Source organism: Pristis pectinata, chromosome 13 (assembly GCF_009764475.1).
Source record: "Pristis pectinata isolate sPriPec2 chromosome 13, sPriPec2.1.pri, whole genome shotgun sequence".
NCBI lineage: Eukaryota > Metazoa > Chordata > Chondrichthyes > Rhinopristiformes > Pristidae > Pristis > Pristis pectinata.
In genome coordinates this window covers 29,068,062-29,212,240 of record NC_067417.1, presented here as the reverse complement: position 1 = coordinate 29,212,240, position 144,179 = coordinate 29,068,062, and the positions used below count along the sequence as shown (strand labels likewise).

Below are 144,179 nucleotides of genomic sequence, written 5' to 3'. Positions count from 1 at the left end.
ACACATTTTAAAGCCAACATTGCATAAATACAGATTGATCCAAATAGCAGTCTTTAACATTTGAGTAACAATTGTGTTGCACTTTAAAACTTTCTAAATTGGATTTAAACTGTTTTAAAATCCATCAAAAATAATAGCATTAATGGTTTAATGAGATCTGTATAACAAATTTATCTGTGAAATACTTAATTCGTATACTTAATTCATAGTTCTAATATGATTCCAGGAATCTCAGCAATTTCCTAGTTTAACCTGGACTCACCTCAAATCATTCTTACAATTTCAAGTCAGTACTGGGGTCCAGTCCTGTTAGAATATCTGAATTTATTTGTTTACACGATAAAGATAGTGCAGGCAAGGACAGCATTTATTATCCGTCCTTAATAGTCCATTGAACTGAGGGCAGTTAAGAATCAGCCACATGAGTAGGTCTGGGATCACATGCAGGTCAGTCCAAGTACGAATATGTTATTTCCTTTCCCAAAGAAGATTAGTGCAGTGGATGGGATGACGATCTAATAGTTTCATGTTCACTTAGATCACAGCTTACTTACAAAATAAACAGTTAGCAACTATAAACCAAGTTCCCAGTTTGTGATCCTTGGTATTATACCCCTATACATGAGCCAAATTCCTTTCAGTTTTGCATTCTTTTGTATTTATTTATTGTCATAAACTAAATGACTTCTCCCAACACTCAAATTATATTCAGATATCTGAAAAGAATATCCAACTACTGCATCACTTGCAAGATTAAATATTTTTATAGTTGTTTGAGAAGAGAATGTTGTAGAAAACAATATATTTGAAAACATATAACATTCTCCCTATTGGATAAACAGCTCTACAAGTGGTTAGAACAGATTCTAATTTAGCAAGGGTTTATGCCATTACCAGTTAGGACTTCACAATGCAACATTATCATTTGGTTAATGATTATATTCATTTCACTTACCAAGTGGAAATCATTTCACACTAGAATGATTTCATAAGGAATGAAAACAAGTCACAAATATGTGTGCTGTGTAAGCTTGGTTTGTACCTCTGGGGAAAGGGAATTTTGCATTAAAATTGCAGGCCTCAATATGGGGGCCTAATTCTTGAAAACAGATTAACAATGTCTCCTCCAGCAATTTATACTGTTGCTGGAGCCGCTATAAATTTGTGGCCCTGGCCAACAAAGAACCAGTGTTTGCATTCACTTCACGTGGCTTGGCTCCTCTTACATTTGCTGTACATTTTTAAAAAAGGCTTCTAATGGAACATTTTGCATTGCAGGGAGATGTATATTAGACAAACCTATGAGGGGAGCAAGAAAGTAAATCCGTACTAATTTTTTTGGGGAAAAATAAACTTTTTTAAAGCCATATGCAAAGTGTTGCAATTCTGTTAATAATTCTAACTGCTTGTTTTTGTTACAAAAAATATTAATGCATGTTTCTGTGAGGTTGTGGAAATTTTGCCAACAATAGGCAAAGTAACTGATAGGAATTTTCTGCCTGGAAAATTAAATATTTAGCTGCTTTGATCTTGCTTTTTTTTGAACAAGCCACAAAACTACTAACCCCTGCTAATTGCTTGTAATTAAGTGAGCTCCCTATAAGCTTTTTAAAAGTATCAGTTCATTGAAGCTTTGCAGTCTATTAAAGCAAGATAATTATTGCCAGTAAATCAAACTTCACAGTTTGCAATAAGTAAGAGTTTGTCTTCATTTCTGAAGTTTTGTTTAATTGCCAGTTATTTCCTCTATGGGTTTGATGTTTAGCCCCTGCTCTCATTTCCCCCTCTGAGCTATACTTGGCCACCTCAACAGAACCACCACTTCCTTGGTGCCAACTTCATTTGTGGTGCCCAAAGGGGCTGTGCAGGCAGTGGTGTGGCCTGCCTGCCTACCTACTAAACACTTTGGAGCTCTTCCCAGAATTATCCTAGCCACCACAGAATGGCCTATAACTAGTGTTCTTAAAAGGCCAGCAATCTCTGGACTTGTGTCCCTCAGATAAGATCTTCATTTTAAAGTCACGTGTGCTAATCCAACATCATTTTAATTATGTACCCATTTTTACCTTTGGGATTTTTTAGGCATCAGTTGTAGTGCATTTCAACTCCTTATCTGTTTTTAACTTCTTGATGTGTTAAGGCATGCAGCAATTTAACTTCTTTGTATACTGATTGTTGCTACCCTGTGTTCAACATTACTAAATCTAATTCTCAGACAGGTTTGCATTGTTCTCTGCAGGTTTAAGCTTGCAGCCTGCAAGGCACTTCACATTGAAGCTGGAACACTGGGCTGAGTTTGTAAAAAATCTTTTAAAAAAAAAGAAACATTAATTTACTAAAGGGCAGGAATCGCATCAGATTTCCCATATTTTCTCTATCACTGAATTAATCATTGACAAATGCATTGTTACCTTGTGGAAGGATGGGTTGTGTTGGATGCTCTCAGTAATAGTCAGTAACCTGAAACATTTTAGTATGGCATTGAAACTAATTGTTCTCCCTTGGTTAATAACCTACATATTGCTATTAAAAATTATAAATATCAGTTGCATAGAAGCATATTAAAATCTGGAGTAATGTCATTAAGGGAAAAATAGATATTTGAAGAAGTAATAATGTGGTTTTCTAGGTAATTGAGTAGATTTGATTAATTTCCAGATTATTAAAATTAGCAAAGATGTTAGTCCTAACTGCATTATAATGCTTATGTATGAGCGACCAGCTCCTGATGCAAAAATAGTACAACATTATAAAATAACTTTTTGTGGTCTTTCAAAGTAACACACTAGTGATACCAAAACTGGAAATGATTAAAAGCGGGAGTATTTCACAGCTGGAATAAATTGAAATAATGACATGTAAATTTCTCTTGCTCTTGATTTAGAAAGTCTTAAATGAGTGGTAATGTATAATCAAGATTAGGAGTAGGTTTTTATGTTCTTGTGTTATGGATCTGCTCTCTTCATGCAATCCAAACCAATGGAGGCGCTGCCTTTGCAGAACCAGATTCCCTTATCTTCACTGGCATATGAAACAAGCTGAAAGGTATATTTGCTGCAAGGAATCCTCTTAGATTTCTAGAGAACCATTTTTGCTTGGAAAGGAACATCAGAAGAAATATAATGATGTATTTATTCTTTCAAACCTCTCAAATACAATGTACATTTTATGGCTCTGTTTGTATTGGTATAGTCAGCAGTCTATGATTTATGGTAAGAATTCCACAAAGACAGTTCAATTATTTTTGATGGTACTGATTGCTGAACAAACATGTTTCTGATAAAATTACCTGCTCTCTTTGAATAGAAATCCTTCACTGCAAAATCTGGATCAGCAGTGCTCATTGTTTGGCTCTGATGGGTGTGTTTTGGATGGAAAATGGCATATATGCTGTATGCTCACATTTGTGGGGTGATATGCATCCGATGCTATATTGGTGAAGCTAATCACACATGCACACTGGAATTTCAATGGAAGTACACAGATCAGACAGATCTTGAAGTAAATCAGTCAGCCAGCTCTCCAGCTAATGCCCACCCAGCCCCAAAGGGCTTGTACACCACAGTAGACTAGTTGGTTAATTGCTGAATGATTTCCTCAAGTTGTAACCATGATTTTATAGATGTCTGGTTTCTAGAGTTATTTCATGTTGCAAAAATACTGGGATGACAGGTGCTGAAGGACTTCAAATCATCCACAGAAACCAGTTGCTTCCAATAGGCTCCCTCTTTGCACCACAGCTTGACTGGGTGAATAATTAAACATATGCAGTGTAGGATGTAGTATTAAAAGAGAGGGTGTGTGTGGGAAGGGGAATAAGGTCTCTTGTATTATCCTGTGATGTCAGAGTGCAAGGGACAATGTGTAAGACAAGGATATCTTAACTGAAATCTGCAACCTTAGCAGAGAAATGATTGGACCGTCAGTGACAGTCAAAGTGATGGCCATGATATTTTATGGCCCAGAACTGACCACTCCATGCTAGTGACAATGTTTGGACTTGCCTCAATGTCCTGGTGGGAATCAGGTTCCCAGTGCCTTGCTGGTGGACCCAGAGTCCAATGTGGTAAAGTGAACAGCACCGACTCCCATTCCCAGGTTGGGATGTTGAGCAGAAGGCTGTACTAGGAGAAATGCTGGTGGGAATGGTGTGAGCCAGATGCAAGTGGTCGATAAGCTCAGGGCAATGAAAGATTCGCTCCTTTGTGGCAGGCTACTTCCAGGGTCGAGCTGGAGATATTTTCAATGTCTCGGTTTTCTGTCCACTGTTGGACATGGGAAGCCACGGTGCTCTCTGATTAGAAAAGTGACTACTTCTCTATCTCCTGCAGAGACGTGCCACACAGCTTTGCTCAGATTGTAGGTCTGCATGAAGACTGTTTGTGGGAACCGCATGTCAACTCTTCTTACATTGGGATTGATGGGGATCCTGTTCCCCGAACATTCAGGCTTGTAGTCATGATTCTTTTCAGCTAGCATGTATGAGCACATAATAAATTGTCACGTGCTTCCCCTACCCGTGGACAAACAGAACAGACTATTGGTGTATTGAAACAATGCATCTGCTGCCTGGACCACCTCAATGATCCCATGCACAATCCAACAGAAGGCTGATCTGCAAGCTTCCAATGTCAGCACAGCTCTTGGTACCAGCTGCAATGACCTAGATACTCTGTGTCAGTCTTCCTATCTTCCCTTTCCTTAGATACTGACCACCAAAATTCAAAAATAAAAGCTGGCACAAAAGGAACACTCCAGATCTGATTCTTCGCCCGTCCTAGTGGTCCCGGGCAGTGCTATCCCAGTGACTAGGGATGGACAATGGAAGCCTGATGGTGTTTAGCAGAGGAGGTGGCAGATGCACTTGAGTAGCTTGCAGCCCTAGACCTAGCTCTGAGCTGAACCATCCGTGTGTGAGTGGCATTGGTCGGGATGGCTAACTAATAGACTACAGTGGAGAGTTGTGAGAAGGGCTGGGCTGCTGCTGGTGGACATGGTTTTCACTTTGATAATACAACTTGGATGATAGTGAAGATGGTTCAGTAGAGACCCTCTGTTTCCTTCCTTCAGGCAGTAGTATAGTGTCTTTGCTCAGTCTACTTTCCCCTTAAATGTGAAACTGTTCTGCATACCGGAGCTTAACTTAATCAACATTGGGGGGAAAATGCTAAAAATTATGACTAGCCATGGTTGAAGTGGCAACACATCATTTTGGTGACATTGTAGATTTTGTCAACATAATAAGATGTAAATCTATAGAACCCTGTAACCCTCTCTGCTCACCCACCCCGATAAAAGACATCAAAAATTTCTACATTGCTTTTTAGAGCTCTCCAGGTTTCACTGAATTTCTATCAGGTTTTGAGATTTTACATTGGGTCAACTCTCCTGTCAGGGTTGGCACAGACCTGCCATGGATAAGCCCATAATTGGGTGACTGTGAAGTAGAGGCTATAGTGTAGCCTTCCACTCAGTTGACTGTTAGCTGTGGAATATCTACACTGTCCTGTTGGTTTTGTCACAGAGTTAAACAGGGCAGTGTGGACCTCGCAGAGATCTCTGTTATCAGGCTGGGAAATCCACCCATTGAATGGATGCCAGGTTATCCTGATGCAAGTACAGTGGCCGACTGTAGACTCGTCAACAGAGAAAGGTAAATAAACCCTTGTAAGTTAGTTTCAAAGTGAAGTTTTATGTTTTTACTCAACAGTTATTAACAATTTAATTTTTAAAAAATTAACAGCACTTGAGTGGTTATAAATGTTCATTCACAAATATTCATATTAAAGGACGGCTTTGATAACTGGTGAGCTTTTAGATGGGACTGTACTGACTATCAGAGTTGTTCTGCCAATGCAGCCAGCCACTTGCCTTGGCAGAGTCCCTGTGCTGCTCTGAGCTTAAGGAAGAACTGACTGCCAGCCTCCCACCAGAGGGCAGCACCTGAGACCACATGGGAAGAAACTGCATTTTCTGTTATGCAGATAACTGATGATCTCAGGGCAGTGGAAGATCTGGGTCAATGTATCTTTGCTGTGTGCAGACCTTTGAAAAATAGCAGATAATGCAGGGCAATGGGAGCAAAAACAGATTCTGGATATCTGAAATTATATACAAAAACAATCGGAAACACTCAGCAGGTCGGGCAGTGCCTGTGGAGAAAGAAACAGTTAAAGACCCAGAGTCTGGAGTATGGGACCCACTACTTGCACATTATTGTGCACTAACTTCATGCAATGTGAAACACGTGGGTGTGCTGGAACAAGCCCCACTCAATAAATTCTGAAAGACTTTCACTGACAGCAGAGCCATGTCCCAACATTGCTGTCTATCAAAGGTGTCAAATTTTTCAGTGCTTCTCTATATCCCACCCGTTCAGAAACATTTGAAAACTAGTACTGAATTAACTAAATTTAAAAAAAACTTCCAAAATTTAAAAAAAAACATTTTATTAAAGCAAACACGCTTTTTAAAAAAAAATATCCGGCTCACTTTTGCACTATTCTCCCTAAGAGTGGTAAAACCTACATTGAGATGATTCAGCAATGTTATAACAGTAACTACAGTTCAAAAGTCTTTCATCGCTGTAAGAGCCTCGGGATGGCCCGAGGCCAATGAAGGAACTATGCAAGTGTAAGTCATAATTTTATTTTACTAATGCGTTCCTGTTTCCTCGTAAAATCCTGCCTAACTTTTCTCAGTATTAATTCACTGGAACTGGAATATTTCTTTTGATTGATGTCCATAACTGAACTGAAATTACACATCATGTCCAACAGTATTCAATCTTAAATGTTCAGCCTTAAAGAAGGAATTGCAAGAGAGAGAGGCCTTGTAAGGGGGAGACAGAAAAGGAGCATTAATGTATCTACCATGCCTTGATGTTGGGTCCTTTTGTCTTTGACATACAAAGTAATATCTTTGATTATTTTTTAACAAGAGTATATCAAATTTATTATGAAATCTAAACCCATCCCCCTCCCAGTAAAGATGATTGCAAGCTACAATGATTACTAATTTGTAATATGCTGAGGAAACTAGTCAAGAGCCACTTAAGTAGATTACTATTGCCCAGCACCCTAGTAATGAGTTATTGTTGATGTTTGGAAAAACTAGAACATTTTTTATGGTTTCTTATTAACACACTTTCTTCGATCTCTATAGTACCTCAATGCATCATTGTGTGGCTTTGTAACCCAATCTAATAGTCAAGGTTGAAGTGAGATCATGAGCACTAATGCATTATTGGTATTGGTTTATTATTGTCACTTGTACCGAGGTATAGTGAAAAACTTGTCTTGCATACCGATTGTACAGATCAATTCATTACACAGTGCAGATACACTGAGTTAGTACAGTGTGCATTGAGGTAGTACAGGTTTAAAAAAAACAATAGAGTACAGAGTAAAGTGTCACAGCCACAGAGAAGTGCATTGCAGGTAGACAATAAAGTGCAAGGTCACATCAAGGTAGATTGTGAGGTCAAGAGTCCATCTCAAGGGAACCATTCAATAGTCTTATCACAGTGGGATAGAAGCTATCCTTGAGCCTGGTGGTATGTGCCCTCAGGCTACAGAACAACCACTTCCTAACATAATACAATGCAACTTTCCAATTAATGAGTTGAACTTTCCAGTTATATTGGTAAATCACATAAAGGTTACAGTGTGCAAGGAGAGATCAGAGATGGAAATTCTTTGGATATTAGGGGAATAAAGGGGTACGGGGTTAATACTGGAAAATGGTGATGAGGTTAAACAAAAAAAGCAATGATCTTACTGAATGGAAGGTCAGGCATGGGGAATCGAATGGCCTAATGCCACTACTATTTCTTACGCAGGCAACCCCTGCGTTACGGTTGTTCAGGTAATGGAAATTTGCCCTTTTTTCCACAAATCATTATCAAAAAATCTGATATACGAAATAAAAATTCACACTCATGGAACTTATGTCAATTTTTATTTTGTTTTCAGCTCACATTTCTTGATATATGCGCAGATGATGTGGCTTCGTTTTTGCAGAAAATAGATGGTTTTCTGGGAACACAACCCCCTGTCGCCTGTACTCTTGGTTGTCATAGGAGGCCATTTATAAGCAGAAGTAATTCAACCAGTCCCACTCTCTCAACCTCTTTCCGTAACACTGCAATTGTGTTTCCCCACTTAAGGACTTATCCAGTTCTCTCTTAGAATTGAATCCATAACTTTCCTTGGTCATGAATTACAGACCCTAACCATTTTTCCTGTTGATAATAAAAAAAATCTTGTCATTTTTGCTTCCTCAGCCAATCACCTTCCAGTGACGGGTACAGTCTCTCTATCTACTCCGTCTAGATCCTGCATGATTTTAAATGACTCTGTCAGCTTCACCCTTTGCCTCCTCCATTCCAAGAAGAAAAACCCAGTCCATCCATATAATTGATGTCCCTCATGCCTGGAATCACTCTGGTAAATCTCTTCTGTGTGTGCTCTGAACCTTTCATATCTTTGCCAAAGTGCGAAGCCTTAAGTTGAATGCTTTACCCTGTTGCGGCTGAACCAATATCTTATGAAGGTTCACCATGACTTCTTTCATATTACACTCTATGACACTATTTATAAAGCCAAGGATTCCACCTGCTTTTTTAACAACTTTCTCATTCTGTCCTGCCACTCTCAACAACTTGTGTAGATGTATCCCCAGTCACTCTGTTCCTGTACCTCTTTTATAATTGTGTCCTCCAATTGTTCTTCCCACTGAAATGTAACACTTTGTATTTTTCTGTTAAGTTTTACCTGCCACATGTCCATCCATTTCCTGTCTCTTCATATTATATTGAAGTTTATTACCAACTTCTTCACCATGCTTCCAAGGTTTGTGTCATCTGCAATTTGGGAATAGTCCTGTAACTCAAGTCTGAATCGTTAAAAATATATATTAATCTAAGTAGTGATTTTAATACTGATCTCTGGGGCAAACTGCCCCACACTCCCTTCCAGTCCAAAACACTGTCCTTCACTGTGACTCTCTCTATCCATGCTGTTTCTCTCTTTTTATTCTATAGGTCTGAATCTTGCTAATGCACCTATTATGTGTTTGTTTATCAAATTGGATAAACCAAGTAATCTATGCACATGTGAAGAATACAAATGGCATTAAGATTTATTTGGGGACCTCCCAGTGTGGGCGAAGCTGAATTGGTGGGCTCCATGGTTGGGAAGGGAAGTAAGGTGTGCCAAAACGTGAGTTTTATTCTTTATTTAATTAACATTTTTAACATGTCACAATTATTGAGATCTTGCTGCTGGTTCTTATGACAGGTCTGTAAACAACTGCTTACAAGTTAATTAAAAATGAATTTGCTTTAACAAATCTTTGCTGGATTTTCCTAATCAATCCACACCTGCTCAAGTGACTGCTAATTTTGTACCTGATTACCGTTTCTGTAAGTTTCTCTTTCACCAAGGTTAAACGATGTGGGATTGCAGTCATTGGGTATATCCAGCACCATCTTTGTGTAACAAAGGTGTAACGCTGGCAGCGTTTCAGTGCTCTGACACTGTCCCAACATGTAGATTACAGCCAATATTGCTGGCTGCATTGGTGGTGGGGGTCTGATCAGAAACGAGGATTGGCACCAAAGGTAGGATTAGCAATCAAGATTGGGGCAATAGGCATATGTTGGTTGGTATTGGAGAAATGGGACATGAAAGCACAGGCAACCAGTTATTTCTGGGGAATCAGGGCACTTGGAATCGCTGGGAGGGAGGGAGATTGGAGGAGATGGGCAATTGGGACCTGAGCTGATTGGGAGGAAAGGGCCTGGGTCCAAAGGTTCGGGAATCAAAGTTTGGAGCAATCAAAAGGGCTTAAATCGAGTTGGGTGACAGACAGAAGACCTGGGCTGATCAGTGGGATGGGGGAAGCATTGCCCATTAGGGGGAGTTGACTTCCTGGGATCCTCATCCAGTGCTATGCAATAAAAATTAGGCTTTCCCTAGACTGATAATGATGTTCACTCTTTGGAGTAATACTGACCATTTCCCTGGCAATTGCACAGGGAATGATGTCACTTGATGCATGTCTGATGCTGAGATTGTTTCAGATGCGCAAAAGCCAGGAATTATCCAGCTGAATTTCCAGAGAGGTGTGAAATGACCAGGAAATGGTCATTAACATTTCATCAAAAAATGCATTTTCAAATCAGGTGGTGCTGAAATAAAGAGAACTGCATTAGTGAATTTTTAGTCCTAGATGTTTTGTAATTGCAGGAGTGTCTACAGTTTCAAACAGCTTGGAATGAATTTGACTTTTTCAATTTCAGACCAGCAGGTGGTGCATTTTGTAATAGTAAATGCCTGGCACTGGTGAAAAGGAAGAATGAATATATTGTCCGTTTAAAGAAAAGTATAAAGGAACAGTCAGTTTAACAGCTTTTAAATATATGGCATATTGGCTTTGAATATTTTATTCCAGATAAGTTGGTAAAATATCATGGAATTTTTAGTTGAGTTTACTTTCTCAATTGCATTAATTGAACTCTGTTCCAGTTTCAAGAATTGCTGTGGCTGGACTAAATATAATCATCGTGGAGTATTAAAATGGATTTAAATGCAACTATTTATAATATTGTTCCACATTAGGCTACAAGGAAATAGCAATTTTTGGGAGTAGTCTTATTAGGAGCAGATTTAGGAATATTTGCAATGGTCACTGTTGCTATGAATTACTTTTACGAACTAGGTATTTTAGCATTTAATTTTTAGCAACAGAAGCTGAAAATGAGTGGAACTTTGGCACTGATGTGGCAATATCTTCAAGATTATCCCTTTGGCCATTTCACATGCAAGAGGAAATGCTGCACTCATGTTTTTAGGAAGTTAATCACTTGATGGTATTTGTGCTTGAATGTAGTTTTACAGGGGCTATAATGCCCTAAGTCATGAGAGTATATTAGAAAATGATAGAAGATTGATTTTGCTTTGACAATCCTTTAAAATCTGCCCATCTTAGCTCTTTAACACTGGAACAATCTGGTGAGTAATTGATTATCTCAAAGTCATTGAAGTCTCTTCTGTACCGTGACGAAATGAAGTTCAAGTATTTCTCTAGCAGTGAATGACATCTTCAATATGCTGTAGAACAATCTTCATGACCAATTTCATGTTCTCAGTAAAGCGCTGCATAGATCAGTAATGCCACCTGGCTCTGAGTACAGCAGTCAGCTACATCATCAGAAAAACATTGCAAAGTTACTTATCACTTGATGGCTTGTCTTCATTGTGATTTAAGACAGCAATGTTGCTCAGATCAAATGCTGGACATGTGCCAGATTGCTTTAACTGACACTGTAGTTGTGATGTACTGTATTTAAGGTCAAGCTTTAAGGACATATTCCATTCCATCTATTTTAAGAAGCTGTATTGGAAAATAAAGCAAAAGGCCAATTGTGACGTACTGCCTTGGAGTAAGACACAAAGACACCAGCATGTAAAAATATAAAGTCACTGAAAGATCATTTATAAATAAGTTGCATTAACATATATGAACCTAAGCAAAAGCCCTGGTGTTTCTTTAGAAGATATCAGTTCACACTGAAGGGGTTGCTGATATAATGGAACAAGATGACAGGCAGATTAGTGATGAATATAAATTGCTGGCACTGTGTGTTTGCATGATATAATGGGAATATTGTTTATATAATACATTTTTTACAATCCAGAGCCTGAAACAGATATTTTTTAAGGCTAGTGTTTATGAAATATGCACTAATGTCTTTATGATAAACCTTTTGGAATTTATGGGCTGGTTTTGAGATATTGAGCCTCAACTGCTGAAATGCATATCAGGACACGTACAAGTTATTGGAGGCAAATGAACTGAATGTTCAGAGGTGAACACAACTGGCAGCTGATACACTCTCATTCATTCAGTATTGGTGACCAAAAGTGAATTGCTCCTCCTCTTTGTTCCAGAGCAAATATCTTGGAAATGGTAGCTTTAGGTACACAAGCCAGTGAAAATGTTCATGGGTCCAGTGTTTTAAAATCTATTTTTTAAAGTTAAATTGCAAATGAATTTATGAAAAACTCGCAAAGCACCATGGGATATTGCATATTATGCATAAGCTAATTATTACAGAACACAGCAAAAAAATATATTGGCTTGGATTTTGTTGCCCAGGATTCCCTCCCGCAGTTGCTGCCTTTGGTTAGTCCTGCCCAAACATACTTGGTCCAGATGTGGAGGGCATTGCTTGTTGGTCTGAAGTGTCCTGGAATCCAGTGGGGTTGCCTAAGCAGCAGTTGGACCTTTTACAATGCAGTGAAAAGCTTTGATAGCCAGTCCATTTCTTAGCTTTCCTAACCGTCAAAGTTGTTAGTTTTTTAAAAATGTCTCTTTAGAAGGCTTTTCCTTGAAGAGCATTAATATTCTCAGATTTCTTTGTATTGGCCCTGATCCTGGCGAGTCCTGTGCATACCACCATGCTGCTGATGCATTGATTGTGGGTGGAAAGCAGACCTTGAAGGTGAGTCAATTGCCCTGGAATACCCCATCTTGGTCTTCTCCAACAGCCATGGCATTTATATGGCTGGTTCGATTCCAATCAGGGCTGATGCCAAAATCTTTGGGTGGGGGTGGGGGGGGGGTGGTGGTTGGTGTGAATTTGGCAATAGTTAAGCTACTGAATGCTGTGCTCAAGGTGTTTATGCTCACTCTTGCTGCAGATTGTCATTGCAGATGTTAATTAACATAGTCTAAACCTGGATATAGTCCAAGTCTGGCCACACATGGTTAAGGAATGCCTCCTTTCCTCAGGATCTATGAATGGGGCAATCATAAACAGTAAAATATCAGACATCATAAAAAGGTCATTGTTGAAGTAGCTGAACATAGATGGACTAAGCAGCTCCCAAGAGAAACTCCTAGGATGAGACGATTGCCCTCCTATGACCATAGCCGTAGTCCTATCTGCCAGCTAGAGATCTTTCCTCCTGATTTCTGTTGACTTCAGTTTTATGCTGGCTCTTTGGCACTTTAACAAGCTCCATTACGTTTTCTCAGTAAACTCTTGAAAGCCTGTATGATATATTTCTCCAAAGAGTCCTTGAAGGGTTATTGGGCCACTCATTATCTTATACAAAGAGATCATTATCTGTTAGTAATGGTTGCTGACAAATTTAAAGATGGGTAACAACTACTTGCCTTGAGAAGGCCACATGTAATGGTGTTTATTTGGCTAGTCCTATTCAGCTGGGGGTGATGCCAACATCTTTGGGGTATTAGGCAATTGTTTAAGTGCACATAAGGATTCACTATGGGCTTTTGGATTCATAAATTTGTCATTATTGCTCTTACTTCATGCTGGTAAAGTGGGTGCAATGATAGGGAATGTTCCCCTGCTTTCCCCTTCAATTTTCACACCTCTTTGGCACAGTGGACTCTGGCCATTAAGTGCTGTGTAAGTTACTCATTTGTTTTCGAGTCATTCAGCTGAACGACCTATTCCTGTATTGTGGATTTTGTGCAACTCTATATGATTTACAATTTACTAAAAGATATAATTAAACTTGTTTCAAGTTCCAGCTGAAGAAATTATTTATGTCTGAAGATGTGATATTAAATTCTGATTTTCTACCACATCACAGAACCTATCCTGGGGTTCTTCCAGTGTGCCCCCTCTTGATATTCAACAGCATGCTCTTGAGTTTAATTACTTTCCTGTAGCTATAATTATCTATGTAGATGGAAGTCTGGAAGGCCTCAGATGGTATCCTTCTGGCTATTGTTTTCAAACTTATTTCTCCTGTCAAAGGTCCACCTGCTTCATTTCTCCCTGAGTAATGTACAACATTAATAGACTGCACAATGTCCCTCATGTCATCATCCCTGTACTTAGATTTGGGTGGATGACCCTGGCATATTTATCATTAATACACTAATTGGATGCTTGTCCAATTATAATAGAAGCATAATGTCAGTAAACAGTCCACCCAAATGTGCTCAGGAATTTTCTGTTCACAAAAACGGGACAAATTCAATCCAGCTAATTACTTCTCTATCACCAGCAAAGTGATGGAAGCTGTCAGTGATGGAAGCTGTCAGTGACAGAGCTATCAAGTGACATTTACTTACCAATAACCTGTACGTGGATGCCGATTTTGAATTTCACTTCAGTCATTGCACTCCACACTTCATTCAGGGAGAGAAATCGTCAGTGCAAAGTCTAGTCCAGTGGTTGCTGCCCCTTTATTTTCCAGCCAGGCCACTGCACTGATGCTGGTGATTTGTAAAAAAAAATATGAAAATAGGAGCTAAACATCTGTCTCCCATATGTTTTTCTGACATAGAGAATAGGCAGTCAGAAATTCACTACTTGGTCTTCAGAACTGAATTTTTGCAGTAATCATTATTGGGAACTCAGATCTTGTGCTGATCAGCTGGCAGAAGTATTTGCGGACATATTCAACCTCTTCCTGCTTCAATCTCAGGTTCCCTCCTGTTTTAAGAAGACCACTATCATCCCGGTACCAAAGAAAAGCAAGGTAACATGCCTCAATGACTATCGACCAGTGGCTCTGACATCCACCATCATGAAGTGCTTTGAGAGGTTGGTCATGGCACGCATCAGCTCCAGCCTACCAGACAACCTGGACCCATTGCAATTCGCCTATCGCTGAAACAGGTCTACAGCGGATGCCATCTCCCTGGCCCTTTACTCAGCTCTGGGGCATCTGGACAGTAAGGACACTTACATTAGACTATTGTTTATTGACTACAGCTCTGCCTTCAATACAATAATACCAAGCAAGCTTGTCACCGAACTCCGAGACCTAGGACTCAACACCTCCCTCCGTAAGTGGATCCTTGACTTTCTAACAAACAGACCGCAATCAGTGAGGATAGGCAGCAATTACTCTGGCACAATTATTCTCAACACTGGTGCACCTCAAGGCTGCATCCTCAGCCCTCTACTCTACTCCCTATACACTCATGACTGTGTGGCCAGATTCTGCTCTAATTCCATCTACAAGTTTGCAGATGATACTACTGTTGTAGGCCGTATCTCAAACAGTGATGAATTGGAGTACAGGAAGGAGATAGAGCTTGGTGGAATGGTGTCATGACAACAACCTTTCCCTCAATGTCAACAAAACTAAAGAGCTGCTCATTGACTTCAGGAAAGGGGGAGGTGTACATACACCTGTCTACATCAATGGTGCTGAGGTCGAGAGGGTTGACAGCTTCAAGTTCCATGCAGTGAACATCACCAATGACCTGTCCTGGACAAACCACGTGGATGCCATGGCCAAGAAAGCTCACCAGCACCTCTACTTCCTCAGGAGGCTAAAGAAATTTGGTTTGTCCCCTTTGACTCACCAACTTTTACCGATGCACCACAGAAAGCATCCTATCAGGATGTATCACGGCTTGGTATGGCAACTGCTCTGCCCAAGAACGCAAGAAACTGCAGAGAGTTGTGGACACAGCCCAGCGCATTATGGACACCAGTCTCCCCTCTCTTTACCTCTCGTTGTCTTGGTGAAGCAGCCAGCATGATCAAAGACCCCTCCCACCCGGGACATTCTCTCTTCTCTACTCTTCCATCGGGTAGAAGATACAGGAGCTTGAGGGCACGTACCGCCAGACTTAAGGACAGCTTCTACCCCACAGTGATTAGACTATTGAACAGTTCCCCTATACAATGAGATGGACTATGACCTATGACCTCACAATCTACTTTGTTGTTACCTTGCACCTTATTGCACTGCACTTTCTCTATAGCTGTGACACGTTACTCTGTACTGTTATTGTTGTTTTTACCTGTACTACATCAATGCACTCTGTACTAACTTGATGTAACTGCACTGTGTAATGAATTGACCTGTAAGATTGGTTTGTAAGACAAGTTTTTACAATAATATACCAATACCAACTCTTCTGAAGTATATGAACATACCTATTTTACACTGTATTTTGTCTCTGTTGGATTCTGAATCCTAGAAATGTGTTTTTAATTTTCTTTTACCACTACCATTGGAGAAAGTTCACCATCAATTGGAAAAACCTCCACTGAGCACTCCCCCTGGGAATTTTTTGTCACCTTTGTCACGTTAGAAGAGGAAATTGACTGTAATGAGCAGATAAAAGTCTATCTGCACTTGAACATGCTGCACAGACTAATGGTAACTCAGTTTCTCCTGAGCTACTTTGCCACATTGTTTGCCATCTACACACATCAATGCCAGGAATGGTGAGAAGGCTGACCTGGAGATTTACTACCTCACATTCATTTGACAGGGTCAGGTGATGCACTGATATCTCATTACCACTGGATTGGGTTTCCTCTCCATTTTGATTTACTTGGCTCATCTGTCCTAAACCTTTAAGTCTATCAAATAGTTGAAATTAATTTTGTAATTTCATAAAAGTAAAATTATTGTTTGAAATCTTGTACCATCAACTCCTGCTCTATTTCTATCCAGTGCCCTGGTAGCAGGCATTTCATGCCCCAGTGAAAATCTGGCTAGTAAGGGAACATCTAAATTCTGCAGTGTTAGTATCGGAGCTGGTGGCTAGGAGAAAACTGTTTAACATCTTTCCCCACTGACCATTCTTTACATATGACATGTGACAGTGAATGTTGGGAGTCTGTTATATTTGTGCACTGTGGGAGCCATGGATTAAGTGCACTTCACAATCTCCCTGAACGTTTTTTTTTGTGGAAGATCAATGTTAACTCTCTTCAAATCCTCAACGTAACTAGAGGTGGGAAATAAATGTTGACTTAACAATGTTGCCCCCATCCCAAGATCAGAACTTTTTATTTATATTAAAAAGAAGCCCACTTCCAAATGCACTTACAATAGAAAATTGAAAGTAGACAGCCAAATGTTTTTGCCAGCTTTGTGACAACAGGAGGGCAGAGAAGCCTCATCCTAAAAGCCCAAAGGAGGGAAATGTCAGATCTCATGGTTCCAGGCTAATGTTTTTCTAATGGACGAAATATTTGGAACCTATAATAAAATAAATATTATAGTGAAAATTAGATCACATTTTGTGAAATATGGTGTGTACATTATGTTGTCAGACATTTCCATGTCTGTAAACTGGTTATATTCTTTCAGCTACATGATGCCTTCTCCTATATCAGTGGGAATCTATTTTTGCTTAATTTCCCCCAGTATTTATGTGTTGCATGGGTAATTGGTTAACACATTCTGGTCCCATTTTTCAGGTGAGCAATCTTGTACAGTCAGTGTAGTTGGGTTTAGTTAATGAAGTGGAGCAAAAATACATCAGAAACATATTAAAATCAAACAGTAATAGCTCATTGACTGGTGTTGGGAATTAGTAGAATGTCAGAATTCATAAACTTTGTCCATGTGTACTGTTTAAAATTTTCAAAGGAGAATTTTCCTGATGAAAATTCATTGACCTGTTTCTTTCTACACGAATGTATCCTGACCACTGAGTATTTACTGCATGTTCAGTTTCTATTGGTAGATATTATTTCCTTTGATTTTTGCCAGGCTGAATTTTTAAAGCCATTTATTTATTTTTGTACATTTTAACATCTTGTTAAATATGTATTTGAAATGAGGTTTACTGAGTTAAATTGATTATACATAGATGACTGATGAATAATATCTACACAATTCATAGTGTTATACCGCATGGAAAAACAGGCCCTTCAGCCCAACTGGTCCATGCTGACCAAGATGCCCCATCCAAGCTAGTCCCATTTGGCCCATAACCTTCTAAACCTTTTCAATCCATGTACCTGTCCAACTGTCTTTTAAAAGGTGTTATTGTCTCTGTCTCAACCACTTCCTCTGGCAGCTCATTCCACATATGTACCACCCTTTGTGTAAAAAAAAAAGTTGTCCCTCAAGTTCCTATTAAATCTTTCCTCTAATTCTTGTTCAGGTTGAAATTCTCCCATACCTGCTTTTGGAGCAGCTACACGGAATAGCAAGTGTGTACTGACTTGGACTGGCAGATTAGTTTGTTATAGGCAGTGATCTGCTAGTTATGTGCGTGTTTAAACTAGTCAATGCACAAACAATTTCAGTATTAGCTTCCCATTGAGATGCCCCGATTGCAATGATTTTGTTGACAAATTGGTTGTGCTATATTTAAAAAGGTGTTAGATTACACAGAGCTCTGGATTATATTTACACTAGCCTTGAAATGTGCTCTGCTAGCAATGCAGTTTATTAATATTTGCTTGCTCACTGTTTAATGACCTTCTATTCCTTGGAGGACACTGAAATTGTGACATTAATTGAGGAGGAGGGGAGGATGTGGGAAAGTCAAAAGTAGCTAAAGGGATCAGGTTGAGGATATTATTCTCTTCCTTTCCCTGCCTGGCAGGCTGGGGGTTGGGGGAACCACCGGCTGTAGGGGGCTGGTGGCGGTGACGGGGAGGGACCACTGGCTGTAGGACACTTAGGACAATTGACGTGCCCCACAACACGATGAAATGTCTTCACTGTGAAAACAAGACTTTGTCTCTGCAAGATTTAGATGAATGCTGTCCCAGAAGGATGCATCTACCATAGGCAGATTGGTGACAACGAGGTCAAGTAGGTTTATCCTTCATGTTGGTACATTCACCACCTGCTGTAGATCCAATCTGGCTGTCGTTCTTAGGATTTGGTCAGCCATGATGGCACCAAGCCAGTCCTCCCGAAGGACACTGAGATCCTCCACCCTGAATATCCTCTTTGCCTTTACTATTTGTGGTGCTTCTTCCAAGTGCTATTCAACTGAGGGAGGACAGGAGGTGGTAACTGCGAGGAGGTTTCCTTGCCCATCTTTCACTTAATGCCATAACACTCTTTGTATATCATGGATTTCCAGAGCTACTTTGTCCCAACTGTGTCACTCCTTCTGGTGAATCTTTCCTTAAGTATGACAGGATTTACCTAGGAATTGTGATGGAGTTGCTTGCCATGTTGTCTGTAAGATGTAATTCTGTGAATACAAATGCGTATTTAGTCTGTTCAATGTCATCTGGGTGTTCTTGTACACAAGGCACTGAAAGCTAATGTGCAGGTGCAGTAGATTGTTTTGAATGTAAATGGTATGCTGGATAGGAGTACAAGAGTAAAGATGCCTTACTACAATTATATAGGGCGTTGGTAAGACCATACCTAGAGTATTATGTACAATTTTGGTCACCTTACCTAAAAAGGATACACTTTCCATGGAGAGAATGCAGTAAAAATTACCTAACTGGTTTCTGAGATGGCAGGTCTGTTACATGAGGAGAGATTGAGTAGGCCAGGCCTCTGTTCTGTAGAATTTGGAAGAATAAAGGTGATGTCATTCAAACATATAAAATTTTTAGAAGGCTCAACAGAGTACATACAGGGAGGAGGTCTCCTCTGACTGAGGAGTCTAGAACTAAGGGTCACCATCTCAAAATAAGGGATGGCTCCAGGAGTGAAAAGAGGAGCAGTTCAGAAACTGAGAGTAGTGAATCTTTGGAATTCTCCACCTCAAGGGCTGTGGAGGCTCAGTCATTGATTGCAAATAAAACAGATGTGTTTCTGGATATTGGGGTAAATCAAGAGATACGGGGACAGGCCAGTAAATGCCAAGATTTTGTTGAAAGGCAGAGCAGGTGTGAGGGGCCAAATGGCCTATTCTTGCTCCCAGGTCAATGTTGGGTGGTCAGTTTATCGGCATTAATGTAACAGTTATGGTCCATCTGAGGCCACTTCAGAGTCTTTGGTTCAGATCTGGAGTCAGACATAGGTCAGACTGGGTAGGGATGGCAGATTTCTTTCCCTGAAGGCTATTAGTGAACGATATGGGTTCTTAATGACATCACATGATCATTATCATTTCATTTACTAAGATTTTTTTAAATTCCAGGTTATTAACTGAATTCAGCAATTGTGCATGCTTCTTTAACCATTAAGCATTAAACTACTTTGGCTGAATTTCCTATGGTATCAGGTTGAAGTGTTTCTCCAAGCTCTGCATTATGTCTTCTATAATATCAGCAGTAGTTTGTGGTGCCAGTAAACTTACTAATGTTTAACATCTTTCCAACTCTACTGTCAGTAAATGTCACATTTCTCACCTCCAATATTCTATTCCTCTGTTTTATGTCCTCTCCTGGGATCTGGATGATGTTGTTCATCCACCGAAATAATTCCACATGTTCTATATACAGGGCAAATGGCAGAGTTCTCGTGTACACCTTGAACTCCTCGTTGTATCTGACTTAACTGCTCATGTAACTGCCTGCTAACATTGTTGCTCCACTTAGAGAACCCTGTTGTCTATTTTCCCCAAAACAGAGCACTGTCCTACTCCACAAGCACCAACATACCAATTCAATGTGAACACGGTTTCTGTGGATTTTTTTATTGTGTTGCTGAAAGCAAGCAATCAGAATGAGGTGGAGTTGTAAGCTGAGCATCTTTTATCGAAGGTGGTAATTCTCAACCAAGTATCAGTGCAGAATACAATGATGTATCACAGTCATTCCGTGTGATACAAACCTATTCTACACACAACTATATGTAGACCACAAGTGTTGCAGAGAAACTGAGGGGGGCAAAAAAAAAGGTCAAAAATTAAAGTTACCTTCATGAAAATATAAATTTCATGGGCTGGCATCATTAACATGTATAGGTGTCAGGATGAATGTGCTGATTTTTTTTTGATTCAGCTCACTGGGTCTGGGACAAGCCAACATTAGGCAACCTGAACTGGGTAAAAGTTCAGGCTTGGCAATGTGGTAGTGCCCCACATTATTCCTCTGGAGACCAGCTGAGTCCTCCTCCTTGTCTCCACAAAATCAGTTTTACTGTTTCAAGTGAAGTTGAGTTTATTGTCATGTGCACAAGTATGGTGGGTACAGGCACAATGAAAAAGTTGCTTGCAGCAGCATTACAGACTCAGGTACAGACAACACACAGAATATAATAATACATAAAATTATACCATACAGTGAAACAAAAGACTATGCAAAAGCAAGACCTTAGTGCAAAAAGTCCCTGACACAATTGAAGACAATTTAGCTTTAACCATTTAACTTTTTGTGGCTTTTCTGTAGCTTTGCCAGATTTTATGAAGCAATGTGTCCATCCATTGAGAAGTTAAATGGTATCAGGTTCCCAGGCATGTCACAGGATCCCAGTTTGCATTGATCAATGAGGCCCTGGTCTGATTGGAAAAGTGGCAAAGGCTTCAAAACTGGAAGATTGGGGGAGGGATCTATAAGAAATGAAATAAGCCTAAGTGGAAATTGAACAGGACAGGAGAGCTTAGCACTGACTAAACTAAGGAAGGGCATAGATAGCCAGAGAACAAATTAAGTTATAGAACAGGAATGTTAAAAATGATTGAAAATCATTTGAGGGGAGGTGCTATTAATAAACATTTACATTTTCTGACAATTGTACATTGGGAGGAAGCAGTTTTTTTTTCTCCCGAGATTATTGACACCTGGCTAATAATGTTCTGTACCCAGAGCAGGGAGTTGAGCATTGCAGAACACAATGTGTTCAGAAAAGATGGAGTGAAAAAGAAATGGAATGACAGCACTTAGTGATCTGTGATAATATAATATCTGCAGATAAAGATAACCCAGTCATCACTGTCAGAAATAGAATCCATGTCGATGAACATAAGAGATAATAAAGGAGGATGGGTGGTGGGGGGGGGGGAGGTGGAAGAAGAAATGTAGAAACATATTTAGAATATGAGCAAAAGTCATAGAATAAATTCAGAGGATTTCAACTTCCCCAAATTAATTGGCCAGGAAAGTTGGGTGAATAAGGTAAGAACCTCGCAAGGGAAGACTCGCCCTTAATCCGGTCTTTGTGGTGGGGGAAATACCCAAAAGAAAACAAAGGCCATTATTACTTAAGATTATAATTGAGAATGAAATAAGGATGACAAAGCACAGGACAATAACATAAAGTAAACTTGATTTTTATTGGCTGAGAATAGACCTTCAGAAAATGAAATGTAGAATTATTTAAGGCCAAGTTAGATGAGCACCCAAAGGAAACAGAAGGGTTAGGTTGAGGGAGTTAGATAGGGAACAGTAGGAGGAGTATTAACACTGATATGGTTTGCAGATTTAAAGTTTCTGCATCTTCTCCTTTCCCACTGGATGCAGAGAATTAAAGTAGCCTTTGATGAGTTGTTGATGTAACAAGTTGAAACAAAATAATTCATTTACATTATAAACGATTAATTTTTTTTACCGAACTGTTGGTATCATCTGGATAATGTGAGCAGTGCTTTCCTGCATAATTCTGTGTGAGTGTAAAAGCATCCACTTTATACAGGGACAACAGGTTAATCTGAAACTGGGAGAGAACTCGCTTTGTAGAACTGGCCTTCTCTGTGTCTTTGCTTCCAGAGCCGCCAGCTTGATGAATCAGGGAAAATCTCCAGTAAATTTGTTCTTTAGTTTCTAGCTTTAGATTTTTATTTTGAAAATTTAGTTCTGTAAGGTAATCTGGAGACTAGACTGCAAGAACACTGATGAATTAAACTCTTCTTCATTTTCTTTGGCAATTCTTTGATGCCAAAGAGGACATACTTCCACTGTAGTTCTGAGCATTGGGAGGTGCTAGTGTATGAATCCTTTTGATGTGTGGTGGCTGTCACACACCTGCTACCACATGGACTTGACAGAGCAAATGAGGTCCAAGAGGATCGGAGAAAACGCACTTCTGCACAGACTTGCTGTACACTCACACAACCTCTCACTCACACAAGATTGTGCCCATATCCTTTTACTACCTTCCTAAGACAGGAAAGTACAGAGAGGTGGATTTAGTGAACAAGATCTGCCACAACAATGTTATGATTGTTAGTCCCTTTACTAACAAGCTGGGAAGACGTCAGTAAGTCTCTGACTTGGCTATTATTTATCAAATAGCAATTCTTAGCAAGGCCCTCCTCAATAGTATTGTGCAATCATAATATGATCAGAAAGAGAGAATCCTTTAAATGTCATATGTAAAGACCATAAATTAACCCCAGCCAATTATTTGTGCTTGTGCTTTTTGATGGCAAAGGGAAGCTAGATCAATCTTGCAGGAAGGAAATATCAGAGCTGTAGATATGAGTTGACGCACTTAAGCCTATCGATATTAAAGCGAAATTTTTGAAATGCCAAAAGAAGTGACTGATAAGATGAAATACTTGGCACATTACATTACCGCCCATCAAGTAAACATCCATCATGTGCTCACAGGGATAGACTTTATTGTAGCTTGCTACTTGTTCCACAGAGACTTATGAAGACAAAAGGAATAATGGAAATGCTGTATAAAGACTCACATTTGTACAGATCTGTTCGTCTCAGTACTGGAGGATTTAACGTCTCTGACTATATAAAGAGATTTGCGGTAAGGTTATCAATGTTTACACTTACTAAAAAATAAAAATAACAAGCCTGTTAAAGATGATTTGGTATCTCAAGATATATGAAAATAATTTACAAGTATTGATTAACACAATCACAAACTGAGTTAATCATTTATTGCTTTATTTGAATGATAAGAATCCCTGATTCTTAATGTGAGCGGCTGACTGCAGTATTATGCTACAGTTCCATTGTTCATAAAATTATGTCACTATTTTGACTTCAGTAGGAATGGGTTCAGTCAATTAAACCTGGACTAAAGCCCAGTAAATTACAAATTCACTTGGGAAGGCATGATTTGTGTTTAACCAGAGCCACTATTAAATGGGTCCTGAGGTGGTTTTTACGGGAACTCAGCACTGACTTTAAACATTAAAATTAGTACCCTCCATCTGAACAAGGACCAGCTTACTAAATTTGTGCATGAAAACATCTGATTCTCTGGATTTTAATCTCAAACAGGAGCTTATTGCTTTAGTAGGCCAGATGTATGCTGAAGAAACACACTTTAAATTAATACAGATCTCTGTTAGTCTGTTTACTTGATAACCTTATTGGAGAGTCTTTTGGTCATTTTCTTTGGAATATCTGGCACTCCCACAGCTCTGCATGAGAGTAATTACTCTCACTGCCCTTATAAATACCTTTATGCTCAAAGATGTGTTGGAAGTCCGAGCTAAAATGGTAGCAATCTGAGGTTCTGTAAAAGCTATTAGAGCTGCCATCAGATGCTTCATCATTATGAGTCCCAAATTAAAGTTAAACAATCACTCTGTTAACTACCATGCACAAAGCCCCCGTGCAAGTTGGCATTGACAAAAAGGGATTCGATCTTACTTGGTACATTGCTGAAACATCCATCATCTTTCAGGTAAATTCTTCTTCACTCTCCTCTGCTGCTGTTGTCCTCAGACCCCTTATTGCTTTCTCATTTGACTCCACCATCCGATTTTATTTTTGTTCCCCACCACTCCCCCGCCAGCATTCCATCACCCCCCGGCTAACTCTGACCTCCTACCAATGCTGATTGTCTCTCTGACCAACTGTGACACCCCACTCTGACTGCCTCCCCAACTGATCCCAAATCTTTCCAATCCCCTTGTCTAATCCATTCCCCAATTGTATTCCTAACTGATTCCAACTCCCACTTTCGAATCTCCTCCCTGACTCCGGACTGGTCCTCACCCTGACCCCAGCCTGATTCTCTCACCATCAACACAAGCCCCCAGTCTGATCCTTTGGGCTACATACTGCTGAAGGTGGCAATAAGCTGCTGAGTATATTTAAAAAAAAACATCCATGGAACTAAAAGTATGAATGTTCTGCAAGTTAAAATGAAGATAAAAACATAAATGTCTAGAACCATTGGAAAGATTAAATAAAAATAAAAATTTGTATGAATTCCTCCACATAAACATTTATTTTCTGTTATTAATAATTTTCCCTGGTGAATTTCTGTTTCTCTATTTATTATTAAATGCCATTAAATTAATCAATGCAACCTTATTAACCTATATTTATGCCCTCCCTCCAATGATAGTGCCACAATACCTCTGACTCACCTATCACACCCCAAACAGTACTACAGAGAAACTTCTATTGGGTGAATTTCCTTGAATGTTCTCCAGCTTTATTGCTATAACTTTGGTGGAAACCGCATTTATGTATCTGTGTATTTTTTTCAAAAGTAAAAGTAATACATTGGGGAAATCCAAAAAAATTCTCGGTTCTAGCCAATTCTCAAATCGCATTTCATTCTCTCAAAAAGGATGATATAGAAATCATTTCAAAATACATGACAAATAAATGGGAGTGAATTCTCATTGTGCGGTTCCCTCCTGCCCTCCAGTTCCCCTTCACCTCTTCCTTTACCATCTGCAGAATCATAGGAAATTGACTACTTAGTTGTTAAAAATATTGCAACATACTTCAGATCTACAACCCTGTTATTATGATCCTTGGTTATGCCATTCACATTTTGAACTTCTGCCATTTTAAATTGCCAAGTTAAAATTTTCAATTTAGTGTCGTTGTGCCAACTGTTATAATGTAATCTTTGCTCTGGCTGATTATTGCCTCTGTGGTAACAACTTTTGGTCACTGTCCCACATCCATGAACTTTTTTTTATATAGAAAAAACTGATTTTCATCAGGTGACCATGGGCAATGTTACAGGCAGGTTCCCTTCAATATAAATGAGGGGGAAAAAACAATGGATGCACAGTTACTGTAAGTCTTGGTTATGTTAAAATACTCCTGTCTCTGAGTGAGGCTGTGCATGCAAATCACATTCCAACAACACAAAAACTTCCACAGATATTGCATTCGTACCGTAGCATTTAAGGAGCATCGCAATGTTGGATGTACTAATTTGCAGCTGATATGCTAAAATAAGGGCTTGTCTGCCCATTCAAGTGGATGTGGAAATTCCCATGGCATTATTTTAAAGTTGGGAATTGCTCCTGTTATCCCAGCTAAAAATGACCCTCAGCTGCCAATGCCAAAAGCAGATTAACTAGTCATTCGTATAATTTTTAATGACATCTGGCTATGCGCAAATTGGCCACTGCATTTGCCCTTGCACAACAATGACTACACTTCAAAATTGGTGCTAATTTGTTGATGCAGGCATTAACTTATTATCTCTAATTACCTCAGGCAGGTAATGCAGCACAATTGCCTGAATGATGCAAGGTAAATTTACAACTGGTAGCCAAAATGATGCTAAAGCTTTGGATGGATCAGTAGATTTCTGGCAAAACCAAGCTTTAACATTCTTTTCATCCCACAGCATTAATCAACTAACAATCAGGTGGAGCAAAACTTGTGGCTCAGAACAACAGAGAAAAAAAAAGTTTTAATTAATAAAAATCTAGCTGAACTCTGCATTTTTAGAAAAGAAATCTTTAAAATGAAGCTCAGCAAGTTACAATGGAATAGAGTATGATAGTTCAGAAGAGGCAGAGAACTGCATGAAATCCCATAGGGAATGTAGGGCATGCCCTAGAAACGGTACCACTTGAAATATATGCATAATGGGGGCCTCCTACTGTCAATGTGTCATTCTGAAACCTGTAGTGTGGCGGTGATGAAAACTTACTGCAGAATAAAATGCCTTTCTTAAGATGAGAAAGGAAGGAAAAGAGTTTTATGACATAGCTCACCTTGACACAATTCAGGCTGACAGCAAACACCAGTCTGTTACTGGTAATGTGAATACGATTGCAACTTGTGTGGGTCACAGGTTGTAATTTTCCAAAACAAATGTTGACATTATAAAAATGAATGTGGCAGAAAAATTCTGCTACATGCTTCTGTTATTTAAATGTTATAGATGCCACTATGGTTCCAAGATTGCATAAGCACATTTGTTATGCTGGTTGCATTGGACGCCATATTAGGAAGGGTGATGCGCTTGCCAGTGAGAAGTATGCAGAGTAGGTAGGTTGTGACATTACTCAGTGTCGAGCGCTGATCTAACATTGCTGTCAAATAGGACATCAATAATACATCTCATGGCATGTGTTCAATTCGCACAGAGGATCAAGCATATAGCAGCAGGAGCACCCATCCACAATTTAACCTGTTTAAAGCGATCATCAGTTACTTGCAGATTGCTGGTTGATTTACAGTTATGATTGGATTAAGGTGCCATTTGCTGTTTGCAGATCTCACATTGGTTGGGGAAAGGGGGTGATCTTTGATAGGATTGAACTATAGGCCCCCAAATAGCCAGCAAGAATTAGAGGAGCAAATGTGTAGAAAAATCACAGATAGCTGTAGGAATAACAGGGTTGTAATAGTAGTGTTGACTGGGACAGGCGTAGTACTAAGGGATTAGATGAGACAGAATTTGTAAAGTGTGTCCAGGAAAGTTTTCTCAATCAAAATGTAGATGGCCCTACCAGAGAGAAATGAGGTAGGGCAAGTGGCTGAGGTGCCACTGGGGGAGCACTTAGGACACGGTGACCATAATTCTATGAGTTTTTAAATAGTTATGGAAAAAGACAGGACTGGTCCACAAGTTAAAGTCCTAAATTGGAGCAAGGCTAATTTTGCTAATATGGCATAGACAGGAATTTGCAAAGGTTGATTGGGAGAGGCTGTTAGCAGGTAAAGGAACGTCTAGCAAGTGGAAGGCTTTTAAAAGTGAGATGGGGAGAGTTCAGTGCCAGCATGTTCCTGTTAGAGTTAAGGGCAAGACTGGATTAAGGAACCCTAGCTGATGAGGGATATTGAAGCTCTGGTCAGGAAAAAGAAGGAGGCATACGTCAGTTACAGGTAGCTGGGATCAAACAAATCTCTTGAGGAGGATAAGGGATGTAGGAGTACACTTAAGTAGGGATTCAGGCAAAAAGGGGACATGAGACAACCTTGGCAAATAAGGTAAAGGAGAATCCTAACAGATTCTAGAAGTATATTAAGAGCCAAAGAGTGACTAGTGAGAGAATAGGTCCCCTTGAGGATCAGTGTGGTTGTTTATGTGTGGAGCCACAGAAGATGGGTGCAGTCTTAAATCAATACTTCTCATCTGTATTTACCCTGGAGAAGATCATGGAAGCTAGGGAATTCAGGGAAGAGAACAGTGTAGTCCTGAAACATTTTGATGTTACAAAAGAGGAAGTGTTGGGGGCCTTGAGGGGAATAAATGTGAATAAGACCCTGGGACCTGACCTGGGACATTGTGGGAAGCAAGACAAAGCATTGCTGGAGCCCTGGCAGAGATTGCTGTATCTTCCTTAGCCACGAGCGGGGTACCAGAAGACTGGAGGGTGGCTAATATACCTTTATTTAAGTAGTGCTGCAAGGACAAACCAGGAAACTACAGGCCAGTGAGCCCAGCATCAGTGGTGGGAAAGTTACTTGTGGGGGTGGGGAATGAATTCTGAGAGATAGGATCTATCTGCATTTGGAAAGGCAAGGATTGATTTTGGATAGTCTGCATGGCTTTGTGCATTGGGAAATTGTGACGCACGAATTTGGTTATATTTTTTGAAGAGCTGAACAAGAGGATTGATGAGGGCAGGGCAGCAGACATTGTCTACGTGTACTTTAGCAAGGCTTTTGACAAGGTCCTGTATGGTGGACTGGTCTGGAAGGCAAGATCACTTGGGATTCAGGGTGAACTAGCCAATTGGATACAAAATTGGTTTGGTGGAAGGAGTCAGATGGTGCTAGTGGAGGGTTGTTTCTCAGCCTGGACGCCTGTCACTGGTGGTGTGCCATAGGGATTGGTGCAGGGTCCCCTGTTATTTGTCATGTATATTAAAGAGAATGTGGGTGGCATGATTAGAAAGTTTGCGCATAACACCAAAATTGTTGGTGTGGTGAACTGAGAAGAATGTTGTCTAAGGTTACAAAAGGACCTAGATCAACTGGTAAAGAATGGCAGATGGAATTTAGAGAAACGTAAAGTGATACATTTTGGGAAGTTAAACCAGGGCAGAACATATACAATGAATGGCAGGGCCCTGGGGAGGTGGGGGGGATGTTGAACAGAGAGACCTCAGGATACAAATCACAGTTCCTTGAAAATGGCGACACAGGCGGACAAGGTGGTGAAGAAGGCGTTTGGCATGCTTGTCTTCATCAGACGGAGCACTGGGTACAAGAGTTGTAGCTGTTCAAGGACATTGGTGAGACCGCACCTGGACTACTGTGTGCACTTCTGGTCATTGTATTATAGGAAGGATGTGATTAAGTTACACAGGCATGTTGCTGGGACTGGAGAGCTTGAGTTATAAGGAAAGGCTGGGAATGTTTTCCCTGGAGGCTGAGGGGTGACCTTACAGGGTTTTACAAAATCATGAGGGGCATAGAAAAGTTGAAAACTAGGAAAAGGAAGTCCTTTTCCTAGGGTACAGAGTCCAAAACTCTGTACCCTAGGGCATAAGCTTAAAGTGAGAGAGGATAGATTTAAAGGGGTCCTGAGGAGCAGGTTTTTCACACAAGAGGATGGTGTATATATGGAATGAGCTGCCAGAGGAAGTGGAGAGGCAGGTACAATTGTGTTTAAAAGACACTTAGACAGGTTCATGGATGGGGGAGGTTTAGATGGATATGGGCCAAATGCAGACAAATGGGGCTAGCTCAAGGAGGCACCTTGGTTGATATGAATGAGTTGGGCCAAAGGACTTAGAATCATAGAGTTTCTATGCTGTGTAACTCCATGACTCTGATTCCAAGTCCAGTGTGGCAGGTCTGTCATCATCAAGCAACAAGGTCTTATTATCAATAAAATCTTGTTGCTTCCATGTCAGGGTGCTTTGGTTACATTCTTCTAGGTGTGTGGTCTGTTCAGGAGGATGAGCAGAAAGGCAGCCTGCTGGGACAGGAGAGCTGGAAGGATGCCATGCAAGATGCTCTGTTCACCAAGGCCATCGGAGTGGTCAATTCCTCTACGTGCACCTCAGACAGGAGGAGTACTTGAGGAGACAGTACTTCAGTAAAGAGGTTACCACAGAAATGTACTAGATACCACAGCTAAACGGACACCTCTTTGCAGGGTCAGATCTGCTTTATTAGTGGCCATTAAAGTTATATACACTATTGCCCCTTCTCAGCCAGATGTTGTAGTTAGCAGCACACCAATTCATCAGTGAAGCCACAGAACCTCTCTACTCCAGAAAAGTGGAGTGCAGAAGAGAAGACTCTAGAAAGCAGAAGGCAGTGGCTTCACACTTTAGTCAATGGTACCCTGCATCAACACCATGCTGAGGGCCAGTGTGTGAATTTCAAGATGTCCCCACATCAAGGGCTTCAACATGAGTACTGTGCAGCTGGTTTATATCCACACACAATGGATCAGGATGGTCACTGCCTGGTATTCAGGAAGCAGTCATGTGTTCATTCTCTGCTATTTCTCTGGGTTTCCATATTTACCAGTTCATTGAGGGGTTTTGTCCTCAGTAGTCACTGGAGTTAAGAGTCAGACTAGACCAGGATAACTAGTGTCTTTAGCAATTCACACATATGAGGAGACCGTATATGATGAAAACCATGCTGCCACCTGCAACCTAATGGAGCAGGCTGCTTCATCCCAAGCAATGACCCTGCTGACTGGACTGTGCTGGAAGAGCTTTGGAGTATCGAGGCAGGGAGGGTCTCATGGTTTGTGTGGGCTGCTATTTGTTGCATAACCTCAAAATCATGCAGACAGCTGAAGAGCAGAAGGAGAAGAAGAAAGGAAGGAGCTTTTCTGACTGGATGGTCAAAGTACAAATCCTCAGACTGCTCTTATAATGAACACAAATATCAGTTCCTCTTTCCACTGTAGGTCCCATCCTAACTTCCCTTTGCTGATGGTAGTGTCTGCTTGATAATAACAAAGTAAAAAAAATGCTAAATCAACATTCAAAGCAATGTTTGCACAAATACTATGCAAATATCAACTAATTACTCCTTGTTCTTCTTCTGTGTTCTTTTTCCTGGTGCTCCCACACAGTGCAGAGTGTTTGCAACAAGGCTAGTGGAAGGCTGCAGCGCAATCTAGACTTTGAACTGGACATTCTCAGCGTAAGCAGCAGCAGCATCCTTGAATAACTGCCTGATCAGGCAGCAGCAAAGCTGAGTGGCAGAGGCAAAATTATGAATTCTATCATGCTTACAAAGGGCAGCAAATTATTGCTCCATGGAAACACTGCCACTTCTAGGGGTGTGGGATGGGATATTGGGTTCTTGTTGGGCCGGGTGCTCACAGTAATCCTAGTAATCCATTGGGAGACTACTCATCCCATGAGACCCTCAAGGCCCCTTTCAACCACAGTATGCAGAGACATGATGACAACAGGATGAGCTTGCGTTACAGCTGTCTTAGCTTCCACTGCAGCACCCAGGCTTCCATTTGCTTCTGCTTGCTTTGCAGTGGAAGCTGAGACATTAACTATCAGTTGGGACAGGATAGTTGGATTTGCATGTCCTGGAATGTAGCTGACTACCACTTGTATCCTGGAAAAATAGGTTCCAAGCTCTGTGCAAAACCTTATGCCAAGTTTGTTTCCGGGCTACTCATGCATCCTGACATTGCATGCATACTTTCTGGTAAGTTTGCGAAAGCACCAAACATTTTTATTGAGCATGTTTATCAGCTTGCTTTGGTAGACTGTCCATCAAAGTTCTTATCTGGGTCTTCTGCAGCAAAACTTGTTTGACCCCATCCTCGGGTAGCTGGCATGTAAACTACTCTTTTCCCCCCTAATCTGGCTGCAATCTATTTGGGCCCAGTGACTCACTGTGTGAACACATTGTCTTCAAGCTAACCTCCACAGTGAAGTGACTGTGAGTGTCAGTCTGGGAGATGGGTGTCTCGATCTTCACCCTCCAACAGCTGAGCAAGTGCAAGGCCAGTTTGGACGGAGTGAGGCGAGGGAAAGCCAAGGGTGAAAGTGGGCTGTGCTTGTTTTCATCTGCACCTTGTAAATTAAAAGAGATTGTGGGATGTGAGGAGGCAGATTCGGTTTGAGGGTACTGCCAGCCTCAATGACCTCTTTCTGCCTGCAGCCTTGCTCTGTGATGGCAATTCCATCATGGCCAACACTCTTTCCAATAGCGGGTTGAGATGTTGCAGCTATATATGTGCTGCTGGTTTGTTGTTGATGCCAATGACTGTGCACCATTCAGTCCAGCAAGAGTGATGGGAAGTTTGTTCGTGAGTGTTGCAAGATATTTGGATGATGTATCTGCCATATATGAATTGCTGTCAATATTCACAAGTTTTGAGATATGGATGTGAGATTTGAAGTCAAGGTAAGTGTGTGAGGTGATGGTGGGGTATTTAATGTTAGTTCTTAGCCCAGACTGAACAAGTCAGTTGGACAGTGAATAATGGGGGTGTGGTGCTTTGAGCATTGTGTGAACATAGTGGTGTAGTCAGTGGGATATAGTATTTGATGATGGATTCACTGACCTTGCTCACAGGTGTGTAATAGTTGAACTTCTTTGGCATTTTATCCAGGACCTTGGTGCTTCACTCCTTACGTTCAACTCCACAGCTCTCCCCACTTGCTACCCCTTTGGTGTGTCCTGGGGATCTTCTGGATGGGGATATTATTCCTGCTCTCCACCTCACCCATAAAGCCCTTGAGTACCTGCCCTCTTACTACCTTTTTCAGCAAACTAGAAGCATCTCTGAACTGACTACTATCACTGGTTCCAGTTGCAATAAGGATCACTTTTAAGGAGCGTATGCTGGCTTTGGTTATCAGAAGCTTGCTTGGAGTGATGCTAGCTGCTCACAAATTGGGTTGCTTGGTGATATGTGAAGGAAATCAGCAGAGCCATTACTATTGCTCAGGCGTTGAAATGGTGATAGTGGGAAAACAGCATATCTCTCACATGTGGTCTGCACTGGCTCAGACAGGCAAGGGTTTACCCATGCATTGTGATCCTGCTACTTTTTCCAGTCCTGTCCAATTTCAAAAGCTTTTCTGTCATTAATGAAGACTTCAAAGTTTTGAATAACTAACAAAGGAATACAGTATAATGAGATTAAATTATACAAAAAAAGGCACAAAAAGAATTCATCCTGGTTGCTGCATTAAACACACAAAGTAGTACAAATGCACATTGTCTCTGCTCCTGTAATTCAGTTCTCCCGAAATTAATGGAATATAAATCTAGAAGACTCCATTCAGAATCTGAATTAAGGCAGAGAGTCATTGTTTAAAAATTCTATGGTCTTTCAGATGCTGACGATAAATGACACAATGAAGTTAAGAAGGTTTTAGGCAGCAGAAAACAACTGCATATTTGTGACAATATTTTAATGAATGAAAGCTCTATTTCCAGGTGACAATGCTCACACGCAACATTGGAAATTGATTGCCAACTGAATACACAGCAGTGGCTTACAGTTACAAACATGAACTGGTTTTGATTTTACTACCTTACTTTCCTCCATATTCTCAGTTGTAAAGGCTGGTTATTTGCTTGCCTCAGTATTTGCTTGTCTCGGTACAGCTGTAAACCAGATAAACCAGACCTTTAATAGGTAAAAATGATTTAATCTAAACTAAGTATAAAGCTGATTATTTCTGTATCCATAATTCACTATTACATTTACAAAAGTAAATCAAATGATTTTAGAGACTTCTTTAGTCAGTTTGCTTAGGATCTTAAAGGAATTGATACTGATGTGAGCCCAGCAGGGTAGACATTCTACACATTTATACAGATAAGCAACATGAAATGCAGGCTTGTAAGAAAATGGTTGTGAATGAAGTTTCTAAAGCAGATGTTACAGATGTGGAAATTTTAGTTATTAGTGGAAGAATGCAAGATATTTTTGGGACGATGTGGTAAAGGTGTTGAGGAATGCCTTCACTCTAATCCTCATTTAAAAAACAAATAGTGTAGATCTACAGTTTAAAAAAAACAGTCTAGCAAAGACCCTCTCCAACCAAAGGCTCTACACTGAAAATCAGAGTCAGCCCATGATGTCCATGCCTACTGTCAATTACCTTTCCATTCTAATCCCATTTACCAGCACTTAGTTGTAGCTGCCTTTGCCTTGGTGATTCAAGTGTACTTCCAGATACTACTTAAGTACTGTGAGGGTACCTGCCTCCACCACTATGCAGGTTGTGCATTCCAGCTTCCAATCACCCTCAGTACAAACTATGTATAATTTGGAAATAACTGTAATTGTATAAAATGTGGCTATATCTGGATTTCAAGGGATGTGTTTATATTGTAATTACATATTATGCTGGCCCAAAAACTCTTAAATTTCCTATTGTTATGAAGTTGATTTATCCAAATATGCATGGTTCAGACTCCACACATGACATCAAACCTCTATAATATGTGCACATTATAAATGCCAGAAACTATTCGTAATCTTTCTCCAATTGCATAAGGCAGTGGTTTTAGTTTTCTGCCATCGTGTCCATGGACTTCAATTATGCCTCTCCTTAGTTACAACTCAATTCAACAGAAAGCACATAGAATTATTTCATAGGTGATCGCCCTGTATGATCGGTTTGTAAGACAAGCTTTTCACTGTACCTTGGTACAGTGATAAACCAATACCAATACCAAATCTTGGCTTCATAGCAGGGTGAGCAAGCTTATGCTATAGATGGGATAGTTAAATAAAGTTCACACCAAGGTCATCATCAGCTCGCAAGCCACAAATCAATTTGTCTTTAACTATGAAAAGAATTTCTTTCAAGTCACTCAAAAATATTTCAATGCAGGATTCTTTAATTGCAGCTTGCAATGTGCAGGTATGTCTATAATTTAAAATGGAATTAATTAACAATTCAGTCCCTACTATTAAAATTTCTCACCAGTTACTGAAAATTCTCTACAAAAATGCCTGCTCATATCTTGTTTTTAAGTGCCTCAACAGACAGTGCTCCAGTGACCCAGATATGACCTGACTTCAGCTACTGTCTGTGTGGAGTTTGCACTTTTTCCCTGGATGCTCCGGTTTTCTCCACATCCCAAAGATCTGCTGGTTGCTAGTTAATTGGTTGCAATAAATGACCCTTAGTGTAGGGAGGTGTTAAGAGAATCGGGGTGGTGCTGATAGGCATGTGAGAGAGAAAAAAAATTACAGGGAAACATGAGGGGAAAGGCAGTAATGAGGTGGCTCTGAGGGATGGCATAAACCCAGTGGGCTGAATAGCCTATATATGGAAATTTTAAATTATCTTTTCTGATACATTGCAGAAATTTTCAACTGTGCTCTGAGAGCCACAGCAGATTTTGAAATCCACAGCTGCTCTTCATGAATAAAAATAGATTACTTATTTCTACAAAGAGAAACATTCTATTAAAATAACAAAAGAAGTTGATTTCCTGCCGAGGTACAACTCCATGAGTCATGGTTTCTTTAAACTGGATTAAAAAGCTGATGGAAGCGGTAACAGTCCCACTCTGGCAAGAATCACAAAGGGGCTTTTGTTCTTATGGAGGATTTGTGAAATTTGTGAATTATTAATAAAGTATATTAATTGTTTGCTTTGCAATACATTTCTGAAAAAAGAAGCCTAAGCATTATAACGCTTTTAATTTGTATCAGGGAAGGCAATCTCTTTGTTTACGAATCAGTAAAGAATATTTTGTTTGATGAAGAACAGTAAACATTTTTGCTCTTTTACACAGTTTCTCCATGGGAAGAGCCATTCCACAGGGAAAACTCCGGAGCTGTTGGCTCTGTTAGTTGGGGTTTTTGTGTTAAAGAGAACCTCTATACGTTCAGGAATTACGCATATTCAGCCAATGCCACGCTGTGCAAATTATTTAATGTAGAATATGGCACTGGACATAATAGGTTGGTTATTCTCAAGTATGTCTGGAGCATTTTTTTGGATACTGTACAATAAATTTCAGTCTTTTTTATATTAAAATTATTATATTCAAATTAATTGCAATAATCCTAGCAGCTGGCAAAATGAAACAAAGTTCAATAACTCGATCTAAGTCATGAAGCTGTTAATATTGGAACAATGTTCTTACTGAGTCTGCTTTCCCAGCACAGAAGCTGTAGAGAAAGACCCTGAATGCTTGTCTTTTTGCAAAGTAAAAGCCTTGTGCAGCTAGGGAGGCAAATCAGCTTTTGGCATATTGCTATGATTCCCACAGTTTTCCTGAAATATGTTTTCTACTTGTGGAAACATATGTAATTTTTTTCCTCTGTAATGTATCAGAAAATATGTACATTCCTAAGAATAGCACAGCTGAAAACCAGACCCTTTGTCAGTAAAAATAATCTAGTCTAAGCAGAATTTGAAATTAATCATGTACACCTCAGTATCCATTCTTTACTATTGCATTTATAAAAGTCTGTTTTTAAATTAAGTACATTTGGAGTTTGATTAAAGGCCATGGAATGTCAAAGCCTGTGGTGAGATCAAGCAGGCTGAGGCAGGATGCATCTTAAATGCACTCTTGATCCTCTATCCTGTAACTACCACCTCATCACCACTCTTAATCCCTTCTAAAGTCCATGAATGGATTGCTGTCGAGAAACTTAATCGGGCTTCAAAACCACTCTCCAGCTTCATCAGTGGTCAAAGATGTCAAGGCCTTTGGAAGATGTCAAGGCCTAGGAACAAACAAAAATGGACATTTAAAAAAAAATTAAATAACTTTGGGATTTTTGCATTGGCACAGAAGTCTCAAACGTAATGTCTTTTCTGAGGGTAAATGCCAGTGGCCTGATGCGGGATTATGGTACATGATCTAATTGAGCAGTTTTCTCCAGCTCATTCTTGGCAGCCTGTTCTGCAAACTCTGTGGTCCTGTGCCACAGATTCCATCCATTCTCACTGTCAAACTGAAGCAAAGTGTTCAAATCCTCTGTTTCCTGTCGAATGCCAAGCTGACCATCTGACTGGACATGCTGTTCGTCTACTTCCTCCAGTGTATTGGTTCTTTCTCTGCTGCCTTGAAACTTCAACCATGCCGTTTTTACGTCTAATTTAAACTGTTATATAACTCTTCCCCATAAATGAGTTCCATCAAAAGTTCTGCCACTTTTATCCTACTCTACACTATCCCACACATTTATAACCACTGTCCAGTACTGCTTTATGCCTCACAATTGTGGCCTTGCCTTCAGCCACTCAGACCTCACATCTGGAATTCTCTCCAAAACCATCTGGCTCCAAGCCTCTCAATCTTTCTAGAAGGACTTTGTGGAAACCTATTCCTCTGAATAGGGTTTCAAAACCCAATTTCTCCCAAGTTGGTTCATTGTGCAGTTTTTGATTTTTTGCCTCTATGAAGTGCTGTGAGGCAATTTTTGACATTGAACAACCAAATAAAACACATTCCTTATCCTTTTCCTCCTCTTCCTATTGCACCCTTTTCTAATGGAAGGAGATAGTATTTGCCTTCAGATTTAGCCTATATTCCTTTGTTAATAAATTAAATCAGTGCAGTTCTGTTCTATTGTCCAGTGACTGGAAATGACCCTTGGGAGCTCTAGATAAATGTCATCATGTGATCAGACTTTTCAGTATTTATTTACTACCTGTAATTCGTTGGTTAGAAAGTTCACAAGGCTGTTCACAAGGACAAAGAAACCAGTACAGAAACTGCACTTGTGTGTAAACAAAAAAAAATTAAACCTAATGATTTAGTTTTTAAGGTCATAATGTAAGTAGATCTAAAGCTACATCTTAATCATAAGAATTCACATTCTTAAAGTAGCACTGGAGCAGTCTTTGTTCTTCGCACAAAGAATTAGATGTAAATTGACGTCCGTATTTGCGGAGAGGGGGTAGAATGTTGCATAACCTCATTTCATAGATATCCCATAGTCTGATCCCTTCAGAATAAACTGCACCTACTGTAATGCGAGATACTCCAGAAGAAAAAAGTTAAGTTGCACTAAGCTTCTTGGCTGGGTTGCTATCTGATGGCACAGTATTGAATCTCATGGGGAGAAAAATGACTTGACCAATAATGTTTAACAGTAGCATGTGCATCATTAGGTAACCAAAGGACAAATCTGAGGGAGAAATTTGTGGGCCAGATAATGCTAACTTTCCATGTACTGAAATAGGATATATAAGGTTATATTTTTCAACCATTAACAATACCTGCTGGAATTTATAATATCCCCTCCACCCCACTGGGTGAGCACAAGTTATAAAATGACTCCTTCAATGTCTGGTATTTAGACTAATATAAATGATGCAAAATAATTACACACAGAGAAACAGAAATATGATGGTCTCAGGGACTCCTGAGGGAGGAACTGGGGCAGCACGGTGGGGCCAATCACAAAGGCCCAATTGCATGGGGGTTAGCTCACTAGATCAGAAGGACATGCTGCATTTTACTTGTAAGGACTCCTGATGTCTGGAAAACTTGGCTTCTTTGTGCTAAAAATAAAAAAGAATGCAGTAACTATGGAGGTACACTGCTTGCTTAAAGGATTTTATTGACTTGCCCACCTCGTGGGAGTAGTTTGGTTCATCACTTTTTTGACCTGCCTTTATTAAGGAGTTGGAGGGTTAAAAGTGAGTCACTGTCAGGTTGAGAACTTTAAAATTTTACATTTGCACCTACCTACAACTAAAACACAATCTTGGCAGAAAAATTTCCCCAGAGTTAATTTTATTCAACTTAGCTGGAGGGAAAACAAAGAAATTTGATAGAATACTGGCTCTGCCTATTTATTATTAATGGAGTGGCTTTAGGGGAGTGTAAAATCAGGCAGAGTAGGCAACCAACATTGTATCTGAGCCCATCATTTTCCTGACTGGTGGATTAAGTTAAAATTATCTCTCTTCGGGGCATTCCTGAAATTTGGCTGCAACATAAAGTGAACAACTGTTAATTTAGGTTAGTTTGCAGGGTGATGTTCAATCCAGTTTCCCTAAAGAATTTAGTTTGAAATGTGGAATTTTTACTACTCTTTCATTAAAAACACATTAGTTGAAAACAGAATTTGTTGTTGCTGTGATTCTTTCCACAGGTAAGTAGCCTCTGTTGAGCAAATATTGTGATGAAACAAAAATGGGGATGATTATCCAGTTAGAAAACATACAAGCAATAATGTTTCTGTTCAACTCACTTAGTGACATTCATTATATTAGGTTCAGTTAATAGTTTAAAAATACTGTAATGATTTCTGAGTAAATAGAAATGGACTCAGTAGATCACTAATACAGAAGCCTGAAACCTGATGGTTCCTCATAATCGCCTGGGACCTTTCAAGGGATTTGCTTGTGGTGATAACATTCAGATCTCTCAAGCTGGAATGCAAAAGTCACGTCAATGCAAATGGTTTGGATTCTGCATTCCCCAAGTATTTCTCCAGTAAGATAAGAATGTTGACCTCTGGTGTGTGACTAATTGAAGAACTGCATGTATTGAATAGTCCCATTTTGAATATGCTTGCATGTTTGCCTTGCAACAGTTAGGTGTGAAATTCTTCGACATCACTAATGCCTCCTTTGGAAACAACAGATAGGCTGGGTTGACTGTCCATACAAAATGTAACTCTCAATAAAATAGTTAACCTGCAATATTGTACAGTAGAAAATCTTCCCATGGAAGACTGGCATTGTAGGACAGTGATGGGTAGACAAGGGTAGCTAAATACCTTTGAAGCAAGTCTGCTAACAAACTCCCATTGGCTTTAATGCAAGTTCACTCCAAACAGAGTTTCTTCTTGTTTGTGATTGTATATGCTGACACATTCAGTCAATTAGGGAATGCATGTTTCCTGTGACAGTGAGGAATAACTTATGTCATGAATCAAAGTGGTTCATAATAGCACAGGGTGAGATGCGCTGCGGGACAGAAGGATTCCTGCTTCAGTTGGATCCTTTTTGTTTCAACTCCCAATACATTCAGAATTGTACTTAAAAATAAATTGTTAGTAATTTTCCATCCAATGTACTTCTTGTACTCGCTGTGGCACCTAGAGTCATAGAGTCAGACAGCACAGAAATAGACCCTTTGGCTCACCAAGTCAAACTTCTGGCCCAGCTACAGTCTTCCCATTTTCCCACATTAGAACTGTGCCCTTCTATGCTTTGCCTCTTTATGTGTCTGCCTAAATGCTTCTTAAACATGGTAATTGTATCTGATTCCACCATCTTCCCTGGCCACATGTTCCAGATATCAACCACTTCCTGTGTAAATAACTTTCGCATTGTATCCCCTTTAAAACTCCTTCCTCTCACCTTAAACTTATGCCCTCTTGTTTTTGATATCCCTACCATGGGTAAAAGATTTTGACTCAGTCTGTGCCTCTCATAACCTCAGATACTTCTATCAGGTCACCTCTCACCCTTCTTCACTCCATGGACAACAAGCCCAGCCCACCCAGCCCATCCAACCCCTCCCCATAACTAAAGTCCTCTAATCCAGGTATTATCATGGTGAATCTTCTTTGGACTCTCTCCAGTGCAATCACATCCTTCCTATAATGTGGAAACCAGTACTGCACACAATACTGGCCTAACCAGTGTTTTATAATGTTGCAACATAACTTCCCATCTTTTATATTCTGTGACCCTGACCTATGAAGGCAAGCATGCCATATGCCTTCTTCACCACCCTATCTTCCTACGTTGCCACTTTCAGGGATCAATGGACTTGAATCCCAAGGTCACTCTATTCATCAATATTCCTTAGTGTCTTACCATTTACTGTATATATCCAACCCCTATTTGACTTCCCAAATGCATCACCTCACATTCGTCAGGATTAAAGTCCATCTGCAAAGCTCTGCCCAAATTTCCAACTGAACCAATGGTTTGGCCATCTCCATGTGCTTACTTTTCATGGTGACTGAGAATGGAGAACAAGTTTCAAGCACCGCAGATTCTATTATACTTATTTGTGGCTGTGGTATCCATCATGTTGATGATGATATAAATTAATGGCCCTAATGTAATAAGATAAAACAAACTAGGCCAAGTGAGGATTCATATATCCAAGTGGAAGGCAAATATCATGACAAAACATGCTCTCCGATGATTTAGTAGAATTGCTGTTCATATGTTTGATGGATGGCAAGCAATATGTATACCAAGGCCCACTGACGGTGGGAGGAGGTTGCCAAGGTTAGTACGTTACTTAATGTCCAATAATGGAGACTCAGAATAAAACCCTTGACGTTAAGGAAGTCCCTGTGAAGGAATGAATAGCAAGCAATACTCAAAACTGCTACTAATGATTGAATGGAGCCCTGTGAAATCAGGATTTCTTCATTGGCCAATTTTCCATTGAAACAAATTGGGTAAAATATTACTTTTTTTTAATATTAGACAAATTATAATAAAAGGGGGATTGAAAGAAAATAGATAGCAAATTAGTTAGCCTTGGTGTTACCTTATTGACAGTAAAGAAAATATGATTAATTATATTGCCATTAGCAATCTATCACTCTACTCACACTTCTTATGTTGGAAGGTTTTTGATCCAACAGAACCATAAAGCAGGCAGGTTTTTAGAATCAGAAAGCTGCCCAGCAGTGAGGGTCAGAACTGGCTACAAGAACGATATAGTACATGCAAAGTTAGGAATTAGTTTGCACAAGTCAAGCAAGGCATCAACTGTAGGGAGGCTTAGTCTGTCCTGATTTGTCTTATTCCTTGAATATAACCAGTGAATTTTGAATTGAACTAAGTGAATCTTATCAGAGCCATTGCTCTATGATTGAGTTTAAGAGCCGCAAGGTGATGATGCAGCTTTACAAAACTCTAGTTAGGCCACACTTAGAGTACTGTGTTCAGTTCTGGTCGCCTCATTATAGGAAGGATGTGGAGGCATTGGAGAGGGTGCAGAGGAGATTTACCAGGATGCTGCCTGGATTGGAGAGTATTGAATATGAGGAGAGGCTTAACGTGCTAGGGCTTTATTCACTGGAAAGGAGGAGGATGAGAGGAGACATGATAGAGGTATATAAAATATTGAGAGGAATAGATAGAGTAGACAGTCAGCGCCTCCTTCCCAGGGCACCAATGCTCAAGACGAGAGGTCATGGCTTTAAGGTTATGGGTGGGAGGTTCAGGGGAGATGTCAGAGGGAGGTTTTTCACCCAAAGAGTGGTTGGTGCATGGAATGCACTGCCTGGGGTGGTGGTGGAGGCAGGTACATTGAACAGGTTCAAGAGCTTGTTGGATAGGCATATGGAGGAACGCGAGATAGAGGGATATGCGGGAGGAAGGGGTTAGGTAGTGTGAGGGTGGTCTGATGGACGGCACAACATGGTGGGCTGAAGGGCCTGTTTTGTGCTGTATGGTTCTATGGTTCTATGGTATATGTTTATTTGCTCTCAAATGAGGCAGTTTGCGTTAACTTGTATGAAAATAAGGTACTGAGATCACTTAAGGGAGTGACATCGAAACAACCAAGTTATGTATGGCAGACCCCAATGTTTAATAGTGTAAACTTAAAGAATTAGTAGAGAGTTTATTTAAAATAGTATTTTAGAAGTATTTCTCTCATACTCAGAATTAGCACAATAAACAAGCCTCCTCACCCTGGAAATCTCTCTGGGAAAGTTGCGAGTCAAGAATCCAAACAGAAATCCTTACATTTAGCTTACTAGAGAAATGCCATGTTCATCATCATCTTAAGTCACAACTTTCCAATTTTTTAAGAAGAATTAATTTTTTAAGAAGAATTAATTCTTTAATAAGCCATGTCTAGACCATAACTTATGAGGCAGTATAATAAAAGTAACAGATAAGCAATAGCAATTTACAATAAAGCTACAATACAATAATAGTTTATGAAGTACATTTATCCATCCATGAACATAAAAGTTAATAAAAGGATACTGCATTCACTATTTTTTTTATTAATTGGAATTGTGTTAAAAATTCTTAACACTAACTTTGTTAGATGTTGTTGCTCTTTCCTCTGTGTCCATTGAAATTTGACCAAAAAAAACTTGCATTTATATAGCTTCTTTCACAAATTCAGGATGTTCCAGAAATCTTTATAACTGAAGTGTCATCATTGTTAAGATGTAGGAGTACCAACTGTCAATATATACACAGCAAGCTCAGAGATACAAGAAATCATGACCAAACAGTACATCTTTTCACTGATTGAACAACCTATTGGCTCCACTGCTTTTCTCCCAAAGAAGATCTAGACATTTGGAATTTAAGACCTGGATACAGTTTAGTCTTCCAAGCAAATATTGCTAGGACTTTGAAAACAATGAGCTGGATGAATTGTTACTAGCCAAACAGTACACAATCTTATTGCTAATTGTGATACTCAGGAAAGGTTAGGAGTGCTGGTAACATGGTCATTCCTCAGAATATTAGAGAAATGGAAAACTAAGCTATTCAAAGGGGTTTTGGATATTAAATGATATTCTGTCTGAGATTATATTCAAATATGAGGTTACTCTCTGTGTTAACATGTGGTTTGCTTCAAAGGAGTTTAATGGCAATGTTCAGAATACTCTTAATTATAAATTTATCCTACAACCAAGTCTGAAATGTTAGAGGCATGTGACAGAAAAAAATAATGCAATTGTCATCACCATCTATTTCTGTATCATCTGGCAGCTAGCATCAGGTCACTAGATGCACTGTCATTTGAGAACATATATCCTTCATCAGTTGTAAATAGTTGCAGATATGAGTCAACTAATCCTTTGTACTTCACCTTAAGGCTATAGTTGTGAATAGTGCAACATTTTAAAATAGATTATTTTAAATGTGTAGGACTTTATGGTCTTAATAAATAAAAGCACCATGATTTGTCACTTTCACAGATGACATGCTTATCATAGAGTTCTCAAGAAAAAATATGCTAATCACCCAGGAACATTTCTGTGACGTCAAAAGGCAAAGAAGAATTCAGATTACATAAAGCAGGCTAGGTTATTTAAGAATCTGTGAGGGTTAATAGTGACAGCAGACTGTGAAGCTCAAAGAGAATGACAAAGTTTAAACAGATGTATTGTTCTCTTCTGACAATATAACCAAGTGAGAGCTTAGTAGACAAAAACAAACCTATATGAACTGAATGGATTGTTTTGAATTGGAAATTATTTAAGGGAGGAGGCAATGTCATAAAGTGTGAGCTGACTTGTTTTGAAAAGCTACTTTCTTTCATATTTATTTTTGACAAAATGAGTGCGCAAGTCTCCCTGACCACTTGTTTGGCCAGAATGTATGAAGGAGGTAATCTTGACTCTCAGAATAAAAGTGAGTCCATTGTTCAAGCAAAGAAACCATCTGGTGCAAATCAAAGCAGTGTTGCCAATAATCTAAGTACAATGGACGGGAAACTGAATCTTCTTAATGAAAAAGTAGATCAAATAGTAAACTTCCAAGGACAAGTTCTTAAGAAATTGGAGGATATGTCTCAAGGAATGTGTGACCTAGAAAAGAACATTGTAATACTAAAAATGTTAAAAGGCACCGACGAAGTGGTGGGTGAGAAGAAAGGTAATATCGATTCCTTGCAACATGCTGACTGTTTCAGCCACTCAGAGATGATGCCTTTATTCATGGAACTGCTCGAACTGGTTACATCGGTACACGAAGGCACAACAAAACAAAAGGAGAAGTTAGACGGCATTGAGAAAATGGTGTCAGCTGTTGATAAAGCCGTTCATTTTGTGGGTGAAACCTTCAAAAATTCTCACATAATACAGTTTATTCTTAAAGGAACAGTACCTTGGAAAAAAGGAAGCCTAATAGAATTTACAGAGGTCAGTCACTTTAATAAAAAGCTATTGTATAAACAATGATAACTTTATGAACAGGCTATGTACAGAAAGAAAGTCCTTTTTAATACCTACTCATTCATCGTGCACCAATAACTGAAGAATTTACTGCTCAAATTATGTAAAGTAATGGGAGCTAAGTGAATCACTTCGACTTTGGGTGGAAAAAGGACTGTTTTACATTCTGCAATAAAATCAAAATTATCGCCACCATTTTTTTGTTTCAACATAAATGGAAAAGTCATGGGTATTTTCTTGTGTGAAATGGTGTTACTTATACCATACTATATTACAGCACTTTTTCTGTAAAAAAAAATGAATTCCATGACTACATGGATCCTGTACTGCTCTAATCCTGTTGTGCTCAAGTTTCTTACTATTCATAAACCAATGCCTGAAGAGAAAACCAGAACTTCACAGTGTCCCCAAAATTTAAAGAATTAATGCAGAAAGGAAATTTCTAGAGACAGATTATATTTAACTTGCCAAGGACTTTGATGTATAACTGCACGCTCCAGAAGAGTTTTGTTACCGCATAACTTTGAGACTGTATTGAAATTATACCATCGGTCTAAGAAAGTATTTAGGGAGGTTGAATGCAAGTATTACAATGCATGTGACTTTGTTATATAATAGTCCAAAGACAAAATACTGCAAATGCTTGAAATCTGAAATAAAACATAGTGTTGGAAATACTTAGCAGGCCAGGCAGAGAGATACTAAATTAACAAAATTCTCTATTGTGTATGGGTGGCTTGGTGGCCCAGTCAGTGCTGCTGTTTCATAGCTCCAGATAGCTGGGTTCAATTTGGATGTTGGATGCTGTCTGAATGGAGTTTGTATCTTCTCTCTATGACTGAGTGGGTTCCCTTTGGATGCTCAGGTTTCCTCTGATTTCTGAAAGATGTTAGGGTAGGTTAATTGACTATTGCAAATTAGCTCTTAATATATATTAATGGTTAAATAAATCACAAGAGAATTATGGGCATGTGCAAGAGAGAATAAGTTATAGGGGTACAGGGAAAATAAGGAGAAGAAGAATAGGACTGAAAGAGTTGTTCCATTGGGGGCTGGCATGGTCTTGATGGGCAAAATGACATCCTTCTGTGTTGTTTTAAGTAAGTGCAAAGTGTAAGATGTGTCTATGTAATTTTAATGTTCAGTTAACATTTTTCTGAGTTCTTACCCCGTCTGATGTGGAAACCGCTCTGCTTTTTTCTTTGATGTACATTGATTTTATCTGAAGTTTCATTTTACTTCAAGTCAAATGTAACCTGAAGCTAATAAGCTACAGAAATGGAGATTTATATAAAATATTGACCTAGATTTGTGGGAAATGCTAAAAGTTCCGTGCAGATTTGTTGTCATTTCCATACATAAATGTCATCAATTTTAGAGTTCATTCGTGTGTCTGTGCATGCAAATGTATAATCCTTCACGTTACTGGCCAGAATTTTTCTGACTATCTGCCAATGCTGGCCTCATGGAATCCATCAGAGAAGCACTTAAATTGGGGTAGTTGCAGCAGGTTTGACCAGGTGAAGAAACCACCTCTTCATTCATTTGAATGAACAAGAGTGGCTGTGAGGGACAGAGGCAGATATTAGTTAATTTACATTTTTTAATTGATTATGTCTATTTAAATTCTTTAATTGCTCCTAAGTGTTTTTGTAGTTTCAGTTTTGATTATTTTTCAAAAAAAGTTAATTATTGAGTATTTTAATCATTTTATTATTTTAGTACATTTTAAAAGTTTTTGATTAATGGAGACATTTAGAAGGAATCAAGGTTTTACAGTTTTGATAACCAGCAAGTCAGGGGATGCGGCTTAGCAAGGCTGTGAGGTGATTTTTTTTGTGGCTGGAGCTTATTCTACCCTCCCAACCCCGACACGATGGCATTAATGTGTGTAAGGTCTAGTTGCCCCAGAGGGTCTTGCTACCGATTAGGCATGAACTTTATAGGAAGTTGGTACAGAAACCACTGAAGAGGAATCTGGACTTAGCACATTGGTCAGTGGCAAACACAGGTGACTTGGTGCTGGTGGGAAATTCTGGGCTATCATGTTATGATCTTTGTAGAGGGCTGAATTTCTCCCTCCATCTTCATGGGATGCAAGTATCTGTCATGTGTAGAGCCCTGGTTATTTTCCATGGTGCCACTTAAGGACTTTTATTACTCCCCTGCATTGGAATGTTTGGTGAAGGGGCCAGTGCTGTGATTCTTTAAAAACAGGAGCATGCACATGATCACTGCAAGCTGCTATAAATCTATGAAGTGACTAAAAAGTGTTCTCCACAGCCAAACTGGCTGCTACTGAGCTCGCATGGCAGCTAACTGACTTTGCACATCACAAAGGTTCCCCCCTACCCTCCAAGTGAAGAAATTGCTTTTCATCTCAGTCTTAAATGGCCTACCCTTTATTCTCAAACTGTAGCCCCTGGTCCTATCCTCCTCCTCCCCAGCCAGGGGAAGCATCCTTCTTTTAAGAATTTCATTTCAAAGAATTTCAATGAGACCTTCCATCCTTTTAAACTCTGAAGAATACAGTCCATGTCTACTCAATATCTCCTCATACAGCACCCACTGGAACCGGTCTATTGAAGTCTTCACTACACTCCCACTATGGCAAGTACATCTTCCTTAGGTAAGGAGACCAAAACTGCACATAATATTCCAAGTGTTGTCTCAGCAAAGCCCTGTAAAATTGCAATGAGAATTCCTTATTCCTGTAATTAAACCCTCTTGCAGTAAAGGTTAACCTACCATTTGTTCTCTTAATCCTTCACAGCATTGGCCTTCAGTGACTATTGTATGCAGTATGACATGATCTGATTTGGAAAGTTTATTTTGTTTTGATTTTTATATTAGCGTTGTGACCAAGAGGACAGAGAGATGGTCAATTTCAGAGGGAATCTCAATAAGTAGGAAAATGATTTGTGGTTACTGGCATTGTATGAAAACTGATTCATCTTAGACGAGGAAAACTAGAAGGATTGACTAATTTAGCTCCTCCTTTGCCCTTCCTCCTCCTCCTCCTTTTCTTACTCCTCATGATTTCTCCTCAGCTGTCCATTATTATGGATGGTAAGGTGTGTTCTGCATGATGGTTAGGTTGTGTGGTAGGATGAAGACTACCACATATGTTGACCTGTTGATTATAGTAGAGATTCTCCTGAATGGTCCAGGGAGTATCTAGTTACCTGTGGTATCACATTTTGTGTGGGAACATTGTTCTGATTGTACGTATGCTGTGCATGTATGCATAGGTTATGCACAAGAGTCAAAAGCCATGATGATCAGTGACAGATCTTGTTGTCCAATAGTCACCCCTAGACTTGTCGTGGTCATCCAGGTGCAGGTGATGCAGTGGATTGTCACAGAATAATGTGGAGGAGAATGGAGAATGGAAAATGGACATTGGAGTGTAGGAGAATGAGGGGGAATATTATAGAGGTGTATAAAATCATGAAGGGAATAGATAGGGTGAATGCATAGTCCTTTTCCAAGGGTTGGGGATTCAAGAACTAGAGGACATAGGTTTAGGGTGAGGGGAAAAATATTTAATAGGAATCTGAGGGTGGTCCATCTATTGAATGAGCAGCCAGAAGATCTGGTTTATCAACATTTAAAAGGCACTTGGACAGGTACATGGGTAGGAATGGTTTAGAGGTATCTGGGCCAAATGCAGGTAAATGGGACTAGCTTAGCCAGGAATCTTGGTCAGCATGGAACAGTTGGGCCAAAGGGCCTGTTTCGACTCTATGACTCTAATAAAGGGAATCATGATTGCTGTCAGGATATTGTCAATTAATTTTTATCATCCATTCCATTTGGCGACATACCAGCTAGTAATTGAGAAGGTTAAATTATCTTCGGTTGCATTACATGGCAGAGTTGACAAGTGGCACCTGCAAATCAATGTGCATACAGTCAACGGCAGTACAAGGAAGCATTCAATCCTTGCAGAGCCAACTATGTAAGCTCTCTCTGCCTGATGGTGTCTGTCTTTAAGAGAGTGCATCAGTGGCTCTACCATCCCTTGTTCCTTATGCAACGGTAGACAACAAACCGTTATTTGTTGTACATGTCTCCAATTCAATTCAGGAAGGAACCAGGTACATTGTGTTCGTCACCTTGATACCTTGACACCCATTGGCAATGTGGTCCTTGCCCTTAGGAACAGAGAGATGGATATTCGTGTAGATTACATTGTGATCCACCTTCTCTGCAATATTCCAGGGGAAATCAACTGCATACTATTAATGCTTTCACCAATGTGTCACTCAGTGTAATTCACAGTCAAAGCATGCAACCTATCATGTATACTACTTTGGAACCCCTTTGGCATCCATGATGCCCAAACAGTGACTGTTACTGACAATAATTTTGAAACGATGGAACTCATAGTTCAAGAGAAATTATGTTGATTAATTGAAAGAGTTGGAGTGCAAAGATTGATATAATCTTTTGTTGGTTAACAAATCAATGTTAAGCATGCTGATTTTCAGGACATCCGGTGAATTATGGGTGCAATGATTCATTTCTAAGTTTTTATCTTCTGTAAAATTTAATTTTTTTTAGTTTCTTAAATCTCATTTTTTTTTAAAGAAAATATAGGTTTCTATATTTTGCTATCAATACAATTGATCTTGTCAGACAAGCAGGAAAACATGTCATTTTAATCAGACAGATTACAATGTAGCAACATCAGAAATAACATTTTAGATTTAACGCTTTTATTCCCTTAAATGAACTTTTATATCTCTGGGTAATATCTCTTAGATATTTCCAACGCTGGCTGAAAAATCCCATATTTCTCCATTCTTTTTTCATAACATAACGCCCTCGATACCAGAGAAAAAGCCAAGTGGCCATTCACTGCATTGTGTTTGATGTCTGAATATCCATCTTGAGGCTGTGACCACAACAGGGCTCAATTCTTGAGGTGTCAGAATTTGATTGTATTTTTGGCACTGTTGTAACTCTGACATTTTGATTCTAATCCATTGTTCTTTGTCTTTATAGATTGATGTTGCACATTGTTTGGACAAGCTTAATGTCTTCTAAGACCAGTCGACCACTTTAGAGTTCATCTTTAGTTACCAAACACTTCTACAGACCATGCAGAGCACTGCTTTTTTTTCAATATGCTTGAATTTACACTATTCCACCTTGAATTTAAATTCCCACAGATATGGCTAGTATCATTGTTAAATGTTGCTATCCACTGAGAGGAGAAGATGGATATTGTCTAATTTCATTGCCTTTGAATTTGACGGGAACATAACTGTTAGATGTAATGCACCAAAATGAATAACATGACAAATCCATAACAGTACCAGATGACCTGAACTGAATGTATTCTTGCACTATCTGATTTTGGTGTAATGCCTCTCATGTAATACGGGATAAGGCATATGGAAAGTCCAGCAGATGTGGAAAATCTGAAATTTAAGAGACTGTAATTGTTGGAAAATGATCAATAGGCCAGGCAGCATCTGCAGACAGGAAAAACAAATAATGTTTCAAGTTGATAACTTAGTATCAGAGCTGGGAAAATGAGATTAAAAAATTCACGATGCAAAGAAAGTGGGGAGGAGTGGAAGAAAATAAAAGGGAGGTCCGTGATGGAGTGAATGTCAGGATAGATTAAATGGCAGAAAGGTGAGAGAGGGCAATAATGACATAAGTAATAAGACAAGAAGTCTGTGTGCAATGTGAATAGGAGAAGCAGAACCTTAACCAAAAAAAGCATACTGTGGATACCCAAAATGGGAAATAAAGGCAGGAGATGCTGGAAGTGCTTATTTTTAAAATTTATTGAACTCATCGTTGAGTCTGTAAGGCTGTGATTTACAGCATTTTGTAAATTTGGGCACGCAACACCTGTTCCTCAGTTGTTAAATAACCTTCAAAATGGCTGTGCATGCCTATTATGAACCATACATGTGCTGCAAACCATATTGATAAAGGTCAAAAAATTGGACAGCTGTGCTTATGCCGGGAATAGACCCTTGGCCATATGTGGATCAGGTTTTCTGGTGTGTGGAGTATGCAATGGGTTCTTAAAGGGTGCTGGCCACAATGTGGACCTGCAGAGAGGAAAAGTGTCCCACTCAATCCCATATTCGAAGAATGTGGGTCTCGACCAGACCATTTCCACACCCCATTCCCGATCACATCTGCTGCCCTCCTGATGATTATTAGGAGAATTGGTCAGCAATTTAACCCAGCTTCACCAATCCTCCACCCTCACTTATTGTTATTACCTTCCAAGGCCAAACCAGGAACACAGAGTAAAGCTGGAGGTTTTCTTGTTTTATTTAGTGCTTGTTGTTTCTTGACAGGCAAAGAATAAAGTTGAAGAAAAAGAAGCCAAAGCAAAATGTGGATTTAGCAACAGAGGAGTCCAAGTACAGATAAGCAAACAAGTGTTTGAAGGTATAGAAAAACCACATGCTTTCTGAGAAATAGTGAGCAGTTGTGAGACTGTGTATAGTTTGGCGTCATAGTTAAAGCCTGGTGCAGGAGCTTAAAATTCATCTTCTGTGAGAATTTCTAACCCTATTGGCCAGAACCACTACTGTTCATTCACAAAATAAACATATTTTAATAATGCAAAAAGCTCCATATGAATATTATTTAAAGGGACAGACACATCTCCTGCAGTCCTGGGCAGATTGCTGTACCAGGACCAAACTAAAACCTCGAGTAGGCTGGCCCAAACTGGGACCACAGTCCCAAACCCTGAGGGGCTTTCAGCAAGTTCCCCTCAAAACTTAATGGACAGAAATGCCAGAAGAAATCATACAAAAATAGAGGATATTTCATGTTTATCAAGTCAGAGATAAGTACAGGAGAAAGACATGAGGTGAGATGTGCCACCAAAAACCTTGTCTGCCTTACCACACAGTCCTACTGTCTGGAAGTAGCTCTCATATATAGCCAATGTTCTTTCAGTGCCTGGTTGTGAGGGCAAGCCTGACCTTGTCTTTGAGAACAGTGCAGGAATTAGCATGAGCCTATATTTGTGTTTTCAGCGATCACAGAAAAATGTTAGGTACCAATCAAATGCAAAGTGTAATGTTCTGAAGGGCAACTTCAGGCTTGCCTTGGGATCCCTGGGGGCCAGCTCTGCTGAAATATGCAATGTGCTACTTTACCACTTACTATCGCATTGCAGGAATCAAGAAAATCTCTACTGGCAATGTGGGGAATCTTTGAGTTTCGGTCAACCTGACTTTGATATTTGAACATGGAAGGTTCATTTGACACATCATAGGGCTCCAAAAGTGCAGGCATTTAATACAGTTATTTATGCCCTTACAGACGCTTCCCTGAGGCATTTTGCCAAAAGTGAATTTTACACAGGAAATGTAAACCTCTGCCCCCAACAAGTGCCACATCACTCAGAGGTCTTTGCCACTCCCATCCCACGTTCTCGTTCCTGACTGACACTCACCAGTAGCTGAAAGAGTGTTGGTTGTACTGGGAGCTACACACTGAGACCAGAGCTGTGAGGAAGATAAGACAAGTTATCTTAGTGAGTCACATGTACATCGAAATGCACAGTAAAATACATCTTTTTGCGTAGTGTTCTGGGGGCAGCCCACAAGTGTCACCACGCTTCTGGCGCCGATGTAGCATGCCCAGAGCTTCCTATCCTGTATGTGTTTGGAATGTGGGAGGAAACCGGAGCACCTGGAGAAAACCCACTCAGACATGGGTAGAACGTACAAATTCCTTACAGACAGTGGCCGGATTTGAACCCGGGTCGCTGGCGCTGTAGAGCATTACGCTAACCGCTACACTACCGTGCCTGGGTATTACTAAACAAGAAACTTGATCCCAGATGTGTAGGATGTTCATCTACATGAACATGCTACATGTCCATGGCTTGCCAGCTATGCGCTCATGCCCTCAAAAATGCATTAAAAAAAACATAACCTACCTATAAACTAGAACATTCCAAGCCCTAATTAATTTCTGTACACTTGATCTGATATTTTGTACAGAAACCTCAGTCAAAGTGACTTTGGTAATGCTGCCAAATCAGGATAACCCATTTCCACCAGATATATGTTGCAACATACTGCTGTCTCTTTCATTACCTTAAATTACATTCCTAAATATATTTATTTAATTTCCCTCTTAAAAATAATTGTTCCAGATTTGGATGGAAATTGGGTAGTGCTGATGAAACCGTATATATTTGGTTGAAACCAAATATCCACATTGGATAACAAATCTAGCAGTATAACCTTAATTAAATAACTACACGATTATTTATTAATAAAATGAAGTATATTTTATTGTTTTGTTGAACATTCCTTTTTCAGGGGGCAATGAATGTGAAGACACTCAATCTCGTGGAAATAGTCAGAAACTTAAAGATGCAGACAGCATTGTTCTACTTGAACCACAGGCAAGGCTTCATTGTAAAGAAGGACATTCACCATGTCAGCCCCCAGAGAATGCAGCCAAGCACAAAGATTTGGGATGTTCTGACTTTCAAGAAGCTCCTATGATGACAAATAAATTTGGAGTTGCCAGCAGAAAAAAGGCATGTTCTGCAACAAGAAGAGTGAAGGAAGATCCTTGGGAAAATCAAGAATATACACTGAGTCAGAAATTGACAGAAGACCACCAGAAAGAAATAACTAAAACTAGCACAGAGAATGAGGAATATCAAGTACAGAGAACTGAAAGGAGCGAGAGAAAGGAGACTGATAAGATAAAAGCTGCAGTCATGACAGAAGCTCCCAAGATCAGTCTGGCTACCGATCATTCAAAGTTTGATGGAAGCTCTACATTGCTTCCAGAGAGGTAACAATTAAACTGTCGTAACTTAACAATCAATTTCATGTCCTTAGCTTTCAAATTTATGCTTTTTTCTCCATTGATGTATCTCGAGCAATTTAATCTATGTCCTCTTGTCCAATTCTTAACAACTAAATTAAAATATTCCACTTCACCTTTATCATTCTCTTGACTATCATGATTCTGTATCAGACAATAGGGCTGGGTTTGCTGGACACTTGCATCACCTACAGCACATACCATTATTACTGTGTTTACTTTCCAGGAAAATATGGTAAGTGACTGAGATAATTATGAACACAATGACACTCTGAAAATTAAAGCAGCTGATTATTGTAGCCCTGCGCCTCATTAATATAAGCAGGGAGGTTGAGTCTGCTGAATGGACACTACTGCTCCTGCCACATTTAGAGTTAATGCACCAAGTCCCTGAGGGTCTAGGTCAGTATTTAGATGCTCAGCAGGCTGTCTAGGATTAACATTTTTATTAAATTGTTCTAGGAATTTCACTGAAACTTTAAAACTTGATTAAGTAATACATGCAGAGTTTTGATTTCCAAGCATGCTATAATTTTCTTCCAACTGATGGTATATTAATATTTATTGAATTTGTGTATTCATATGAATAGCGAACATGAATAATGAATGGCTAAGTGATTGCATGTCATTCAGGAAATAACCCTATGAATACTGCTATATATAATTATGATGCAGTAGAAACACTTTAATCAAATTAAACCCTGTCTACGTATCCAATCTGTGCTGTGACCCATACTCACATTATCAGAATGGGGTCATGGCTTATAAATTTCTAGGTTAATTAACCAGACATTAGAATGATAGAATTAGAATCATTAACGTATGAAGGAAGAGCATTCAAACCACTGAGCTTGCTTGGGTTCTCTACAAGAATAATCGAGTCAGATCCATTCCCTAGCTCATTTCCTTAAGGTCTCTAGTTTTTCTCTCTGAACAACTCCCTTATGAAAGGGACAATTGAATCGGCTTCCAACAATCCTTCACGTGGTGAATTCCAGATTGTGAGGATGAGCCCCAAAAAATTTAGATGCGTTCCAGCCATTAGCTGTGTGACTCCTAGCCTCTCGTTATGCTTTCTGCTGTGCATTCTATTTATCTTTCTTGCCAATTGTGTTGTGATTTCACCATTAGAAGACCAGTAAGTCCAATGGCTCATCAGCATATTGGCATTGCAACAAATTTCAGGCCAGTCTCTTTGACATCTATTTTCCATGATGACAGCTTCCTGTTTATTCAGCCTTTCGTCATGAACTGATATCCTTAGGCTTGGGGATTAGTTTGGTGGCTCTTTTTCTGTGCCACCTCCAGTTCTAAAATATCTCCCATATATCTCAGCAACCAGAAATAAAATGGCCAAATCTAACCAATGCTGTTGCCATATATTTCAATGCTTCAGTTATGCATTTTACACTCTGCAATACAAAGAGGCATATACAGGTTGGGTTGATATCAAAGTAGTTCAATTTTTAAAAAAAATACACTTCTAATGTTATGTGAAAAGGTTATTAAAGGTGTTTATTAAGAGAGAAATTGTCTTCAAATGAGGCAATTTATAATGACACTTGGGTCTCAAGGGTAAATTATAGCACCACCCTGCCTGCATACATGCTTTCTTGTATGTACTGTTTCAGGACATGAATAGATAAATATTCAGTATTTACCTTTGTACAGATCATTGGAAAAATGGCTATTTATTTTGTACTGTTACTACTTTACAGGGCTTCTGGCTCAATAAAGGGAAGGCCACCCAAGCCTACCGAGGAGGCGAATCTGGACATAAAAGTCACCATAGACAATGAGCCTGCAAATCTTAAAGGGCTGAAGGAACCCCTCAAAAAGCTCAATGAACAGCAAAAACCCACAGAAATCACAAAACCTAATTTATTACCAAAAATAGCAAAGGGAATAAAACCCATCACAGCGGCAGATGTAAGAATCAGCAAACCATTTGAAAACCAGGAAAAAGCTTCAGAAGACATCAAAACCCAAACAGGTCAGAAAAGTGAGGAAAATATTCAGAGTTGTCAAAGTAAAACGGAAAACCACTGTGATCCACAAAAAGGTAGTAAATCAAAGGATTCAAAAGAACTCCAGAAAGCCAGCAAAGAACCTGACAAAGTGAATGAATTGGCAAAGGAAGAAACAGATTCCACAGAGACCACAGCCAAAGCAGAGAAATCAAAGGGAGATGTTGAAAAGCCAGAAGATTACAAGATCATCATTGGTGAGTTGATTTTTCATAAACTAGTTATTACTTCCAATGTACTTCACTTTCAGTATTATTTCTGAAACCATTTGTAATGCCAGTTTTAAAGCTTTCATTTTCTTTTTCAGACGATAGTCCATCACCTCCAGCCCCCTTCAGTCATCGCATTGTGATCACCAAACAAATTCATGTAGCTTCCTCATACACAGTTCACCACAATGAGGTGTTAGGAGGGTAGGTTTTCCTTGAACTTTTTGGTTATTTTGGTCAACTACTGATGAATAAATGACTGAGGAAGACATGACTATGAAGGGATTTGATAACAATAGAAATATTATACAGTAATTTAGCAGTGAGGAATGTAATCCCAGAAACCTCTGTTTAAAAATAAATGTAAAAGGATTGTTAAGTTGCGTAATATTTTCTACATTCATGGTGTTAAGTATGGACCTGTTAAATAATCTTGTTATTGTTTGAGAGCAACTAGTCAGTCTTGTTCAGGTAATGATCCCATTGCACGACATCCAGTCACATCTCAGGAGCTCATGGCAAAATATTAATAATTATTTTCTATTGTACCATTACATTGAATATTTCGGATCATTGATGTTTTAAAATTATACTTTCACAAAATTACTGAGATGCTCACATATTACACAAAACTGCTTTGCTACTGTCTTGGTGGGTAAATTAATGCATGTCAGCTATGGGGCTGGAGAATAGTAGATTTCTGATAAATGGCTTCATTATCCCTGAGCTAAGAAGGAGGTATAAAGGTCTGGATCTAAATAGTAACCTCTGTTGGAAGTACATATACTGTATGTAGATATTAATTGAAGGTAAAATCCTGCACCACCTCTCCCCACTCCACTTCCACATATACTCAAACCTAAAATAGTCTGCTGGCTTTCAATTCTAGAATAGCCAGTTGGGTGAGGCATAAGAGAGCTGACACCACTAATGGAACCTATTTCACCAAGAAACATTGACTTCAGCTGAAGAGGACAGTAAACTACAAAAAACTGGGAGTAAAATATTAGTGGATACATTTATTTTTCTTTTTAATTTTGTTAGATGATATTATTTAACACAGGTTGGATACACTAGCCATTTCAAAACCTAATGAACAGAACAGAAATTTTAATTAAGTAGCAGTTTATGTTCTACTGTTACCCACCCAACTGGTGTTCCACCGGCATTTTTCAAAAACAGCCAATTTCTATCAAATTTACAATAAATGTAGCACACCACGTAATCTAAAGTTCTCTTTGTTGGTTTAGTAAGTTCTAACCGTGCAACAATGATGTTAACAAAGATTACGTTGGAAACTGATATTACGATTTCCTGTAGTACGCAAATTAATTTTTATTTCTTTATAATGGCAGGGGTCGGTTTGGCCAGGTTCATAAATGTGCAGAAACATCAACAGGCCTCGAACTTGCTGCCAAAATAATAAAAGTTAAAGGACCAAAGGAGAGGGTAAATTCCATACGTAAAATAATTGTCAATGCTGCTGATAATTTCTTTCATTCTATTTAATTACAGTCACCTGGGAATATTCCATGCTGAAAGTTTGGTGAATGATATAGATTCTGCAGTGATTTATATACCTTTGCTTCATCATGCGCTTGGGTTTTTTTAATTGGGCTACTCCAACGTTATTGTAATGAACTGCAATGATTATTATCTGAGCGTCAGCATTTCATCCACCCTAATGTTGCTGAAGAAAATGAAGCACGTGTATTTCCTCTTGGAAAACTCAGTACTATTTACAGATCAGTTTTTTTTCTATTATTATTTTATATTTTATAGTGTCTAAGTCAAGAAGAAAAGACACACTCAGTGTTCCTTTCATTCAGTGTTAGGCAACTTATCTTGCTGAGTGCCATTCCATATTTGGCTACAGATAGAAGCATAAAAGTAATATGGTGTAACCTTTCCAATTGTCTTCTCTCCCTCTCCTTGGGGAACTGCCTTGCATCAACTTGTTGGCATGGCTGAGAGTAAACATTGACAAAGCCATCCTACCACTGACCTGGTGTTTGCCATCAATTGTACTGTACAGCCATGCCCACCGTTGCAGCTTTTATTTGTATTTTAACTGAGTGAAAACTATGCTATTTGTGGTTGCAGACTGGAATGGCACTGTATCTGCCCGTATTGACTCTATGAAAGATAAATGGAGGACAAGGTGAAGTGACAATTTGTCATTTTACCTACATTTGCTTCCTTTCCTCTTTTTCCATTACAGTTGTGTACAATTCTACAGTCACTGTCAGACTTTCACCACCCTAAACAACTGGGCGATAATTAGTGTTCTCAAGCTGTGTGATGTGTGGACAAATATCTATCATCACCTTATTTCCATGATATGCACTTTCCATTTCTTTATGGCCTGGAGATTAATATTAATGATTTAGGTGTCATCCACAAAGTTTCTAATCATGCCACCAACATTCACTTCCATATCATATATATATATATGACAAACAACAGTGGACTCTGCACCAATCCTTGCGGCACACCACTGGTCACTCCTTCAAAAAGCTCAAATTCCTGAGACACTATTTCCCACACACAAGGCCATGCTGACTATCCCTAATCAGTCCTTGCCTTTCCAAATGCAGATAGATCCTGTCTCTCTGAATTCTCTCCAGTATCTTTCTCACCTCTGATGTTAGGCTCACTGGCCTGTAGTTCCCTGGCTCAACAATAGCTACCCTCCAGTCTTCTGGGTCTCCCCCGTGGCTAAGGAAATTATAGCAATCTCTGCCAGGGCCCCTGCATTTTCTTCCCACAACTTCCAAGGATACACTTGGTCAGGCTCCAAGGATTTATCCATCTTTATGTGCCTCAACACCACCAGCACCACCTCTTTCATACAGTCAATATGTTTCAGGATATCGCAGTCTTCTTTCTTGAATTCCCGAGCTTCCATGACCTTCTCCCCTGTAAATATAGTCAAGATGTATTCATTTAAGACCTCATCTATCTTCTGTGCTCCACACATAGATGGCTACACTGGTCCTTAAGGGGACCTATTTTCTCCATAGTTATCTAATTGCTGGGGATTTTCCTCTACCTTATCTGCCAAGGATATCGCATGTCCCCTTTTGCCCTCCTGATTTCCTTTTTGTGTACCCCTTTCATCCTTTATACTCTTGCTTGATCCCAGCTGCCTATTCCTGAGACATACCGTTTTCCTGACCTTGAGCCTCAATATCCTTCGTCAACCAGGGTTCTCTAATCCTACTAGCCTTGCCCTTCACTGTAACAAGAACACGTTGGCCCTGAACTCTTCCTATCTCACTTTTAAAAGCATCCTGTTTGCCAGATGTCCCTTTACCTGCTAACAGCCTCTCCCAATCAACCTTTGGTATTGGTATTGGTTTATTATTGTTACTTGTACTGAGGTACAGTGAAAAACTTGTCTTGTATACCGATCGTACAGGTCAATTCATTACTCAGTGCAGTTACATTGAGTTAGTACAGAGTGCATTGAGGTAGTACAGGTAAAAACAATAACAGTACAGAGTAAAGTGTCACAGCTACAGAGAAAGTGCAGTGCAATAAGGTGGAAGGTCACAACAAGGTAGATCGTGAGGTCAGAGTCCATCTCAAGTTCCTGTCTAATGCCATCAAAATTAGCCTTGCCCAATTTAGGACTTTAACTTGTGGACCAATCCTATCTCTTTTCATAATTATTTTAAAGCTACTGGAATTAGGATACTGGTCCCAAAGTGCTCCCCTACTAACACTTCATGCCCAGCCTCATTTTCCCAATAGTAAGTAGAGTTTGCCCACTCCTGAGTAGGGCCATCCACATATTGCTTGAGAAAACGTTCCTGGATACACTTAACAAATTCTGGTCCATCCAAACCCTTAACACTATGGGCATGAAGGAACTGTCCATATCAGCTGTGCTTGACAGGTACCCCAAACTTAGGAGGTATGGAAGCCAAGATATATCAGAAGGAGATTGCTAGATTTTTGTTCTTCAAAAAAAAATGCTATACTTTGCATTCTGAAGGAAAAGATGGAGAAGATCACTGGAAGCAGTAACATTGGACCTGTTGAGTTTTCTGACTGGGCTGCTTCAATAATTTCTGTAGTGAAGACAGATGGCATCATTCAGATCTCTGGAGATTGTAAGTTAACAACAAAGAAGCGGAGAACAAACATTGCTTGAGGATGCATGTAGGTTTTCATGTCCTTTTATAGGAAAAATGTTCATAATCATAGTAGATGCACATTCCAAATGCATTGAAGCAGTTCTTATGGACACGCCTGCAGTGAGTTTCAGAATTGAGAATGATCTTTTCTACACACGGTCTTCCAGAGTTGTTTGTGATGGACAATGGAAGCAACTTCAATAGTGCTGAATAGTACTGAGCAAAAATAAGATAAGATATCTTTATTAGTCACATGTACATCGAAACACACAGTGAAATGCATCTTTGCGTAGTGTCTGAAACACCTTGGTGGAAAGAGTAGTTCAGATGTGAAAAATGGGCAGAAAAGGATGACAGGTTCTGAAATTAATTCACAAGTTGCAGGCTTTCTAATCCACAAATGGAAATCACTCCACAGACAGGCAACTGCTGTGTTACCAATGGGTAGACATATCAGAACTCACTTGGATCTGGTGAAGTATAGAATTTAGCCTATCATGTGTTTAAAACAGGTTGAAGGAACAACATGATCACCACCTCAAAGTTGATGATCCTGTGTTGTGTAAGATGTTATATAATACACCTAGTATTTGGGTGCATCATTGATTGTACAGGTCCAGTCTCATTTGTGGTTTGTCTGGAGGATAGCCGTGTGTTGAAGCATCATCAAGACCACCTGAGATATCAGATGTCGCAGTCATTGGCTCCATCAGCTGAGTATGTGCTGGATCCAGATGTTTTCTTACCACATTCTACATTTGACACAGCGACACCAACAAGATGCTATTATCTTCTGGTGATGTTCCAATGCAACCTGAATAGTCTCATTGTCAGTGAGTGAGAAAACCACCTGATAGGTCAACAGAGACTTTATTCCTTCTTCCTTTAAAAATCCAAGTTTGCAACCTGGCCACTGGAAGAACAGCAAGAAGACAATGTTTATGATGACTCACCGCCAATTCATTTCACATTTTCTGCTAGCAGCTTGGATGTTGACACTGCACACTGTTCAGAGGATTGGACAGCAGTGGGATTTGCATGTGGTGAGACACTGTCACGAGCCACCAGCAGCCAGTCTTTGGGTAGTCGGGCCACTGAAGAAGGCTGGCAGGCATGCACACTGAAGTGCACAGACAGGGCTGCCAGAAACCTTGCGTTCAAAGTCAAGAAGAATGAGCAGCCTGAACATCGAACATAGAACAGTACAGCACCGTATGGGCCCTTTGGCCCATGATGTTGTGCCGTCCTATGTTGTACACCCACTCCCAGATCAATCTCACCCTTCTACCAATCCACACAGCCCATAACCCTCCATTTTACTTCCTTCCATGTGCCTATCTAAGAATCTTTTAAATTCCCCTATTGTATCAGCCTCTACCACCACCCCAGGCAGTGTATTCCAGGCACCCACCACTCTCTGTGTAAAAAAAAACCTCCTCTGACATCTCCCCTAAACTTTCCTCCTCTGACCTTAAACTGATGTCCTCTGGTATTGGCCATTGCCGCCCTGGGGAGAAGGTGCTGCCTGTCCACTCTATCTATGTATCTATGCCCCTCATAATCTTATACACCTCTATCAAGTCACCTCTCATCCTGCGTTGCTCCAAAGAGGAAAGCCCTAGCTCACTCAAGCTTTCCTCATAAGACATGTTCTCTAATCTAGGCAGCATCCTGGTAAATCTCCTCTGCATGCCTCTAAAGCTTCCACATCCTTCTTATAATGATGTGACCAGATTGAATGCCGTAAACTAAGTGTGGTCTAACCACACTTTTTATAGTTTTATAGAGCTGCAACGTTACCTCATGGCTCTTGAGCTCAATCCCCCGACCAACAAAGACCAGCACACCATACACCTTCTTAACCACCCTATCAACTTGCACAGCAACTTTGAGGGATGTATGGACTTGGACCTCAAGATCCCTCTGTTCCTCCACACTGCTAAGAATCCTGCCTTCTTGTACTCTGCCTTCAAGTTCTTTCTTCCAAAGTGTATCACTTCACACTTCTCCAGACTGAATTCCATCTGCCACTTCTCCACCCAACTTTGCATCCTGTCTGTATCCCGTTGTAAACTACAACAACCTGTCTGGCACTAACTTAGCACGGGGCTTCGCACAGAACTTGGACCCCAACTTTTCCATTGCATTTCTGGTGACCAACCGCCTTTACATAGTTGTGCATCATACCACCTGATGGTCGATATCCTGGTCATTTTCAGCACAAACAACATCTACCCAGTGGTGCACTGGAAGCATAGAGTTTTGCTGAGGTGCTGCCAAGACTGGAGCCTCAGTGGCTCCATGGACCAAATGCTGTTCTCTCTCAGGGTGAAAGCATTTGTCCTCCTACCCCTGCCACTCTACCAGTGCACCAGCTATTGCCTATCATCCATCCAGCTTGTTCTTGCCTTCCCTGAGGTTGTAGTTGTGGGTGCAACTGGCAGCAGGTTTTAGTAAGGAAATCCTTAAGGATATATTGAATCTCATTGAGATTCAGGTAAGAGAATTGATCTCTGAGCATCTTGGGAGGCACTAGTACTCCCATTCCCTCTCCCTCTTCCAGCACCTTGTTCCTGCTCCAAGATTTCTCCCAGACAAGCTATATTGCAAGAGGAATATCTAGAAATGCAGCCATTATTGGCAGTTTGTGCCAAAGTCTTGAAGTTAGCAAAAAGTCCTTCAACACTTTCCAAGCCACTCCTGAAGGCTTCTGAACCTTGAAATATCTGTTGAAACCACTAAAACTCTTGTAGAATTGCACCAACAACCTGGGAAAATCAGCCAGCAACAAACTGTAGATAGCGATGGGCCCTTTAACAACTGAACACATGTTCAACCATGCAAGGATTTAGCTGGAGCATCAATCTCTGTTAATGTTCTCTGCAATATGGAGTATGAGATGATTTGCCCTATAAATGTGGGTGTGCATGTACATACTGAAAAATAGCCACCATTGAACCATTGTCTTTAATAAAATATCCTAACATTTCTAGAATAAGTGTTCCTTTATTACTAAACATCCTGTTCTTAATCTGATTTCTCTTCTGAATTAGGAAGAAGTAAAAAATGAAATAACTGTCATGAATCAGTTAAGTCATGTCAACCTGATCCAGCTTTATGATGCCTTTGAAGCCAAGAACAATGTCACCTTGATTATGGAATAGTAAGTGGTTTTGATAGTTGCATTGAAAAATACTTTAAAATTCTGACATTGTGCTTTGTACTTAGAAGTCATTCGCACCAACCTCCTAAAATTGTTTGCAATGCAAATTGATCACCTGTGGATTCATGAATAGATAAACAAAAATATTGACTAGGGGAACAACTTAGCTTCTGATACTGCAATTGATAATTGCTGAATTCAGATCTTAGCATTTGGGTGTGGGGTAGAACTCCTAGAATGTTCTGGGATAATTAAGTATTGCTTCTTTATGCAATTATAGGAATTTTGCATCCATAACATCTTTACTGCCTGAAACGTATTAACCTTTGATACTGGGTTCTACTTCACTGGAAGCAATTTATGATGCAATCTTCATTGGTTGGATCTCTGCCTAATCCCATGGGAATGGTAAACAGCCCTGTCAATGAATCTTAGCAGAACCAATCAGAAATCTGAGCAACTACCCACAAAATGATTCATGTAGTTACAAAGGCAAAACAAACTGATAGGTAGCTGGGGGTACATTTGTCATTAGTCTTTTTCTGGCATTGAGCCTTTGTGAATGGCTGATTGAACTACACAAATGAGTGGAAAGCTCAATGACCTAGAGATTCTACTGCAGCCTTAGAGGTGGGGAACAGCAGCTGGGGACCTACAATTGTTTCAGTTGATTGTTGATCTTTCTCTTAAAGCTTCAGCTTATTAGGCCCATGGCCACAGTCATAATTGATTTGGTTATGCATATTTTTGGGACCAAAATGTGCTTCCTGTTACTCCTTTCAGATACCAGGTCCAGGGTGGCTGGTGGGCACCAACCTGTTGTGGGGTAATGGGATGAAGACTGAATTTTCAGTGTTGTTGGTGGTGGTACAGACTTGGGCGTTGGCAGGGTTGGAGAACTGTGGGTGACATTAGGGGGATGAAGGCTGGGTCAGTGCAGTACATGGCACAAAGGATAAAGGTAAAGAACTTACTTACCTGGAAGATCTTCTAGTCGAGTGCTTCGCTGGAGTGACCACATTGTTCTGAAAGTGCTAAACGGCAGCACTCTCAGGACAATATTGCTCACATTTCCCCACGATGCTCCAAAAGGAACATAGCACAGGGAATTACACCATCCATCCCTTGTGCCCCAGATATGGAAATTGTGTCAGTGATACAAGGATGGCTCAGTAAAATCTCATTAAATTTCCAGAATGACATGAACCAACCTGGAAATGGTCATTATTGAACTTCATTTCAGTCAAACTAACTTCCAGTTGCATAGTCCTGGTAAAAATGATGTGGAAGAGAATGCCCAGGCACCAACACCCAGTTCCATGTGCTGAGCACTTGATTCCCCATGTCTCGTCTAACATAAATTTACATGTTTAATTCCTGTACGGATTTCAATGAGCTAATGTTAATGACAAGATCAAGCTGTGTATTATGTGAATACTGTACATGATCCTCACCAACACCCTCTCAATGATACCAGAAAGTTTATTTTAAAACATTTTCATGATAAGGATACTTATGAATAAGACTGTACTTATGAATAAGTCCCCAAGCTGCATACCACTCAAATCTCTCAGTATCTAGTCATAGCTGCATCAGGGACTGAAGGGCAGTACTCCACTCAGTACTCCATTGTGGGGATGGCACAGAGCTAAGATTTCTGGTAGCAGAGCACTTGAGACGTGGTGAATGGGTAACTGCATTGAACGTTTTGCAGATGCTGTATCTAAGGCGTCAAAACTGCCTTAAACAGATGTCAACCTTGGCACAGATGTAGCGGCCTGAGTCAGGCCTATTCCAGGGACTCAAGCTATAATTTCAATTGACGTTTCAGTGCAGTACTGAGAGTGTGCAAAACTAATGAAAATGGTATATTTTGGATGAGAAATTAAATCAAGGTTCCATCTTCTCTCTTGGGTGTACTTAAAAGGCACTTTACCTCCAAGGATAAGGTGATAAGATGACCAAACTGTGGAATTTAATATTTAGATAATAATCTGGAATTAAACTAGCCATAAGTACTAATAGTCATAGTGCACGAATGCACTTCAGGGAGGAAGTCTGCCATCCTGCCCCATTCTGTCCTATATGTGATTCCAGGTCTAACAATGTGGCTGACTCTTAAATCCAAGCAAGGTACTCAGTTCTAAGGGCAGTTCAGAATAGGTGATAAATACAGCCAGAGTCTATGAAGTTAAACTAAGAACAGGTTCTCAAGGGAAACATTAGGTAAGAAGGAAGGAAAATCAGAGTGATAGTCTTCCAACCAGTATCCAAAGATCAAATAATAGCAAAATTCTTAAGAAGGGACTTTTACAATTTATTTGTTTTAAAGAACAGCAAACTAATTGAAAGTGTTATTAATTTAACTTACATCAGAATATTATGTTGATTGTAGTGTTGGTGGTGGAGAACTATTTGATCGAATCATTGATGAAAACTATAATCTGACAGAATTGGACACAATCATCTTTGTGAAGCAGATCTGTGAAGGTATCCAATACATACATCAACAATATGTGCTGCATTTAGACCTTAAGGTATTTTTTTCTTATTTACATGTCTCCATTTAGAAATACAACATTGAACATTTTTGCTTTAAAATTTAATTACCTTTGTGGATTCATGATTTTAAACTTGCATTTTATTTTCCATTTTCTATCTTTGGCTGTAAACTGGTTGTGATTCATTGGTAATCAACAGTAATTTTATTAAGTTAAACAAAGTGCAATTTTATAAAAATTGAACTCACTTTGCATAGAAGCCCTTTGCAATAAAAAATTTTTATATCACGTTTATTCATTTGAGATGTAATAATGAGAGTTTTGGTCACCTCAGGCCTCTCATAGCCTGCTGTAGAGATGCAGATCCTTGGGAGGAGGGAGAATAGTTGTTTGGCTGGGAATGGAATGGTGGAGATGAGGTTCACAAATAAAAAGAAAATAACCACTAAATAAATAAGTAATTTCTTTTTTAAATTAAGAGTTAAACATTTCTTGTGAAACATTGTATTATATTTTGATCATTTTAATTTTGCTAGTCTTATGAGTTATGAGTATATGAAATATGAACTGGCCTGAGGAATCATGCACACCAGGAGCTGTGATTTTACAAAAATGCCTTTCTTTTGTCTACAGCCAGAGAATATTTTGTGTGTAAACACCACAGGAAATCAAATCAAGATTATTGACTTTGGTCTGGCCAGAAGGTAAAGCTACCTTAAATTCATAATAAATTATTTGATTTCAAGCATTCTAAATTGAAGTAATTGCAATAAAGCCTAGTTCATTGGTAAATAATCTGTACTTTAAAATAAAATACAATTATAGATTTTGCAAGCACCTGTGAAGTTTATATGTGTATTGGCAAGTCTAGGAATGACCAATACAATTTGACATTTAATGAGTTTAGAAGTTGGTACCAGTGCTTCCAATCCTGGGAGAAGCAAAATCAGGTTGGTTTCCTGGTCCTTAGTGCCATCTAGAGGCTTTAATTGGAAATTGAGCAAAACCACTTGTACTGAGGTCAAAATCAAGTTTGAAAGTGAAACCCACCCCTGCAGTTAGTCTGCCTACAGATCAACAGTGGTGGAGGAAAGGAGAAATACAATGTTCAGTGAGTTACCCAATGATTAGAGGCTATTCTGTGTCTTTGTAATTTCTACTGGATTCTGTTGTGCTTTACTGTGTTTATGTGTTCATCCCTGCCTCCAATTGAAACTTCCTGTGGTGACAAATATAAGTACAATTTTCTAATTAGGGTTCCCAATTTTCTTCTGGTTTTGGGTAGGTTGACCACTCATAAAAGCACTCACAGCATTGTTGGCCTGTAGATGGTCCCTGACAAGTGGGGAAGTCCCTAATATACATTACAAATGCAATTGCACATTTCAAGTTGTTGCTGTACTTATCCCACAGCTTCAAAGGGGTGATGTAACAGAAGGAAAATCTGCACATTCAACTGAACTGGAATGACTCAGCAGCATAAAAAGTGTTTAAATGTCAGGTTTTTCATATTATGACTACCCATGGAAAAATATTCAGCAACTATTTTAGAATTTGTATGTATACAATAATGCAAACTAGAACATATGTGAAAACACAACTATAATGTTGCTGTGCAGATAATTATATTTATTCATCCTAAACACAATAAAAAAAAACCAAAAGTACTGCTCTTTAAATTTGGAAGATTTATTTAGTAGAAAGGAATTGAAACCTTAACCCAGGTTATCCTGTACCATTACCAAATGCAGTACCAGCTGTCATTAGGAATTGTTACACATGATATGGTAGAACAAGTGCAAACAGTGTTACTATTTCAACAGCAATTACATTTGTGTGGTGGCAATGCATTGATGACAATACACTGATGAATTGAACCAGATATTCTAATGATAAAACCACGATGGACTTTAACGGAAATGTGTTTTGCCAAAAGCTGAATTGTCATATATTCCTTTCATGGTGTCATTTATCTTTCTCCACCTGAATTGGTGAGGATATTCCAAAGTCACTTCCAGTGTCGATCTATGAGCATGTCCCAGCAGTGTCTGCTGTTCACTGTACTTGCCTTGTTTGTATGCCAAATTCCAGAATATGTTACGTGTGAGCTGGGGCAGACCCTATCACTTCTCTGTTTTCTCTAATTCTACTCCTTTACCACACCACTGAACTGTTTAGGGAAAGTTACAGCATTATGGATTATTGAAAAACATGGAACAGACATAACTTCTAACTGAAGAAAGGTTGTTTCTCTTTTTAGGTATAAGCCAAGAGAAAAACTAAAAGTTAATTTTGGTACCCCAGAATTTCTTGCTCCGGAAGTGGTGAATTATGATTATGTTTCATTCTCCACCGACATGTGGAGTGTGGGAGTTATCACCTATATGTTGTGAGTATCAAATACTTTGCAAGTTACCTTCTATCCCAGATATGCCACATGGAGCATGTGGAGGAGTGACTTTTGTTTAAAATAAATGAAAGTCAATTTTATACTGGATGAGGGAAAGAACTATCTTGTGTGGGCTGTTAAGATGGTCGCATTCTCTTTATTGGCCTGGATTTTGGAATCAAGGGTGAAACAATGGCACCTGTCGCTAATGTTAAACAAAACTGCCCATGAAGATCTGACAATCTATGTGGCATGGACCTTCCCTGTCCTGATATCAGTTACTGTCAGCAATGAATTTATGGGATCTCTGATATCCAGCATCGGTAATGTTATCAAGTTGGCTGAGCAGCAGAGTACACTGGAGAAGGCTCAGAGTCTGCAAACCAGGAGACTGAAAAGCATTATTTTTATCGAATACTTTAAATGAAAGTTGTAATATACTTATAAGATTAAGGAACGAGTCGAAATATCAAAGAAACATCTCAATAAATAAATAAATTATAATAATTGTTATTCATTTTAAAATCCAATGTATTTTGAAATATGTATTTGAGGGAGTGGCAACTACTTACATAAAAGTAACATTTTAGGGTTGGAAGTTTGCTGGTTATGACTGGTATGCCATTAGAAACTCACCCAACAGCACAACAAAGCATAACATTCAGAGGATATTTACAGAATAGTTTGAGAGATTTGAGTTTTTGTCATCTAATTGATTTCTGGAGACTTTACAAGAGAATACTCAAAACAGTTGAACAGGGGTCACTGACAGCCACTAAAGGATTTCCATACTAAACTAGTCATGTGCATTCTCAGGAATTTGCTGTCAGTTTAATGAAAAAATGTTGACAATATCCCTATCATTAGAATGCAATATCTGGGTCGATATAACCTTTAGTTCTCTGTAGTTAGCCTGTAGACAAATAACATCAGGAATACTAATTGAACAAAGTCTTTGTTTTGTAAGGCTGGTTCCAAGAGCCACATGATCGATATGTTCACTGATTTACATTATTCAGAAGTGAAGGGAGCCAATGCTGTGCACAGTCACCCATCTTATTTGATATCTATATCCATATTGAATAACATCTTAAGGAGCACAGCTGGTGTCTGCTCAGATATTTCTGAAGAAAGGCTTTCCACTGAGTCACTAAAGATCAATGCATTCAATTTACCATCGATTCATGATGCATCTTTATGGCTCTTCAATCAAGCAACACCATTAATCGATAGGGCAATGTATAAAAACATTGATTGTCACTGAATTGGCACTCAATCCACCGTGCTAAACATTCCCTCCCTCCACCACCAGTGTACCATGGCAACAGTATCAACTATAAAATGTACTGCAGCAATATTCCAAGGCTTCTTCAACAGTACTTCCCAAACTAACAACCTCTATGTCAAGAATGACAAGAGCAGTGGCTCCACGAGAAAGCTACTATTTGCAAGTGATAGAATCAAACAGCACAGAAACAAGCCTTTCATGCCAAACAATATGCCCACCCAAGCTAGTCTCACTTGCCAGCATTTGGCCCATTACCTTCTCAATCTTTCCTATTCAAGAACCTTTTCAACTGTCTTTCAAGTGCCAATTTTTGTCATGCATTATCTTGGCTTGGAAATACATTACCATTCCTTTGTTGATACTGGGTCAACTTTACCACAGAGACTGTAGCAGTTCAAGTAGGTGGCTCATTATGACTTTCCCAAGCACAATTAAGGATGAATAATAAAAGATAAATACATTCATTTTAAAAACTCTGCTCATTATCTCACTGGAAAGGAAATCTATAATCGCAAAAGTTGTGAATGCCACATTTTGTCCCAGGTATTGACTACAATATAAGAAGATAATTCTTCTTGTGGAACATGAATACTTTTATAAATGGATGAGACCAAGATTACTGTCAACATTATTAGCTTTGCTAAAAAACTGTAGTTTTGTTACTCTACTGTTTCTGTTAAATGAGTAACTGCCTTGCTGTGGTTTGTGTATGTTACATACAACTGTGGCATTAGTACAAAAATAGCACCCAGTAAAGCCAGAAATGCAACACTTCTTCAGCCATTCCTTGCTCATGTGCACAAATAAAGCTGGCTTTGCCTCATAATAACAATTCAGCAGCTGTTAAGTTGGGCAACGTTAGTGGAAACACTATGCTACCTTGACGAAAAATTCACAGATCTTCATATGACATTTCTTTGCAAGGCCTGATTGTAATATATGCTTCTTGAGCATATTGTGGGAAGTGGCTCCTGCATCCCACCTGGCATGCAGTGGAGATCAATAGATGTCAACAATCGCGTTAATGGCCTTGCATGTACGCTTCTGGAGGAAAGAGGAAAAATTGGGCAGAAGAAGAGAAGTGGATTTATGTTTGAGTAATGTTTATCGGGAATGGGGCATGCTGTTGATTGCAATCCATTGTGCGTAATATAGATTATTTTAGCCCTTAGCTCTGTACTGTTAACAAGCACCAGAAAACTGAGTTTCCAGTGTACTGAATATATTATACAGAAGTCATGGAATGGGAAAAGGCTTCTTAACCCATTGACTAATTCCTTCCAGAGACACAGTCTTAGCAGCAAATTATTGATCCATTATAGTGAATGATGATGGATGTCTGCTTTTCCAGGCTGAGTGGCTTATCCCCTTTCTTGGGTGATCATGACACTGAAACCATGAACAATATTATCAATGCAAACTGGGAATTTGATGACGAAGGATTTGAAAATGTTTCTGAAGAAGCAAAAGAATTTGTTTCAAATCTGCTTGTGAAAGAAAAGTGGTAAGACATATAAAACATAATTGCCTATGCAGTGATTTTTCTCTTTTAACATTTATGAGGTCCTAAATTCAAATTAGTCTTGTGCCAATACTGATATGTTTTAGTTTATATTAGTTCTTTAGCTTCCATGGGCAAATTTCTTTCATTTCCTACATCTGCAGGTTTCCTGTGCACATGTGATTCAAAAAAAATGAGTTATTAAATAAACAAAATCTACTAAAGAAAATAGAAGAATGTCTGGGAGCAAAGAACATTTTGTCATTTGGTCTTTGGGAATGATCTGAAGAATTATTCTTTCCTGTAAATGATGGTGAGAAAAAACAACAGCAAGTTGTGGAAATTTGATAATTAACCGAAGTCTTTCTCTATTGAGGAGAAATAATCTGGTAGAAGCTAGGGACTTATGCTCAAGGCAAGAAAGAATTGAGTCCTTTCCTCCTTGCTTCAATTACAATGGCACCAGTAAGCTCTCCTTTACAAGATGTACCTGATAGACATTTAAAAATCTACTCCTGCTGCCAGAATGTGTTTTATCTGTTCATTATTTTATAAATTTCAACATTCCGCTCATCTACAAAGTGTTTATTAAAGAACCTTTTCAAAATAGCAAAACTTCTTTAGCACCAAAACCAGTCAAATGAGGAAATGTTTTAACATTTACCTCATTAGGACAAGAGAAGGGGAAATCCATCAAAATTATTCAGCTCCATTTCCTGCTCTGCTTTATTGATTCCCCAGTTTTGTAAGCTGACAAAGTTTCAGCCAGACTTTGAAGGGACCCTCAATAAAAATTGCATATTGGGGTCCTATAACGGACACTACCACTGATGGTATTCTTGAGAATGGAAGGCACCCGTCCATTTTCCAGGCCAGTGAGGGCTTTAAAAGTAATTTAAAAAAAATGGCCCCAGGAACAGAAGTTCTCCTGATACTCCGAGGAAATCATGGGCTTTTGCTGTTCCCCTCCATCTCAGCTGTGACACCCTCAACACCAGCTCCCAACTTTGGACTTAACTGAGTGTCAACAGCCTTCTCTTGATAATAGCAAGTGGATTTGTGAACATTTGTGAACATTGGCAGGCACGGTAGTGTAGTGGTTAGCGTAACGCTTTACAGCATCAGCGACCCGGGTTCAATTCCGGCCACTGTCTGTTAGGAGTTTGTACGTTCTCCCCATGTCTGTGTGGGTTTCCTCTGGGTGCTCCGGTTTCCTCCCACTTTCCAAAGACGTACAGGTTAGGAAGTTGTGGGCATACTATGCTGATGCTGTAAGCGTGACAACACTTGCGGGCTGCCCCCAGAACACTCTATGCAAAAAGATGCATTTCACTTTGTGTTTCAATGTACATGTGACGAATAAGGATATCTTATTTTACCTTTACCCCTAAAATGAATAAACGGCATCCAACTGAAGACTGGTATTTAAAATCTAATGAAGGCTCAATCCCAGGATTTCCAAGTGCATTTGCAGGAAATCAAATTGTGCCTCTAGTCATTCCATAATTAAAAGTCCAGAGAACTATCTGGACTTGCAATTCAAAGGGAAAGGTTTAAAAATCTGTAAAGATCTTTCTGCTCTCAAAGTTCAAAGTTGAGCATGTTGGTTAATTATAGTTGACACTGAATACTTCACCACATGGTGAAGAATTTAGAGCCAACCATAATTAAGCAAAGGCACTGTGTTCTTGTGAAATATCAAAACAGGTATTAAGAGTTTGTTTGAAAACAATAATGTGAAAAACACAGACAGTTTATAACTACCCATGTATTTTTAAAATGTGCTTAATGATTGTTCTGGCTTTAGAATCTGCTGCATATACTTACTGGTTTAGAATTTAAGGGTAATCTATGTTTATAGGGATTCATGCTGCAGTGAAGAAGTTTTGAGGATTGCTTTGAAGGCCCTCGGATTTTACATCCTCTTATTCAGTCAGTCTTCATTTAACAAGTTATCTATTAAGAAAGTATTTGGCCACATCACCTACCATCAAATCCACAACATAGCAACATTTAGACCTGATCCAAAATATTATGGTTAGCTGCAGCTTCAAGTGGAGACTGTTAACCCAACCCTTCAGAGGATAGAAGCCATTGGCCAATCCACCCTGCCTGTAAAAAGGAGCTTCTTAACTGAAAGCTAAACTGTTGATAACTAAAATTGTTGGAACTAGCTTCAAGAAATAGCTGGTTAATATAAAATGACGATCCAGGAATGGCCCACATTGGTTCATTGATCCATCCTTTGTGTGGTCCAGGTAAACTTTGTCAGTTTTAAACTGTGCTTCAATGTGGTAGAAATTCATTCTGACACATGCAAGTACCACCAGATTGTGCTGCAATTTTAATGGAAATATATTTTCACATGCACTTAAATGCAAGCTTCACTATACTTGGTTATACATTTAATTTAGCATAGGTGAAATGTCTCCTTCCCAATGATAGCAGAAGGCTGGTAAGGTAAAGCACAATTGGCCCTTATCTTGCAGTCAGCAACAAAGGAACAGCTGTCACTGTTCACTGTGCTGACAACTAGCCACAAATCAATCTGAGCCTTGGAGCACAGTAGGGATCCTTAACTAATCAGACTGAAGAACATGAGTAAAATTTATAAGCCTAGAAGCTAGACAAAATTTCCACCTGCTTTTATGCAAAAATTGAGCATAAGATGCATGTTTGGAAATGTTTGGGCCCTTTTCCTGTTGAGGTCATGTCCATCAGGAAATTGGAACAGGCACTTCCTGTTGTCATTCACCCTAATGCCAAACTCATTTCCCTGTCATATCTGTTGCATGTAATGATGTCATCAACATGCCTAGAAACCCATTATTTATTTAATGTGATCAATAAGTTTCATCCACTTTATCAAGTCCTGTATACTTCAATGAGATCACCTCTCATTCTTCTGACTCCAATAGTACAGGTCCAGACTGCTTTTCTCTTTATAGAGCACTCTGGCCTGCTCCCCTCCACAACCACCCCCCCCTCCCCCACCCCCCACCACAGTTCCTGGAATCAATCTGGCAAATTCTCATTGCACATCCTCTATTGCAAACATCCTGGGATAGAGAGACCAGACCTGTATATAATATTCCAACTGCTCTCCCACCAGGCCCTACACAAGTATTAGGAAGATGTCTCTATTCTTGTACTTAAACTCTCTTGCAATAAAGGCCAACATATGGACCGTCTTCCCAACTACTTGTTGTCTTTGCACCTTAACTTTCAGTGATTTATTTACTAATACCCCCAAAACAACAACACTTTTCAGTCTTTCACTATTTAAAAAAAATCCTGCTTTTCTTTTTTCTACCAAAGTGGATGACTTCAGATTTTTGCATATTATATTTCCATCTGCCTTGTCTTCATCTACTCACTTAATCTATCTATATCCCTCTGCAGCGACTCTGTATGTCTTCACAACTCTCACTGACACATTGTGTCGGTCTGGCCTAAATGCCATAAACTGGATTAGATTTACATGTTTATGATTACACTTCTGAATGTAACCTCAGTATAGGAAGCAGTGTGTGCGTTACTTTTTAAAGCTAATGTTAAGAATCATGAAATTCTGCCACCTGTAATTGAATCTCCATTGTGTTGATTCTAATCCAGCTGGAGAGGTCTATGCTGATGCTGGAACAAGAGGAATGGTGTATTACAAAAACTGCAATTTATTTTTTAAATGTTGTCTGCACAGTCTAATGCCTTGTGTTTATTTGCCTCTAGTACTAACACCACGTTTCCAATATTACCAGTAACAGATCCAGTGCGTCACAGTGCCTGAAACACAAATGGCTGAACAACTTACCAGAGAAGGCAAACAAGTGTAGGGTTCGTCTCAGATCCCAAGTGATGCTGCAGAAGTACATGTCACAGCGCTTATGGAAGGTAATATGTTGTTTACTTTCATTAAATGATTTTGATTATGTGAGAAATAGTTAGTAAATCCTGTGCAAGTGCTTATAAAATTAATAAAAAATCTATTTAAGGTTTAAATCTGAAATTGTTCAGGACTCCCTGCCTGTAAGAACAAACTGAAGTCAATCCTGAACATGCACACTTAAGGGCTGGGGCTGGATTAATGTTCAACATATTGGGCCAGACCATGCTTCCAGTTAACTGGCTATTCCACACAAAAAGCTAATGTGTGAGTGTGTTCTAGACTTCTGTGCCTGCACTTTGCAGCACCAAAACTGAAATATATTGAAGATCAGATGCAGGTGAATCTGATTTAGTCTACCCCTGAGTCCATGGCTGTTCCGTGATGCATATTTTATCTGATCTCAGCTTTATACCAGCCTTAGTTGGCATTTGAATAGGGCTGCTGACCTTCAATAAAATGTTAAGTGAAGATAAGTATTTTGTTTTTACTTTAGTTTAATCAATATCAATGTATTAATAATTTACAGTAGTTGAACGTGGCTTCAAATGAATTTAAAACATTGTTCAAGAAGTCTTGTTTAGCTATTTAAATGGTCTCCAACTGTTTGTAAATGCCTCTGATCATCAATGGAACAGGCCTTTGACTATGTGGGCTGTCAGAATGCTATCAGGGTGGTTTCGTGGGCTGGACCTTTCTGCCATCTGTAACCCAGTCACCACTCAATGATTGCAATAGTGAGACAGGCAGGATATTAGGAGTACAATGGGTGCAGGAGGTAAGTACAAATGTGGGCAGCCATGAGAGGTGAATGTGAAGTGTGGGCTGAGCTCAGCCTGATCCTGTCCAATATTACATCTTTTAGTATTGAGGAAGGGTCTTTCTGGGAAATTAACCTAAATTAATCTACAATAATGAGCATATTCTACTTAATGCACAACTTGCTATCATAATAATCTACACTAATTAAAGGCTTTTGGGCACCATTCAATATTATAGCAAAGGGTGTTGTGTTAATATTCTATACTTTCTGGGCAATTTTTTTTCTTCCTTTGTCAGCTGTGCAGTTCCACATATGCTGTCAATCTACTGCTATCTCAAATTGCTTTGATTTCTGTGTGTATCATACACTGAATCTTGTGGGGTAGGAGAGCAAACCCTACACCTAATTGTGTCTTCGGTTGAAGTCAATACATTTTAACTTGCCAACAGGGATCACAAGTTGTGTTTCTCCTCATTTGGCCTGGATGTTCATAGAGATAAACTGAATAACCCCACACTATGGATCAAACCAGGTCCATATGACTTTGTACCATACTACATGTATTTTTACTTACCATATCATCAGGCAAGCATGGACAATTGTATTTTTCTTCAGACATTAATACAATACAGTACATTGAATCCAATAACCCAGTTATATCACAATCCCAGTGCTAATAGTGAATATACTTTTCTAAAGTATGGTTTCAATACCATGTGCTTCTTACATGCCTCCATTGTTAATTCCAGCACTTACATGTACCTTCCTGATTACAATGGCAATACTAATATGAGGAAAAGCTAAGGCAAGCTTAGATTCATTCCAAGTGTACATAGTGTTGCCACAGGATGTTATTGCACTTCCTAAGAATAAGAGATCACATGGCAAAGGAAGATACCAAAGGAAGAAAGTGCTAATTTTTTTTTTAAAGAGTGCAGGCAAGACTAATGATTAATTTCCATTTGTGTTTACAGAAAAATTATTATGCAGTTGCTGCAGCTAACAGGTTCAAAAAGATTAGACAGCAGAGTTTGTGCAAAAACGCTTAGGCTATGATTTGGGATGCAACATCAGAAGAAATGGAACTGCCTGGTAAATGAAAAACCCAGCACATTATCGGGACTGGAGGATCTGTGAATTAACTCCATTTTGATTTGACTGTATTCAGCTGCTGTATTTTAAACATATTTGAGGCTGTTCTTAAAAATGTGGCCAAATTGAATGATGAAATTCACTTTACCCTTAATAGCAGAAACATGGAAAGAGCTCTTTTCCTCCTTAGAGATTTAGTAGCATGAAGAGAAATCTGATAGCAGTATCTTCACCTTTCTAACGAAAGGCCATATCTCAAAAGACGCCTCTGAATGCTATGCAAAATTATATTTGAGAATTACATAAAATCAACCTACTAACCACTAACAATTATGCACATTTGACAAGCTGACAAAGTGAGAACCTGATAAGACTGAATTTGAAAAAGAATGTTTCATCCTAGAATGTAGCAGATTGCAAATTCTTATAGATAAATTACTAGAAAATTGTACTAGATTTTGAGTGATAGAAAGTGAAATGAAATCCCTTGAGGGATGAATCACTGGCAACCTAGTTCTTCAGTAACTTTTCTGATTTTTTTTAAACACTTTAAGCTTTATTATTAATGTTAATTAAAGTGTAGAGTGTCTTATACCTGATAATCAAAATGTTATTACTGTGTCATCGCTCTGTACCTCAAAGTCCTTATGTATTAATCAGAGCGAGTATATAGATTTGAGTTAACATTGTTATAGAGTTTTTTCAGGTAAAATTTGCTTTATTGCAAATATTATATCATGTAATAGCATTTTGGAAAGCATATTAATAGCTAGTTTCTGAGGAACATTCAAATGAAGTTGTCAGTAGTTTTGCATTGTGATCAGTATATCAATTTTACCTTTATATTGTTCTCTAGATAACATTACTGTGTTTTCAATATTTGTTGGGATGGAAAAGAAAATCAATGCAAACTTCCTCAACCAAGAAGCCTCTTAAAGATAAAATTGAGCATTGTTCCCCACCCCACCTTCTCAATACAGTTAAATTATGTCCTTAATCAGCCTGAATTCAGCATTGTGAAATAATAAGTGTACCTTCTCAAAAAAACGGTCTATTCAGTCAATAGTATTTTTTTTACTTGTTCAGCACGAGTAATATCAATAATGAAACTATTTACTACAGGGATAAGGTACATAATTGCAAAGATGACTTAACTAATTGTTCAATTATTAAACCAAATAGACACTACACAAGAAAATTCCATGTATTAATTTTTGCTGTATAGTGTTATAAATAAAAGTATTGCAAGTAGCACAATGATAAATTGGAGTAATGGCATATCCAAGAACTCTCAGCAGTGCTGACCTTTAGTTGGCAGCTGATGAAAGAAATGGGTTATTAGTCACCGTGGCAATGCAAGATGAAGGGTCAGGTACCAGTATCATGCAAAGCAATTGATTCTAACATCATTACATTAATCTTCCTGTCCTCCTCTGCAGCCCCACCAAATTATTTTCTGTATTACTTATGAAAGTATAAAACAGTCTTGGCAGACTTAGCCAATCCTGGTATTTGTGCTTAATTTACAGGAGATCTGAGACTGGCGAGGTTTTGCTAGTATTTTACATGAATAGCATCCCTTCCTCTGGGGAATTTATGTTGTGATTATCAAACTGGCAGAGGAAGAGACTCCCTGATCACCTAAATGTTTTGATCTCTGCCTATAATATAGCACATAACTTAATACAAAACATTTTTCTTTTAAAAATTAATTTAAATGATCTGAATAGAAGTTCTCCCAAATGCACTTCTGGAGCGTACAAGAGAGAAGAACCCAAAGCTTCCAAATCCTCCTTCAATCTCAGAATCCTTATAAAGGTAGATGGGCTTATTGACAAATTCACATAAATTTTGGATGATGTATGCCAGCTTCTGCATCCAGATTTTAGTTACTACCAGAATAATAATTATGGTTCTGAAGGGGAGGTTCCTTGAGAGATCAAAAGAGCAAAGCAGTCTGGAAGTGTCCTGACTGTTTGATTTGCTCTACACAATTCAACAGTTCAGCTGGCCTGGAAATGGAATCCCTGGCCAATGTGAATACAGAAAACACTTCAAATTCGACAACATAATGTTCATTATTCAAAAGAGGTTACAGTTCTATCACCATGGAAATACACAGGCATTCATTGAATTATCATCACTGCCCTGGATACACATCCATCACAACATCTTCTCAACACTCACAGCTGCTGCTTTTTCAAGAAAACAAATGTCTCTAGGTTTCAGAAACTAACCAGGCCATTTTACCCCAACCTGATCTCAAGGAAACTAACAAACTCTATAAAATTTGGGTGGGCCTCTTTCAGGCTTTGTTAGAGGGCTGGTATGTACTAATATCTTGAGAAAGAAAATGTTTATTTTACAAATTCATAGTGATTATTGCAAGGAGTTGATAAGGCTCATAGGATCTGGAAAGTCCCATGAGTGTTTTATTTTTAAACATTCGTCCCAAAATAATGTAATAAAGCATTCTCCCAGTTCTGTTCTCCAGAACCTGAAAGCTAGAGTAAAAAGTAACAGGTAGGACAATCGAAGGATCTGCCTCAGGTTCCAACAGACCAGTCAGAGTTATAACACTTGTGTTTCCACTCCATCCAAGATTATATTTAGCTGATGCTAGCCGACCTGATAGGGTTAGGGCAGCACAGTGGCACAGCTTGTAGAACTGTTGCCTCACAATTGCAGTAACTGAGTTCAGTTCTGATCTCTGGCGCTGTCTGCATGCGGTTTGCTTTGTGACTGCATGGGCTGGTAGGTTAATTGGACACACTAAATTGCCCCGAGTGGTAGGTGAGAGGAAGAATCTGGGGGGAGACTTGAGGGAATGTGGGAAGAAGAAAATGTGATCAGTATAGAATTAGAGTAAAAGGGTATTTGATGATCGGCTCAGATTTGGTTGACTTAAGGGACCGCTGTTCTATGCTTAATGGCTCTGTTACTCTATGGTGTGTCTCTGGAAGGGGGATGCCTTTCTCTGCCTCACTCCGAAGTCCCTAAAGTTGGGCAAATGTGTATTGGCACCAACCTTAGGGTTGAAACTGTGAGATTTGTACATTGGCAGCTGTAGAAAACATTTATTACTTTGTCACTTTTAACCACTTAATATTTTTGGACTGTAAAGTGACGATTTTTTGCCTTTCTTGGGGAAATTGTAGGTGCTTTGTGTCTTATTCTTCAGAAAAATAGCAAATACAAATTTCTTTATCTACAATAGGCATTACTTTTCGAATGTTGCAGAATGATTAATTCAAGGATTTCAAAGCTTAGGAAAAATATTTCACCTTCTCAATTGTAATCCTACAGTATCTTTCAGACTGTGATAGCAGTTGCTTTGCATAACTGAATGTAACAGTGGTATACTATTAAAAATGACATCCTCCAACATAGCTGGGTGCCCCATAATTTAAAACAGTATGAATGGATACATCAATTAACAATGCAGCTACCTATGCACTTCATTGAGCCAACAGTTTCAAGTGTCTTAGTTTATGCTCCCAATGACTATGTTTCTGAATACAACTAAGGTCATAATGCAAAGTTGGGGAATGAGAGGGAAAAGCTGATTGCAATATTGAAACTATGTTTTAACTTGAACAGTTTTCTATAAAAATAGAATGGGGAAAGTTTTGTTTGCATGCTTATTTAAGAAACTGAATTAAGACCTACTATATGTATTGCTGCTCTACTTTTCAGAATTAAAATGTGAACTGCATGAAATTTATGCTTTGTAACTGAATATGGAACATTATTTTAGTCTTCAGCCTCCATGATACAGTAAAAGTGTATGTATGACCTTCCATGAAGGCAAACTTAAAAAGCAAGATTAATTTTATTGGTAAACACATGCTGGTTTATTATTGCAATGCCTAACTTTGAAACATAACTCAACACCCACAAATAAAACATCTCAAAAAATTTAATTGTTTTAATTACTTGTCTCTTAAAAACACATTCTATTGAAAGGGTACAATCTGGCTATGGAAGCCAGGATTTTGCACTTGTAATGATGCTGAAAGCACTGGCATTACATCCTGAAAAATTACAACTCTGGGAATATCCCCAAATACTGTTACATGTGGAATTCTGGAAGTCGCTGTCAGTGATTCTCTGCTTCTCCACAGGCAGCACTATCTTGCAACTTTATCAAGCCTGACCTTCAGAAATTAGTGAACTGACAAGAACTTCAGCTATTTATGAACTATTTCATTGTAAAATAAACCCCAAAAACATTTTACTTGGTTGTATAAAGTGTGAATAAAATTTTAATGGTGTATTAGACATAATTACCATGCAACAACCTCTCTGGTCCTAAAAAATCTAATTTCACACCATTATTTAAAAACAATTTTAAAACTAAATAAGCCCTGGTCCAATTATTAAAATGGATGCTACAATATTTCCTAATGAATGGGACTTCACTTAAAACACTTTAACCTCTGCATAAAATACATTTTCCTCAGAACAGCTCCACACTGCATGTGTTAACAGTGACTGAATGCTTTGGCCTGCTGATCAACATCAAGGCACATGTATCAGGTAAAAATGAATGGATTGGTTCTCTATTCTACTGAAAAAAGGCTGAGGTATGACTTAATAGAGTTCTTTAAAATCATAAAAAAATTTTGAAAGAGAAAGAACATAACTCGAAGCAATCAGTATTAACAGTCGCCAATAAATCCAATAGAAAATTCAGAAGTTTCTTTACCCAAAGAACAGTGAGAATGCAAAACTTGTTACACAGTGAGTGGCTGAAGCACTCAAGCAGAGACTGGACAAGCAGGAAAGACAAGGGAATGGAAGGATACACTGTATGAATTAGGCGTTGAAAGGTGAGAGGCTCAGGTGCAGGGTGGACACTGTCATGGACCGGTTGGGTCAAAAGGCCTGTTTCTGTGCTGCAAATCTGATGCATTTGATGGTGGATATTCACCACTGTAGCCAAACAGTTGAGAGTAATGCACACCACAATATATTGACTAGATCTGCATACCGGGGTACAGGCATTGAGGGGTTAGCATATAATGGAGGACAAAACTCATTCAGCGATGAGAAATTCCTCATGGCACTCACTTGGGAGTGCTGAGGTTCACTTTACAAGTTATACAATGGAGAAGAATTGATGTGATCACTGTTTTGTCATGCCATCTCACTCAAGCAATTACTTGTCACTATTGCTATTTGACTGAGCGTGTCACTTTTAATCCTTGGGTTTCTATAGAATGACTGAGTTGAGCAGATATTTCATTTCACCATGAGATCTTGCTCTTATTCTTCAGACTCTCACTGGAGTCCCTTCCTCACAGGTTCCCAACAATAAATATAGGAAGAATTGAGTAAGCAGGGGAGAAGAATCCTGAGGAAGGCATCAACTTATGTCAGAGGTTGTATTCATTCATCACCAGAACTACATGACAACTATATCATAAATGATCATTATTTCACGCATAGGTTACACATCAGCAACAAAATCCTTTAAATGAAAGGCATCTGTCATGGTCTAATGGCCATCAAGGTTGCCCTTGAATCAGTGGACCTGAATTACATGACATCAGCAACATCACAAGTTATGCAGCAATCCTAGCAGCTGCCAGATGACAGGGACTTCTCTTTGCACACTGAAAGCTGTTATGTGCCCTAAATGAGAAACAATTCGGAATATTGCTTGCTTCTTGAAAATGAGCTGTACATTAATTGATTTAATTTTGCTACAACTGAAAAGCCATGTCATTTGTCTTTTAAATTGAAAACTCCAATCCCATTCCCTCTTGACCACCTTGTGGGTGGGTTTCAACATCCTACTGACACTTCACTGTGCCCCATGTGGCTGCATTCTGCCTGCTCCCTTTCTTTTAAGTCTGCACAGATTCCCTTGATGACCCAGAAGGTGCTTTTTCCCCTAGATCAGCTGGTTTCAGACCTATCCCCTGTTGACTGAAGGGGCAATCTGGGACAGCTTACTGAGTCCCGGGTGGGAGGCAAATTGGTGTCTCCATTGACCCGAACCTGCACTCCAGGGGAGCTCTCAGGTGATGGGTACACAATAGCACAATAATTTTCTGGCATCTGGATCACTGTTTCAACTTCCTAGCCCACAGCTGACCAGGCTGATAGATCTCATCACAGATTTCTACATTTTGCTGTCTCCATTCCTCTCTTTAGAATCAATTCTCTGCAAAATCTGAGCAAAGCTCTTTAGTATGCAAATAGGAGATGCATGTCCATTTCTGCACATTCAATTTCATGATCCCATATCTCTGCTCATGCACAAAAGCAATCTAAGCAGGTGTAGTATTTCCCGATCTACAGAGAACTACAATCTGCCCATTGAAAGCAGCAATCTACTCATGAACAGCATCTTGCCACTCACTCAAAAACCGCATTCTGCTCACAAGCATCTCCTCTCTACTCAGGGAGGACAACAAAATAGTCCCTGTAGCATATTGCTATTTCTGGGAAGTTTCTAGCTGCTAGCACATGACAGAGACAAGACTTAGATCAGGGCAAGACTGAGCAGTCATCTGATTCAGGTAATGTGTGAAAGGATTGCTGCAAAACACTTGCAAAGTATGCAGCACCTTCAGAGACAAAGTTATGATCTCCTAACTCTGCACAACCTTTTGCAACAGCATAGAAATCAACTCTTCCATGCTGCTCCAGTTAGGTCTGACAATGCTCAAATTAGCTTGTTGTGTATTCACACCTGCTTTGTCATGAAAGCATTCCAATTGCAGTCCCGAGAGTACTCCGGGGCAGGTGAGTGCATGGAGATACACCCACCCCAACTCCAGTCAGCCCCCAAACCAGATTCCCGAAACCTTGGAGACACAAGAGACTACAGATGCTGGAATCTGGAACAACACGCAAAAAGCTGGAGGAACTCAGCAGAAACCACTCCGGATGAAGCATCTCGACCGGAAACATTAACTGCCTATTTCCCTTCATGTATGCTGCCTGACCTGCTGAGTTCCTCCAGCTGTTTGTGTGTTGCTCCCAAAACCTTGTGCCAGACTGCCAGTGCCTGGTATTTCTGTGGTACCTATCCCTCTATTCAATTAGGTTATTCCTCGTAGTCCCAGTCTCTGAGATGGTATCATGGGTTGTCAGGCATTTTGATGAAAGGTCATCAACTTGCAATATTAACTCTGCTTCTCTCTCCACAAAAAGGGTGCAATAAGTAGTTCTTCATAATAAAGCACATTTTACAACCCTCTGAAAGAGAGGGAGAGTTTGGCAACTAAACAAAATCTACTTGGACAAGCTTCTCTTCCTCTCAATTACAGTCTCAAAACTGTTAACTGTGGATATACAATTGGCTTTCTAGAATTATCATTAATCAAAAAGCATCACCATATCAAGAGAACTTGTTCTTAGCCTTTCACAAAACAAAACTAAATTTAAATAATGATTTCCACTTGCTACTTAAGACTAAATGACTAAATTAGTGGGTAGGTTTCAGAGTTCTCACCCATAATGTTGTTATTATTTAGAATTGTACGCAAATTACTTACCAAAGTTTGCTCAGTAATCGAGGCAGCTTATTTGTGTTTGAGAGCTTGGGAAATCTCAAACTACAGTCATTTTTAATCACACTATATTCCTTGGTGGTGGTGTAAAAGAGAAAAGCAAATACAAATTAAAAGAAAACACTGAAGATATTTAGGTTGGACAGAATAGGTGAAGAGAGAATCAGAACTAACATTTCAAGTAGATGACCTTTCATCAGAACTAGGAAAAGTTGGAATTCCAATTAAGTTGCAGAGATGGGGAAGGAGTGTTTCCCTTTTCACAGACACTACCTGACCAGCTGAGCATTTTCTGGTTCTGATTCCCTTTGACCCTCAACCCCCAGATTTCCAGCTTTTTCTTTTGTTTTTCAAATGAATCCCAAACACTAAAGGTAAACCATTTTATTTCTCTGAAAATGTCATTAAAGTTAAAACATAAACTCTTACTTCAAATATCAATAAAGCACAAATAATAATTCTAAAACAGACAAGCTCTTCATGTACACAAAATGCATTTAAATTGTAATATATTTTACAAAAAGGGGATCTTAAGACTTCCATATACTAGTTCCTTTAGTGGTAAAACCACAATTCATCACAATGTCTACCAAGTTCATTTAATCTATGTGTCCCAATGATCACTGTAATTAAAGTGAGCAGTCATATCCACAGACTGGATTGCACAAATTAAGGGAAGTCATAAATTTGTAGACATGGTTTCTAAAATGAAGACAACAGTAATAGAACAATGGTCCTGTCCCCCGTCCCCCTATACGTTATACCATATTGGACTGCTGCATTCACTGGAGCTCAACACAAAGTGAGAAACTAAGAATTTATCATCTTGGCCTTGGCTGCATTTTCTAGAATTCGCCTTTTCCAGTCTTCATAATCCTGCTGTTTTGTTATGTTGTGTTCAGCCTTTTCTCGTTTGGGTTCTGTTGGAATCTCTTCATCTGTTAATAATTAGAATAGCTTTATTTTTTCTTTACAAAAGTTATGGTTAATTTAACCTTACCTATTTACAACAGAATAGAAAGTGAAATATCACCACTCTTCAGTAACTCGACAAGTCTGCTTGAAGAAAATATATACTGGACAGAGGAGTGATTGGTTTCTTCAAAAGTGCTATCCCTTTGGCCCAAAATTCCATTTGAACCAGGCTGGATTAGTAAATCATAATATTCATAGACATGAATACAGATCAGTGATCCTCTTCAGATGCACGTACAATGTGGAACACAACAGCAGAATTCAGGCTTTACATGACTTAGTATTATGGCACTATCCATAATACCTCAGTGAACAGTCACACGCATTTTCCCTTAAAAAGTCTTTTTTTTTGTGGGGGGGGGGGGGCGGGGGTTTGGGGTGAAGAAGTTGCTTTGGAGCTTCACTTCTATCATGAAAACGCTGATATAAACAGTGATGAGTTCATTTTCAAACACAATTAATGATTACAGAGTAAAAAAAAAATCTATTTCCTACCTTCCTCCTTTTCTAATAATTCCAGGAACATCCTTTGCCTTTTATTTCCTTTAGATTTTTCATCAGATTCATCTATGGAGAATAATTAGGCAATTATAATTATTGTAACACCATTATATTTTTGTTCTAATTGACAGTATTAAATTAATCTAACAATGTAGCTTTCAAAACTCACTGCAAACAACTTTCCCAAACGTTTCCATCTGAGAGCAGAGTCGATCAAAGACAGTCTTCTTCACACCAGATGAAGCAACGAGCTTGGCCTTGTCAACCTTTATTTTCAAACATCTAAAGTGCACCAGAACAATCCACAATGTAATTGAAAATCAAAATACTACAGATGCTGGGAAATCTGAAATAAAAAAAACATAATATGCTGGATGTAGTCAGCAGACTAGGCAGCATTTGTGGGAAGAGATAGAGTCAACATTTCATGTCAAAGACCCTTCATAGAACTGGTAAAGTGCTTCTGTTGAAGGGTGTTCAATCTGAAATGTTAACTGTTTTTTTTCCACCTGAACCTGCTGAGTAAATCCAGTAGCTTTTGTTTTCATTCTACAATACAGCTGTGTGTATCAGTGTAGTATGTGACAAACTTATTAATAGTGAAATATAATAACATTTTTGACAAGCCTTAAAATTTGATGCAACTAAAACCTTTTTGCTTTTGATTTGGCTTTAGTTTCAATTAATAACCTTAGCCTTTTTAAAACCACAGAGTGATTGAAAGATAACCCACACGATAGAAATAGAGCAGTAATGATTAAGGGAAATAAAATTAGGAAATAAGGCAAAAAGTGTTGTTACACATCTCGAACCAGTAAGTGAGTAGATCTATAAAAATGCAGGTCTTATGACATGCATAGATCACCATCCCATGCAGTCTGAACTCAACTTCCCTCAAGTCCATAGGATCCACATAATTTGAGCCCAGAGATGGTCATTGGCCCCAGAATGCCCATTAACTTTAAGTTCACCCATTGTCCACAAGCTCAGTGCTTGCAGGTAGCCTTCAAAGTATGCTTTGCTATCAGAATCACTAGCTGGTCTGCACTGACTTTTCCCTTGGGTGTAAAGTCCACAGTAAGATGAAACTATTTCTGACGTCTCAGAAGCCACCTCTCAGCAAAGGCAGATGTTAATGACAAAATTCACCATTTTCACCATTACATTCAGCCATCTGAAGAAATCAGTATTTGAAGAATAATATCTCACAAAACCATATAATAGGCCACAGTGATCCCTGCCCACCTATATCCTCTTGAGACTTGGACTACCTACAGCAGACAACTCAAGGCAGTGGAGAGATACCACCAATACTTTCTTCACAAAATCCTCTAGCAGAATAAGCCAACCAATAAGAGCATTCTCTCCCAAACCAACAACCCCAGCAGTGAGGCCCTAATTCCCCTTAGTTGTCTATGTCCTGGAGGCCTCATCTTTTCCGATGTCTACCTGGCAATCTATTCTGAGATTACCAGACATCGGAAAAGGTATTCTCAAAATCTCCTTCAAAATATAAAACACCCTCACCACCCCCACCCCCCAAACTCTCAGGAGTCTCTGGCCCATACCTGCTCAAAGAAAAAAAGGAACATTCAGAATAGCATTAAGAGTTAGAGCATCTTCATCAGGAGCACACAGAAGACCAGCGTAAACAGCAGAAGTAGTATATCACCTCCCAAACTGTCCTGCCATTCACCTTCTGGCCTTCAAGCACCTTGGGCCTTCTGGCCCAACTGTGGCCAAATCTTTAAATTTCATCTGTCAACTCAAAACCCACATAACTGGAGGGGAGACAAGTCATCCTTAATCCACTTAAGATGACCACATAGCTTGTGTCTGGAGTTACATAAAGACTATAGTAGATAATGGTTGCATATTTCCTTTACAAAAAGCACATTTGTGAGTGTAATAGTTAAAGCTCTTATGAGCATGAAAACCTAACTAAAGTTAAATTCCCAAGCTATTGCACTACAGGCATATGGATTGTTAATAACATAACCATTCTGCTACCAAACACCTTTGCAGTTTTTGCACACGGTCTGCAAACTGGTATTAAAATAATTTGAGACTACATTTTGCTCCTCCATTAAACTTCTATACTCAATGAACAATATAGAACAGTATAGCACAGGAACAGGCCTTTCAGTGCACAGTAGTATACTGAAGTAATTAAGCTAATGACACCACTTTAAACTAATTCCTTCTGCTTGCACATGGTCCATATCTCTCCATTCTCTGCATATTCATGTGGCTATCTAAGAGTCTCTTAAACACCTCTATCATATCTACTTTCACCATCACCCCTGGCAGTGCATTCCAGACACCCACCTCTGTGTAAAAAAGCTTGCCTTGAACATCTCGTTTGAACTTTCCCCCTCTCACCTTAAATGCATGCCATCTAGTATTAGATATTTTGACCCTGGGAAAGAGATACTGACTGTCTACTCTATCTCATAAACTGCTTACAGGTCTCCCCTCAGCTTCCTCTGCTCCAGAGGAAACGACCCTAGTCTGTCCAACCTCTCCTTATAGAGCCTGCCCTCTAATCCAGGGGCAACCTTGTAGATGACTTCTGCACCCTCTCCAAAGCCTCCATATCCTGCCTATAATGAGCGACCAGAATTGAATGTAATACTCCAGATGCAGCCTAACCACAGCTTTATAAAGCTGCAACATAACTTCCTGACTCTTGAACTCAATGTCTTGACTAATAAAGACATGCATGCCATATGTCTTCTTTACCACCCCATCAACTTGTGCAGCCACTTTCAGGGAGCCATGGACTTGGACTCTAAGATCCCTCTGTACATTAATACTGTTAAGGGTCCTGCCATTAACTGCATATTGTCCCTTCAGATTTGATCTCCCAATGTGCAACACGTCACACTTGCCCAGATATCCATTACAGACAGAAAAGACTAAAATATATTGAGAAATTCATAGGTATTAGGATAATTAAATCTCAACACGGATACTTACTTGCATGCAGTACATAGAGCCGCAGTGGTGAAGAGGGGCTTTGTGAAATCAAGATCACCTTGCTGTGCTTCCGAAAGACTGGTTTCATATCTGACAGAGCACAAGTACAAGAAACATATGAAAGAGAAGTAGGTCATTGGCTTCCAGTGTCTGCTGTAGCATTCAATAGCTTAGAGGATTCTCCTGCACCAAATTATCCCCAGATTCTCCTAAATTTAGCAATATAGTCAAAAACTGAGCCTTCCTAGGTAGTGAATTCCAAAGATTTATTACACTCTGGGCAAAAATCCCCATCCTGAATGATTGACCCCTTATTTTGTGACTAGTTTTAGACATTGCAGCCAAAGGAAACACCATCTCTGCAAACCACAGAAGAATTTTGTTTGTTCAATAAGATTACCACTCACTCTTCGAACCTTGAGAGCATAGGCCTAGTCTCTTAAGCCCTTTCTTTTGTAAAGGAGACCAAACCTATGCACAGTACTCCAAATGTGTTTTCAACAAAGCCATGTACAAGCTCAGCAGGACACCTTTACTTTGCATTCAAACCCCCTTGAAATCCAGATCAACATACTATTTGCCTTTTTAATTGATTGCTGTACTGACATTTCCTTACTGCATCTCAAAGTAACACATCAAGATTCCTCTGTATATCAGCACTTACTATATTCTCACTATTTAAAAAGTCTCAAGTTCTCAACCTTTCAAATATTTGTCCATCTCCACCTTCAATATATCTAATGATCTGGCCTCCACCACCCCTAAGAGCAGAGAATTCTAGACATTCACTATCCGTAGAGAAGAAATTTCTACGTTCCCCAGTTTTATATGACCAACCCCTTATTTTGCAGCTGTGTTCTTGTTTTCACTAGTAGGAGAGTCACATACATCTCAACGTTTACCCTGTCAAGCCCCTTAGGATCATGTCTGCTTGAATAAGCTCACCTCTCATTCTTCTAAACTACGAGGGATACAGATCCAAACTGTCCAGCCTTTCTTGACAACCCTCTCATCCCAGTAATTAGCCTAATATTTTAGAGTTAAAATTTCAGGTCTGGGATCCTTCATTAGTTTCCAGCATTTTGTATTTCTGGTTTGTATTGTTGTGTTTGTTTTTCCAAAGCATTTGCAGTAAATGGCACTGTGGTTAAAAATTTGGCACCAATCTACTACAAGAAATAACCACTTGACTTATGGCAACTTTAAAATAGTCACTCATATGCAGTTAGAGTACAAGAAGCAAAGGGCCAACTGCTACTTCTCTCTCAGGATAATGATCCTTGCATTGTCATGTATGCATGAATAATTTGACCTTGGTTCAAATTAATTTAGGCCGCTTCAAATGCTTTGTCATTTTCTTCCATGATACAGCATCTAACAGTTCCCTATGTTTGAAGCTATATTAATTGACCTTTAATTTGCTGAGGTTTGTCTTCATGGAAAAAAATTACAGATGCATTTGCTACGGGTGAGTTAGAGCAGAGGAAGAGTTGTACAGCACAGAAATGGAGCTTTCAGCCCATGACACCCATGCTGACCTTTTTGCCCATCTACACTAATCCTATTTGTCTGCATTAGGGCAGTATCTTTCTATGCACTAATTTATTATTCAAATACCCTAAATATGCAAATATTAGAATGCACACCACCTTAATACAAACATATGCCATCTTAAGCACAACACAGAAGATTTCTGGTTGCCAAGCAACTTTATACTGGCTACAGAAGAATGATGGAAAGCTGATGAATTTTAACAGCAAGTGTTGTGTCAAACACTTTGGTTCAATGTTGACAACAATGCACACTCTGTGGTGCTGTTTGACACAATTCTGGATGACAATTATATAAGGGAAGGTAAGCCAAGTGAATTTTATTTAAAAGAAACATATTAAAACTGAGCCAAGCCCAAGTTGGAAAGATAAAAGCCAATGATGATTCAGAAAGGAGCAAAGTCTGGAAATATTTCAAGAAAACAGATTTAAGAACACAAGATTGGCATACCATAAAATAACTACCTTCAATTCAATGCATTTGAAAATGAAGCAGTCAAGCAATTCTCTGACTGAGACTATGAACAATGGAAGAAAGATCTATGGCAAAACTTACTACTAGGTGTTCCTAATGTGATGCTTTCATCGTGAGGATCTACATTCTGGAAGGTGGCTCCCCAAAACTCCGATTCTACCAAACAACATATCCCATTCCTTGATGCAATGACAGAATGGCGACATGTGATTCTCCACTGAGTGCCACTTATGAATATTCTGTAATAGCAACTTTTTTGTCCACAAGTTTTGCATGGACTTCTGAAACAGTTTTTTCCCCCTAACTTTTACAGTCTAGCCATTATGATTTGCACATAGGCACTGTGTATTTGGACTCAGCAAATTTCAGGACTTCTCCAAATCAATTGCCTTCTACAAAGCTAAGCGGGAACATATTTTCACAATCATCTTTATAATTAAATCTGTAACCTTCTCCCAACAAGAAGCATCATGTTGATAACTGCTCAAGATAAATGCAGCAACAGGGAAGTTGAATTATGCAGATTCCACAAGTGTCCAAGTAAGGATGCTCCTTTAGAACATACATACATGATCTGAACATTATAGCTGAGGAAATAATATCGATGTTTGTGAATAGTACCAACTTTGGGATGTGGCAAACTACAAAGAGTGCAAGACAATTTTTGATCTGAAAGTATCCATCTATTTTCTAAGTCAGTAGAAAAAAAAAGCATAGGAAAGGATCTTAAGTGGTTGGATTCTACATAAAAGAGAGGAATAAAGGGATATCATGGAAAAGATGCAATATGGATTTACCAGGAATGGAGGGTCAGACAGTACAGGCATTTTCCAGGTTCCTGAGAACTGTCCGTAAGCCAATTGAACAGAAGGGGACTGGTATGTCACCACCCACCCCAACAGTCTCCAATGCACCTGAACCCATAGTCACCACTGAGGACACAAGTTCAGTCTTCTGAAGAGTGAACCCACAGAAAGCATCTGGCTTGGATGGTGTCCCCTGCCGTGTCCTCAGATCTTGTGCAGATCAGCTGGCGGGGGTATTTGCATACATTTTTAACCTCTTCCTGCTTCAATCCGAGGTTCTCACCTGCTTTAAGAAGACCACTATCATCCCGGTACATAAGAAAAACAAGGTAACATGCCTTAATGACTACCATCTGGTGGCTCTGACATACACCATCAGAAGTGCTTCAAGAGGCCAGTCATGGCATGCATTTAACTCCCAGAAAACCTCGACCCACTGCAATTCACCTACCACTGAAACAGGTCTGCAGTGGATGCCATCTCCCTGGCCCTACACTCATCTTTGGAGCATGTGGACAGTAAAGACACCTACATTAGACTATTGTTTATCGACTACAGCTCTGCCTTCAATACCAATAATTCCAAGCAAACTTGTCACCAAACTCCAAGACCTGGAACTCAACACTTCCCTGTACAACTGGATCCTTGATTTCTTGACCAACAGACCGCAATTAGCAAGGACAGGCAGCAACAGCTCCAGCACGATTATTCTCAACACTGGTGCCCCACAAGGCTGTGTCCTCAACCCCCGACACTAATCCCTCTGTACTCATGGACTGCGTGGCCAGATTCTGCCCTAACTCCATTTACAAGTTTGCAGATGATACCACCGTAGTGGGCCGTATCTCAAATAACGATGAGTCAGAGTACAGGGAGGAGATAAGACAGCTTAGTGACATGACAACAACCTTTCTCTCAATGTCAGTAAAACAAAAGAGCTGGTCATCGACTTCAGGAAAGGGGGCAGTGCACATTCTTTTGTCTACATCAACGGTGCTGAGTTTGAGAGTTTCATTCCTAGGAGTGAACATCACCAATAGCTTGTCCTGGTCCAACCACATAGAAGCCACGGCCAAGAAAGCTCACCTGCAACCTCTACTTCCTCAAGAGGGTAAAGAAATTTGGCACATCCCCTTTGACACTCACCAACTTTTATCGATGCACCACAGAAAGCATTCTATCTGGCTGCATCACGGCTTGGGATGGCAACTGTTTTGCTCGGGACCATAAAAAACTGCAGAGAGTTGTGGACACAGTTTAGAACATCAGAGACCAGTCTCTCCTCTGCTGCCTCGGTAAAGAAGCCAGTATAATCAAAGGCCCCACCCACCCCAGATATTCTCTCTTCTCCCATCAGGCAGAAGATACAAAAGCCTGAACGCACGTACCACCAGGCTCAAGGACAGCTTCTGTTCCATGGTTATAAGATAATTGAATGGTTCCCTAGTATGTTAAGATGGACTCTTGACCTCACAATCTACCTTGTTATGATCTTGCACCTTATTGTCTCCCTATACTGCACTTTCTCTGTAGCTGTAACACTTTACTCTGCATTCTGTATTATTTTACCTTGTACTACCTCAACGCACTGTGTAACGAATTGATCTGTATGAACAGTACGCAAGACAAGTTTTTCCACTGTACCTCAGTACAAGTGACAATAATAAACCAACTCCAATTTCTCTGCAAGTCAGAAATGTCTATTTTCTATGTCATATCACTCGACATACATTTGCTATAATTCTTTCATTTCATTGAATAATCACCATAATGATACCCATAATAAAACTAATGGAATATATACTGTATTCAGTCATTAATGAATATCATGAAACATTTATTATTCTTATTACTAGCTTGAACAATGTATGCGAGAATTTTCGAAAGTCATATGTCTGCAAGTCAGGTAATTTATAATCTGGGAAGCCCCTGTTTTGTTGTCAGTCATGCCCAACCCCCTGCTCCCACTCTTGCTTACCAGAATGGAGACAGTTAAGGGGTCACCTAAAGGGGCCCTCCAAATTTATGTGCTGTACCGCATCAACATTCTCACCAGTGCATTAAATATTACCCGGAATTTAAAATAATCTGAAAAGCAAAGAACAAACTTGCATTTTTCCCAGCGAGTTCACATATCACAAAATGCTTCACAATCACGGTATTCAAGAGAAATAATGCTAACATTTTGACATAGTTAAGATACTATTTTGATGCACTTTGAAACCAGGAAAATTTAGATTTAATCAAGTAATCTTGTTACTGTTTACTCCTAGAGTATAGCACAGGAATAGGCCTTTCAGCCTACGATGTCTGTGCCAACCATGATGTCAAATTAATCTAATCCCATCTACTGCACATGAGCCACATCCCCCCATTCCCCGCACATTCACGTGCCTGTCTAAATGCCTCTTAAATGTCATCATCATATCTGCTTCCACCACCACCTCCCCGGCAAAGTATTCCACGCACCTACACATCTGTGCCTTGCACTTCTCCTTTGAACTTTCCACCTCTCACCTTAAAGCTATGCCCTCTAGTATTTGTCATTTCCACCCTGGGAAAAAGAGTCTGACCGTCTCGCCTATCTAGGCCTATCATAATTTTATAAACTTCTATCAGGTCTCCTTCCAGCCTCTGATGTGCCAGAGAAAACAATCCAAGTTTGTCTAACGTCTTCGCTTTACTCACCACATACAAGGCGCTGTTCCACATAAGAGATTAAGTGGAGCAACAATTATTAATGAAAAATTACCAATGCTATTTCATCAAAAGGTTTTGCAATCACCTGATAACAATCCTAAATAACAGTCACTGAATTCCGATGTAATAGATTGTATCGGTGGACAAAACACTCTTTGAATGCAATGCATGCTACTTCTTAGCATAAAGTGACAACACAGAATGTTCCCTTTGAACATGAAAGAATTATTAGGTATGTTGCATGAACATAGCTGCACAAAATTTTGGAATCGAATTGTTTGCAATTCAAATTAGTTTACTTAATTAGCAGAAGTACAAGTGCTTCCTGGGATCAGACAGGAAGCTACTACATTATGAATTAAAAAATCAGAGATATTAAAAGTACACTGAAAGCAAGTGCAGAAGTGTATATAGCATTTCATTTAAATAAAATTAATGCTGCTTCTTTGAAAAAACGGTAAGGAGCTGATTTCACCTACTCTTCTTGCAATGCTCAATATCAAACAGCATAAATAACAAAACCTAGGAGGCAGGCATCATTTGGCTACCATGAAACCTCCAGACCCCACTTCCAAGGATTGAAGAACCAGAAGGCCATCTTTCTCATTCACAGAGCCAGCAGCATCTGGCTACATAACTATTCGTCGGTAAACTTCAAAAGAACTGTGCTCTCTTTCATAAACTAGTTTCAATGTTCTTTTATCTATTTCCAGGAAAAAGTCAAGCTATGATACCCTAGGTATTGGGATCTTGTATGCCAGTCCCCTACGCCTGGATAAACAATATGAAATAATTGCTAAAAATAAAAATCCCCTTTAAGTCAATTATCCAATAACAGCAATCTGTGGGTGGATGTTAAACAGTCATGCACATTTTACTCAAAAGAGAAAGGCAAGCAGCTCAGATTGGCTCAACAAGCTATAATCAAATTTAAAGAGATGAGTCACATTTCAGGTAGACATTACACTATGATTGAAATACTTGTACTGAGCAAAGACAAGGCCGAATGAGAAGTTTCAAACTGCCAAAGAAATTACTTAAAAAGGCCAGCAGTCAGTTGGTTTAGAAAGTTGTGTTAAATGATATTTTTAAACAAAGGAGAAATTTTACCTCTGCAGTATCTTGTTTGATGCATTGACTGCCTCGATGCAGCCAAACTGAACTGCCAGATCTCGGATTCCTAGCTGAGTATGTAGACCAAGGATACTTTCCAAGGCTTTCAGATGGGTCTGGTAAACTTTCTTGTTCAACCCAGATAGTCTTAGGATAAAATCCTTCACAAAAAAATATAAAATTAAATTACAAATTATTTTCTGCACAGTGACAGTCAAAAGCAAATCATTGCACCCCCCTTATGGACCACTTTTGCAAATCTGACAAAACAATTGAAATAAAAGGAATTAAATTTATTATTTATGGATTCATTAAGATATTCACCTTTTATAGTTCCATCTAACATGCTTGTAACCAATTTATTATATTGATTTAGTATTGCATTACATTTCTTTCTAGTACCATATTTCAAGTAAACATTAAAGGTTCCATTGCAATATCTTAAAAAAAGAGAATTTATCCTTCAATCGTTGCCAAAAATTGGTAACTGATTATTTATTTTATTGCTGCTTATGGTAGTTCACTGTACACAAACTGGCTTCTAAGTTGCTAATACTACACCAATAACTAGACCTTAAAAATTCTGAAGCTGTATACTGCTTTGGGATAGTGAGGTCATGAAAGGTGCCATACAAATTGAACTACCTTAGTCTCTAATGGAGTACATCTTGCAAAAAATACTTAATGTTTACAAAACATTCACTTGCAGAATGTTGTAATGTGCTAGTCTGGAAACACAAGATAATGGTTCCTAAGAGTAATAGTAGGTGTCGTGCAGATCTGCACACAAGATTGGAAGGAGGGATGAACAATTGAAAATGCTAGACAATACCAGAAAACAATTGAATTTCACAATTGAGTAGCCAGCTGACACAGCATTGATCTAATATCCCTATGTAGAAATCCTTATCTATGGTTTAACTGCTTTAGGCTTACTTTGTCAAGTGGATGTTTAAGTGAAGTTGCTGCAAGGTCAAGACACATCACGGCGCTGCTCGTTGCTGTCACGTGTGCAGAAAACCCTGTGCACTTCACCTCAGACAAGCGCAAATATTCCTCTGCTTTCCTGAGGAATAAGACACACAAAAGATTCTTTCACATGATTTGAATATATGAGAATCAATAATTATGTACGCCTGTTTGTGCAAAGTAAATACAAACCAAAGCTAAGCTTTCACGGCAGTGACTGCGATAGAGAACAATACTTGTGCACAAGCTTCTTAAATTATAAAAATAAACCCACCAAATTATAGAAGGACAGTATGTCTTGATGCTTTGGAGTTTAAATAAATGGCAGGTGATCTAATTAAAAACACATAATTCTCAGAGAGCTTGACTGGTCAGATGCAGTGTCAGTCTTCACATCTAGAATAGTTCAGGTGAACGGCTGATATAAGCAGAAATGTCATAACAGAATGGGTTGTGATTTCTTTAGAATTTACACCAATAGGGCTGTGTATGGAAAGTCTTTGAATATATTCAAGGTTCAAACTGAGAGATTCTCAGGAATATCAGAAGAAATAGTGAGAAGAAAAAGTGAATTAAAGATACATCAGTATCACTTAATAAATGGGACAGATGGCATAGCCCCTTGCTCTTGTCTATATTTCTACTAAATCTATTATACTCAATGATAAGTGGCAACAAATTTCAGGCACTCTTTGTCTATTATTTGTTTCAAGGCCTCCCACAGAAATGTTTTTGAAACTAAACTGTAGTTTGCAAAGTGGTTATTATATTTGACAACCCAAATGATCACAACCACATATTAGAGTCATCACCAACATTCCCATCTATTGCTGAACTCTCACAACTTAACAATTATGATACCTTCTGGTTAGCCTCCCATGCTCTATCCACTGAAATCAACAAGTTAGCCAAAATTTTGTTGCTCATGTCTGAGCTTAACACTGCCTCTTCACCCGAAACAATCCTGCTCAACTGCACCTAGTCAAATTCCTCCACTAGCTCACCTTCCTTGCTCTATAATTTTCTCTACACCTCTGCACCAGATTTACTGCAGTTCCCCCAATATTAGTTTTGACATAATTTCCAAATTTAATTGTTTCACTAGTGAGCACCATGGTCCTAACCCCAGAAAATAAAAATGTGAGGGGTTGAGACAACCTTGATGAAGCTGAGTAAAACTTGGAAACTTGTATGGAATTTGCACTTTCTCCCTATGATTGTTTTCCACATATCCTAAAGAGGTAGGTTAACTCACCATAGAAAATCACCCTTACAGCAAATAGATGTAGGAGAATCAGGGTGTGAGTGAGTGAGAGAGTGATGGTGGTGGGGCAGGATGGGTAGATTGAGGGGATGTGGGCCAGAATAATAAGTGGAGTGATGGGAGTGAGGTATTGCTCTAAGAGCTAGCATAGGCTCAATGGGGCCCAATGACCTTCTAGATCATCAGAGAGACAAGAAATTCCCTGTTGTCGGGGACAAGTGTCTCCTGATCCATCAAGGAAGTTGATTTGCAAGTCAAGTCGAGTTTATTGTTATGTGCACAAAAACAGTGAGGTACAGGTGCAATGAAAAACTTGCTTATAGCAGCATCACAGGCCCGTAGGTACCAAGAATATAAATTATACATATATTTATACCACAGAGTAAAAAGACTGCAAAAGCATGACCTTTGTGCGAAAAAAAAACAAAAACACAATCGAAGACAAGTCCTTGGTAATACAAGAGGTGGTCCGAAGTGTTCTATTGCTGAGCTAGAGTTAGGGTCGTACAGGTCGATTCAAGAACCTGATGGTTATCGGAAGACAAACACCGTTGCTCACATTTACAGCAGCTGAGAGCCCATTTCGCAAGGCTGAGACTTGAGGCAAGGCCAGGGGCTGAAACCCGAAGTTCTGGCCCCTCTTGCATTTCCCTGACCGCCGCCCCATCCCTCGGTCTATCAAAGGGCTGGTCAGCTTTAGCCAGGACCCAGGCCAGGCACTCACCAGATGACCCTCCTGGATTCGATGCCGAGTTTAAGGGCCAACCTGGCGATTACGGTTCGCTCCATCTCCCAGCACGTCTCCCACTCACCCAGCTCCAGACCCAAAACCGCGCGCCTTTCAGTAGACCCGCCCACGGGGGCCGCCCATAGGCTGCAGCGCTGACTGAACGCAGCCGCGCTCACTGGCGGGAATGTTGATTGGGCATTCTCAATATCAATCATCTAACGCGTAGCACGGAGCTTTCCGTGCATTGGTTAAATTGATTACACCGGAACTTACCGTCTTTTGCTCAGGGGGACCAATCAAAACCAGGAGGTTTTGCTCCACCTCTGTTGCTGATTGGTGAAAATCTGTTGTCGTATTAGAGTTTGCGGCTTGTGTATGGTCTATCCTGATGTCAATCACTTGACGCAGCGGGGCTCCTGGCTGTAGAGTTAAGCTAATTATTCTGGTTGTTCCTGGAGGGCCTGAAGTAGTGAGTGTCAGGTGATTGAGGCCGCGTTTGTTGGCTTGAGCCTCTAAATCATGGTGAGTGTTGGCGCATTAAGTTTGGGACCTAATGTCGTCCGCCATTAAATGCAACGGGCTTGGCTGTGGGCATCGCTGGCGACTGGGCTCTTGGAAATCAACCTTGTTGGGGAGGCTGTTGTGAATGGGCGTTGCTGGGCCTGGCCTTGGCCTGCCTTTAGTTATGGTTCAGGGGTAGCTCGGTTACTCCTGATAGGAGCTGGCGGTCGGTGGGAGAGTACCGTGCGTGGTTACATGGATGAGTTATAAATGAGGAAACAAGGAGTGCGAATGGCAGGTTATTCGAAGCTCCAACGGCGGCGTTAAAAAGAGGAAGGCCTCGAGGCTGTGCGGTTTTTTTTTGTGTTAAAATCTAAATTATTTTCTGTCCTAGAGAGGAATAAGTGACGCAATTTAGTACTATGTCGCCTTTATGGTTAGCCCTCTTCTTGATTGTCATTGAATCTGGAGGAAATTTTATTAGGGTGACCTGCAAATCGTTTTTATTTTCCCTATCAAAATGTCTCCCTCCTTGAGGCACAACATCCTCCAATTTGGTACTGGCTCATAGAGAAAATACAATTTGTCTCGAAATGATCAATAATTTCATTTTGATGCTTGACAGCATAGAATATTGCCACGAACCATAGGTGTAGCTAAACAAACTAATGTCTGGGGTATCTTGAGCGTTTTGAGTTGGTGTTATTAATTCACAAGCAGCAGAGGTATGTCATGTTTGAAGCTTTATTTCTGCCATGTCTGGTAAATGATCCGAACCAGTTACAGACTGATAGCACACGTCAAGTTGAATCGTAACGGGACGATCATTTACCAGTGTTGTAAGTGACTGTCCACCCATCACATTTTCACAGTATAACGTATTTTCTATGTAGAATATAGATTTCTCATAATGCTCACTTCTAGACTCTATTCACCCTATAGAATTTACAACATATACTTTCTCGAGTAATGAACAAAATTCTTGTCATTTATTTTTCAAAGGCAAATCTAGGTAATAGAACATTGCATTAGACCCAACATGAGATGAAAACTCAAAGAATATTTGCTTTACTGAGCTTTCCTGTATATGGGTTACCATTTTAAAATTGTTCCCAATTTTTTCCTTTTCTAAATGAGCACATATTTAATCTGGTGTTAATGTTAATATTTTGTAGATTGGAGACTTTGAAAACATCACTGTTTGCATCAAGATTTTCTAGACTCCAAAACTCCAATGTTTATCTTTAGATAATGACATTGCTCTGGAAACAAAATGTAATGGGAATTTTAAAAAGTGTTTCAATAAAATTTTTTAAGTGGAAACTGATTATTTTAATAAAATGAACGTCAGGTTGCACTCAGAGCAACTTTCCTTTATTAGGTCTGTTTTGAATTTGCACAATCATTTTTAAGTTTGCTTAAGCATGGATATAGAGAGCAAGGGAACCAGTTATTTCTCTGCCTTTAAGCAGAAGGTTCAAAACTTGAGCAATTCTGGTAGAAAAATTATCTTCTTTGTTCTCCTTGCAGCACTGTACAGTTCTATTAGACAGCTGGTATTGCATCAAGTGCATATTTGCAGACATTCTACCCATTCCAAATGTAAACTGAAGAGTTTGAATTGTAAACCTGCATGCCTCAAATCTGGCACATGAATCTTAGAAGTATACTTCAATCCTCATTACCAGTGACTAATGTCTAACTAGAATCTTTTTCCTTAAAATAGCATCTTTTTAAACAAAATATTTTGCACATTGGTTTGCGAAACGTACCAGTCCTCGGTACAGTTCAGTCGTTGAATGCGTGTGCTTTGTTTAGCATATGTTTATTATCCATGCCTATTTTCATCACACTTCAGATCACTGAGGGGAAATAAAAAGAAATGAGATGCTCACTCTGGAGCCAGATATTTGCAGCTTTTTGGATGACCTCGATGGAATTTGTCCAATTTTAGAAATTCTGGCTTGAAAGTACATGTAGTTAGACAATGGCAAAATAACTTCGCAAGTTTCTTTTCTATGGAAGTGCATATAAGAATTAACATCAGTAATGATGAATGCTGCTCTTTCCTGGTCAATAAATATAAGTATAGCAGTATTCAGCTATTTGTTCCATATTGAATTATAGATGTCAATGAGTAGAGTTGTTGTGTAATCGGTTCAAACAACCGGATTCTTCTAGATCCTTTTGCTTTGTTCAGATGTTCTTTCAATCATGAGTCCTAAATTATTTAAAGTGTTGTGTGCTTTGTTTGGTTTACTTGAAGGAAAGCTTTATATTTTTCAAATGTTACAAATGGGCAAAATCATGCTGCTTTTGGCAATGATAGTTCAACAAGGTAGGATATTATTGCCAATAATAATAATACCTACCATGGTGATGAGGCTGTTGAATTTCAGATTTCCAGAGGCTGGGAAGCTGGCTGCGATTACACAATTTTAGGCTTCCTCATGCAGCACTTTTGAAGTCAATTATGCATACTACAGTTTAATTGATTTGTACTTGATTGCTATTATTGGATTTATAAAAATTGTGGCAACTACCAAATGATAGTAGATGCTTTAAAAGATTTTGAACTCTCCTTGTACCAAACCTCTTTGGGGGGGGGGGGGGGGGGGAGGTGGTGGAGGGGAAGAATGCAACTATTTTGATAACATTTATCTTTTGACAAATAGCATAACCGATTTGATCCATTGCTTGTTTAACTTTTGTGTAAATCTGAGTGATTAAATTACCCAACCACTTACTAGCAAGGTAAAAAGACTTGTTGCCGTGTAGCATGAACAATTTTTACTTTATGCACCCCCCCATAAAAAAAAAACTGTAAATCTGTTGTTTTGGTTAGTTGCAGCTCTGACTTGAAGAGCTCTTGAAGAATATTAGCATCTTGCATTTTCTGTAAGATATGTAATGTCGAACCCGCCCTTCCCAAGGAATTTCAGAAATGTAATCAAATGAAAATGGGCACCAAAGTAGTTGGTCATGGAATCATAGAAATTTATGGCACTGAATGGGGAAAAAAATTGACTTGTATTTTTTTCTGCTGATGTCCATGGAGAAGTGAACAAAAGCTTGATCACACAAGTGGCCTTCAAAGAGGGTTGAAGGATGAGTGGAAGCATTAATAGTGGTGATTCAAGAGTGGTGAGCCAAATTGAATTCAATCCACACACACAAATGATTAGATACAAAGGGAAATGGGGGAAGGGGTTACATAAGAATTTGTTATAGAACTGTATGTTATTGGAGCAGTTGTAGGTTGGAATTGAGGGTTGGGCATGGCAAGGAACCAATCTTAAATGTGAAGACATCTGTTAAATTTGATATTGGACCATGGGTGATCAATATAGGCCAACAAAGATGGAAGTGCTATATGTGGAGATTCAAACGTGGGTGTCAAATAGTTGGATAGATGAAAGTGTAAGGTCATGGGAGACTGCCAGGGGAAACGGTGCAGCTAAAAGCAAGGGTAATGGAGACCCTCAACTCACTTTGGAAGCTATTTCTAAACTCCTGGATAAAAAAACTTGATCAGGAATTTTCTACTTTGGAAACGCTGTTAAAGGAGATTGAAGACAGACAAACAACACTTAAACAGTAAATACCTTTTTGATGGTTCTATCCATTCCATCACTTTGTTCATTTGAGTAGACAGATGGTCAATAATTGCATGGACCTAGAATCATCTTGCTTTTTGTGGACAGGACATCTCTAGGGTATTTTTCATACTGAATAGATGCCAGTATTTTAGCTTTCTTTGAATGAAATATTAAACTGGGGGTCGTGCATGCCTACAGATTTGCAAGAGATCCAATAGAAATATTTTCAGGAATCGCAGCAGAGTTATGATACAGGAGGAGACTTTTTGGTCCATCAAGTCCACACCAACTCCAAATAAAGCAATCCCATCAGTAAAGTTCCTTTGTCTTATTCCCCTGCATTGCTGCAACTACTTCTCTATCACATTTTCACCACCCTTCCTTGTTGATTCTTTGCCACTTACTTATACTGGAGCAATTTATAGTAGCCAGTTAACCTACCAGCACATCCCTGAAGACGTACCCAGTACATTTAGCCATTTCTTAGCATGACAGCTTAATTAATTAAATGGGCAATGTTTTTTTGTGATGGTGAGAACTTGGAAGGAAAGGTGAGATGTTTCATTCACTCAATACTTCTGATTGAAAGTTGTTGCAAATTCTTAGTTTGTATTTTGTGTATCTTGTGTACTGAATGCTACTAAATAACTTCTGTCAGTTATTTATTCCTATAATTTGCAACAAGCTGTGGCAGAACTGCAGTTTGATTTGATCCATTTATTTTGGGTTATTTGGTGCTGTCTAAAGCATACTGTTTCCACTATTTAACATGCATATTGTAATTTTTGCACTTGGGCACCTCGTGATTGTACTGTGTCAAGACTCTTCAGGAAATTGCCTTTCATTCTTTGAAACTCGTGCAAGCAAAAGCCTGATTGGCTTAATATTTCCTCCAAATGTACCTACTTTGTATCAGTCTAGTAAACTTTGTTGCACTGTCTCAAAGGCAAGTATTTCATTTAAGATGACCAAAACTGTATGCAGATGGTATGTATCTAGGTGTGTTCTCAAAGTCATGTGCAGTTGCAGCAAAGTTTCCATTACTTTTGTACTCTCCTTGCAATAAAGGCTAATATCACACTTGCTTCTCTAATTGAAAAACACTATGACGCTGGAGGAACTCAACAGGCCAGGCAGCATCTGTGAAGAAAAGCAGGCAGTCAACGTTTCCGGTCAGGACCCTTCTTCAGGACTGGAGATAGGAAAAGGGGGAGCCCAATATATAGGAGGGAAAAGCAGAGCAGTGACAGGTGGACAAAAGAGGGGAGGCGGGATGAGCACAAGGTGCTGATAGATGCAGGTAAGAGATGGCACGAACATCGAATTCTCCCACTTTAAGTAATCCCCACACCCACCCACCAACCATGCCTCTTTTCTTCCCTTTCCTAGCTTCTTTCTCTTTTTTTCCTACCCCCTCTTTTTTTTCCTCCTCACCTTTGACCAATCCCCCAGTGGATCTGCTCTCCCCTCCTCCCCTGCACCTGCCTATCATTATCTCTTACCTGCATCTACCTATCACCACCTTGTGCCCACCCCGCCTCCCATCTTTTGTCCACTTATCACTGCTCTGCTTTTCCCTCCTATATATTGGGATTCGACTTTTCCTGTCTTCAGTCCTGAAGGAGGGTCCTGACCCAAGATGTTGACCACCTGCTTTTCTCCATGGATGCTGTCTGGCCTGCTGAGTTCCTCCAACATCATTGTGTTTTTCCAATTAGAAAAGCAAGTGTGATATTAGCCTTTATTGCAAGGAGAGTACAAAAGTAATGGAAACTTTGCTGCAACTGAGTTCCTCCAGCATCAGTGTTTTTCATCTAGATTCCAGCATCTGGAGTCCTTTGTTTCTCTAGTATTACTTTTCTAATTATTTGTTGCATTAACTTTATGCTTCCTATATGATGACACTAATATCTCTGAACTTAAGAATGATGTTCTGTTCTTCATTCTTTCTACCAAAGTGGATGATTTTGCACTGCTCCACATTACCCTCCATTTGCCATAGCTTTTGTCGAATTGATAACTGTGTTAACTTATTTTCATTTATGTATTTACTTTAATGATTTTTTTTTACTATTACTTTTAATTACATATTTCATTTTTAAACTTTTGAATGTGTGTGAATGAAAATGGCTCTTGGAAAGGATGAAAAATCTTAAAAGCAGTACTAATGCTGGAAATCTGAAATAAAGAAAATTAAACATTTTTTGGAGGGAGTTTTAGATTAAGGACTTTTCAGCAGAATTTTGAGAGATAGCAAAGTTAGGGCTGGGACTTTGGTATGGTAGGTTTCCAGTAGAATTTTGTGATGAGGCTTGTTCTGTTCTTCCCATGTCGTCTGATTATCTGCTATGTTGCTGCTGCCACCCAAGACCATGCCACTTGGTTCCTGGTGTGTGTCAGCAAGGTCAGCCATACAGATCTGGAGTAGGTTGCTTTGGCTCAAAAGGAGTAGGAGTTTGGGCAATGGCCCGTACTTGGGAAAATCTGTGCCAATGTTTAAGAGGATAAATGTAAAAGGCAACACAACTGGTGAAAGCAGTATTAATTTCCTGTAAAGATTTTATGCATTTTTTTTGTCCATCCGGCCCATCAAGTCTGCTCCACCATTCGATCATGACTGATTTTATTTTTCCCTCTCAACCCCATTCTTCTGCCTTCTCCCCGTAATCTCTGACACCCTTACTAATCAAGAACCTATCGACCTCCGCTTTAAATATACCCAATGACTTGGCCTCCACAGCTGTCTGTGGCAATGAATTCCACAGATTCACCACCCTCTGGCTAAAGAAATTCCTCCTCATCTTTGTTTTAAAGGGACATCCTTTTATTCTGAGGCTGTGCCTTCTGGTCCTAGACTCTCCCACCACTGGAAACATCCTTTTCATGTCCACTCCCCCATCCTTCTAAACTCCAGCAAGTACAGGCCCAGAGCCATCAAGTGTTCTGCATACATTAAACCTCTAATCCCCAGGATCATTCTCATGAACCTCCTCTGAACCCTCTCCAATACCAGCACATCTTTTAGATATGGGGCCCAAAACTGCTCACAATACTCCAAATGTGGTCTGACCAACACATTACATCCTTGATTTTATATTCTAGTCCTTTTGAAATGAATGCTAACATTGTATTTGCCTTCCTTACTACTGACTCAACCTGCAAGTTAACCTTTAGGGAATCCTGCACTAGGATTCCCAAGTCCCTTTGCACCTCTGATTTCTGAATTCACTCCCCGTTTAGAAAACAGTCTGTTCCTTTTATTCTTTCTACCAAAGTGCATGACCATACACCTCCCTATGCTGTATTCCATCTGCCACTTCTTTGCCCATTCTTCCAACCTGTCCAAGTCCTTCTGCAAGCTCCCTGCTTCCTCAACACTACCTGCCCCTCCACCTGTCTTGTATCATCTGCAAATTTGGCCACAAAGCCATCAATTTTGTCATCCAGATTATTAACATATAACGTGGAAAGTAGCGGACACTGACTCCTGCGGAACACCCCTAGTCATTGGCAGCCAACCAGAAAAGGCCCCCTTTATTCCCATTCTTTGCCTTCTGCTAGTCAGCCAATCTTCTATCCATGATAGTACCTTTCCTGTAATACCATGGGCTATACTTGTATAGGCTACTTCTTTGTGGTTCCTTGTCAAAGGCCTTCTGAAAATCCAAATGAACAACATTCACTGACTCTTTTGTCTACCCTGCCTGTTACTTCCTCAAAGAATTCCAACAGATTTATCAGGCAAGATTTCCTCTTAAGGAAACCGTGCTGACTTCGGCCTATTTTATCATGAGCTTCCAAGTACCCTGAAACCTCATCCTTAATAATGGATTCTAATATCTTACCAACCATTGAAGTCAGGCTAACTGGTCTATAATTTCCTGGCTTTTGCCTCCCTCCCTTCTTAAAGAGTGGTGTGAGATTTGCAATTTTCAACTAATTGTTTCAAATTATATGAATAATTCAAAGTTATTTTTAATATCAGCTATCAAAATTTTGAAGAGTGAAACTTTGCCAGATGTGTTTGGAATACAGAACTTGTTGAATGTAAATTTTTTTTTATAGCATCACAGCACAAATTGGCTATATGGCTAGTCAATTAGCATATTTTCTCCATGAAAATAATGTTCACTCTATAATTTTTCTGTAGCCTACAACTCAGCAGTCACCTCAAGATGAACAGGAAAAGTTGCTTGATGAAGCTGTTCAGACTGTTAAGGTCCAGTCTTTTCAAATGAAACGATGCTTGGTAAGTTATTGTTTATCTTGCACATTGTTGAATATATAGTTGCGGGATAGAAGAAAAATGTGTGAGTTTATTAATGACTCTGGTTTTAGCCATTGAATAGGATGGCATAGAAACTGTGTGTTTCTACTGAGCTAGCAGACTGTTATTGAGATAACACGTTTTTATAGTTTAATATCTTTGGGTCGAGTAGACAAAAGAATGGCTATAGTTTCAGCTTTGATCTCTATCTCATGGTTCCATTGTAAGTGTTTTGAGAATAAGGTCTGTTGAGCCTGATCAAAATTCTCCAAAACTAGAAACATGTTTATGGAGTTCATTTTGATTTGCAGACTTGATGCCACGAATGAAGGAGAAAATTCCAGGTTTCCTTGTTTTTGCATTATGTACAGACCTATTTCCAAAGGCATTGCTGACAATGCTGGGGGGGGGGGGGGGGGGGGGGGGTTAGTTGGGGAAAGAAATTCCAGTGTCTGGAATAGTTCTGAATTGACTTCTAAAATGAAATAAGTATATTTTTCATTCCTATTTTTATCTTAAAAAAAACATTATGTTGATGACTGTGGTCTGTTTTTAGAAGGCTGCAGGAAATCTAATTGTCCTCAGGAGCTTGTGTGCATTTTTATCTAACTAACAAAACCAGAGATGGGTTCAGTTAACTTACTGCCCAAGGTAATGATTAATGCATATGTGTCAGTTTTCTCTTTTTAAAGAAAAGCCAATTTTGCCTTGGATACTGTTTCTTTCGCGGAGTGAAATATTTCTCGGCCCTTTAGTTACAATTCAGCAGAATGTATGTTTCCAGTAGTGGATAACATTATTCAGCAAACACAAAATCAATATGGATGTGGGAAAATACTTAAATATTTTGCTTACTGCTCTACTGCCCTAAAGTTAATTCATCTTTTGCCATGGTTAAAAATCAAAAATATCAAGATTTTAAAGAATACATTTTCATCTCTTCTGTAATCTTAATGTAGTTTTAAAACTTTGGTTCCTCTTCACTTGGCTGATCATTGGATGTGGATCATTGCTGTTTTTGGGAACCAAAATAGAGATAAAAGTAACTTTTGTTCAGTGGGTGGAGGGAAATGTAACTGGATGGTTGTGAGAAGATGGAGAGACAAGAGACTGCAGATACTGGAATCTGGAGCAACAAACAATCCACTGGAGGAACCCATACAGTGTCTGTGGGAGGAAAGAAGTCATCAATGTTTTGGGTGAAAACCCTGCATCAGGACAGTTGTGGGAAGGTCCCTTCCATAAAAATCTGGAAAAGAAATCCTAGTTGAGTTGGATCTTTAGAATCACTAAATTGGAATATCTAATGTGGTATGTTGTGACATTACATAAAAAATGCCCAATACAGAGTAGTGTTATCCTCAGTTGACTTGGTGGGTTGTAGATTCTGGAAGAATATGCTAGTGTGCATTAGAATAGATACTTGTATTGACCAGATCCATATTCTTAATTTTGCCGGATATAATGAAAAATTGTTCTACCAGTACTTCAGGGTTTGCCTTCAGAAGGCAATTGTTAGTGTCACCATAAATATACCACGCCAAATTCATACATTCTAGAAGCAAAATATTTTCTGTGAATGAAGATTAACAATTCTTGCATCTCATTGTTTTTGGGCAGATTCAAAATCAGGTTTTTGATGTTTTAGTGACTTAAGCTTGTTCAATCATTTAGTTAGATCACGTTTGATTTATACTTTTACCTGTTTTTGCTCTATCCTTTTAATCCTCTTGCCTAATAAAGGTCTTATCATTTTGGTCTTGGAGATTTCAGTAAGCCCACTATCCACAGCACTTAGAAGGAACAAGGTTGGATTTTCACTTCCTTTTGTGTGATGCATGCTTCCTGATCTATTTTAATTTTATGATCATAGCCCCTTTTCTGGACTCCTTTTAATAGAGAAAATAGCTTCTCTATCTACACGTCAAACCTCTTATTCATTTAAAATACTTCAGTTTTATAATGGTCTGCCTTCTACCCTCGAGGGCCTACTATGTGTCAGCTTTATGCAATCAGTCTCATAATTTATCTCCTTTAAGACCATTTTTCAAGCTAGTGAATTGAATTATACTTAAGTCTACTAGTTATTTTCTGAGGTTGTATCCAAAAATGAGAAAAAGTCTTTCATGTACTGCCTGACCCATTGGATCTAACAAAGTCTTGCTACCCTTTTTTGAATTCCATGCCCCTTGGGGTAAAGACCAAGATCCTGTAATCTACTTTATTACATTTATAACTGTGCTTTTTCTAGGTAGATGCATAAATCTCTTATTCCCAGTCTCTCGTAATGTACTTGATGACCCTCAGGGGGCTGTAGGGGACTGTTTCTATGATGCTATTACTGATATCTTGGTTGATCCTTCTTGCGCTATCCCACAATTAACTCCACTTGCCATCGGCTTGCTCGTTTTGTCAGTTCGTATTCCCTTGCAATTTTTTGGTTCTCACAATTTGGTCTGCCACCTGCAGAGATGGATGTATAAATTTATCTCACTAGCTAGAGAAAAAGCCCTTTTATTGTTCTTCCTCGTCTCTCCTCCCAATTGCTTTGCAACCAGTTTTTGCTGATATTTTGTGTAGAACTATATCAGATTCATATAGGCAATTCCATGCTAAGGATTTGCCCAAAGGACTCTTTTAATTTTGTGATTCTCTGATCTGATCTTGTTTTCATTCACTACCATTATGTTGTATTACTTTTGATTTTTAGATTACTGTAATTAACCAGCCCCTCTCCATTTTGGATACAAAGGGCATCAGAGTACATAGGGTAGGGAAGGGAGCTGAGGTAGATGTTGACCACAATCATATTGTACATGGATCAGACCCATGTAGAAGCAGTAGGCCTGTGCTTCTATTACTTTTGTTCTTGCATTCTTATGTAATCTGTGTGAGATAATTTAACAAACCTTGTAAATATTTTTAAGTTGCACTTTCTGGATGGCTCTTTCCATTCATTCCTTGTTTCTTCACTCTCTTATTTCACTTCATGTTTTTTCAGTTACATTTTTATTACATTGGTCCATTGCTGGGACCATCGTGCACTTCATTTGCAATGTTCCACTATTGGAGTTGCCATCTTTCTCATGAGATGTTCAACTCGTCTATTATCCCAAGTAAAGATCCCATGTTCTTGACTTAAGGTAGAGGAGTTATCCCTAGGTAAGTAAAAGATTGTCAGTTAATTCTCATACTGTTGTTTGAGGGAGCATACTGTGCCTGCTGCTTCAACGTTTTAGCAATGACTACTTTTCAGAAGTACCTCCTAGGCTCTGATCATCTTTGGCACATTCTGAAAAGAGGTGCATAAGTGTATGTCTGTCTTAATCTATCTAGGCATTGAGTTGTCAATTAGACCACTTTGTCTGTCTTTGGTTTTTGACTTTGCAGCACACTTTAAAAATTCAAAATTTCTTTTCACTTCTCAACAGAAATACATCTGCTTTTTTTATGGGATGCAGCATGATTTCGGTATGTTCACTACATTTACAGAGGCCACATTCTTTCTTAAACATTTTTCTTTTTGCTATATTTTCCAATCATCATGCTACTAACACATCAAGATGTAGTTTGGTGCAGTGGAGCCCTTTTTTATATATATCAACATTTGGAGAATCATGGTTAGCTGTGATTCTATCTTGTGTTCCTAGTAGGCTTGGTAGTTACTGTATTTGATGCCATCTATGATCTAAAATTTTGTACTTGGTTTATCCAGTCTATAAAGTGTGATACTGAAAGAGATCCATTAGCTCCTGAGCTATTTTGGGAGGGGGGGGGGGATGTGTAAGGTTGAATTTGGAGGCGAGGATGGGGGGGGGGGGGGGGGGGGTGAATATTCTGGATAAGCAATGTCTAGTCTTTCAAAAGTTTACCTGTTCAGCCAAAGCAAAAGCTTTGGTTGGACAATGAATCATTTCGCTTAAAATCAAACTTAGTTTTTGAGTAAAGGAGACCTTCAAGGGGAAGGATCAATATAAGGCTTGTTAATATATAACAGTGCTGCATTTTATATGCGTATAAATAGATGGTAAAAGAAAATCTTTGATTGTTGTGAGATTTCAGTAAAAATCTTCAGATGGCAATTTTAGGTCTGCCTTTAACTGAATGATACACACCTCTGTATTCTGTCAACAGTGGAATTGATTTGGATTTGTATGTATGTGATCAAAGATTATCAATTATTGTGCAATTTTTAAATTTGCATAGTCAGAGCAATTTTATTCATGATTTCATGCTGATTGTGTGGTTGATTTGCTATGGCATTGCCTAGATATTGCCAGTTTATCTTGTTTGAAGTTAAATAAATGATTTGCATTAAAACTTTACAGTTTATTACTGAAAATCTCTAACAACTAATTGTTCCTTTTTTTCTGATTCAGGACAAGAATAAGTTGATGGATGCATTAAAACATGCTTCAAATATGCTTGGTGAACTGCGGACTTCCATGTTGTCACCAAAGAGTTATTATGAACTCTGTATCCTTAAACTGTATAGGATCCTAGTGTTTTGAGCAAAATGTAATTAAAATTCTTTCAATTTTGAAGTTTATAAGGATATGGTAATAGATTCACTTTTCATAGTTTGGAACGGGAGAAAATAGAGAGGACTTGTTTGTTCGACTAGTAAGGAAGAAATTGATGAGGGAAAGTCTAGTCTTCTCCCTCAGGCTTTGGGTTCCATGATGTAGCTTATGCTACCTGGCCTACGTTTAAAAAAAAATTGGCCTTAAAGCCCTTTAGAACTGTCTGTGATCAAGAAAGGTGCTATATGAAATCAAAGTATTTCTTTCTACTTTTTTATCTAACTACATGTGACTTTAATAATATTTCAGTTCATTTAATTAAATTCCCAAATGCACGGTAAGAAGTTATTTCATAATACTGGCATAAACATTGATGTAAGTGATCATCTGTGGAGTCTGCTCATGGAGGACCACATCACATTTAGATACTTTTCTTCCTTCCCACCCTAAATGTTCACATTTTTCTAAGGAAATAATGTTAAACTCCTATGTATTAAATATTGCATTTTATCAGTACAGTTTCAATGATTTGTTGTTTTAAGAGTAATGAAGTAAAAAATATTCAGTTTTTCCAAACTTCTTCTGGAAGATGTTTTGGATGTAGATTGACCCTTAATTCAAGGCTAGACATGGCAATTTCAGATGAATTGCATTATTTGGAAGTTTACCTGACTGATGAATTTGCCAAAGGGAGAAAGGTGGCTGACCTGTATGAACTTGTTCAGTATGCTGGCAATATTATTCCAAGGCTGTAAGTATACTCCACTTTGCAGGTCACTGGCAACTGGATTGCTTGCTTCCACAGTAATTATCTGTGCTAGTCCACAATCTTGTACTGTTTTAACCAGTGACCATGGATCAATATCTGACTGGCTTAAGAGTTTAAATGAAAATCTATACTTAACTGAAGTACCCATTTTTTTATTAATTGTTCATCCTACTACCAAACTATTACCAAGTAAATATTAAAAGGAATTTCCTGCAAGGTTTTCTTTTTTTAGCTCTTGTGTGTTATAAGTAATGTTCTATTTTCATATTGATTTCAAGAAGTAAATAGTGTTTTTCTTCAAGTGGGACTGCTGGACAAATGTTCCCTGCTTTTACTAATTGTAATTCCTAGCAAGCAATCCATTAGTTTACATGTGAAATTGTTTCTGGTGACTTTAAAGTTGGTTGATATGTTGCACATCACTGTTGTATTTAATATCAGTGTTTAACTTCAGAAGTTACTGCCATTAAATCAATCCATCTTTTCTTAACTTAGCTCTTTTAACATGTTAATGCTTATAAAACTTTAACTGTTTATGGCCATAATTTTCAAAGTAAAACACCAAATTGGATTTGCAGCCATGCTGAGTATGTGTCTTTATTTTTCGTTGTAACATGTTCAGCTATTTGCTCATCACCGTCGGAGTTGTCTACATTAAGTCATTTTCACAGTCCAGGAAGGATATTCTTAAGGATCTGGTAGAAATGTGTCGTGGAGTACAGCATCCATTACGAGGGCTATTCTTGAGGAATTATTTGCTTCAGTGTACCAGAAATATTTTGCCTGATGAAGGGGAAGAGACAGAGTAAGTATATTTTTGTTAAAACTGTGATGCATTGCAAAACTGTCATGTTTACTTTTTTTTTGAACTTATATTTGAAAGTAACCGCTATGCATATGTGCTAGATTGTTTATTCAGAGAGGAACAAAGTTAACATTTTTGATTTAAACATTTATGCATTATACTGGGTGTTTCCTTCCTAGTGCCAGGGTCAAGAATGTCACAGCATGGCTACAGAGCATTCTGGAGAGGTAGGGTAAAGAATCCGAAGTGATAGTCCTTATTAGCATCACTGGATAGGTGGAGGGATGAGGTCCTTCAAGCAGACTTTAGGAAACTTGAAATCTAAATGCAAACTATATTGACAAAATGGTGGATTAATTAGTGACACAATGGGTATGGTCTAATTGCCATTTCAGGAAAATGGCTGCAGGTTGACCAAAGTTGGAAACCGTTCCAGGGTATTTAACATTTGGGAAGGATGTGCTGAAAGGAAAAGGAGGTTGGGGATAGTGCAGGGGTTCCATTCTAAAAGGCAAGTCTGAAAGTATGAGGGGCAGTTAGATGGAGGTGGATTTAAAAAAAAATGCATTATAGGTTTGAGAGTGGGCTACCATTTAAAGAAATAAAATATGATTTACAACAAACATGATACCGAAATACAACATTGGTACAACCATGAATTACAGGAGAAATTAAACATGATGTTAAGTCTTATAAAGTTGCCAGAGAAAATAGTAAGCCTGAGGATTGGAAGTATTTAAAATTTAATGAAAAATAACTAAGAAATTGATAAAAGAAAAATAGAATATCAGAGTAAAGCATTGAGAATCAAAGACACACCTAAGAGCTTCTGTATGTATGTAAAAAGGAAAAAGACTAGCAAGAGTAAATGTAGAGCCCTTACAGACAGTGACAGGAGAATTTATAAAGAATAAGAAAATTAATAAGAATGAAATATTTTGTCTACATGGAAGAGAGCACAAAAAATCTCTCAGAAATAATGGCAAACCAAGAGTCCAGTACAAGTGAAAAATATAAAAACATTTATTAAAGAAATGCTACTAGAGAAGTTAATGAGCCTGAAAACTGGCAAATTGCAAGACCTGATGAACTACTTTCCAGGGTTTTGAAAGCAGTGTTACAGATATGGTGGATTCTCTAGTTACCATTTTCCAATATTGGATAGATTCTGGAATTGTTCCTGTGGATTGGAAGGTAACAAATGTGACCTTGCTGTTTGGGAAAGAAGGGAGAGGGAAAACTGAGGATTGCTGATCTGTTAGCATGACATTGGTAATGTGGAAAATGCAGGAATCTATAAATGAAGACGACCAGAAAAGAATAATAGGGTTAGCAGAGTTGGCGTAGACTATGGAAAATCATGTTTGACTAATCTATCGGAGTTCTGAAAATGTATGTTTAGCAGATTGGGGGGAACCAGTGGAGGTGATGGAATTGGATTTTCAGAAAGCCTTTAAGGTCCCATAGAGAATGTTAGCGCGGATTAGATTGCATGGAATTGGGGATAATATACTAGTGTGAATTGAAGGTTGAGTAACAGATGGAAACAAAGTTTGAGAATAAAGCAGTTCTTCACATTTGGCAGACTATATGTAGCACTGCAGGGCTTGGTGTTTGGGCCTAACAATTCATAATCTATACCAATGTTTGGCTGTGGGGGCAAAGTGTAATATTTCCAAGTTTGATGACACAAACTTTATGCAAGTGTGTGTAGTGATGAGGATATAGAGACTCTTCAAAGAGCAGATGGAATAGGGTTGAAAAATGTGAATTTATTCACTTCCCTGGGGGAAGAAAAACAGAAATGCTGACCTTTTTTAAATGGTGAGAGATTGGGATCAATTTGAAAGGCAAGTAGTATGTTTTGCCTTTTTGTAAGAGGGTATGAGTAAAGATGTTGCTGCAATTACATACCTGGAGCATTATATGCAATTTCAGTCTTGTAAGCTGAAAAGGATATTCTTGGGATAGAAGATGTGCAGTGAAGATTCACAGGTCTGTTGTCTGAGGACAGAATGACTAGGTTAGCCGCCTTATCCAGAATTTAGAAGGATGAGACCTGACTGTATTGAAACATAAAAAATGTTAAACAGGATAGCTGCAGGGAGAGTGTTTTTTTTTCCCTAGCTAAGAAGCCCAGAGCTAGGGATCACAGACTTAAAGGGTAGATCATTTAGAACTGAAATGAGAAGAAATCTCTTCATTGAGGGTAAAGGCTTTGTCATTGAGTTTGTTCAAAGCAGAGATCCCAGCCTGCTTCCAGCATTGAAGATAGTGCTACTCAAAGGTGGAATCCTGACATTTCTATTCCCACAACCCCATTTTCTGCCTTTCATAACTCGACTGAAGCAAATAGTTGCCTTTGCTGGTGAGAATTGGGAATTGAACATTGGATATTTCTCATCTTATATTGACCAATTACTCACTAGCTGTCAGCCTTGGCTGACCTCCATTTTTTTTTTGTAAGTGGGTGACTGCTTTAAAAGCCTTCCTTCTGTGAATGGAGGATGTAATTTGAGCTGAAAACTTCAGGGCAGCATTGTTGTCTTTAGATTGAACAGTTATACCAAAACTTTGTTTACCCTATCAGGTGGATTTGAGAGCTGCACAGCAGTAATTATGTAAGTGTAGCTATCTCCTATGAAAAATTGTCTTGCAATTAATTTACTGCTGTTTGAGCGCTGCTGCACTGGTCTCCATTATAACAGTGGTATGGTATAAATTATCTTTGTTTTCATTAACTTGTTATAGACTTGTTGAGGTGCAGCAGGTGGAGAAATAACTTGGAAAGTATAATATTGTGTTTAAGTGACTTTATCTGGTTAGGATTCATCCTAATTGATGAAGGAGGCCTAGAAGGAGATGAGAATCCTGTATCACAATCTTGCACTATTCAAATTGGAGTGATGCTGGAGGACTGGACTATTGCAAATGCAGTTCCAATTCAGAGGCAAATTTGATAACTATGGCAGCTTGTGTAATGTTGCTGTTGTGATAAACTACTCAGACAGATTTGTTAGAAGCCAGAGTTTTTATTATAAGTAAGCCCAGCTGCTGAACCCAATTGCCATTTTGAAGTAGAAAGGGTTAGTGAAGAGATACTTGTATAGATTTTCAAAAATTCCTTAATGCTCATTAAATTTATAGCAATAACAGATGTTCAGAAAATGGAAGATGATACTGAAGAGGTAGTGATAACTTTGACATTGGCAGAGCAATGAGAGAGACATGCACTGGCATGAGCTGTATCTATACTGTGCACAACGTAACTGAAAACTTGTATACTTAAATTAAAAACATAAGATAGGAGTAGGAGTAAATCATCTAGCACTTTCAGCCAGCTCTACCATAAAATGATCTTTTACCTTGGTGCCAATTTTCTATCTATCTCATGGTACCCTGAATATTAAGAAAATAGTTGATGTTGATGACTCTCCACAGTCCTCCTGGGCATAAGTCCAAAGATTGTTCATCTTCTACGTGAAGAAATTTCCTTTCAGTCATAAATGCCTACCACTTATTCTGAGACTGACGTGTGGTTCTTGCCTTCTCAGCCAGGGAAATGTCCTACATGCATCCAGCCCTTTTGACCCCATAAAAAAAATTTGTAGGTTTCGGTGAGTTCTCTGCTCTATTCTTAAACTCCAGAGAATATAGAGCTAGACTACTCAATCCCTCCTCACATGGCAAACACACATCCATCTCTGGAGCCAATTGAGTGAATCTTTGTTGCACTTTCTTTATTGTAAGTGTATCTTTTTTAGTACGGAAACTAAAAATAGAGCACAGCCCAAGTCTCAAAGCCCTATACAAGTTGTCGTAAAAAATCCTTGGTCTCATATTCAAATCCTGTCATAACCAAGACCAACATACCTTTTGCCTATTTTAGTTGCTTGTTGCAAATGCACTGGCTTTCAGTGACTTGTGCATTAATATACCTAAGTCTCTTTAAACATCAGCATTTACTCAATCTCTTGCCATTTTAAAAAAAATGCTCTGCTATTCTATTTTGTGCATCAAAATGGATTACCTTTTCCAGATTATATTTCCATCTACCATATGCTCATTCAGCTTGTCTTCTCGCCTCGAAGCCTTTTTTACATTGTTCTCAATCTCAGCTTGTTTAGTATCATTGGCAAAATTGAAATTATCTTCCTTTTTTAAATCATTGACATAGATTGTTAAAAGTTGGGGCACCTTTCCTTGTGCTACTCCACCAGTCACACCCTGCGACCCTGAAAGATCCCTTCATTTCTACTGTCTTCTGTCTGATTAACCAATTCTTAATCTGTATTAATAAATTACCTCCAATTCCTAGTCTTATACCATTGTGGACAAATCTTCTCAACTATGTGGGACTTTATCAAAAACCTTCCTAAAATCCAAATGCAAACTTCCATCGGATCCCCTTATCCATTCTACTGAATTCATAAACTGATCTTTGATAATCATTGCAGATTATTACAAAGTATAAAATGCACTTTTTGTTTATCTGGAATTTGAAATGGTTAAATCCTTAAATTCATTGTGAAAATTAATAGCTTTCAGGCAAAAACTAAGATTTTATCATTTCACAGGTGATCCAAAAGTTAATCAAGTATCTAATTACATTACAGCTTTCAACCCCCTTATGCTTTTGAATTTCAGAGAAGTTGTAACTGGAGACATCAATGATTCTATGGACTTTGTGCTACTGAACTTTGCAGAAATGAACAAACTCTGGGTGCGAATGCAGCACCAGGGTCACAGCAGAGACCGTGAAAAACGTGAACGTGAGCGTCAAGAACTAAGAATTCTTGTTGGTACAAATCTAGTCCGACTTAGTCAGCTGGAAGGGGTTAATGTGGAGCGGTACAAACAGGTATGAATTCTGCCTCAGTATCTAAATGCAGTTAACTTTCTCTTGTTATCTGCTGTGGTGTCCAAGAAGTATAATATTACCAAGACTGCACCGTTTATTAATAAAACTTGAATCTAAGTGCTGATGTACAGGTTGTTACCTGGAATGGAATTTTCAATCAGTAAAAACCTATGTAGCTTCCCAGTAAATGAAAATCAAAAAAACCTGAAAATGCTGGTAATCTGAAAGACCAGTTGAAATGGCTTAATAGCAGTAGTGCCATTAGGTTATTTCAATTCATTCTATCATAGATGTTCCCTTTGATCTTCAAATCCACCCCCAACTTTCTCTCCTACTGGAGACTAACACTCAGTTCTCACGAAAGGTCACAGACCTGAAATGTTGACAGTTTCTCTTTCCACAGATACTGCCTTACCTGCTGAGTTTTTCCAGTACTTTTTTGGTCATATCACTTCCCCAGCTGCCTTATGCACCTCAGAGTTGGATTTGAGCAGCATGCTCAGCCAGAAGTGCAGAGCAGATGATCTATCTCTGCTTCCTTCTGAGATCCCCACCATCACAGAAGCCAGTTTTCAGCCAAAGAAGCTGATAAGTGCTGGATACAGCAAAAGGTTGTGGGTCTAGACAGTATCCCAGCTATAGTACGGAAGTTCAGAGCTGTTCTGGTACAGGTATGTCCCATTTACGAAAAGCAGCATAAATCTAATCTGGTTAATTGCCACCCAATCTGAGAACTCTCAATCATCAGCAAAATGATGGGAGATGTCAGTGATAGTGCTGACATGTGTACTTGCTCACTATTAACCTGCTACTGATGTCTGGTTTGGGATTTGCCAGGATCACTTGACTCTAAAGCCCATCACAGCCTTTGTTTAAACATGGACCAAAGTGCCAAATTCCGGAGGTGAGAGCTACTGCCTTTTGATATCAAGACGATAACTTTGATCTGATTCTTAACCAGTGTAACATCAAGCAGCTCTAGTTAAAGCCTGAATGTTGGAGTTGTATCTGGAACAAGGGAAAATGGTTGTGGTTAATGGAAGTCAAACATCCCGTCCCTAGGACATTGCTGCAGGAGTTCCTCTTGGAAGTGTCCTAGTCCCAAGCACTTTCAGCTGTTTCAGTATAAGGTCAGAAGTCGGGATGTTCACTGATTGCAGAATGTTCAATGCCATGACAACTCTGCAGAAAATGTAGTACAAGCCAGCTTGCAGAAAGGCCTAAATAACACTTGGGCATGGACTGATATGTGGCAGGTGGTAATAATAAAAAAAAAAGTACCAGGCAGTGGCAGTCTCCAACAAGAGACGCATAGCCTTGATATTCAATGGTATTACTGTTTGCTGAGTCCACTGCCATCAACATCCTGTGGGTCACCATTGATCAGGAACTCAGATGGACCAACCATACAAATACCATGGTTACCAGAGCAGATTAGAGGCTAGGTATTCTGTGGCAAATGACTCTCCTGATTTCCCCAAACCTTTTCTTCATCATCATGGGTTAAGTCAGGAACTTTCCCTGATAGAAGTATATAAAATTGAGAGGCATGGATAGGGTAGTTGGTCAGTCTTTTTCCCAGGATGGAAATATCAAATACTAGAGGTAAGAGGAGGAATGTTTGTAGGAGTTTTAAGAGTGGTAGGTGCCTGGAAGACACTGCCAGGGGAAGTATGAAACATAAATGATAGCATTGTTTAAGAGGCATTTGGACAGGCACAGGAACAGAAAGATATAGACCATGTGCAGGGAGGTGGGATTCAATTGGCATCATGGCCCACACAGACATTGTGGACTAAAGAGCCTGCTTGATTTTTATGAAGTACTCACCATTTGCCTGGATGAATGCAGCTCAAACAACCCAAGAAGCTTACTACCCCTCAGCAAAAAGGAGTTCACTTGATTTGTACCACATGCACTGCCCTAAACATTAATTCTACCACCATTGGCACACAGTGGTTACATGCACTTAGCATCACTGACTGCAGGTTTCTCTTCAAGTTGCACACCATCCTGAGTTGAAAATATATTGCCATACTTATTGTTGCTGGGTCCAAGTCGTGGATTTCCCTCCCGACAGCATTGTGGAAATACTCTCACCAAATGGATTGCAGCAAGGAGACTTGGCATCACCTATCAAGGGTAATGAAGGATGAACAATAAATGTCAGCCTTGTCAGATCCTGCAAAATTATTTTTTTTTAATGTCTGATACCAGGTAAAGATTATCCATGGATTTGCATGTTCCAGAACTTTTGAGGAATGTGTTTCTCATGAATATACTGTCTTTCTTAAAAAAAAGTGTTGTTGCAATCATATTGGTTTTACTTCTGGATTCTGAATATACTTCATGTTGTGTACTGTTTAAATGCAGAAAGCACTTTGAGAAATGTTAATAGAATACATTTGAACTCAATAGCTGATGAAGGCTTGGAATTTGAATCCTACTTGGAGATGTTATAAAAGGAAATGATTTACCAAGACAGTTGCAATTTGTTTTTGAAAAATTTAAATTTTTATATGGTTGCTTACCACATCTCTAAAGCACTCTGCAGTGCTTTATGTAGCATGGATCACTTTGAAGTTCAGTCACCTCAATAGGCAGTGATGTAGCCATTTTGCTATCCATGAGATTCTAGAAGTACATGTATTAAATGTCTTTATTTTTGATAGTAAAGATTGAGTGAGGAATATTATTCCAGCAATGGAACTAAAACCAAATCTGACCTGTCAGATCAGGTGGATTGTGTTTCTGTTTAAAGTTTCCTCTGCCTTTGGCCACATTGGATTTTGGAATATCAGGCTATGTTATAATTTTAAACACATGTTTCAACTGACCTACATATCTACTTTTCATTTACTTTCTCTAGATTGTATTAACTGGAATATTAGAGCAAGTTGTAAACTGCAGAGATGGTTTGGCTCAGGAGTATCTGATGGAATGTATTATTCAGGTAGAGTTTTATTCTTGTGATTTTTTTCAATTGTGTTGAACTTTGTTTAGTAAAGGTTTAGGAAACTGTTATTTTAAAGTGCCTCAATTTCTGCATGTTTCAAGTTTACAGATGTGCTGAAAGATAATAGCAGACAGCAGAGTTGTGTAGGTTGTAATTTAAAAGGTGGAATATTGTCTTGCTCCTTAATACAACACTTTACTCGTGTAGTTTGTGTTAGTCACTGGCTTGGGAGTAAGTGCAACTAACAGGCAGAAGTAGAAAAGAATTCTGAAAATCTAATAATGGACATTTATTAAAAGACGGATTGACTGCCTCCACAACAATGTACAAATTAAAAAGGAAGTACTGGAAGCTATAATTCATAGCAAGAAATTAAATGTAGGAATAATTGAAATATGGCTCTGTAAAGACCTACAGTGCCAGTTAAATACTATAGGTTGTATCAGAAAAGCATCACGAAGGTAAAAAAGAATCTGGCAGTTGAAGAGGAAGTGACCAGTGGAAGGTTACAGTTATAATTCAGGTTGATTGGAATAAAAGGCAAGAAAGGACTGATCAAAATAATGTTGCCCATCCCCCATCTAACAGTAGGAACAGGATCTCAGATGAGCACCTCTTTTAAATATGCAAAGTGGCATGCCACTGAATTGCAGTTATTTGTCTTGAGATGCTGGTTCTGCTGTAGGGATTAGGCTGTGTTTTTTTTTTCACGTCTAATCTAAGGCATCCTCTGAACTATACAAGTCTCCCAGTCCTTTTGAATAACGATCAATTTCTCAGCAATACTACCACGATATCTTATGTTATTGAAATAACTTCTAACGAATCTTCACAGTTAACATTGTATGCATTTTATGAAGTGCAACTCTTTTTTTGAATGCTTAAGTAATTAGATTTTTTTTAAATAGGTATTCCCTGATGAGTTTCATTTGCAGACATTGAATCCATTCCTTCGTTCTTGTGCAGAGCTCCACCAAAGTGTTAATGTTAAAAACATAATCATTGCATTAATTGACAGGTAAGTCTGCTTGAGTAAATTGGATCCCAGTATGTTTCTTTGAATTAGAATTTCATTAAAAAAAATACTAGCTTTGTACATTTCAGGACAATATTTATTCAGTCAAACTTGGTTTAAAAGCTAGGTTATCTAGTCATTTTTGCATTGCTGTTTGAGGGAACTTGTTTGTGAAATTGGCATCTGTTTCCTGCATGTCTCCTCTTGCTAAACTATCTCGAATCAACACATTTCAGATACAAGTTCCACTTCAAAGGTAGTCACATAAATCTAGGCTGATAGAATATGCAATATTGAGAGAGTGCTGCATTGTCAGATGGGTTGGCTTTGGTGGCTGTAAAAGATACCATAACCCACTTGAGGAGCAGGAGAGTTACTCGTGCTATCCTGGTTAACGTATATCCTCTAATATCACCAGAAATATCTTTTAATTTTTACTGCAGTGCTATTCGTAGGAACTTTCTATAAGCAAATTGGCTTTTGCAATTCCAAGATTATAGTGAGTATACTTCAAAAGCAATGTTGACTATAAATTCTTTTGCAATATCTTGAAGTTATGAAAAATGTAACTCCAAACTTTCTTTTGCTTATAATTTTTAATGTTGTCTTGCAATTTTTAGGTTGGCTTTGTTTGCACATCGTGAAGATGGTCCTGGAATCCCTGCTGATATAAAGTTGTTTGACATATTTTCTCAGCAAGTAGCTACGGTGATCCAGGTAAGGCTGCAGAGTTACCTGGACTTACATTTTTTATTAGAAGAGCTGTTCTTAGTCTTAGGATCCTTATTTAGATACATCACTTATTCATGATTTGTAATTTGGTCATTTTATATACTTGATAATAACTAAACAAATATTGCTAATTGGACAAAACCTTGCCATTTTTGGCCAGGTGTGTGTGTGTGTGTGTGTGTGTGTGTGTGTGCGCACTTCTCTGTTTAATAAATTGATGTACTACTGGAATGTGAAAGTCATTTCAACCAAAATTTCTGTAATGCTTTTTAAGGATAGACAAGTTGCTTTAGCTGCAACCAAATAGCAATAAATACTTCTGCATCGCTACTTGTAGTAGCAGTCCATCCAACTGCCTGGAATTGGCTGGATAGTCCCCTGTACCCTTCAACACGTGTTTTGCCCACTGAAAATTCACCATGATAACCATGCAGTGAAGGAAACTGGTAATCTGGGCCCTGCAAAAATAGGGCAACCAACAGGGTGTCTCCTTGCCCAGTTAAATGTAAAGATTGGAAAATAAACAGGAGGACAGATGAAGCAAGTGAAAAGGTGGGTGAATTCAGTGCCAACTTGTGTATAGAATGAGAAATGGAATGACATTGGATTAAGAAAGACACTGGTGGGAAAAAAAAGAGAAAATGTAGAAATTACAATTTGCTATTTTAAAAATCATCTTCATTATTTTTGTTTCCAGAAAGGTCAGTTCATCAGTAAGATTTATCATATCATTAAAATGTACTTGCATTGGTAATGATAAGAGTTTTTTGTGGCAAGTTTAATGGGCAATTAATTGGCAGAAAAAGTAGTTCTTAAATGAAGCTTAACGGTGGTATGCCGTTTCCACAAGCATCAGAACTCAAGGGAACATCTTAAGGATGTTCACATTTAGACATTCATCTGCTGCACATATGTGGCTACCATGCCATTTACCAATTAAATAACTGAACATAATTAGCCTTTTTGTTTAATGACAGAAAATTATGGCATCTTAAATATTTGGAATTCATACTAAGTTGCAAGTAAGAATTTGGATCTTTCAGAGAAGTATGTGGAACAATTACTAGCAATAACTAAAAAGCAATTATTTCTGAAAATTTAAGCAGAAAGCAAGTCATTGGGCTCTGACATGTTCATTTTCAGATGGTGATCTCAAAATGATTTCTTTTCCCTATTATGTTCAGAAGAAATGTGATGTAGATTGAAAATTAGGCAGAAAACAAATTGTAATTATTTGGTTGTTCTGACTGAAGGGCTGAAAATGATTTACCCTAATAATTAGTTTGAGTCTGTGTTTTGACTTGGCTTTGAGTAGGCGAATCCAGACTGAAAAGCTGCTCATGCAAAAGTAAGAAATTTGTCAGGGAGACTGTAAAAGACTTGAGATGTAGGATAATATAATGGCGATTACTATATGAGAAGGAAAACTAACATGAATATTTGCTTTGGGCATTGAAGGATATAAGTGAACAGAAACTAGAATCCAAATATTACTGAAAATGAAAGCAAATAGGAAAATAGGACCTTGCTGAGGTCGGTAGAATTTGTGGTGCAAAAGTAGTATTAAATTTATACATAACACTAGTAATTTACCTTGAAAGAAATGTACATTGTTTAGGGCACCTATTACATAAAGAAGTAGTTCAGTGTAGATTCATCCCAGAATTAAACTTTAGTTACAGACTGAAACTTGAGATTCTGGAACTATTTCCTCTGAAGCAGGGAAGGCTAAGAAATTTCATGGAGATAGAGTAAATATTATTACTTTTGATTTGGGTAGTCAGTGATGAGTTGTCACAAACTTATCTACACTGATTAGGAATTTTCTTTGTTTCATTTTGTTTTATCAAATTTATTCAAACAATCTCTTTGCCTCTCCCTTTTCTAGTTCTGTAATTCTAACCCTCATTCCCTCTGAGGATATTTCGAGTCTTCTGTTCTTCCAGCACTTTTTGTTGTCTACTCTATTTTGTCTTGCCAATGGCAGATGTGCTTCTGGATTCCAAGCACAAATCTGTCCCTAAATCTCTGCTACTGTCTCATTTAAAACCTACCTCTAATCTGTCCATTGGATTGATGTTAATTTTTGTATGCTTTCTTGTCGAGTGTATTGACATGTTTGTGCTTTGTGTAAGTTGTTAAGGGATGGATAACTTTCCCTTTGGCTCCCAACTGCAAGCAGCCCCATTGCATCATGAATGAGAAAATTAGATATTTATTTGAAGTAGCAAAAGCTACAAAGATGGAAAGATTTGTTTTGAAATGCACTACGAAAGAGCTGCTGCAGAATTTGCATACATGGTCAATGTTTGTGCTGTAAAGATTAACATTTTACTTGGACAATAGAAGTAACTGCTATCAGATTCCATATTGATCTTACTGTGACATTCTTCAGTTTATTAAGTAAAGTAGTCTTCAGATTTGGAACAAAGAGTGAATACTGTGACTTTCTTTTTTAGTCAAGACAGGATATGCCATCTGAAGATGTGGTATCATTACAAGTGTCTCTTATCAACTTGGCCATGAAGTGTTATCCTGAACGGGTGGACTATGTTGATAAGGTTCTTGAAACTACTGTGGAGATTTTCAACAAACTTAATCTTGAACAGTATGTATTTTTATGTGCTTGAATCATAATGATTGTGTTGCATTACTGTCAGAAACAATCTTCCTTTAAACAGAATATTAGATTTTGAAAGCCATAAAAATGAATGAATTGTTAAATTTTCCATTTCTTTTTCCCTCTGCAAATAGTATTGCTACTAGCAGTGCAGTTTCTAAAGAGTTAACACGGCTTCTAAAGATTCCCATCGACACCTACAACAATATACTTACGGTCCTGAAGTTGAAACACTTCCATCCTTTGTTTGAATACTTTGACTATGAATCACGCAAAAATATGAGCTGTTACATACTGAGCAATGCTCTTGAGTACAATACAGAAATAGTTGGTCAGGAACAGGTAAGATCATTTCATGTATTTATTATATTATAAGAGGAAAATCTTAATTTGTATAATTAAAATGATAACAAAAGGAAGAAATTTAAAAGGTTACCAATTTGAAATGCATCCTGCGCAAAGTATTGAATTTTTTGTATGCTTTGTACGAGTTTAAACATTTGGTATTGTCTTTGGTCAATTTCTGAAATTAGTGTTTTGCTGAGTAGGATATTTTGACGGTAAGGTTAAGTGATAAAACTGTACTCGGGAACACTTCAGGCTGCCTATCTTTTTTTTGGAATCTTGAAATTCATGTTGGCATATCAGTCACTTGAAAGAAAGAAACAACTTTTTTGGCATTGGTATGAAAACTAGTGTACACCATTTACTTTGTGTATTGTTTTTTGGATTGAGCATGGGGGTGGTACAAGTTGGAATGAAGCAACTTGTACATCAGTGTGACTTGTGCACTGGTGTACTCATTTAGTAAATTAGATTTGGCGGAATTCAACACTTATTCATATTTTACAAATTGCTTCAAATTTAGTGATGCATTTTGCAGTGCATTTTTAATGGAATAAACAGTTTCAAGCTTGAATTAATGTTTTTTTTTCATTATACAGGTCCAGTAGAGAGATGAGACTTGCATGTACTATGTATTAGACAGAGTTAGGGATTTACTTTCCTTTTGCTTTTTTCTGTAACCTCCAGTACTTGACTAGAATCTCAGTTGTTACAATTTGCTCATGATTTTTACCAACTAAAATTGTATCTATATTGAGTGATTTCGTGCTAATTTCCAAAGTGCAGAAGAATGCCTGCTACTGTAGTGAAAATGATTTAACTCTGAGGAGAGAATGGGTTGTTTTAGCTTTAATTTTGAGGCTGAAGGAAAAGTTGGGCAGAATTGATCAGTTGCTTATTTTTTACTAAATTGGGGGAAAGTGTTAAACTACTAATTTCATATAAAACCTATTTTTTTTTCTATGGATTAAGTAGGGGAAGATCTGGGAAGATCTGACAAACAAAACACAAAATGGCCTTTGAAATGGTGCCATAATATGGCAACATGGTTTTTTTTGTGATATTGATCTTCAAAATACCTGCAGTATCCTACAAACTTAATGTAAATAAATGAGTCTTATTTGTTAATTAATTCCCAGCCAAATATAGATGTGTTCTTTTAGAGATTAAATAGAAAAATATCAGCCTATCAGTTTTTTCATGAATGTTGAATATTGGGGATGCTGGAAATTAGAAATGAAAATAAAATACTGGAAATAAACAGCCACCATGCAACATCTATGGAAAGAAAAACCATGCTCACATTTTGTTGATGACTTTCATCAACTTAATGATCCGTTCTGAGAATTTTCTGTATTGAGTTAACTTTGCATAATGATTATGGTATAAAGCCAGTGAGGAACTTCATATGCTGCTTTCATGAATGTTTTCTCTGTAAATAGGTGGATGCCATACTGAACCTGGTATCGACATTGATTCAAGATCAGCCTGATCAGCCAGCAGAAGATCCTGACCTGGAAGATTTTGCTGAAGAACAAAGCCTTGTTGGTAGATTCATCCATTTATTTCAATCTGAGGATCCTGACCAGCAGTACCTGGTATGTTAACTTACTAATTTCAATATGTTCTTTTGTTGAAAAAGAATTAGTGGGCTGATGCTAAGTTATACCTGGTTTATTTGTAGGAAGCTTCATATTCTTCCTAGTTTTTGTTTTCTTAAAGAATTGTCTTTGACTTGTATGGCCTTTGTGTGTTCTGAATTTTAATACTCTTGATTATTTATGAGTTGGGATGCAAGGTTTTAAAAATCCTTCTCGGTACTTGACTAGAAGGTGGCAAAGGAAGTCACATAGTCCAAAGGAATGATCAACAACTAACCTGATGTCAATGACCAGAAGATGCTCTTTTCCACTCCCAAGTTCATCATGTTTGCAGCTCATTAATTCCAACCTGAACTTCCTAGAGCAGTGGTTGCTCAGGATTTCTTTAGCTTCCCACATGTATAGTTACGATAAAAACTTTCACATTAACTTGATTTACCTGTTTAGATGTTATAATTTGGGGGGGGGGGGGGGGGGTGGAGGGAGAGGGGGTGCAGGGGGAAGGTTGGATGCTGGGAATTCTACTTGATCACTATATGAGCCTCTATACAAAGATTTAAGTTAATTCTCTATTCCCAGAATTATCAGCATATCCAAATATCAGATAATGTACTATAGGATTTAAGAATCTGTTTACATCTTTGCTTAAATATATTTTGTACTAATATTTAACTTGATCTTCAATTAGATTTTAAACAGTGCCAGAAAACACTTTGGTGCTGGTGGAAATCAACGCATTCGTTTTACTTTACCACCATTGGTTTTTGCTGCTTATCAGCTGGCATTCTGCTATAAAGAGAATTCAAAAGTGGTAAGGTGCAGTCTTTTAATGTATATAAAAACTTGCTTTGAATGAACAAAGAAATTGAATGTAGTTTGGTGTGCTGTCTTAATTATTGTAATTTTTTTTCCAAAGCTGTTGGTCCAGGTGTTTATCATAAAGGGCAGATCTTATCTCAGTTTATTTTTAAGCCTATTTAATTCCAGGACAGAATTCTAAGTGTCAGTGTATATAAGTGGCGTGGCAGTTAGTGTAACGCTATTACAGTGCCAGCGATCGGGGTTTGATTCCCGTTGCTTTCTGTAAGGAGTTTGTATGTTCTCCCCATGACTGTGTGGGTTTCCTCTGGGTGCTCTGGTTTCCTCCCACATTCCAAAGATGAATGGGTTAGTAGGTTAACAAGGGTATAATTGGGCCGGAAGGGCCTGATACCGTGCTGTATAAATAAGTTTTTTTAAAAAAAGGATAATTTGGAGTTGTAGTCTCAATTTGCAGGAGGTAGAAAGTAAGTTTTGTCAGACAGTGAGGAGGGCTGTAAAAGACTAAGTGGATTGAATAGACAAGGTCAATTTAATACTAATAAGGAAAATACAATTTGGAGCACACACTTAAAGACACTTCAGCATCTAGTGTCAATCAATTTGGCCTACCCTGCTAGACAAGCACATTCTTTATTGTGTAAGGAGGCCATGTCTGCACATGATAGTCAATGTTTTTATCCACAATGCTATATAACTGTAGCAAGAGTTCACGACACTTTCATTGTAATCTCTTGCAGTAGAGGCTAACATACTGGTCACCTTCCTCAATGATTTCTGGACTTGCATGTTAACTTTGTAATTTGCATACTAGAGTACATGATTACTTATAAATTCTAATATTTACCAGTGTTCCGTTCTCATTTTGCTTATCCACTTTATTAATTGGTTTATCATTGTCGCACGTACCAGGATACAGTGAAAAACTTTGTTTTGCATGCCATCCATATGGATTATTTCAAAACATTAAGTACAAAGGGAAAAGCAATAACAAAATGCAGAATGTAGTGTTACAGTTACAGAGAAAGTGCAGTAGACAATAAAGTGCAAGGGCTATGATGAGGTCGAGTTAATCTTTATCATACAAGAGGTTCATTCAAAAGTCTCATAACAGTGGGATGGAAGCTATCCTTGAGCCTGGTGGTGTGTGTTTTCAAGCCTTTATCTTCTGCTTGATGGAAGGGGGAGAAGAGATAATGTCTGGGGTGGGAGGGGTCTTTGATTTTGTTGGCTGTTTTCCCAAGGTAGTGGAAATTGGTAGAGAATAGAAAATGTCACACTACTGACAATCATTTAACTGGTCCACATCAATTTTCAGCTGCCACTTCCCTTTTGCTGCCTCCTTTCTACTTGTATTTCTACAATCATCATACTTGGATATATAGTTTTTTTTTCATCTAAGTCACAGATTGAGTCATAGATTGCTTGGATTTCAGCTAGTTAGAATGATCCTTGTGATATTTCTTATACCCAGCCATTCTGAAAATGGCCTGTTTATTCCTGCTTTCGTTTGTTAATCAATATGCTGCTGTATTACCCAAATTTTATAAGCCCTGAGCTTGTGCAAGATGATTTCTAAATCTGAGTTCTCCTTTTAAGTAAGGGAGAGAGAGGGTTTGGAAAGAAAGCAGGGCAGGTGGATTCACTTTAGAAAGACCTGATACAGACAATCTGCCTAATGGCTGTCTCCTGTCCTGTATCTGCATTGATTGTTTGACAGTTTTACTCATTTGAATAATTGTTTGCTTTGCATCTTCAGTTTCTCTTTTTGCTTTGCCATGTATGCTGGCTACCCTCCTTGATCATGATAAAGGTCAGATTAACTAGAGGAATAATTTACAAAAATTGAAATAGTAATTCAAATACCAGTTCAACAGAAAAAATATGTATTTTGTCTCCTCATGCTTTGTGTTTGGATTTATTGCCTTTTCTACACTGCATCTTCATTTAATGGTGTTAACAGTGATTAAGTACTGGTATAATTTTAAGGAAGAATATGTTATTTAACAGTGCTTAGTTGTTAGCAGTACATTTTGCAGGTGAAAAGTGAAGCCACATGAACTGGGAGTTGATCAAGTTAATGTGTGCTTATTTTTAAGAATTTGTATTTTAACTGGATGAATGCAAGTTTTCTGAGGGTTATGAACTATTCAAGTGGGATCAAGAAATGACTTGTATGCTTAGTGATAGCTGTGCGTATGTGCTGGCTTTTAATATACTTAGGTTTACATGCACTGGGTTGTGATCAAGTGTTCCTGAGATCATAAGGAAACAAGTGCTGCAAGTGCAGCCTACTTTAACAGAATATCTGCACTGAATTTACCAGCATAATTTTAAATAGAGTAGTGATTGTACTTAATTGACCAGTTCACTGATGTTAACAGTTACTTTACAGCAGTTAACATTGATGTGGTATACTTGGACTTTGGTAAGATACCACACAGATTAAAGAAAGTTAGAGTATGTGTTATTGGGGATATTATATTGTCATGGGTTGATGATCGGATAATAAAGAGAAAACAGAAGGAATACTTTTGGGCGAGAAGCCATAACTGGTGAATGACGGTGGGATCAGTGCCAGAGCTCCAGCTATTCACAATCTCTTATCTGTGACTTAGGTGAAGAGATCAAATGTAATATATTCAAGTTTGCTTGTGATACAAAGCTAGGTGGCAGTGTGGACTGTGGAAAAGAATGGAGTGACTTCAGGGGGAGAGACACTCGCAAAATGGGCAAGGCAGATGGAATATATTCCATAAAATTGAGGTTGTCCAATTTGGGGGAGAAAAATGAAAAGCAGAATATTTTAAAATAGTGAGATTGAATGATGTTGGTTTTAGAGAGACCTGGGGTCCTTGTACATGAATTACTAATAGTTGGTTTGCAGGTTCAGCAAATGATCAAGAAAACGAACAGTATATCAGTCTTTATTGCAAGAAGATTTCACTAGAAGAAGGATATATTTGTTGCAATTATGTAGAATATGTGAAATATTATGTACAGGTCTGGTCTCCTTGCCAGCCTCCTTACCATCTATAAACTACTTGTGCACCACAGTTAGCTCAGTTCTATATTGGCTTGCCATCCCTCAACATATTGTATTTGAAATCCTACTGTATACCCTGTTATTGAATGTTCTCCACTATACACCCCATTCTGAGATTGTGTAATGCACCAAATTGCCAACACTTCCCCATATAAATTGGGCAACTTTTTGGCAGTGATTTTAACAGTGAATGTCTTGCTGTCTGGAATTTCATTGAACATTCTTTATAAACTTCATCTACTTTAAGCTTGTGTACTAATTTCTGCTTCTGTATTTGTATCTTGTTTGTCCTTGAAGCTTACTGCATGAAGATTGTTTAACATGCAGAGTGATATCTTGAGGAATTTAGGTCACTGCACGGGGTAGTAAAAGTTTTAACCTGTCATGGTGCTTGAGCCTTTTAGTGGCATACAAAAGCATCAGTCATGCAATGTTAATGTTTTGACAATAGCACATGAAATGCTCAAAAGTACTGAATTTCAATTATTTTGGCCAGTTAATGTATAATTGCATGTGTTTTTAAACCTAATAGCATTATAAGTTGGGTGTTTCCATAATTATAACCAGAATAAAAAATACACTGCTAACACCATTCATAAAATGATTGGTTCTAAATTTTGAATACAAGGCATAATTCCTCAAATAACTGAAACTTGTTTTTCAATGACCTTTGCCAGGATGAAAAATGGGAAAAGAAGTGCCAGAAGATATTTTCTTTTGCCCATCAGACCATCAGTGCCCTGATCAAAGCAGAGCTTGCAGAATTACCCCTTCGCCTATTTCTGCAGGGAGCACTTGCAGCTGGGGATATTGGATTTGAGAATCATGAAACTGTAGCTTATGAGTTTATGTCACAGGTAAGAATTAGCAGTTGTTCATGTATGTTACAAATTTTAAGAGAATAAAAATAAACTAAGGGATAAGGGCTGAGATTTGGAGGTGGCCATTTTAAAGTAAAATGACTATTTGCTGGGTTTTTTCCCCTGCAGGTCTATTATTTATTTCCAACAAAATAAGATTCTTGGTATGATTTGTTATTGAGGTGCAGTAGTTTGCAACACTGTTAATGTGTAAGTTTATGATAAGCCTTGCATTCTGATAAAAAGATAAGGTAGTTTCATAACTATTTATACTTTTTAATTATTGTACTTCTTTAGGCATTCTCTTTGTATGAAGATGAAATCAGTGATTCCAAGGCACAACTGGCAGCGATCACATTAATAATTGGAACATTCGAACGAATGAAGTGTTTTAGTGAAGAGAACCATGAGCCTTTGAGGACACAATGTGCACTGGCTGCTTCAAAGTTGCTTAAAAAGCCAGATCAGTGTCGTGCTGTCAGCATCTGCGCTCATTTATTTTGGTCTGGACGAAACACGGATAAGAATGGCGAAGAGGTAGTAATATAAGTGTAATATTACACTTGTTTGACATTTTAAATTTTACTGGTTATCCATTAAACTTAGTTTGGATGTTGTGTTCATAGTTAAGTTTTATTAATGTAGGTTCACAGCTTGTTGCACAAATATTTATATATAAATGTATGGAATTTTATTGGATGCCCTATGTAAGAAATTGTTCAAATAGAACAAGGACATTTTAATTTGAACATTAAAACAGGAATAGCAATGGATTCATCAAGCCTGCTCTAGTGACATAAAATCACCGATTTTTGATTTCTACTTTCCTCTCTCTCACCACTACCACTAATTCTCTTAGAATTAAAGACAGATCTACCTCTGCTGAATATGCTTAAATGAAAGTGTTCCATATTCCTTTTGGTAAAGAATTCCAAAGGATTCAAACCCTCTAGACTTATTTCCTGATCTGAGATTCTCCTGCTTTAGTTAGTATGTCCAGCCATGTAAGGCAAGTCTTTCAGCACCTAGCCTCTCATCGTCCCTGAAAATCAAAAACACTGCAGATGCTGGAAAACTGAAATAAAATAGAAAATGCTGGAAATACTTAGCAAGTCAGGCCACATCTGTGGGAAGAGAGGGTTAATATATCAGGACAAAGACTCTTCAGTACAGTAGAACTACTTCAGGTTAAGTATTGCTGGAGAGAAGTGGCAGTCTTCAACCTGAAACATTTGGCCCTGCTTCTCTTCCCACAGATGCAGCCCGACATGCATTTGTATTTCCAGCATTTTCTGTTTCCATCTCTCAATGCCCCTTGTGTTTTTGATCAGATGTCTTCTTATTCTACTGATTTCAAGAAAATGCAAGTTGCTTCTGTTTGATCTTCGGTTAACTTTTTATTATATGTGTAAACCTTAGACTAATCGCAATGGCTTGAATATTCTTCCTTGCATGGAGCAGCTTTAACTGCCCACAGTCTCCAGCTGTTGTCTCACCAATGGCTTGTGCATTAGAACAAAACTTGCTTGCTCTTGTTCTCCAATCCCTTTGTAGTAAAGGCTATCATACTGTTTACTAATTGCTTTCATACTGGTTTTATTTCATTTACTAGGAATACCAAATCCTTTTGTATATCAAAATTAACTAGCTATTTTTGTTTAAATTGCTTATCTTAACCTTCCTACAATGGTGAATAATATTTATTATGTTTCATATGCCACCTATTTGCACATTCAATTAACCTATACCCCTTTACAGACTCTGAATTTCCTCTTTGCAGGTGACTTTCCTACATAGTTTTATATTGTTAGTCTGTCCCTTTGGAGTTGTATAGTTTGTAAATACCAGAGGCCTCAACATTGATCCTTTAGCACCTGACCAATCCATCAATTTATTCCTTTGATTTGCACTTATGGAAGTTTCCTTTCTTTGTTAATATTACCTCTAATCCAGGAGCTCTTGTGTAGTGACCCTTCATAAAACATTTAATTGAATACATCTTGAAATAGAAATATTGTGCTTCCTGTGAATTTTTTTTGGTTGCTTTCCTACAAATTCTGTGATTCTGTCCTACAAATTGTATTTTTTTTAAAAAAATTGCTCTCATATAATGTTGCAATTACTTTAATAAATGGATTTCAGCATCTATTGATTTAATATCAAGCTTGCTGACTATAGTTCCATAATTTCTTCCTCCTTTCTTGAATTATGATCTTTTAACTTCATTAGCTTCCAATTTACTGGTATAATCTCTATCCAGGAAACTTCGGAAGATCACATGAATGCATTCACAACCTTGGCATTTATTTTTGTTAAAAAGGGTAGGATGTAGATCCAGGGGGTTTGTTAGCTCTTGAATGCCATTAATTTCTCTACTATAACTATTTCAAGACTCATTCCCATTAGACCTTAACATTTCTAGATTTTTTTTACATCAATTTTCACAGTGGAAGAAATTAAAGTATTGGCTGCTTTGCTTACTCTGAATTATAATTTCTCTCTGCTATTATCTTTTCAAATCCTTGTTATAAGTATTATTTCTATTTTATCAATATTTTGGTCATACTTCTCAAGCTCTTCAATTGTTCACACTTTCCACCCTGTCAATGTTGTAAGATTTGTTATAATACGATCGATCTTTTTGATTAGCTCTGGTTTGATCACTTTTCAAGTGTATTTATTCCTTAAAATGTTTGTTCAGTTACAAAATATTTCAAGTGTTTGCCATAATCTTTCAAGTTAATTTCTCAAACTGCATTTGCCATTTTTAATTGGTTTATGGGATATCAGATGATGCCAGTATTTATTGTGTCTTCCTAATTGCCCCTGGACTGAGGAAGCAGTCAAGACTTGATAATATTAGTTGTTCTGTAGTTGCACACATGCCAGAATAAGTGTTACAGGTCTTCTTTCCTGAAGAGCATTAGTGAATCAGATGGGTCTTTACAACAACCCCAGTGGTTTCATGATTACCAGTACTGAGACCACTTTTTTAAATATGTTCCTCTGCTGCCATAATGGATTCAAACTCATGTCCCTGGATCAGTGGTCGAGAGCTCTGGCTACTAATCCAGCAATTCATCCTCCTACAATGCAAATTGGCTTTGAAGTCTGTCACCGGACTTGAGCACATTCTCAAACTCGGTGGAAAAATTCTAAGATTAATTTCTTGAAGATCCATTGCACAAATACTAAAAGTATTTCTAATTAACCCTGTTGCATCATACAAGACAAGATCTCTATTTGTTTTATTGTCTGGTACAAGAATTAAATGCTCAAATCCTTTTTTTTGTTTTTAAAATGTTTATGTAACAATTTGGGTTTGAATTACATTTGGTTCAAGGGAAAAACTTTGCATAAGTTGTATTCTTCACCATCTTAATTATTGTCCAAGTATGTCTAAATCTGTCAGAAGAATTTGGAACAAAAACCTGGATTGCAGTCTTCCAGAGACGCAGGAGACTGCAGATGCCGGAACCTGGAGCAACACAGTGCTGGAGGAACTCAGCAGGTCAAGCAGCATCTGTGGAGGGAAATGGACAGTCCAGATGAAGGGTCTTGGCCTGAAAGGTCGACTGTCCAATTCCCTCCGTAGACACTGACCTGTTGAGTTCCTCCAGTGTTTTGTGGGTTCCACTCTTCTGAAAACTGGCATTTTGAATCCTGTTCAACCTGCATTCAGCAATATCTAGGCAGTGCCATTACAGGCTGTGCAAGTATTCTGAAATGCATGTAGTTTAACATGGTAAAGCTGAAAACAAATAGTAGCAAAGAATGCAGAAAATCTCTACAAAGATGCTGGAGGGCTTGAATTATAAGGAGAGGCTGGATAGGCTAGGACTTTTTTTTTCCTGGAGTGTAGGAGGTTGAGGGGTGACCCTGTAGAGGTATTTAAAGTCATGAAATGTATAGATAAGGTGGATGGTCAGTCTTTCTCTAAAACTAGAGTGCATAGATTTAAGATGAGAGGGGAAAGATTTAAAAGGGACTTGAATGGCAACATTTTCACGTGGGGGTGGTGGTTATATGGAAATAGGAAATAGACTATATCAAAAGAGGAAATAAGAAAAGTACTTCTGCATTGAAGTTTGCCTCATAATGATCAGTTGACATTTAAGTAGTTTTGGATAACTCAAGAGCTTATAGTGTAACATTTGTAGTATACATGTTAATACTATGAGCTAAAGCTGAAATATTACATTGTTTTATTCTTCCATTTCCCCTCTTCAAGATCCATGATGGCAAGAGAGTAATGGAGTGCCTTAAGAAGGCTTTGAAGATAGCTAATCAGTGCATGGATCCATCATTACAAGTACAGCTATTCACTGAAATCCTTAATCGATATATATATTTTTATGAGAAAGAAAATGAGGCGGTAAGCTTAATTATTTTATCTAAATTTCTACTTGTCTAATTTTAATGCTACTTTGCACAAAAAAGATTCTGACAAGTCTTCTGAATCGCTGCTGTGGTGAGTTACACTAACTTGGGTGCAACCTATGCTTATTATAGTTCTGCTCAGTTGATCTAACACATCTTATTGAGTGTTACATTTGTTGAAATAAATTAAGTGACTGGAAGTTTGGGAACTGGTTCATCAATGTCTAGAAGAAGAATGGGGGTTGATGATTTGTGTAAAACTGAAGGAAAATCGGATAAACCACTTGAAATAGAAGTGAAAGCAAGCAATAAAGGTCACATGGGTAACTTCTAATGCAATGAATCTGGTGATATAGTTGCTCTATTTTTAATGTATATTATATATAGACAGTCTCAATTTTGCAAATGCACTAATTCTACACATCAAAAGTCTAAAGATTTGAGAATGCACAAATCCCAAAGGTGGTACTTGGATAAGCATGGTGGCAATGCCATTGGGTAGGAGGAGATGAGAAGTGATCAGAGGATAGGATAGTGGTTTTCGAGAAGGCTCTTTTAAAGGTGAGGTACAGACATACAGGGACATTTCCAAAAGCTGGAACTGAGGGAGCTGAAGACTCTGAATTTCAGTGGTGCCTGACATCACAGGAGTAGTGTGATTTAAGATGCAATGAGAGTCTGGAAAAGAAAATTGTAAAGATGGTGAGGTAATGTCATACAATGGATTGTGTGTTGTGCCAATTTTGTAGAATGCATTGGGAAGTGTGTTTGAGTTGGTGTGAGGCAGGAAAAGTGGTGGTATTTTAAACAAGCCAAGGATTATTGAAGTTGGGCCATCAGAAAAGAATTGGAACAATTCAGTAACAGTTTCAGTAAAGTTTCAAAAGCAAAATAAGACAGATGCTGGAAATCTGAAACAAAAACAATGTTGGAGATATTCGACATGTCGGAGAACATCTTTAGGGCGAAACAGAGTCAATGTTTTAGGTTGATGACCTGGTTTAGATTGTCATAAGCCATTGATCTGATATGTTAACTCTGTCTTTTCACAGATGCTGCTTGACCTGCAGAGTATTTCATGTACTTTTTCATATTGGTAGTGTTATAGAGGTAGATGAGTAGTCTATGGGGGTTGAAGATTAGCTAGATTAAGGGACCACCAAGATGGCAGTTGGTCTAGTTGAGGTTAAGTGGGCAGATGTGGGTATGGTTTAGTGCAAGAAAGAGATTGTATTCGACCAACTGGGTGTTGAGCTTTGGCAGCAAGAAGGGAATTCGCAGGAGTGAATAGTTGATATTTGTACAGGTCCTCCCATGGTTACGCATATCTGACTTGTGGGCACCTGTACACAAGCAGGAGCATTTGGGAGACCAGCGGGAGGATTTGCCAGCTGCAGGCATCTTCTGCTAGTGGGAACTGGGTTCACAGCAACATCTGAATGGTTGAGTTAAGCACCCTGGTTTAACTACACTTTGGGTGGCCTATGTGTTTATTTAATTATATTGCTGGGTGGTTGCACTTCCGACTTGCAAACTGTTCAGGTTACAAACAGTTTTCTGGAACAGAACCCTGTCATTAACCTGGGGAGGATTTGTGCTTGATGCTTCTCAATGGTTAGACTTCTAAAATCTATACTGTTTACTAACAAACATTATTAAAGTTGACTTTTTCCAACAAACTTTTTATTGCAGGTGACAATTCAAGTCTTAAATCAGCTTATTCAAAAAATAAGAGAAGATCTTCCGAACTTAGAATCCAGTGAAGAAACTGAGCAAATTAACAAACACTTTCACAACACACTGGAGCACCTGCGTCTGCGGAGAGAATCACCTGAAGCTGATGGACCAATTTATGAAGGTCTTGTGTTGTAACTTAGCATCACATAAAATTATAGATTCCAGAAAACAAATTAAAATCTTTATCACACCTCTTCCTTCTCTGTCGTAGATGGTAATGGAATGTGCCTTTTAGACATGCCAAGACAATAGGATTGCCATTGAATTGTATCATATTATTTTCTATCTATTGACCAGTACTTTCAAGGAAGACATTCCTTTAAATTTAGCCAGTGAAACTAAAAATATTACAAGATGTGATTGAAGGACATTTTATCTTTCATAGCATGATTAACTCGCATCCATTTCAACTTGAGCAAAGATTAATCACGATGACTAAATTGATCTTTTAAAAAAATTTTATTACAATTTAGTTGAATTCCTGAACATTGCTTAAGAATCTGTTTAAACTTCTGCAGTGGTTCACTAAGTTTTGCCACTTTATTTAAAAGCCATTGCTTTATTTACATGGAATATCTACATGTGCAAAATGTTTTCTCATGATTTCAGGTTATTAAATATCTTATTGGATGGAAGAGTAAATGTTTGTGAAGGAATTAAGTATGAATTAGATCATATGGATGTGGTTAATGGGTCCAGTCACCTCTGGAAAGTGTAAAATTGTAACTATCTTTTACAAAATGCAAAAATTTCAGCTGTATGAATTGAAAACCAAGGAATTACATTGTATTTATGAGTATTACAAGCAAGTTTCTTGAGTTAATTAGTAATTAATCCTTCATAATATATTGATGTTGCTGTTTTCTTTAGAAACAAAGTTTATAATCACACCACACTAAACTAGACTGATATTTGTTGCTCTTCCATGGGCATAATCTTTTAACACAATTGTTACAACATTTTCCTACTTTACAATATATTGTAATATGCAGAACAATTTAGCCAATTGAGATTTGGTGTACTGGAACTAGGATAAAATTCTTAAATGTATCATTAAATGAACTAAAACAGGTTGTATTTTGTGTTCCATTTTGTAAATGCAACTAAGTACTTTCACATTGTAATGAAAACCTAAGTATTGGACAAGTAGACAAGCTTTCCACATTGAAATTTTCAGTCCAGTTCATTGTACCACATTTTTTTATTCATCTCCTTTGCAGCATTTAAAACAAAACAATCATAATCTGGAAATGGAGAGTCCCAGAGTTCAGCATGTTTATCCAATGAATAATTTCACCATATAGACTAGGAAAGTTTTCTAGATGGTCATTTTTTCCTCTTAACTGGAATGCAAGTCTAGTTCTGCTTTTAACTATGGTTCCCTTGACTAGGAAAAAATGTTGGGCAAGTTTTCAGCTTCAGTTTGCGGTTCATAAACTCTGCTGGGAGTACAAAAATTTGGACTTTGAGAAAAGATTATTTGATTGCAATGCCTCAAGTTGCATATCCCTCTAAACATTCATTATCTATGGCCATTGGTGCTCTTTGGATCACAGTTTATTCAGGAGCAGATTGCATTGAAAAAGTTGACAGTGATGCAGGGAGGGGAAATGGTGATTTGTTTTGTTTTAAATATTTATTCAAACTTTATTGAAACCAGTAAAGTTTTATGTCACGTAGTCATTACATAAAGTTTGTAACCTGGATGGTGCTGACTTTTTGACATAACATTGAATGGACTTGAGTACCAATAGTTTCCATTTTTGCTTCTAGAACACTAGCGGACAAGAGAATCCAACAATCAAATTTTGCAATAGCCATGTGAATTTTGTCCTTTTATTGATCTCAAGGACTGAATGTAAAAACAGTAAAGATATGTAAGAGTTCTATCTGCCTCAGTGATTGAATTATGCCACAGGAAGCATCAAACTGATCAAATTATACAAAACCCAAATGCAATTCTTTTGATGTTCTATGCCAGCAGATAGTAAGATTCTGCTTCTGGTTACTTTGATCAAAGGTAGGCAGTTATTTTGTATATGGTGGTGCCTAATTTCATGTAAATTTGTTTTTATAGGCATCTTTCTTTATGGAAATTCATAACTGCCAATTGTTTCTGCTTGCCCTCATGGTTTATCACCTAAATAGATAAGGGGATCTGCTTAGTAATTAGGACATATAGCAAGCTGCACACCACTCTTTAAATGAAAATGTAAAAGGAAAGCAAAATTTACCCCACTGAATGTGCTAGATGTTTTTTCTAGAAATAATAAATTAGTTTACACAATGTAGATAAGAAATGTGTTTCAGCATTTTGCATCTTTAAGAAACTACAGATAAAGCGCCTCAAATTGAACAAAAAATCATCTATAAAGATTGGAAGCTGAGTACTGAAACCAGGGTAATTTACATGTTTGAACTTCTAAAGAACAACTTCTTTAAAGCTTTCCAATTGTCTGTCTAAGTCTACAAATGGCACATGTTTTTTTTTTAGTATTTGCCTTGTAATATACAGCAGTTAAGCAGGTGACCTAGGGTGAAAGATTTCATGCATTTTAAGGGTAGGGTTTGTCTTGATTAGCAGGATGAGAATTACTCCATGAATTGCACTGCTTTTGGTGAGTTCATGACCTAATTTGTGTTTTTCTTCCTAAATTTGTTGGTCAGTTTCCTTAATCTTTGTTGAAACTATTGCATTGTCTATTTTAGATATTGATATTGCTTCTTCCCTAGAATGCTTACTCTTTATATTCTGCTAAAGGTATAGTTGTAGTGTTGAATTCTATAGTAGTTATAAGACTCTATTCTAAAATTAGGCACATTGTATACTTCACAAAATCTTGAGCTGCTAAATTGATTAAAAAGGTTGTGTTCCCTGTATTCGGATGTATTTGTATACATGTATCCTTGCAACTGAGCATGTATTCATTTCCCACTTGAGAAATGAAATATACTTTTGGAAATCACTGTAACATACTTGTAAGCTTTATAATTCCTTTGTAAATTAACTGAAGTATTATGGTCAATGTATTCAACAAAACCTATTAAAATGCTTGACCGAGTGCTGGGTGTGTACTTTGTTTTTAAAGCATAAAATATAGACTGAGTACAGTTTATAATCTTGCTAACAGGGATATTTCTAAGATTTTGGCAGATTACAGTTGAGGAATTAAGTTGCAAGAAATGTAAAGGGTGTAATTGGCATTTTGTGATAAGAGCCAGCTTCTAATAAAAGTACTTCTGGAATGTACTGTTTAAAAGTTTGTTGGGTATCAACTGGCAGGACATTGATGCTGAAATAGTAGAAATGTTACAACAAGACAGACACAACATGGTTATAATCTGCTGTTTTAGCTGAAATGTTGAGACTGAGGGGAATCTGAATGGTAGGGTAGCTGCAGAAACAATTCAGGGAGAGTGCTGTTAATGGATCATAAAATAAACTTTCTGCTTCATTAGCTTGGTCTTGATTTGCAGGGATGCACCTTTGGTGGCAGAACATCAGATCTTGCAAATGTTCTATGTGAGAATGAAAAGCAAAACAAAAACTGCAGATGCTAGAAATGTGAAACAAAAACAGAAAATGATAGAAAAACTCAGCAGGTCAGGCAGCATTTATCTGCCCAAAATGATGACTCTCTCTGCACAAATGCTGCCTGACCTGAGTTTGTCCAGTATTTTCTGTTTTTGTTTCTGTGAGAATGCCTTTCTGGCATATCTAACTCAAAGAATAACCCTATATTTGGATAGGCTTAGGACCCTTCCCATAAAATAAAAGATTAGATTTTCCAAGTGCAGATTTGGGGATCTCCTTCCAAAATGGTAAGTCCTTTTTTGAATTAGTTTTTACACTAATGAGTGTAATGATGGGGAAAATATTTAATTAACTAATAGTTTCTCCAGAATTGGTAAGATATTGCTAATTTAGAATCTTGGAATGGCCAATGTGGTTGGTAAGGTTCTTTCGTGTAGGCAACTATGATGCCGCTTTATCAATGTGCACCAAGAGAGAAATCCCAAGAACAATCAGGAAGGGCACTGGAAAACCTGAAAGAAGAATTTTTTAGTGTACTACAAGCTTATTTAATCAGGATGAAGTTTATAAGATCACTGCAATCTCTTTTGAGAGTTTGCCTGATTACAACACCAAGCCCCACAATTTTCTCAAGCCAAGGGCATAGCTAAGGTATTATGGAGTAACTGGTCTGGCTGAGGTTTTGATTTACTGTAGGTTGGATTTGCACTTGGAGACTTATTGTTAGATGAGGAAACACCTGGTTAGTAGAAGCAGCTGGGCTGAGAGGGCTGCATGATAGCTAGGCAATTCTGAACTGCTCACATCCTCACCTGACACCTTGGACAGAAATCCTCTGATAAAGTCTTTATTACATTTCCCTCTCATCTTGCATTGAAGAATATTCAAACCATTGAGATGATTTAGAAGCAGTTGTTAAGCCATGTTGCAGGTGCCATTTGTGGTTATAGGTGATTTATTTCAAGTCAAATGCAAGTTCCTTCCATTCATTTCTCAATCACCTAAATAAAGCAATAGGGCTATTCTAATTTGTTTAGCTGGCTTGAAGGGACAGTTGGTCAGTGATTTTCATTTTTTGGGTTTCTGTGCCATTTGAGGGCTAGATCATACTGCTGAACTACAGCCTATTTGCACCAGCTGTCATGCTGGTACAATAGTATGCAGATATAATAAGCTCCTGAGAAAGTTTAACTTGTCCTATACCCATTGTGCTCCTATTACCTGGGTGATATGGTTCATTATCACTCTGCAGGAGAAGATGGCAGTTGTTGCCAAATCCTTCAATGATGATTTCTATATAATTCACCAGTACCTCTGTTGTTGAACTCGAAGTCTGCATTGTAGCTGTCTTAGCATCCTCTAAAGCTACCAAGAGTTGGCAAAAATTTCTGGTGCGTGTGTCTAACCACACTATCTTGTAAGATTCCAGCAGTATCTTAAATGGAAGACCATAAAAGCTGGAAGGGAATACTTCCAAACTCAGCTATTGCAATAAAACTCCTGGATGCTACATTTTCAATATATCATTAAACAGTTTGAGATTGATGGTTTTCTTTCTGAGACCCTGGAAGCTGGCACGGTAGTGCAGCAGTTCAAAGCTCCTGCTTCGCAGCTTATTGGGTTTGTGCATTGTCCCTGCATTCACTTGGGTTTCTGGTGTGAAATCTGGTTTCTTTCCACATACCAAAGGTGAGCCTATAGGTTAGTTGTCTATTGAAAATTACCCCTTACAATAGATAAGTGGCAAAAGAATCAAAGGGGAGTTGACAAACACTAAGAACTGCAGGACGACAGCAAAGTTGGGAATGAGGATATGGGACTGGTGGGATTGCTGTGCTGGGAGCTAGCATGTCCCAAATGGACCTTTTGTGTTGTAATAAGCACTTGTGTCATTTAGAGAAGAAAAAAAAGGCTTGCCCTATGGTGAAAGCTGTGTGATACTTGTGTATCTTTCATCTTGTGCAGATATCTAGCTAACTTGTACAATGTGCCAATGTTCTGACGATGCATTTGCAGAAGGATTGTTGCTCAGAGTTGTACTGTCATGATTTCATTAACTTTGAGAAGGCAGAAGAACAAAGAGAACAAGTTATAAAAAGGGAAGGTACGGAGGATCATAAAATGGTCAGTAGAATGCAGATCAAAGTTGCTAAACCTCTATCTTGTGTGGAGTTGAATGAAGAGACTGGGGGGGAAAAAAAACTTGCAGACAATCTGCTTGGGTATGCTACCAGCCTCTCTACCTGAATTCATACAGTGTGTATATGGGGGGAGAAGGGGGGGAGGAAGAATCAGTTGCAATGGATCCTATGAGGGTATTGTGCCATAATATTGTATAATGTAAAACCTCCATTATATTTTATTGCAACTTGTATGATTATCATCATACAGTGGAACTCTATTGTGAATGGTGTTTTGTCACATGAAGAGAGTTAATTTGATTGACATTGCTCTTGGTTGAAATATTTCCAAGTTTAACAGGGACTAATGTGTTATGCGATGGAGTGACATATCGTTTTGATCATCTTAAAAACCAGTTTTAATTATCCTACTACTACTTGCCCTGCGCTGATGTGCATCATTTTTTTTTTATTAAAAGGGAAAATAGAGATGATAAGACCCAGACAGAATTGAAAATTTGAACTCTATCTTTCCCATGAATATATGATCATAAGTATTCACACTGTTCTTTGCACAGATCAGCAAACAACACAAGTCAGTGCAAATCATGTGGGAGTCAACAAGAACGCAGCTCTTTGTAATTAGTGAGTAGTCTGATGAAAATGCATCCAGAACATGGAAGCAAACAGCCCTGGTACTAGCTTAATTACTTTGTTTTACTCATTCATGAAAATGTGAAATTAATAAATGCCTTAGTGTTACAATTAATTGAGGAAGAAATTGTATAGAGTTTTTGCATATTGGAGAAATGGAGTAAAGTCCCTGACAGGGTAGATTGAACCAATTAAGTTCTTACAAATTTTTAGAAATGTTTTATGTTTTTAATATGCAAACATTTTCATTACAGCAGTGTTTTTGAAAATCTGGATGTATACTTGGGCTTTGCTGATGGACAGTAAGTCCTCAATTACTGCATGTGATTTTCCGTTGTTGAAGATTAAACAGTCCAAACAAGATATGGGAAAAGAAAGAACTTGCAGTTATATAGCACTTTATGATCTCAAAGTGCCAAATTTCAACCAATCATTTTGGCCTTCATTGCTATTATCACTTAGGAAAAT

The 144,179-nt window shown here is 38.5% G+C and overlaps 3 protein-coding genes across 4 annotated transcripts; 2 read left to right on the top strand and 1 right to left on the bottom strand.

Moving 5' to 3' along the window:
• Positions 1–55,103: 55,103 nt before the first annotated feature.
• mylk3 (myosin light chain kinase 3) lies at positions 55,104–76,335 on the top strand. Its single transcript, XM_052028703.1, has 10 exons — positions 55,104–55,644; positions 55,755–55,860; positions 57,012–57,105; positions 62,852–62,961; positions 65,357–65,498; positions 66,096–66,166; positions 67,723–67,851; positions 70,491–70,643; positions 74,399–74,531; positions 76,261–76,335. Exons 1-10 carry the CDS (start codon positions 55,104–55,106, stop codon positions 76,333–76,335), a joined length of 1,554 nt encoding a protein of 517 aa, XP_051884663.1.
• Positions 76,336–84,273: 7,938 nt separating this feature from the next.
• orc6 (origin recognition complex, subunit 6) lies at positions 84,274–98,065 on the bottom strand. Of its 2 annotated transcripts, none has more exons than XM_052028543.1 (7): positions 97,961–98,065; positions 95,940–96,069; positions 95,001–95,164; positions 88,360–88,449; positions 85,550–85,662; positions 85,375–85,446; positions 84,274–84,842 (listed from the first exon to the last, which is right to left on the bottom strand). In XM_052028543.1, exons 1-7 carry the CDS (start codon positions 98,023–98,025, stop codon positions 84,715–84,717), a joined length of 762 nt encoding a protein of 253 aa, XP_051884503.1. In that variant the 5' UTR covers positions 98,026–98,065; the 3' UTR covers positions 84,274–84,714. The 2 variants fall into 2 exon arrangements, with proteins under 2 accessions (XP_051884503.1, XP_051884504.1); XM_052028544.1 differs by lacking the exon at positions 97,961–98,065 and adding an exon at positions 97,796–97,893.
• A 247-nt stretch (positions 98,066–98,312) lies between these two features.
• vps35 (VPS35 retromer complex component) lies at positions 98,313–140,464 on the top strand. Its single transcript, XM_052028405.1, has 17 exons — positions 98,313–98,488; positions 106,217–106,315; positions 110,713–110,809; positions 111,484–111,607; positions 112,248–112,430; positions 117,078–117,291; positions 120,161–120,244; positions 121,156–121,265; positions 121,883–121,979; positions 124,454–124,602; positions 124,749–124,956; positions 126,402–126,557; positions 127,249–127,371; positions 131,103–131,282; positions 131,583–131,822; positions 135,517–135,660; positions 137,358–140,464. The coding sequence occupies exons 1-17, from the start codon at positions 98,486–98,488 to the stop codon at positions 137,535–137,537; spliced, it is 2,391 nt and encodes a 796-aa protein (XP_051884365.1). The 5' UTR covers positions 98,313–98,485; the 3' UTR covers positions 137,538–140,464.
• Positions 140,465–144,179: the final 3,715 nt, after the last annotated feature.

Coding starts and splice junctions, on each gene's coding strand:
- mylk3 (XM_052028703.1), top strand. CDS start 55,104: ATGGCTATTTATTTTGTACTGTTACTACTTTACAGGGCTTCTGGCTCA. Junction 62,962..65,356: donor GTCACCTTGATTATGGAATA/GTAAGTGGTTTT, acceptor TGTTGATTGTAG/TGTTGGTGGTGGAGAACTAT. Junction 66,167..67,722: donor GACTTTGGTCTGGCCAGAAG/GTAAAGCTACCT, acceptor TTCTCTTTTTAG/GTATAAGCCAAGAGAAAAAC.
- orc6 (XM_052028543.1), bottom strand. CDS start 98,025: ATGGAGCGAACCGTAATCGCCAGGTTGGCCCTTAAACTCGGCATCGAA. Junction 95,165..95,939: donor TTAAACATCCACTTGACAAA/GTAAGCCTAAAG, acceptor TTTTTTGTGAAG/GATTTTATCCTAAGACTATC. Junction 88,450..95,000: donor TCAAACAAGATACTGCAGAG/GTAAAATTTCTC, acceptor GTGCTCTGTCAG/ATATGAAACCAGTCTTTCGG.
- vps35 (XM_052028405.1), top strand. Junction 117,292..120,160: donor ATGTGGAGCGGTACAAACAG/GTATGAATTCTG, acceptor TACTTTCTCTAG/ATTGTATTAACTGGAATATT. Junction 127,372..131,102: donor ATAAAGAGAATTCAAAAGTG/GTAAGGTGCAGT, acceptor GACCTTTGCCAG/GATGAAAAATGGGAAAAGAA.